The 126,805-nt window shown below is 35.1% G+C and overlaps 8 protein-coding genes across 12 annotated transcripts; 5 read left to right on the top strand and 3 right to left on the bottom strand.

Moving 5' to 3' along the window:
• Positions 1 to 5,676: 5,676 nt before the first annotated feature.
• LOC128243663 (15-hydroxyprostaglandin dehydrogenase [NAD(+)]-like) lies at positions 5,677 to 43,006 on the top strand. Of its 5 annotated transcripts, XM_052961549.1 has the most exons (8): positions 5,677 to 5,688; positions 5,950 to 6,204; positions 35,950 to 36,073; positions 38,712 to 38,824; positions 39,174 to 39,270; positions 39,924 to 40,000; positions 40,622 to 40,785; positions 41,196 to 43,006. In XM_052961549.1, exons 2-8 carry the CDS (start codon positions 6,088 to 6,090, stop codon positions 41,317 to 41,319), a joined length of 816 nt encoding a protein of 271 aa, XP_052817509.1. In that variant the 5' UTR covers positions 5,677 to 5,688; positions 5,950 to 6,087; the 3' UTR covers positions 41,320 to 43,006. The 5 variants fall into 5 exon arrangements, with proteins under 5 accessions (XP_052817509.1, XP_052817508.1, XP_052817513.1 ...); XM_052961548.1 differs by having other exon boundaries at positions 5,683 to 6,204; XM_052961553.1 differs by lacking the exons at positions 5,677 to 5,688; positions 5,950 to 6,204 and adding an exon at positions 22,667 to 22,892.
• Positions 43,007 to 47,108: 4,102 nt separating this feature from the next.
• LOC128244879 (cytochrome b5-like) lies at positions 47,109 to 50,628 on the top strand. Its single transcript, XM_052962986.1, has 4 exons — positions 47,109 to 47,472; positions 47,974 to 48,123; positions 49,108 to 49,236; positions 50,052 to 50,628. Exons 1-4 carry the CDS (start codon positions 47,344 to 47,346, stop codon positions 50,073 to 50,075), a joined length of 432 nt encoding a protein of 143 aa, XP_052818946.1. The 5' UTR covers positions 47,109 to 47,343; the 3' UTR covers positions 50,076 to 50,628.
• Positions 50,629 to 52,533: 1,905 nt separating this feature from the next.
• LOC128243659 (ribosome biogenesis protein bop1-B-like) lies at positions 52,534 to 82,973 on the top strand. The gene is made up of 18 exons (XM_052961544.1): positions 52,534 to 52,651; positions 55,249 to 55,398; positions 56,285 to 56,512; positions 58,082 to 58,233; positions 61,675 to 61,795; positions 72,622 to 72,723; positions 73,014 to 73,136; positions 73,567 to 73,677; positions 74,173 to 74,334; positions 74,795 to 74,875; positions 77,038 to 77,246; positions 77,528 to 77,628; positions 78,009 to 78,091; positions 78,585 to 78,770; positions 79,281 to 79,383; positions 79,653 to 79,737; positions 80,374 to 80,481; positions 80,741 to 82,973. Exons 1-18 carry the CDS (start codon positions 52,592 to 52,594, stop codon positions 80,892 to 80,894), a joined length of 2,319 nt encoding a protein of 772 aa, XP_052817504.1. The 5' UTR covers positions 52,534 to 52,591; the 3' UTR covers positions 80,895 to 82,973.
• Positions 63,283 to 71,637, bottom strand: LOC128243660 (uncharacterized). The gene is made up of 2 exons (XM_052961545.1): positions 71,210 to 71,637; positions 63,283 to 66,590 (listed from the first exon to the last, which is right to left on the bottom strand). Exons 1-2 carry the CDS (start codon positions 71,545 to 71,547, stop codon positions 65,189 to 65,191), a joined length of 1,740 nt encoding a protein of 579 aa, XP_052817505.1. The 5' UTR covers positions 71,548 to 71,637; the 3' UTR covers positions 63,283 to 65,188.
• A 2,478-nt stretch (positions 82,974 to 85,451) lies between the features above and the next one.
• LOC128244064 (uncharacterized) lies at positions 85,452 to 90,707 on the bottom strand. The gene is made up of 2 exons (XM_052962079.1): positions 90,406 to 90,707; positions 85,452 to 86,853 (listed from the first exon to the last, which is right to left on the bottom strand). The coding sequence occupies exons 1-2, from the start codon at positions 90,705 to 90,707 to the stop codon at positions 85,452 to 85,454; spliced, it is 1,704 nt and encodes a 567-aa protein (XP_052818039.1).
• A 981-nt stretch (positions 90,708 to 91,688) lies between these two features.
• On the top strand, positions 91,689 to 99,522 carry LOC128244065 (ribosome biogenesis protein bop1-B-like). Its single transcript, XM_052962080.1, is given in 14 exon segments — positions 91,689 to 91,700; positions 92,491 to 92,592; positions 92,896 to 93,018; positions 93,433 to 93,543; positions 93,806 to 93,967; positions 94,401 to 94,481; positions 95,212 to 95,420; positions 95,705 to 95,805; positions 96,271 to 96,353; positions 96,901 to 97,086; positions 97,314 to 97,416; positions 97,768 to 97,852; positions 98,860 to 98,967; positions 99,235 to 99,522. Coding segments are annotated over 14 exon segments (1,620 nt in total). The 3' UTR covers positions 99,389 to 99,522.
• Positions 99,523 to 102,325: 2,803 nt separating this feature from the next.
• Positions 102,326 to 120,807, top strand: LOC128244066 (ribosome biogenesis protein bop1-like). The gene is made up of 15 exons (XM_052962082.1): positions 102,326 to 102,388; positions 102,560 to 102,661; positions 112,502 to 112,603; positions 112,894 to 113,016; positions 113,454 to 113,564; positions 114,058 to 114,219; positions 114,680 to 114,760; positions 116,922 to 117,130; positions 117,411 to 117,511; positions 117,892 to 117,974; positions 118,467 to 118,652; positions 119,163 to 119,265; positions 119,534 to 119,618; positions 120,272 to 120,379; positions 120,647 to 120,807. Exons 1-15 carry the CDS (start codon positions 102,326 to 102,328, stop codon positions 120,798 to 120,800), a joined length of 1,773 nt encoding a protein of 590 aa, XP_052818042.1. The 3' UTR covers positions 120,801 to 120,807.
• LOC128242338 (uncharacterized) lies at positions 107,085 to 111,617 on the bottom strand. Its single transcript, XM_052959448.1, has 2 exons — positions 111,180 to 111,617; positions 107,085 to 108,736 (listed from the first exon to the last, which is right to left on the bottom strand). Exons 1-2 carry the CDS (start codon positions 111,515 to 111,517, stop codon positions 107,335 to 107,337), a joined length of 1,740 nt encoding a protein of 579 aa, XP_052815408.1. The 5' UTR covers positions 111,518 to 111,617; the 3' UTR covers positions 107,085 to 107,334.
• Positions 120,808 to 126,805: the final 5,998 nt, after the last annotated feature.

The raw sequence follows: 126,805 nt of genomic DNA on the forward strand, positions 1-126,805 counted from the left end.
TCATTGCCCTCATGAATTCTTTTTAAGAATTATATCGCCAACAAGGTTATATCTATAACAAAACAAAAAAAAACTCTTCTTTTCACAAAAACGATTTTTTCAGCGTTAGCATGTATATCAATGATTTGGAACACTATTTGAATACCACTTTCACATTCTATTTTAGTCATTTAAGCAATTCTATATTTGCCTATAAAATGGCACGTTACGGGGCACACGACTCGCAAGGAAATATATGAGTGAGGCGGAAGGTGGCAGCGGTTGTGTCATCATCAACATGGCCAGTATGGCGTGAAGGCAAATAGAAAGAAAATGATGACTCGTTCTCTTATTTTTTATTTATATCTGATTAATGATCGTGTTCTATATATCACCCGATGTTCAAAAGTCCGGTATCAGTCTAAATATTGTGTGACCCGCATTCGTGGACACACCGATGTTCAGGAACATAGCTTCCGGTAACCCCTCGCAGACTTCCGGTTCAGACCAGACGTCGGTGACGGCATTTGTAGAGCATATCGGTGTTATGGGGTGATGGCAGCGACTGATTTATATTTTAATTGCATACAGTTTTATGAGTAAAGGGTCCGTTTTAAAAAAATTGGTAACAACATGTCGGGCTAGTTTTAAATGTATTCAGACCAGGTGAAGGTATTTGTGGAGCATATAAGCCAATATCAGTGGTCGTTTCCGTGTTATAACATATTCACTGAAGAGTTCATGTTATATCATACGTTTAACGATTTGTGTTGTTGGTCTCATGAAAAATGTTGAAGTTAGTAAATTGTGCAAATTTCCGATATAATGGTTTTCGTATAATTACAAACTCCTTTTTGTCATTGCATTTTAGCGTCGAAGAGGTTGCGGTGACTTTTTTCGTCCTAGTCAATACAAGAAAAGGAATCATTTTGCGGGTGCTAAGAAACCCGGAATCCAATATAGTAGTCTAGCTGTACATGATGTATAATCGATAATGACGCAAATATTCGTGCCAAATCTGTAAGAAAAAAATAAAAAAATAAATGCTCCCCTGCAATGTATAAAAAAATATATATCTGTTACTTCCATTTGATACATTTTCTCTCCTCGTCTAGCGAGATCACTAAATAGGGGATGAACACTGTGTTGGTTTCGGACTGCAGAAAATCGAGCGGGTTGTTACCGAACGATATACAATGAATAAAATGCTCTTGCTTACATACCTTTCGGAATGACCCAAATAAGATTGGCATTTGTTGCAAAAAAGAGTTTATGCCCCCCAAAATGATGGTATTGTGCTCATGAGTCTTTATCTAATCCCAATGCATAATGTAAACCCGATTAGGCTTTTAGACACAATATCATTTTTCAGGTGTGGTTCAATGTAGCGACCAAATCGGTTGGTCAAATTAGTTATATTTTACCACATTTCTTTGTGACCAATTTTAAATATCAAAATGGTCGGATTAAATGAGGGTTGTGCTTAGAGGACTTACCTCCATGCTTAAGGTAAAACCGACTAGGCTTTGAGTTACATATCATCCTTCATGAGTAGTTCAAATGGTCAAAATTAATGAGATTTTACCACATTTCTTTGAGAACAGCATTAAATATCAAAATGGTCGAATTACACGATACAATTACCAATAAAACATTAGAAGAGAAACATGCATGTATCTCACCGTGAAATGACAGTTTAAACATACTCATTCCACCTATAAAGGTTGACATTACAAGTCCTTTAGTCTTTGATATTAATACTTATTTAATCCATTTTTATAATTTTTGCAATCCTCACAAACCGGCACTTTCAGTGTTTTGATTTATAAATTATAATATTTGGTAAAATCCATTGTTAGCGAGTATTATGTTTTATACAATTGGATACCAAGTGGCTAATATGTGTACATTTAACAATCGTGTGATGCAAAACATTGCAACATGAACAGCGGTATATTTTTTAGATTTAGTTGTACTTTACAAGTGTCCCACTCGTATTGAAAATATGTAACTGCCGTTTTGCATGTGTAATATTTTTTATTTATTTTACAGATATAGCTGAATTTTAACAGAACAGTCGTAAATAACAGCTTTTGTTTACTACCATTATTGAATTAGCTGTTAAAATGTTTTAGCTATTGGGAAATTAACTTTAAAATATACCAACATTTATGAATTACAGCTTTGTGTATTCGTTACTCGTACCCTTATATATATACAACTTGCAAATTGCACTATCAATGTTTTCATAGTGTAGCTTTGGAGAAAATCAGAACGCATTTGTGACGTCATACTCAATAAGTGAATGAAAAAATCATATTAACTTCTCTGTGAATAATATTTATAATGTTAAATATTGATTGAATATGTTTGTTTGTTTGTATATGTGCATAATGGTCATTCAAACCAACAGCTACAACATATTAACAACTATTAAGCATTTTACACAAAGCTGATAATGAAAACACATGACTATATTCCTTACTCTTCAGGTTTTAAAAGCTGGCATAACAAGTGACTTCATATACATGTTTTACCTCCGTATGTCAAAGTTTAAAACACCAGTATAAATAAGTCTTTTTGAGTATTTCTCTTTTAAATGAATATAAGGATTTCCGAAACAGTGTTCTGTTTGTTTCGTTTGTATATTATGAGGACAGTACTTTAATAAAAAGAAAGCAGCTTTACTTCAGTATTTTACCATATTCAGGAATATTTATGATTCAATATAAAATGCATATAACTATGTCATGAGTAGCCACAGTTCAAGCATGGCAAATAGAAATATACTTGTTACATCTGTTTATTTCCTCCATTTCTGGAAGTATATTTTGACCCCCGGTGCGTGAGTCACTCTTGCGAAGATGTTTATCGGCGCTGATATTTAAAAGGTTAGTTTGGATTTAGTACATCATCCTAAGCCTGCTGTGCCTGCGACGCTACTTGAGAGACATACAATTGAGGTATTGTATCATATTGAGAAACATCGTTTGAAATTTAGTCGTTGCGAATGAAGCGGGTCACTCGTCTCTGTTCAATGGAGTGTATGTTGGCTTGTTAAAATTTGTCACATAAAGCTGAGGCGATCTCTTTATATTGTTGGAATACGAACTTTGTAGGAAACTGCCTAAGAGCACTGAAATTGTGAAACACTTTGAATGAAGAAAATTGTGTTTTCGTCGATTCGTATTTGTGGTTACACAGTTTTAAACCTTACAAATATGATACCAATAGTATCTATTAAACTGTTAAAAATTACAACATGAAGTAGTTTTGAGTCAAATATATTCATTCCTAACGTATATTTTAGTGATGTTACTTTCTTTAATCACGGCCCTTTGACGAGTGGATGTTTACCCGTAAACTGAACTCTTGCAAACGCTACTCTTGAATGAGGGTGACCTAAACTTGAAATATGAATTTTACACATTCAGAAAATTTTGACCCCTTGATGATATATGCTTATTTGATTACATGAATCTTGCAGGAATATTTGGTTTTAGGTATATTATGGATCGAATCTCACAATCATGCCGAAGGGCTTATATCGAACCGCCATTCTGTGCTTTTGTTATTTTGCGTTTCCAGGAATCAATTTTGTACTGAACATTGTGTTTATATTAGATAATTTCGCCACTCTCCAAATAACTTCCTCCACAACTTCAACACGAAATGTTTAACATTTGTTTACTAAACACTGTTGAAGAACAAGTTTCATGTTTATGTTATTAAACAATGTTTTCATTTTATCTCTTCGAATTATCAATCACTAATTTTCCCTAAGTTTCTAAATGTTTGCCAGGTGTATGTGTTTTGATAAACGGCCAAACACATTGACAGAACTCAGGTATATGTTTGATAGGAGGAAACAGGGAATTGTTTCTGAGTAAATTTGAGCCTTTCCTCCAACATGTTCTAGTCTTATTATTTTTCATTAGCTTTATGTGTTAGTATATATGCATTTGTAAATTGATTTTAATGTCATTTAATAATTGTGATATATTAATTATCTTGTGTTCAAATATGTTGGGTTCTTTTCGCGTGTTAATAATCGGATTTAAGAGATGGGGTATAGCTTGCTTGTTTTGCTTAAATATCATGTCATTGATCTACAATGTTTAAACGTAGTTAATTCTGTAAATAATTTGGTAGATATGGAAGGCTGGACGGCATGATAGTTAATTGGTTGTTTAAATCTTTGTGTCCAGTGACAAAGTAATAGTGTGCTTCTTGCATTCGTTATTACATGAATTTGAATGACCTCAATACACTATTTGGCTTTTTTACACTATTCAAAACTAAACATATGGTATCACAATTGTGTTTGCAATTTTGAAAAAAGGCGTCATTGACCCAGAATTGTTCCAACAAATTGTCGGTGTTTTAAGGGGATTTTATGTATGTTTTAACTTCCTTATGTAAATTTTACCATAAATTCTACCTTCCCGCAGATATTTTACCACACTTCTGAGAAACCTTGACATGTTATTTTGAAGCACATCTTACACATTAAATTTGATCTTTTTAAATTCGGTTAAACCTTTCTAAAATACTCTCACTGACCATTCCAAGGCATTCAAAAGACAAATAAAGCTTTTTGAGAAAGGGTACACATGCGACAATCACTTTTATATAGATACAAAATAAAGTTATTGACGACATCGTAATTTTTCAACATTTGTGTCAGAATATTGTCAAAATGGCATTGTTTATAATTAAATGGACTGTAAATAATGCAATGAAAATCAAAATGACAATATTGAATAATGTTGGTTATAAAATTGCGACGCCAGCATTTGTTTTAAAGGTAGGCAGTTAATTATCGAGTCTGGAAGTATAGAAGAAGCTGAAATGATACAAAAGAAATTGCATTGACAAGACAGGTAGTGAAAAGTTAATGACGACCCTGTCAAGAGCAGTGCTTGAGACACACAACGTCACAAAACAACAACAACGGACGACCAAATTAAGACGTATATTCATTGGCTCCGGTCGAACAGGAAACAATAATTCATAAAATTAATACGCACGTCAACCTTCCGTGTTTTCATATATATGAATATGTACCAAACGTAGATGAGAAATTGAAGGTTTAATCAATATTGTATCTTAACCCAGTTCATCATCTCTGTTAGAATAAAGAGGGCAGCTTAACTTTTACCCACGAATACAATTTTATCAGAACAGATTCCTAAGAGTGTATATCAAGTACGTTCAAGTAGAAAAATGTTATCTTAACAACATTAGGAATATCAGATGTCGGCACGAAGTTGTTTCAATTGTATATATGACGAGTTTTCGAATTCTTGTGTATCGTCATATGAATTAAATCAACTTGTAAAAATTAATACATCATCATTACGTTTATTAATAAAGCACTTGTTCTATGAGAATTAGTAGAAAATATTTATGTCGATACTCGAAACGTAGAAAAAATCTATGCTCCTTTATTAGTTTACGTAAACAATAGAATGATTGATGGTGATTTACAAGAGTAGGTTAATATTTTTGAGCCTATTTGGGCAATCGTTGAAAAGTATGTGCGTAATGATAATGCTATATCTAAAATGTAAATACCTGAGATACAATGTACCGAGTATTTTTGTTGCACAAACAGATATCTACCTTTCAAATTATCTCGCATTTAAAAGCAAATTCACCATCTGCTACAGCGAAGTGAGTTGAGATGGGGAGTTTATTTCGACCAAAGTTGTAAACTATTCCAAACCTTTTGTAGTTCTTAGTGTCAAATATCCAATTATAAATTCATTACATTTTAACATTGAACGTGAAGCCGCTGTTTATCTGTAAAGAAGTTTCTGATTTAAAGGTCAAAGGCGACCATATTTGGAATACGAATAGTAAAAGGATCAAAGGGGAATGCATCTGAGTAAACATCAAGAAAAGAAAATTTGACATTTAATTATGGGTTTCTTTTTTAACTAATGCGTATCGGTGTTTATTTTTCAGCTTGATAAAAACGTAAAGGTGGATGCGTGAAGTTGTATTTGAAAGAAATGAACTTTTGAAAAAGAGAGAAAATGAACTTAACAAAATTAAAGACTTTTAAATTTATATAATTTATTTAAAAAAATCTGGATTATATATATGGTTTTATATCGTGCGCAGAAAATGGAGTTACATGGTAGAAGTGTGTTGGTAACTGGCGGGGCCTCAGGTTTGGGATTTGGATTTGCTAAGGCCCTTCTGGCAGAGGGAGCAAAGGTTAGTTTAATCTAATCTAAAGACGTTTATAGTTTGGCAGGAGAGAGGCAGGGTAAATTTGATGTGGAAAATGCTACTGTTTGTTAGTAAAACTAAAGAATATTTCAAATGACCAAAATACTTTTGAGACTGACCCTGTATATTTGGTTCGTCTTTGAAGACGTTATAGTTTCCGTGGTATTGTTTCAAAGAATCTCAAAAATGAAGTTTTTAGAGGTTTGAAGTACCAAAAACATGTTTTAAAGGATAAATAGCCTTTATTGTCATATAGTATGAGAGTGGTATTTACTGTTAAAGAGCCTTATACCTAAAATGCCTAGTTTATAAAGTGCTATTTAGTATAATCTTGTTACTCAATACTATACATATATTATACATTTGTATTAAATGCATGCACAATTAAGGAACGGTTATCAACGTAAGACATTTGTATGATGTTTTTTGGGTATTATTTTTCCATTGTATGCTCAGCTAGCCATGGCCATCTTTTTCGCGATCATTAATACTATATGATCTCTTGATGCGCTATCTGAAGCTGATGAATCATGAGCTACCATACGTGAATACCATGTAAGCTTTAAGAAAAGGTTCTCAACAATTTGACAAAAGCAGGTGATTAATCAACTTACTTCAACAATGTCAAATTGATGGATATTTAAGTTTACTTTGACCGTGTTGATCTCAAATGGCTACTGATAAAGTCACTGCATTCTAACAATGTGAAACAACTAAACATACCTTTACAGGTATGGAAAGACAGTCTTGATTTATAGGTCAAAACTATTGAAAGATAGTCTTGATATATAGTTCAAAACATACTATCGAATAAAAATACTAAAGTTCCAATGATAAAAATTAATATAAACTCAGCTGATGTGAATCAGTCAAGCATTTGGCAAAATTAAAATTAAGGTGTATGCTGACCATCTGTTAAAATATTTAAAGCTGAACTTAGGTTGTAAAGTTGCACTTAATACTGGCGGAGCCTCAGAAATGGGGCGAGGGTTTACCAAAACACTCCTGGCAAATGTGTGAAATTAATGAGGGTCACACAATTAATATTTACTTTATATTATGATGAACATGAAACATGAATACCCTTCGTTAAGGAGAGAAACCCTTTGCTATTTTGAATGATAAATGTGGGTCTTTTTCATTATAAGTCTCCTTTGAATATTTCCATGTATAAACGCACCGCTCTAAGTTTAAACTAACGAAACTGCACCTAGATTTTACACGACATTTCCCGGAATAACCATATCGGACTTGACGTCATAAATCAATGACATTAATAGTTTATTGCATTTTCATCAATCTAAAGACAAATCAGAATTTTTTCAATCTTATATTTCGGAGATATAATACGTTTCTGAAAACTAATGTTAAAAAGGCTTTAATTACATCGGTCTGTAAATGGTTGCACTCAATACATGCTACTATGCTGATATGGGTTTGGTAAACAACAGTAGCTATATGTAATTTTAAATACGGCGTGCTGTATTTTCACTGTAGGATATGGGAAAGGAAATGGGTAGGTGTAATGAAAGATATAAGGACAAGACCAGTATGAAGACTTTGTTCAGAGGATCAAGGATCAACAGAAAGCAAACAAGAGACACAACGCTACAAACAAGAAGCATAAAACACTTATCGCAATATCGTCATTGATAAAATTTAGTAGACAACACGGCTGGCAGGTACAGAAAGTTAGATCTCACTGTGGAGCTTGATTATTGGGCTTGTCTCTGTAACGTTCAGTATAAACTTGCCTTTTCTACTTTTTCTATAGACACTCAATATTTAGAGATACTTGAAAAAAATTAATCTCGGCAACAACTTGAACTGATTTGTACTTTATACATACGCTCAGTATCATATCGCTTTTTATATAAAAATAGAACATATTTCTGAAGAAACTGGAAACATTGGAACGGATAACAACCAATGTAGGCGACATCAATAGTTAACGCAAACAATGGAATGATTGATGATTTAAAAAAGTGAGTAAATACTTTACCAAAATCAGACCCCTTTCATGTATTTGAACAGAAGAAATGTTATATCTAAAATAAACACTAGTTACTAATTCTTATACAAAACGTGTGTGTTTATTTGAGCAGAAAAAAAGTTGTTTCGCTTTTAAAAATAGTCAGTAAATACTTAACCAAAATCAGAACTCTTTCATGTTTTTGAACAGAAGAAATGTTATATTCAAAATAAACATAAGAGAGACTACTTAATAATTCTTAAACAAAACGTGTGTGTTTAATTAAGCAGAAAAAGAAAGTAAATCTTCAGCTATAGTTTAATGAATTTAGTTGGAGGAGTATGCTTTATACCAAAGTTGTAAGCTTTTCCAAACTTAATGACATATTATTATTAAATGTCATTCACAAAATCCTTTTAAGTTGTTTCAGATAATGTTATAATTTAAGGTTCGTTCTAAAAATAGGCGCAGGATATGGGCTCAAACAACAACAAACGTACAAACACCACAATAAGACCACAAGCCCATCAAATAGCTTGACCAACAAATAATAGGATTTTCGCCCTGGAGCGGTCAGTAAAACACGATTTCACTTGAAAACGAGTACACCGAGGGTAAAACTAGGTTATATGCACAAAACCTAAAACTCGTCCCATCATTTGTTTTGAAAATATAAGCCAGTATCAAGCCTTGTCATATTACATTAATAACAGATTACTATATACGAAAGAAAACATTTGCAAAGACCTCTCAAGCAGTTAAACATAAATTAATGAATTCTGGATTTTATCGCACTATTGTCATAGCAATTTTGATATTGGTATATATTTTGCTAAATACTAGGCTTCTTCCAGTATTCTATTTGATTCACATAGCGAATATAGCAGCCATTTAAAATATAATTGGTATTTAACTTATTATATTCCTAAGTTCCACTTGCATAAGTGGCAAATATAAATGTTATACTTTTCAAGTAATACTTAACATTTCATTGCACATAGCTCTTGTGTTAATGTGAAATATATTATAAGTACCACCGGGAGGAAAGCTTATTAGAAGGTTTGAATTTCATTAAGTGATAAAATGGAAACTATATCATTCCATTATAATCCCACCTTTAAAACTTAGAAATGATTATTTTTTTTGACAAATCAAAGATAACTTCAATTATATCAACAATGTAAGTTTTAACTTAAATTATATCTAGACTTATTTTGACCATGTTGATCTCAAATGACCATTGCTGAAATGACTTCATTCTAGCAATGTGAAGCTCTAAAACTTAAAAAAGAGTCAATGAAAAGAGGGTGTTTGTTAAAAAGTCAACATTGAATGACAAGTTAACAATTTAAAGGATTTGAAGAATGTAAACACAGTTGATTTAAAACTTGGTCAAGTGTTTGGAAATATTAAAAAATAGGAATTATATCAATTATTTGCTAGGAAAATAAATGTGAAAGGGTAGGTGTTACATTTAACACGACAGGTAAACATTTCGTAAACGGGAGGAGCGGTTTGCTGCATAAATATGTATGCGAAAAGCTACAGAAACTAGCTCAGTAGCAAAAAGTTTAAACGTAAACCCGGTTTAATGGCACTGGGTAAACGCCAAAGACATAGAACATAATACAACATAACTTACATTGACACGCCCAGTAGCCAAATTTATTAACGAATACCTTCGTTATATGCACACTATTCAAAACTAACATGTAACGAACGTCGAGAATATGTAATGAATTTATGGAACATTCGTGTTGAACTGGTAAAGAAAAAGGTGTTATCGGTGAAAATACCTCTGGGAAAGTATTTCGGCTGAAAGTCCCATTTGAGGCACGCGGTGCTCAAGGCTCTATGATTCAACGTTCAATATCTAGCACATTCATTTAGAAAACTGAAACAAAATTTTAAAACATAATATCCATATAAGCAACGACACCATAAAAGGTAAACCAATGAAACTTAAAAGAAATAATCAGTTGTGATAAACATATTTTAGTTGTGTTTTTTTTGTATAGTAAGCATTGAATTGTTTACAATAATGCGTTCAATGGGGAATAGAATCCTTTGAATACGTACCACGTAAACCTAGAGTGTATAATATGGTAGATACTGTAGTAAAACATCTATATAAATTCACAGGCTAGACGATTATTGCAAAATTTGGGTAGAAAATGAAAGGGTATTATGTGCTCTATTTTGACACTTAATAGTCAAATATTCTGATTCATGTCAGAAATTAAATGTTTTATCAATATGATATCTAATTACCATCAAGGTTTCTTAGAATATGTATAGTTGCTCTACTTTTACCAAGAAAAATGATTTTCCAAGAGCAGGTTTCTTAGATATCTTAGATATTATATTACACATACGTTTGAATTTAGTATCATCAAATTGTAAAGAATGTGTGTATTTAATGGAGTTCTTGCAATATTTCTTATATATTCGACTATTTTCCTGAATAAAATATGAATAACGATAGTTGATTATGAATAAATATAATGATAAATGCGCTGTTGTTCGTTAAAAATAAGAAAAAAATATTTGGACTATACTTAACATGTTTAAAGAAATGACAAAGAAATCCTGCTACATCAAATGTTAGCTTAATCAGTGACATGGTTGATATTAAGTTAATAGATAACCTAAATCAGACCTTCTTCAAGTATTCGAATAACAGATAGAATGTTTCATATAAACAACATTCATAAGATAAACTACATACTCAGGCTCATACAAACATGTGTGTTTGATTAAGCACAGACAGATAGAAACTCTTCAAATAACCTCGCTATTAAAGCAAATTAACCACCTTCTATAAAGAATTGATTGGAGTTGGAGACGTACGTTTTAACCCAAGTTGTAGACTATTCCAAACTCTGCAATTCTAATTGTCAAATTTATATCTATAAATGCATCACATTCTAACAATGAACGTGAAGCCGTCGTTTATCTGTTGAAAATAGATTCTTGTATTGAGGATATATTTGATGTGGGAATTGCGACCCCAAACATTGACTAAACGAATAGTTAATGGACAAAAAGACATGCATTAAATAAAATTGGTGTTTACGATTTATACAAAGGCGTGTCTGTGTCTAATATTTAACTTAAAGTTATTTCGTGAAGTTGTATTTGGATGAAAATGAATTTGAAAAAAGGAGTAAACCCAAAACAAAACACTTATACAATGACTTAATCTAGATAAGCATACGATTATTTTTCGTGCATTGGACGATGGAATTAAGTGGTAAAGTTGCGTTGATAACCGGCGGGGCGTCGGGGATGGGATGTGAATTTGCTAAGATCCTTCTGACTGAGAGAGCAAAGGTAAGTTTAACTAATATAAACACGTTTGAATTGTGATGAAAGTGTACATACTGTGGATATATAATGTGGTTAATGCGACTCTTTGTAAATTTATCTAAGCATTTATCCACATAATTGCCAATAAAACAAATACATTGGGCGTGTGCGAGTTAACTGCTGGGTTTGCTACTGTGTTGTCGGCTTGTTCCTGCAGATTTCGATGTAATATTTCAAAGAATCGCCTCAATAAACATTGAAGGCGACTGAAGGACCAAAATACTTTTGATTCGATGAATAGCCTTAGGTTATAACCATACCTTAAGATATTATTATCATATATTTCTAATAAAAGCCTTTGAACTAATATGCCTATTTTACGGATTGTGCTTTGTCTTCCAACATGTACATAACAGCTTCTTTACGTAAGGTTCGTTTATCAAATATGGTCGTGTTGAAAGTATGCACAGTGAGGAGCAGGCGTCATTATAATCAACTCGAATGTGTCATATTGCATTGATATCTTGGCTGTACTTTGTCATTTTATAATTAAATTATATGATTAAATAAATTGCTGTCAAGTAATTACACATAAAATCGTAAATTTTGGATTTTGAATCGCACATATTAAATATTCAGTTGCATTATTAATAGGGTTAAGTAATAGATAACATCAAGCTAACGTTGGAGAATACTTGCTGTATACGAGCATGCACATTTACACCATGCCAGTTAAGTGTTCTTACTTCTGCGTTGCGACATATATGTGCAGAAATATTGCCAAGCGGCATTCTGATAATATTGAGTATTGTTCAATTGTATTGCACAGTATGTTTCAATGTTACTTATTCGGTATTATTTTTCAAATATATAGACAGCTAAAACCTTATATAAGTCACAGTCCTATGATAGAAATGAACTTAAGCTTTAATGGCATATATATATGGCCTGAAATACATTTAGTGAAATTTACCTTATTTGTTTTTCCTTCAGATTTATTTGATCGGTCACTTCTGCCAACGATCTAGCATAAAACAACTATGCATGTTTTGTTGCACCTTTTCGTTTCAGTACTTTTCTTGCTATGCTTTTTTGTGCTCAACACTTCGATCAAATCGAAAATTGAGCTATTAAGGCCTTTCGAGATTTTCTGACATCTTCAACCTGCAGTAATGCATATTTATTTTATGCAAAATCGTTAAAACAAGTGACCTTTTTGATAATTCTGAAGAAAGAATTAATATTTTTAGGTTAAATGTCACTAAATGTATTTCAGGTCATATGACACCAAAGCTGGAGTTCATTCCTATCAAATTACTGTGATATTAGTCACGCTTCATGGACTGAAACCAATACATAATGTATTGTATGAGGATCAAAACCAAAACATTTTGATAGGCTAATAAGTTATGTTTGATTTGGGTCCTATTTGTTCAATTGCTGGAAGAAACATTGCCACTGATTTCAACACGTTTCCTCATTTGTTTTTTACGGTCTCTATTCATGAATATTTGAAAAATCCCTGTCTACATAAAATCACGTGGCAATGGGAACATTAACAATCAATGTGTTTAGTCATTCCTCCAGCTGTTTGTGTTTTCCTCATTTATATTAGAAGCCATAAGGTTGTTATAAACAAATGTAAAGTGGATTTTAAAAAATAACAAAAATAAAACTCTAAATCGAAATAGTATGCCATAAATTATGGGCAAACGCTTTTAGCAGATAGTTTGACGGTATCTGTGCCAAGCAATATCATTAAAATCACATCACAGCATTACCTTCATTATAACGCTGTGAAACAATGTAACATCGTGTAGCGAAACTGAGAGATAAATCTGATTTTAATCGTTTCACTAAGTATTCGGCTTATTCCTTTGTTTGGTGAAAATGGTAATTATAGCCTAACATATCCAGCATAATGTGTCAAATATCAATGTAATAAAATCTAATTTATACTAGGTAATCACCTGAAAGGTTTTCCTTTTGGCTGAGCTAGTTATAACTACAACCAATATACTTACATTTGCTTTTATAATTATTGTAAAAGCTTTCGTCTTCTAGATAATGCTCATACCTAAAATTCATGTGAGAAAATGTCTTACCTTTTTAATCAATAATACTTATAATAATAGGAGTTTCGCCTTTGAGTGGTTAGTGAAACACGAGTTCACTTGAAAACGAGTTCACTGATCGTTACGACTAGTTTGTATGCACATAACCTTAAACTCGTCCTATCATTTTTCAAAAATAATAAAATTGAAAGTATAAGCCAGCATCACACCTGGTCATATTACATTAATGACTGACTCTTGATACGAAAGAAAAAACTTGCATAGACCTTTCAAGCAGTTCAACATAAATTAATGAATTTTGGACTTTTTTCGCACCATTGTCATAGACACTTTGATATTCAGTAGACGAACATGAAAATAATAGGTCAAGTGTAAGAGCCTTTTTATTCAAATGTCTCATTAATGAATTGTTGTACAGTATATTTGAGAATCATCGTTTTATGCAATATCATGTTCTATGACATAGTCATTAATCATGTTCATACCTTGTCGCATTGCATTGATATGCCAATTACCGCTGATAATAGACACTTTGATATATGAAAGAAAACATTTTTAAAGAGGTATTTAGCTGATTTAAATAAATTTAAGATTTTCATGAAACCTGAAAATGTAGTTAAATATTCGGTGGCCACATTTTTTAGATTTTAAAATGGATGGCAAAAGGTCATCGTTGAAAAGTGCTTTATAAGCTATTTAAATATGTTGGTACGTGAAGCCATAAAGTGCATTATCAAGGTTTTCATCCCTACAACTGAACCACATTATTTACCTCTTATTTTTAAGTGCTCATATAATTTATTATTATACTAGTTTTTTTCTTTAAACCTTTCAATCCTGAACTGATTTCCTACACGGTTTCACTTAAGACTTAAATTTACTGCTCAACGAATGATAACGTGTGTGCGCTGCTTTGGATCATGTTATATTTGTTTGGATACTGGACGAATGACTGTGTTCATACAATGTCATGTATGTTTTTGGTCAGTTTGGTCCTTACATATCGCCATATGGCAGTAACGTTTGGTGTGCATCTGATGTCCAATTGGAACTTTCATCGGTGTCACCATGACAATCGCGTGACAAAGAAAATGTTGTCCTTTTAAAGTCATTATTTCTGAGTAGTATTTTGGATTTTCATTCAAACTACAAAATGAAATTAATTAAAGCAAATAATTGAATCGTGATTTTCGAAAAAGTAAAAAAAAATGAAAATAAATTTTTTAATCGAAAATCCATTTAAATTGCTCAGTAAATCAAAGGTGCACGTGATTGGGGTAGTTCTGTAGTATGTGTACCAAGATTATGACTAAATCTCTATCACAGCATAAGTTTCGTTATCTGGTTGACAAGCAATGTAACATCGTGTAACGAAACTGAGAAATTCGGAATAATATCAGATTTTAGTTTTGAAATATATTTTGTTTAATACTAGGCTTATTCCAGTATTCTATTTGATTCACATGGCGAATATAGCACCCTATTAAAATATAATTCAACTTGCATAAGTGGCAAATATTAATGTTATACTTTTCAAGTAATACTTAACATTTCATTGCACAGAGCTTTTCTGTTTATGTGAAATATGTCGTAAGTACCACCGGGAAGAAAGCTTATTAGAAGGTTTGAATTTCATGAAGTGATAAAATGGAAACTATATCATTCCATTATAATCCCACCTTTTAAACTTAAAAAAATGAAATATTTTAACATTTTTTGACAAAGCAAAGATAACTTCAGTTATATAAACAATGTCAGATTCAACTAAATATTATATCTAGACTTATTATGACCATGTAGATCTCCAATGACCATTGCTGAAGTAACTTCATTCTAGCAATGTGAAGCTCTTAAAAGAGTCAATAAAAATAAGGTGTTAGTTAAAGAGTCAACATTGGATGACAAGTAACAATTTAAATTATTTGAAGTATGTAAACACAGTTGAATTAAAACTTGGTCAAGTGTTTGGAAATATTAAGAAAATGAATTATTTGCTAGGAAAATAAAAATGATTGGATTAAGTCGTAAAGATAAGCTGATCACTACCGACGCCATTTCAGTTGGGCAAGAGTTTGCCCAGACTTCTCTGGAAAATTGTGAAAGGTTAGTTCTTACATATAACCAGAGAGGTAAACCTTTCGTAAAGGGGGGGGGGGACGGTTGGCTGCATAATACAACATAACTTACTTTGACATGCCCAGTAGCCAAATAATTTACGAATACCTTCGCTATATGCACACTATTCATAACTAACCTGTAAAAGAACCTCGAGTATTTGTAATAAATTTATGGAGCATTCGTGTTGAACTGGTAATGAAAGAGGTGCGATCGGTGAAAATACCTCTGGGAAAGTATTGCGGCTGAAGGCCCCATTTTAGGCACGCGGTGTACAGGGCTCTATGATTCAACGTTCAATATTTAGCACATACTTTTAAAAAACAAATTTTAATACATTATAATATCCATACAAGCAATGATATCATAATAGGCAGAATAATAAAACTTAAAAGGTAATAATAATATTTATAATCATCAAATTTTAGTTGTTGTTTTTTCAAATAGTTAGCAGTGAATTGTGTATGATAATGCGTACAATGGGGAATAGAATCCTTGAATACGCATCACGTTAACCTAGAGTGTATAATAGATACTCTCTCATAAGTTTTCTTGAACTATATAAATTCACAGGCTAGGCGATTATTTTTATTCAAAATTTTACTTATAGAATCGTTCCGTACAAACATGGCAACAACTGTTCAACTATCGTTTAATACCCCCGATTCACGGCTACGGTAATCTCGTAGGCATGAATACTTAATGAGGCAGATTCATTAGTTCCCCAAGGTACCAGATGCTTTCCCTTAGAAAAATTTCTGGCGAAGTTCGGCCACCTTTTCAATACAATATTTTTCAGTCAAGACCACTCAGCCATGGAGATAACTTACACTACAGAGAAGCAAATTCATTGCAAGAAGAGTTGTCTCCCCTGTCTCATGCATATTCAGTAAAACAGATGCTCTCAGTCAATTGTCCATGGTTTTTATAAAGTAAACGAAATTGAGTATCATGGCTGCTGACGATGTTGTTCAACGGCCTCTCCAATGACATCCTTAGTTCAGCCCAAATTGTAATGTTTGTATAAGTATACATGTAAAGAATGTTAGAGAAACAATTTTGAAGTGTAAACTTCATAAACATACCTAGTTTTTTTATATAGAATATATGCACTGTGTTGTTTGTGCTGTGTTTCCATGTTTTTAGTTTGTGATTTTTGTTTTTGTGCTCATTGTCTTTGGCGTTTACCCAGTGTCATTAAACAGGGTTTATGTTTAAACTTTTGGCTACCGAGCTTGTTCCTGTAGTTTTTCGCATAAGTATTAACGCCTCTAGGCATGATTAGGTATGCAGTTTCTAATTACCGGTAATATTAATTGCTATGCAAAATTTGGGTTGAAAAGGAAAGAGTAGCATGTGCTCTATTTTGACACTTAATAGTCAAATATTCTTATTCATGTCATGAGAAATTAAATATGTTATCAATATGAAATCTTATTCCCATCAAGGTTTCTTAGAATAAGTATAGTTGCTCTACTTTTACAGAGAAAAAAAATATTTGCCAAGCACAGGTTTCTTGGATTGTATATCAATATCAAGACCAATTGCTGTCTTAATCACACTAGAAACAGCAAATACCTGGTGGATAATATTGGAATATGTGAAAATAGTTTGATCTTAGTAGGATCAAATTGTAAAGAATATATGTATTGTATAAGTTCTTGCAAAAGTTCGTTATATTTTACTATTTTCTGAATTAAAATAAAATAACGATAGTTGATAATGAATGAAAATAGTGTTAAACGCAATGTTGTTCTTTAAATATAAGAAAAAATAGTTTTGGCTATACTTAACATGTTTAAAGAAATGACAAAAAAATCCTGCTATATCAAATGTTAGTGAATTAGTGACATGATTGGTATTAAGATAATAGATAACCTAAATCAGACCTTCTTCAAGAAGTATTCGAATAGAAGATAGAATGTTTTATATAAACAACATTCATAAGATAAACTACATACTCAGTCTAACACAAACATGTGTGTTTGATTAAGCACAGATAGTTAGAAACTCTTCAAATAACCTCGCTATTAAAGCAAATTAACCACCTGCTATAAAGAATTGATTTGAGTTGGAGAAGTACGTTTTAACCCAAGTTGTAGACTATTCCAAACTTTGCAATTCTAAGTGTTAAATTTCCGTTTATAAATGCATCACATTCTAACAATGAACGTGAAGCCGTTGTGTATCAGTTAAAAGGAGCTTCTTCGTATTGGGGATATATTTGATGTGGGAAATGCGACAAAACATTGACAAAACGAATAGTTCTAGTACAAAAAGACATGCAGACAACATCTAATAGGGATGCACGATATAAAGAACATGTCTGTGTCTAATATTTAACTTTAAGTTATTTCGTGAAGTTGTATTCCAATTAAAATTAATTTGAAAAAAGGGGAAAAAACTCTTATACAATGATATGATCTAGATAAGCATACAAATATTCTCTTATACAATGATATGATCTAGATAAGCATACAATATTTCCTTATACAATGATATGATCTAGATAAGCATACAAATATTTCCTTATACAATGATATGATCTAGATTAACATACAAATATTTCCTTATACAATGATATGATCTAGATAAGCATACGATTATTTTTCGTGCATTGGTCGATGGAACTAAGTGGTAAAGCTGCGTTGATAACCGGCGGGGGCTCGGGGATGGGATGTGAATTTGCTAAGATCCTTTTGACTGAGAGAGCAAAGGTAAGTTTACTAATATGAACACGTTTGTTTTGTGGTGGGGGTATGCATACTTTGGATATATGATATGGGGAATGCGACTGTTTGTGAGTGTATATGAGCAATTATCCAAAATATTGCCAATAAAACATATGCATTGCGGTTACACCAGTTTGTTCCTGTAGTTTCCGATGTAATATTTCAAATAATCGCCTAAAAAAAGATTGAAGGGGATTGAAAGGATTAAAATACTTCTGATTGAATGAATAGCCTCAAGTTATAACCTTACCTCATGATATTATTATCATATATTTCTATTAAATTAGCCCTTTAACTCATTTGTCTTTTGATGGATTGTGCCTTGTTTTCCAAAAACATGTACATAAAAGTTTTAATTATTTTTTACGGTTTTTACGTGAGGTTCGTTTATCAAAGATGTTCGTGTTGAGAGCATGAACAGAGAAGAACAGGCGGCATTATAATCCACTCGAATGTGTCATAGTGCATTGATATCTTGGCTGTTACAAGCAATTACACATACAATTGTAAATTATGGATTTTTACTTGTACGGTTAAGTAATAGATAACAACAAGCTAACATTGAAGAACCCTTGCTATATAAGAGCGTGCACGTTTAGACCGTAGTATTGTGTTGAGATTTTTGGGACGCATGTTTAGGTAAGAATTCTGGTTTCTATTGAACGATTGGAGGGTTCTCTGCATGTAGGCTGCATGTTTTCGATGCAACTTTCCGTTTGGATACATTACCTGGCATGTTTTTGTACCAACACTTCTCGATCAAATCGAAGTTGTTGACCTTTGATCTATTTAGGCCTTCCTTTCGAGATTTTTAGACATCTTCAAACTGCTGTAATGCATTGTTATTATATGCAAAATCGTTAAAAGGAGAAATAAAATAGTTAAAGATAAATGTCCCTTAATGTATTTCAGGTCATATTACACCAAAGCTGGATATCATTCCTATTAGAGGACTTTAATATTAGTCACGTTTCATGGACAGGCACCTAGTACTAGTGTACAGTATGAGAGACCGTTAGCACGTTCCCCTTCTTGGGAACGAACCTTCACACATCCCCCCACCCGAGCTTTTGATAGGCTAACTGGTTATGTTTGGTATAGTTTGGGTCATATCTGTTTGAACTCTGGAAAATACATTACCACTGATTTGATGTCCTCATGCGGTTTTACATCATTTGTTCCAGGACATTTGAAAAATCCCTGTCACCATGATAATCATTTAACGATGGGAACAATCGTGTGTTCCTAATAAAGACATTCTTTCAGCTGAATATATATTCTTTTTTCGAAGCCAAATGGTTGTAATAAACAAACGGAACGTGGATTAAAAATATAAAGCAAAAGAAAAAGACTCTAAATCGAAGAAATATGCCGACAACTATAGGCAAACGCTTTGGGCAGATAGTTTGACGGTATCTGTGCCAAGCAATTCCATTAAAATCAAATCACAGCATTACCTTCATTATAACGCTGTGAAACACGTAACATCGTGTAGCAAACCTGAGAAATAAATCTAATTTGTATCGTTTCGCTAAGTATTAGGCTTATTCCTGTTTTTGATAAAAATATAGCATAACTTATCTAACATAATGTGTCAAAAATCAATGTAACTCATACTCTTTAATCACTTGATAGGTTTTCCTTTTAGCTGACCCTAGCTACCATGTATGAAGCTTATTCCAGTTTTGAAAAAAGATGGTAAATATAGGATTACTTATCTAACATAATGTGTCAAAAATCAATGTAATAAAATCTCATTCATACTTTGTAATCACTTTTCCTTTAAGCTGAACCTAGCGATCATACATGAAGCTTATGTTATAAATTATGTATTATTGTAAAAGCTCTCGTCTCCTAGATAATGGTCATAGCTTTAATTCATGTCAGAAGATGTCTTACCTTTTTTAATCAATAATACTTGAAAAGGACTTCTGAAATGCTCCAATCTCTGTAATAAAGCAATCAAATGCTCCATTAAAATACTTTGCAATACTTCTATTGGCATTTTAATTATTACAGTGAAACCTTTTGAATGACTTTGTTTTTGATCGGATTCCAAACGTAACTCCGTGTACTTTGTATTGTATTATCCATTATAATTATTATCCTTTCCTTAAAATCAACGAAGTATTTAAATGGAATTTGGTTTTCGTTTGCGATATATTAAGAAGTTAGTTTGAATATATTTTTCCTTGATTTAATGTCACAAATATATTTATTTTACTCTCTGGATCTAGAATATCGGAACTATACAATTCTTTGTTAGCTAAATTAACAGTGTTTGCAGTTTGTTGTCCAGTCACTATTTACCTTGATAAAAAAGAAATGTTATTTCCAAACAAAATGTGTACGAACTGTTTATACTATTAGTGGTTATAGATATTTTCCAAAAAAAACATCGGAGCAAGGTTGAAATGATATAAACATGCATACTGTCCTTAACATCGCTCTGATAACGGGCGGGCCATAGGATTAGGAAGAGGATTTGCAAGGGCTTTATTGTCAGAAGGGTCAAAGGTTAGCACATGTATGATACTATTGTTGTGAATTTCAATACACTCAAATATTATCGATGAATTGTTTCTTTCGTGTCTGTGACACTCTTATTCAAAATCAATACATACACATGTATAACAAACATACAATTTGAGTGATATACCTTAAGCCATTTACTAAATAATACATTTATGGAACATATCAATTACTGATAACAAGATTGTAACCGTGTTTTAATAGCTGTAAACGCGAAAACCTTAAATGATTGGTGAATGCTAAAAGATTTACTGCGATATACAATCGTATCATAAGGTGGAAATACCGTGTTTTCTTCATCTTTCTTTCAAGTTTTCGGTTTCCTTAATAAAAATCTGTTTTGGTTTATTAAAGCAATTATATTAATCGTGGTAAATCTTATTTGGGAGTAAGAGTGCATCTTTAACTTTTGCAAATATTAAACGACCTTATAGAACATTCGTCTTAAATTGGTACTGAAAATAGATGTAATTAGTGGACGTACTCTCGGCCTAAATTGACGTTGAACCCCTCCCCCCTTTTAAAACGCTGTATACAAGGGAGGTTTCCGGAGTAATCTGGACTCAAACATGTGTTAAATGGTACGCAGAAACTCATCATTTTAGCGCTATTCGGTTCGCATGCAGATTATTCATACCGTATGTTATTATTCATTGCGCCATATTAGGGTAGAAAATGAATAATCGGTATATTATTGGGAAGGGGTTACTCGCTCCATAATCACTGAGCTCAAAAAGTTTAAAACACTAAACTCATCTTGTATTCGGTTCACAATGGGAATGGGGCTATTCTTTTACTCTCTCCATATGCATTTAGGTATTTAGTCTGCGTTTGGAGTCGTCAATACTTCATATCTTAAATTATCTTTAAACTGCTAATAGTGTCGATTTTGTTTTGTTTTTTTCAGTTTCAGATTCATTATTTTTATTCTATCGTATGCATTTAACACGAATTTATTTTGTAAAATACTGTTGTGCATTACATAAAATAAAGAAAACAGTAAATTGATAAATCCGGTTTGGGATTACTTTATAAACCAACTATAAATATTATTTTTATATAACATTCCTATTGAATGTTGAACAAGTTTAAATATTTGATTTTGCAATGATAAACGTGATATAAATATAGAGATGACAATGTAGGAGTCAATCATTTACGTTTGTGGTAAAATAAAACCTAGATGTGTAAAAGGTATATTTACCTACAGCTGACGAGCTGCCGGCAACAAATCAGAAAAGAATGATCAGAGAATCATTCGATTGGTTGTGATCTAGTTTGCTTTGTCTTTTAGGCCAATATCATGATTCTGATATACAAGGTGGTATTTTATGATAGTTTGAATATCATTTTTGTTAAAGCGCTGTTAAACAGAGAAAGCATATCTTATTTATAACGTACATAATTACTGTTTCATTACTGAAGAGTACTTATTCTGCTGATTTATGAGAAATCTGTTATCATTATATACTCAAACACTTGCAAACAGTTTGTCGATTTATAAAATACTCTGTTGGAAGATATAGATATATGCATTTTTCAATTCTTTATGAGGATATTAGCTCGTAACCAAAACTAACTTTTAAACACTACAGGTGTGTGACTTTTAAGCGTATCTACGGATCGTCTGTCAATATTTCAAGAGGATATTAGCTCGTAACACAAACAAACTTGAATGCACTACAAGAGTGTGACTTTGAGTGTAACTACTATAGATAGACTGTCCGTAAGAAGAATGAACAAAAAGAGTGTTGTATGGTTGAGCTTTTTAAATGTAGCATTTTACTGAAATGGAATAATGTCAGAATGAGAATACTTTCATGATTTTCCCGCGGAAATCTAAGAATGCAAATAGCCAGTAAAATTGCGTTGGTGACTGGTGGTGTTTCGGGAATAGGACAGGGATTTGTAGAGGCCCTTCTTGCTGGAGGTGCAAAGGTGAGCTATATTGCATTGATATATGGTTTAAATATCCGTAATTGCATTTTGAAACATCTAAAACTGACGGTAGCTGCTAAGGGGATTTGGCAGCGTTTTAGTTACCGTTATTCCATTGATGTTAAAGAGGTGTCTGACCAAAACCAAGCCTGTTTTATCATAATTTTGTTGTATTCATCTTCATTGCTCCTAATTGGTCTAGTCTGCTAGAATATATATGTATATTATATTTTTTTTATTTTTAATGTTATATGTTTGACCATAAATGTGTGTATTTCTGTTTACAACATACGGACTGATATATGATATATAATGTGTTGCATATATTACATTTTGTTGTTGTCCTGAATCTGAATTTTCAATTATAGTTTCGATTTAATTACTTTGCTTCAAATGTAGTTCATATTTAACGTGAAACACTGTGTAATTTGATTGGGTTTCATTGCATAGTTTGTACGCTAAATCATTTAACATTTCATGAAAAGGTCGTGTTGATACTACTTTAATACATTGCACGTTCATGTTTACAATATCATGTCGTTAGTTGTTGTTATCTAAACAATGGTACATTCTTTGTACAGATATGAATTAAATTAAACCAATTTCTTTTTAACAAGAAGACGTGCATTTGTTGAATATCAATCAGTTTTTTTTCGGCAAAAAGTGATGTGTCAATGACTTAAAATGAAATATTTAAAGGTGGTGATATATTACGATCCTAAAATTGTTCAAACATATTATTTGGTAGTAATAAGTTACCAAATTCATTTCGCATCAAACAGGCTGTTTATGTACACGTCGAATACGACAATGTTACTGGTTAGAGTACTGATGCAACCTTTCTGTCAAATTCGATGTTAAATTAATATATTGATAAAGGTTGCTTTTCAAAAAATGTAAGACTCTTTGGCTCTTTGCGTATTTACATTTGCGCCTTAGATTTATGACATACCCATATACAGTTTCATAATCTATCCAATCTTACTTCGAATCCTTCACAAAATGAATACAATGACATGTTAATATAAAAGATACTTCAATGTCAATGAATTGGATCATTTGATCTTCTTAGAGGTGTGTTTGCGGTGTTCGGACATGCTTTTCTTTCTATCTTGTACTACAGAATAATCTTACCTGAATCTTAAAGCACAATAGTTGCAAAGTAAAACATTTACTGTCACAAGGCGGATATAGAAACAGTTGCTGGTTGGATTGGTTTAAAGGGATTAGATCATTTTTTATAGGGTCAGACATTGAAGATTTTAATTCCATGCGTTATATGAAAAGGCTGCCTGTCACAATGTTAAATTTTTGTTAAGAGTTTGGATAAGAGGGTTTTTAATTTATACTTAATATTTACATGAGACATTGACAAAGAAAACATCATTTTGCAGAGGAATGATAGTTTCACTGTTTAATTTGGATGACTTAAGCCGAATGCTAGCATTGGAATAGTTGTTCAAATAAGTACATGGCAAGTACTGTGTGATGGATACAGTATACTTTTTAATAAATAAAAAAACTGTAGCACTTTTTGGATTAACTGTCATCGAAATGAAATATCAGTGAGAGACTTTAAAACTACGTGAATACACCAAGTTTTGTTACACTTTCGTGCTGAGACCAAACTTTCATTGAGCTTCAGACCATATTTCTTTGAAACAAATGTTGTTGTTCTTGATGTATTTTTTTAATTTGGATTGTATGGCATTTATCTCCCAGACAATTATGTCTCGCTGACTTGGTAATTGTTTTCTCCTCATTTGCTCTCCAGTATAATTGTAGGCAGATATGTTAGTAGAATTATCACTTCCTTCGCTGCAGCTATGATATATTGAAGTGTCTTCTACACTGACTCTACCACCAAATGAATCGCTGTATTGATTCTGATAATCAATAAAAAGCCTCAGATGTTCAGACAATCGCTAAATGTCCATTTTGTCAATAATTTAGTTTTATTATGTCAGTTTTAAGCGGATCGGTAATATTCGCTTTCCAATATAATAGTGGCATTCGCGCCAAAACTTAGTATTTAAAGTTTGTTGGCTTTTTTGTGATTTTTATTATTTTGCTTTACTAGATAATTAATTTCCATTAGCGGGGCACAACAACTTTTTACTCAACAAACCATCATAAATACATGATGCTTATATATAGGGGATATTATGATAGGACGCTTTTCTGGTGACCTGTATCCCGTCGAGTTCGATGTATAAACACGTATCCGTCAAGACCGCAGATCACAGCAAAAAATCAACAACAAAAAACGGTACTTATATCACGAGTATACACTAATCGTCATTTCATGTAGACGTAACACGGCCTTTGTTAACAAAGTTAATATTCGTTGGAATTGGTGACATTTTATTCTAACCGGCCATTCAGCTCGAATGTGACGAAAGCTGAAATACTCATATGGCTGACTTGAGAACTATTTCCTCCTCATTTCCTTTCTGGCTTTGTTGGCAGACGAAATTGTCCAATTATCACTGCCTTGGAAATCCATATCCCCTAGAAATTATAAGTGAAATCAATTGGTCTCTTGCGGGTTTGTTTTGTTTTGTTGTTGCTGGGGTTTTTTCTGGGGGGTTGGAGGGATGTTGATTTTTTTGTTATTGTTGTGATTTTTTCTTAGGCACATCTGCATTCGTTTCGAATAACCCTCTTCATTCTTTTATAATATTTTTTTTTCCTTTTTTCGTATTGTTAATAAACATTAATAAATAACTTCTATGCAACTGTTTCAATATGATAGTAAAGTCATTGTTTCGACATTTTTGGTTAGAATTTTTTCCAAAAAAGGTTTTTTTCTGTAACGAATCTCAGGACAATTATTTAATAAAATGTTTTACTCTTTGATATCATAATTGTAAAAAAATACCAAAATGTAAAAACCAATCGAGTCGGAGACCGGGTTCGAACCGGGGTCGCCAAAATTCCAGTTCAGTGTTGTATGCACTGTGCTACGAAGGCTTAGCCTTAGCGGTTAGAATATTTCAGCTATATATCCAACTTGGTAATATCACGTGATTACATCGACTAGCCAATCACGCATAAGGAATTAATTCTACTAGGTAGACATACCCAGTAATCTTTTGTAATGGAAAATACCTAAAAACTGCGAAAAAAAAACTATTTGTAAACTATGTGGTACTTCAGTTAGTAAGTTTCAATGCATTGTTCACATCGATACCAAGTTTATGTCAGTTTAGACAATTTTCTCTTTGTTTTTGCTATTTCATCAATAATTAATTTAACAGCCCCTTTAAATGATTTGATCATTTAGCTTTTTTGTGAGCAATAAGTTTCTATTAGAAGATAAATAAGCTTATTAATCAAAACAAATGATATTCCGAGCTCCAACATATTATTTAAAAAAACATATTGGTTTGAAGCGGTGTACATGTATGTAATATAAATAATGAATTTCAGCATAACAAATGCCCTTCGTTGTTATTCAGTAAGACTCGTCACATAATTATCATACAGCAAAATAACTATAAATACCATGGCGAAAGGATAAGGACTGAAAGGAGAGGATATAGAGATGGAGAAATCTAGGGCGTGAAGAAGGGTGAGATAAATTAATGAGTGGGAGAGAGGAATTAAGAGATACTGGGAAAGAGGAGGGATAGGGATGAGACAAATAGAAAGGGACGGAGGATACGAAATGGAGAGGGGATGCGGAGGAAAGGATAAGAAATTAAGAGGGGATGCCGAGGAGAGGATAAGAAATGGAGAGGGGATGCCGAGGAGAGGGTAAGAAATGGAGAGTGGGTGCCGAGGAGAGGGTGAGAAATGGAGAGAGAGGGGATGCTAAGGAGAAGATAAGAAATGGAGAGGGGATGCGAAGGAGACGATAAAAATGGAGTTGGGTTGCGAAGGAGACGATAGGAAATGGAGAGGGGATGCAAAGGAGAGGATAACAAATGGAGAAGGGATGCGAAGGAGAGGATAAGAAATGGAGAGGGGGTGCCGAGGAGAGGATGAGAAATGGAGAGAGAGGGGATGCTAAGGAGAAGATAAGAAATGGATAGGGGATGCGAAGGAGGCGATAAAAATGGAGTTGGGTTGCGAAGGAGACGATAGGAAATGGAGAGGGGATGCAGAGGAAAGGATAACAAATGGAGAAGGGATGCGAAGGAGAGGATAAAAATGGAGAAGGGATGTTAAGTAGAGAGTAAGAAATGGAGAGGGGATGCAAAGGAGATGATAGGAAATGGATAGGGGATGCAAAGGAGGGGATAGGAAATGGATAGGGGATGCAAAGGAGAGGATAAGAAATGGAGAGGGGATGCAAAGGAAAGGATAAGAAATGGAGGGGAAAGGCGAAGGAGAAGATAAGAAACGGGGATTGGATGCAAAGGAGATAATAAGAAATCGAGACGGGATGCGAAGGAGATGATACAAAATGAAGTGGGGATGCGAAGGAGAGGATAAGAAATGGAGAGGGGATGCGAAGGAGAGGATAAGAAAGCGAGTGGGGATGCGAAGGAGAGGATAAGACATAGAGAGAGGATGCCAAGGAGAGGATAAGACATAGAGAGGGGATGCAAAGGGGAAAAATGTAGAGATCAGGGAGTAAAAGAGAGGCAAAAGTAAAAAGATACAGGCGGACGTAGATAGAAATGAGGGAAGGGAGAAGATAAAGAGGGAGGGTTAAAAAGGTAATAGGAAGATGGGATGGTTGAGGCAAGGGGCTAAAAGTGGGAGTGATAGATGTTTAAAGGAGAAATGTTGGAAGAGTTAATGTATTGTCTACAGCTTCTAAATCACATGATCTCTCTTATCAAAATCACTAAAGGCTGCCGACTTATTTTAAAATATAAAGTGACGGGTAATTTCAAAAAATGTTTTTTGAACTGAAATATTTTGAAGAGGCTCGTTTACGTTTGTTTGAATAGTGTCAGACTTGGAGTGTGAGAAATAATCGAAAAGCTTCTGTCTAAATGTACTTAAATTTGCTAATATGAATTAAATTGAGACCTTTGGTCTCCTAGATAATGGTCAAAGCTTGATTTCATTTGAGAAAATGACTTACCTATTTAATCAATTATGCTTAATAATGTATTCTTAAATGCTCCAAGCTCTGTAATAAAACAATCAAATACTCTATCAAAATACTTTGCAATACTTCTATTCGCATTTTATTTATTACAATATAGCCTTTTGAATGACCTGACATTTGGTCGGGATCCAAACGTTAATCCATGTAGTATGTATTGTACTATTTAATGTGATTATTATCCATTGCTTAAAATCAACTAAGTATTTCAATGGAAGTTGCATTTTGTGAATGAGATATATTAAGACAAGTTTAAATGACGTTGTGCTATATTTAATGTCACAAATATATTTCTCGTGAAAATTTTGGTATTTACCTCATCACTGAAAGCAGAAGATCGGATTTATACAAATACTTGTTGGTTTTATTAACAGTGTTTTCAGTGTGTTGTGAAGTCAATATCAGCCTTGATGGTAAAAGAAATGCTGTTTCCAGACATACCTTGTATGAGCTGTGAATGATATTGGTGGTTTTAGCCATTTTCCTTAAAAACCGGATAAAATTTAAAGTAAAATAAACATGCATATTGCCCGTAGCATCGCTTTGATAACGGGCGGTGCCATAGGTTTAGGAAGAGGATTTGCAAGGGCCTTGTTGGCAGAAGGGACAAAGGTAAACACATGTATGACACTTTTGTTGTAAATTTCAATACAATCAATATTTCATCGAAAAAATGTTTATTTTGGTTTGTAAAATATTGCAAAAATGTATCGACCTTAATGAACATTCGTCTTAAACCGGTACTGAAAAGAGATGTAATTAGTGGACGTACTCTCGGCCTATATTAAAGTTAAACCCATTTCCCATTGTTTGTGCGCGGTATACATGGAATGTTTTAGAAGTACGCCGGCATCAAAAGGGTGTAACACGATACACAGAATCTAATCAGTTTGCATTATACGGAACGAATGCACATTATTCAGACCGCGCTAAAGTATTTGTTGCGCAAATTCGGGGTCAGACTTGAGTCTCTAATTCGGGGTAGTCTTGAGTCTTGAAACTAAAAGTCCAAACTTCATGTCTTAATAAAAAAAATTGAAACAGCTGCTAGATAATAGATGATGTCGATTTTGTTATATCTCTTCAGTTTCATTTTCATTGTTGCTTTTATTTTACACGAATTTGTACTGAAGACAAGTGTTCTTTTATACGTTAGAAACCGTCAGTTGTTCAGCATGGGGAAAATCAAAAAGGAAGCAAGTTGAAAAATGCAATCTATCAATAAAAGCCGTATTAAAATGGGTTTAATTTATAAACCAATTTAAAATATTCATTTATATAACGACCCTAAATGAATGTTTATATAACAGTTTAAATATTTGATTTTATTCGTTTGCAATGGTAAACGTGAAATAAGTATAGGTATTTAGGAGTCAATCATTTACGTATGAGGCTAAATACATCCTAGATGTGAAAGAGGTATATTTACCTACAGCTGACGAGCTGCCGACAGCCAATACGAGGTAAGAGATAATAATTCGATTCGATGTGAACTAGCTTGCTTTGTCTTTTATGCTAGCTACTTCATTATGAGATGCAAGGTCGGATTTTTAAATATTTTGGGTATCATTCCTGTTAAAGCCCTTTAAACAATGAATATATATATAAGCTATGATGGACATAGTTACAGTATTTTGACTTAGGAAATCTTCTTCTGCTGATTAAAGCGGAATATCCGTTAATATTTTATTTAAACACTAGAGAAAACTTTCTTGATCGGTTGAATGCTATGGTTAAAGAAATTGGAAATTGGATTATTCTATAGTTCGTGGGGATATTAGCTCGTAATCAAACCAAACTTTTAAACACTACAAGTGTGAAACTGTTGAGCGTATCTACTGTAGATATACCGTCCGTTAAAAACATTTACGAACAAAGTGGTGTATGTGTTGAGTTTCCTTAATGTATCATTTTACTGAAAAAGAATAATATCAGACCAAAGATGTTTTTATAATTTTCTCGTGAAAATATAAGAATGCAAATAAGCGGTAAAGTTGCGTTGGTGACTGGAGGTATTTCGGGAATAGGACAGGGATTTGTAGAGGCCCTTCTTGCTGGAGGTGCAAAGGTGAGCTATATTGTACTGCATTGATGGAATATTTTATACAAATCATTTTCATTTTAGACAGTTTTAAATGATTGTAGTTCCTATACAGGTTTAAAAGCGTTTTAATTTCCATTAATATCCATGAAGTGTCTGGCCAAAACCGAGCCTGCTTTTTCAAACATTTGATGCGGTCTTCTGTCTTGCTACTTATTAGATCAGTCTTCTAGGATATGAATCTATAGAATGCATTTCTCTGTAAAATGTTTGAGAATGCACAAGAGTAGTTCAGTTAACAATAAAACAAACAGATGATTCATAAGTGTTGCATCTATTTATTTATTTTATTTTGTTGTTGTTTTAATAACAGCTTTTCCTTTATCTGGACTCTTAGTAATACTTTTCATTTATTTACTTTGCTTCAAACGTAGATGCTTATTAACATGAAACGTTGTGTCATTTGATTGGATTTCAATTAATAGTTTGCAAGCAAAATAATAAATCATTCTATTCACTAAAATGTCAATGAATGCTACAGTAATGCATTTTAAGTTGATGTTCACAACAGGGGCGGTTCCAGCAATTGACGTTAGAGGGGGCGTAACTTAGGGACGCAACCTTTTGGCATACGCCCCTACCTGAGAACCAAAAGTAAATGACATAAACTATTTGCATTGGGGTTGAGGTGACTCCCTCAAGAAACTGTTAACAATTTATAGTCGGAATTAATGCATTTTTAGCGTATTCTATTCCTCATTTGCTCCCATATTGAAATAAAAAGTAATCTTGGGCGATTCTAAAGGGGGCGCGCGCCGGGTGCGCCCCCCTCTAAACTCGCTGGTGCACAATACTCATGTCAATAGTTTGTTGATATTTAAATAATGATACCTTCTTTTTACATTTTTTAAGTAAAATCAAAAATACTTTCATTTGTATACTATCAACAATTGTCCAGTGTCAAAATGTGATGTGCTTATAACTTTATAATGAAATATTCAAAGGTGATGATATATCACCCCCTCAAACGGTTCATATGTTTCGTTTGGTAGTAATAAATTACCAAATATATTTCACTTCAAACAGGATCTTTGTATACGCGTTGATAAAGACAATATTGCTGATAAGAGCAGTAATTCAAATCCCTCTGTCAAAATCGATCATAAATCTAGTTTAAGGATTACCGTTTCGTTTCAAACTATGTGATCTCGTATTGTTTGTACTTCGCTGGTGTACTTTTAGAGCCATATATTGTTTAATGATCTACCTACGCAGAATGTCTTCGCATCTGTCTGAAAATGGAGACGAGCATGTAAACTTTCATAAAAAACATAAATAAATAAATAAAATAAAATAAACTTTAATATAAAGTAAACAACTAATACTCAGTGAACATTTTATCATAATAGATAAATAAAGCGAATAATAAGAAATATCCCTCTGACTTTGGACATTGTGTGCAAGCGCAATTAGGTTAATAGCATACCAAAGGAAAATACAACTGCTCTTACAACGGAAGCTGTTGTATCAGAAAAATATATCATTTGTCCAGCTAACTGTGATTCCAAGCAGGCGGGGTATATGTTATGGTAGATTGGCGTCTATTTCCTACTTATATCTATTGCGGTAATTGTTGGTCGTCGAAGAAGGCGAATTACCACTACTGTTTGAAGAAGAAGTACTTCTATTCTCTGTTCCTTAATAACATTAAAGTTGTCTATCAATTCATATTCGGGACAAAATCTACTATTGTGGCGGATATAATTCGTGCGGGCAGAGATGAACCTTTCTAAAAGGCTGTGATCTAGTACGTAAAAATTTAAATGAGGCCAAAAGCTACATTCTATTTCAATAAAGTTTACATTGCCGTGCTATTCAACGAAGACAAATAATGTTCCTGACTGAATCTCTTTATTCCTATCACCTTTCAGCTCAAACGGACAAAAAATGATAGTTTATGTACCCATTTAGCTGACTTGGGTATTATTTTCACTTTATTTACATCCTGGCATTGTTGGCAGTCTAAATTGTCTAATTATCACTCTTTGGAAACTGAGAAGAATCAGACCCATATCCTCTAGCTATTATAATGTGAAGTAATATTGGTATAGAATTGCGTCGTTTCACAGAGATAATTTCATCTGCAGCAAATATTTTCATACATTTAGCGCTCTGGTAAAGATTGAGTTTATCTGTAGATTTTGTTTAATTATGTTTACCGATATGTTTGTTTGCTTATACAAATATAATTAATGTTTAGCACTGTCGCATCCGTTTTACAGAGCTCGCTTGATTCTTTTATATAAATATATCATTTTTTTGTAAAAAAAAATCTTTCTTGTACAGAAACTATTTTATAAAATCATTTTGTTTTAATTTTTCTACATTCAATGATATAAAAGTCTTATTGTTATTAAACATACGTGTTTGTTCTGTTTAAACTTATCAAATAAAATCTTATTGTGAATAGCATTCCGCTTTTTGTGAAAATTCTGTTTTATGAGTGTGTAATTGCTCTCAAAAAAAACCATAATCATTGATATAAAATGATGTCCCACACTCCTACTCTTTTAAAAAGAAGCATCGTTTTGTGGTGAATATGAAAGCGAAACTAACAAACAAAAATGCGTGGTTGAGTTGATATACTGTATGACCCTCGCTGTTATCAAGTAAAACTTAATTTATCAAATGCAGAGAGAAAGGATGACGATTGGCATCGGAGGATTTGAAGAAGAGGCGATAAAGATGATGAATATAAAGAGATTGGGAGGTTGTGAAAAAAAAGAAGAATATTGAGTGAATGAAGACCGGAAGGGGGAGATAAAGGAAAGAAATAGGCGAGATAAGGTAGTGGGGGAAGGGCAATTGGGGGTTAAATATGAGAAATGATGGGGTAGAAGAGGGAAAGGAGAGGCAAGATAAAGATAAACGTGTGTGTGTGTGTGTGTGTGTGTGTGTGTGTGTGTGTGTGTGTGTGCGTGTGTGTGTGTGTGTGAGAGAGAGAGAGAGAGAGAGAGAGAGAGAGAGGGGGGGGGGGGAGAGAGAGAGAGAGAGAGAGTAAGAAAGAGGAGAGCGTGAAAATATTAAGAAGAGTTAAGATGGATGGTATGGAGTGCGTGGGGAAGAGAGGGACATATGAGTGAGTGGAGAGGGAATGAACGTGATAGTTAGGGTTAGGATTAAAGAAGAAAAGAAAAAAAGAATAGTGTGGGAATGAGAGAAAAGGAGTAATATTAGTAACAGATGTCGTTTGGATAGTGTTTGTAACATGCGCGACCACACACGCTTGTACGATGCACCGTTTTCCAATGGAAAATACAGAACAAAAATAAATAACATACCCTGCAACCGCTAAGGCTAAGCCTTCGTAGCACAGTGCATACAACACTGAACTGGAATTTTGGCGACCCCGGTTCGAACCCGGTCTCCGACTCGATTGGTTTTTACATTTTGGTATTTTTTTTACAATTATGATATCAAAGAGTAAAACATTTTATTAAATAATTGTCCTGAGATTCGTTACAGAAAAAAACCTTTTTTTGGAAAAAATTCTAACCAAAAATGTCGAAACAATGACTTTATACGTACGAGCGGAAGCTCTGAAAGCCAGGCTCGAAAACCAGTTACGCAAGTTCCCGTACAAATTTTATCCAAGATATAAAACCCTGTGCGATTTATTGCTATAATACAAATATTGGAGGTGTAAATGGCAGATTTCTAAATCACTTTCCTGTAAATGTTACCTGTGAAAAAAGAACACCATTGGTTTACAGAAAGCCTACATGTTATATTATCTTATGTCGATTAATTTCTTCAAAATGTAGTGAATTGCCAAAGTCTAGCAATCAAGTAATGTCCTGCCTTCCGTTTCTTTCCTAAATATATTTATATTATTTTACAGACTTTGCTATCTCATTTTTATCAACCAATTGCAGCACGTGCATTTCTTTCTTCTTTAATTCATCATTTAAACTAAAAATAATGCTTGAATTCGACAATGTTTAAATGTATTCAAAAGAACTCTGGCATTTTGTGTACGAAACATCCACACTTAAAAAGGATAAAAAAACGACTTTAGATGAACCTATCGAAAACACTTATTACACTTTGTCTTCTGATCTTTCCTTTGAGATCCGAATATAATTGTGACAAGGTGTTCGGTCCAAGCTTTAATTCGTCGGCAACGTCCTGTGACTTTACATGTTCGTTTGGATATCTCACATCGGGCAGATTTTAAGTTAACAACCCGGTTAACGAGAGCATTGTTAACTTTAAAATTTGAAATAGTCGATGATGTGCTCATAAAGTTCAATGAAAAAGTATAGCTGAAACATTGTCTGAAATCTTGTTAGACATACTGCAGGTCACAAATGTATCCATTAAACTTCTAGCCTGAGAGCAGTAACTATTTTTAAGTTCACAACGATGGCGTTAACAACGTTGTTAACTTTAACAAAGTTCTGAACAGTTCGCCCAATGACTAACGATAATTCAACAAGAATAAGATAGTATGGTGCTTCCTCTGTTGCTCTCCTAAACCCATGTCTTTCCCTGCTTCCCATTGAATGGCATTATATGGTTGTCACATGGACGTTGAATACGGAATGACGTTAAGGCCATCGCCTATGAATGTGGTGAACTGAAACGCGATACTCGATAGTGCGATAGTATAAACGCCAAATCACGAAACTAATATGACGAAAACGCGACTGTACGATAATGAAAACGCGACAGTACGATAACAAAAACGCGATAATACGACAGTACGGAGATGATAATGCGTGTTCTTGGTATCATACTGTCACGTTTTCATCATCTTACTGTCATGTTTTCATCATCGTACTGTCGCATTTTCATTATCGTAATGTCACGTTATCATCGCCGTACTGTCGCGTTATCACCATTATACCTTGCGTTATCATCAGCGTACTTTCGCGTTATCATCAACGTACTGTCGAGTTTAAATCAACGTAATATCGCATTATCATCATCGTTATGTCGCATTATCATCAACGCAATGTCGCGTTATCATCATCGTAATGTCGCGTTTAAATCATCGTAATGTCGCATTATCATTATCGAAATGTCGCGTTATCATCACCGTACTGTCGCGTTTAAATTTACGTAATTTCGCATTATCATCATCGTAATGTCGCAGTAATGTCGCGTTATCATCATCGTATTGTCGCGTTATTATCATCGTACTGTCCCGTTATTATCATCGTACTGTCCCGTTATTATCATCGTACTGTCCCGTTATTATCATCGTCCTGTCCCGTTATTATCATCTATTATAGCGTTATTATCATCGTACTGTCCCGTTATTATCATCGTACTGTCCCGTTATTATCATCGTATTATCGCGTTATTATCATCGTACTGTCCCGTTATTATCATCGTCCTGTCCCGTTATTATCATCTATTAACGCGTTATTATCATCGTACTGTCCCGTTATTATCATCGTACTGTCCCGTTATTATCATCGTACTGTCCCGTTATTATCATCGTACTGTCCCGTTATTATCATCGTACTGTCCCGTTATTATCATCGTACTGTCCCGTTATTATCATCGTCCTGTCCCGTTATTATCATCTATTATCGCGTTATTATCATCGTACTGTCCCGTTATTATCATCGTACTGTCCCGTTATTATCATCGTACTGTCCCGTTATTATCATCGTACTGTCCCGTTATTATCATCGTACTGTCCCGTTATTATCATCGTACTATTGCGTTTGACGCGTGACAATGTTATCATCTAAAGTAAGAGTCGTTGATTACAATGTTGTTGTTTTTTTCCAAGTGATTTAGAATTAACCACTGTTTTCATTTCGGGCGAGTATCATTTTTTTGAAAATTGTTTACCATTTGAAACATATAATGCATGTGAATATCGTGCAGTTGAACGTTTTATCACCATATTTACATGTTGATACTTGCAATTGCAGGTGAGTATCGTGGACTTCAACGAGGAGGCTGGACGCGCTACTGAGAAAGACCTTGCGGAAAAGTACGGCAGCAGTAACGTCATATTCTGTCCGTGCAATGTTACCTCACAGGAACAGTTTGCAGGTAAGAGAATTACCACACGTCGTGTGTTCGAATATCAACGACGGTTCGTTTTTAATCTAGTGTGCAGGGAATGACTATTTTCATGAAATTTTAGTACTAGAGGGTTATATCTTTCATACTCTGACTTTGATAGAAAGTTCCTTTTATAGATTAAAGAATATTGAGGAGTTTATGCCTCCCACCCCAGATAAGTAGATCCATATAGTAGGCCGTGCTGAAAATCCTTATCTTGCCCACGGGCAAAGATAAAAAGTACCCATAAGGAACTACTTTTTTATTGTCATCACACAATTACTTCCCTTGTTAATGCACCACCAGTCAATTGTAACCACGCCCCCCCCCCCCCTCAGGTCCGGGAATAGCGGGGACTTTGACTTTTGGTCCAGCCAACCCCGGTTAAAATCCCCGCCCTGCGGGAACAAACAGATGGTAAAATCCCCGCCAAATGCCCCCGCACCCCAGGGACCCTAGGTAAGGCCCAATCCCCGCTATATTTTTGCGAAGACAAAACCAGCACATTCACCCGGTACTGCGGGGCCACCTGGAAGGTAAAAAACTGCCCTTTTACCCGGCTATCCCCGGTATATCCACGGACGTGGGGGGGGCGTGGTTACAATTGACTAGAGCATAAAAACCGTCGCCTGTAGCACCATGGAAACGTTGTCTTGTGACAATATTTAAAATCCAAATAAAATCATTTCTCGTTTCAAATGGCTCGGTAAACCTCGTTTCCCCAAAACACCCTAAACTCGGGTTGAGATGAACATATCTTACACAAGCGGCCATGGTAGATACTTATAACCAAAAGAACAACTCGGTCTTCAAATTTGTGCACCCTATAAAAAGTACAGTACACTGGTTAAAAGTCGAGGCCTACAGTTCTTTCATCACGCACCCGTTTCTTCCTGCCATTTATCAATGTGAAGTAATTCTAACAATTTGCGTATGATTTTTTGTATTCGTTTCCATTCATCATAGATAATTATTAAACGCCTCGGTCTGATAGAAAACGATCGAATGCCTCCTGTTGATGAACACTTTTTCTCTTGAAAATGACGATAAATGACAAATACAATTAAAATAATTGCATCTTTTCTGGGACGTTTTTGAACGGTGTTGATATATTTAGAGTTTTTGCGTAACAAAGAGGCGTCTGTCAAAATCTTAAACCTGATAATTCTTAGAGAGGCGAACGAGATTAATTGTACTTTATTTATCTTAAATGTCTACTTCTCGACAGTATGATACAATCAGATCGTAAACGTCAGCGTATGTATCGAAATGATTAATGCAAAACATACCAATCGAAATCAGCAAGTTAGAGTTGATCTGCAAAAAAAACAGAATATGAAGAGTTCTTTAGCTTTTCCAAATACATTCGAAACTAGCTATGTCGAACTTTGTTATCTCGAAATTCTAGTTATTCCGATTTTTTTCGGTTATTTTTCGGTTTAGTTATACACTTTTTATAGTTCGGTTATATCGAATGTTCGTTATCTCGAGATGTTCTCGACGTCTTCGAAAAGACGAGTTTTGACTGTACAAATAATCAAAACTCATGTTATACTGAATTAATAAAAAAAAATCCTATGAGATAGTAGAACTTCACAAATCTGAATTACATTAACTTTTAGTTACTCAGTAATTGACTTAAACCATATGAATCGGTAGATTTAAATAAGGGTTGGGCTCTTAGACAAAACTTCTGAGAAGTTCAAGGCCCGTTTATCTTGAACAAAGGCATACTTATATCCTGAATGAATGAATGAATGAACGAACGAACGAACGAACGAACGAACGAACGAAAGAACGAACGGGCGGGCGGGCGGGCGGGCGGGCGGGCGTGGTAGCGGACGGATCGGGATGGGATGAAATGGGATGGGATGGTGGATGGAGGGATGGATGAAAGAGTATATAAAAAACATGGATCAATGAAATTAATGAATTAACGAGGGTATGAATAAATGAATGCATGGAAGAGAGGAAAGAATGCATGAACGAAATCAACGAACGAATCATTGAAAGAATGATTTTCAGGATTAAATTGATTAGCAAAAACAATAAAAAAAATCAAAGGCACGGGATTAACAATATTTGTTGTTAAAAGGACGACACGTATAAGACCTGCTCATGACAACACATTCGCATGAAACATGCCATAATAAAGTTAATACGATGAGTCGTTTCATGCAGCACTTCCATTCGCTTGGCGGCGTAAATACATGTGGTCACGTGAGAATGAATCAGGCATGTTATTGAGGACCGACATAAAAGAGATTAATATGTTAAAAAATGATAACTTCTTCAATTGGTTTATATTAGGTTAATTTCGCTCGATTGTTAAGACAGCTCAAAGCTAATATGAATCACTTTCAAGTCCATTTCCTTGGCAGAAACCAGTACTGTGTCCTTTTTGAGATGACACGAGAAAGTACCTCTTGTGGGGCTCGAACTCGCACCGTCTTGGGAGAGAGGCGTACACCTATACTACTCTCTCGTCCTACAATAAATTAGAGTTAATCAAATTGCGATGATGTTGCTTATGTTACAGAGGCATTCCAACATGAGCAGGAATCTGGTGGTGACGCGGATCACGATGTTGAACAATACTTTTGTAAACATTCATGATGTATTTCAGACGCTTTCCGACGTACGCGGGAGGTGCTTGGTGGCCCGGATATTGTGGTAAACAATGCGGGTGTAGGCGGGGAAACGGACGATAAATGGGAATCTGTCATCGACATCAACCTGGTGAGAATTTCTTCAGTTTCTAAGATAATATATTAGCTGAAAGAAGTTGACAAAAGCGAGCTTGATTCTTTGCGCGTTCTAGTTGCGAACTTCTGTTAAGTGTGAGGTATGATCAATGGTAATTCCATCTTTAAGGTGATAATATAATTGCCAGAATTATCAGGCACTTTTCGTTCCATGTCAGATGTAGGCACGACGCACACTTAACCGAATTGCCTATTGCCACCACGTGACAATTCTTTTTTTTATTTGGTAACTCTTCCTGTCTATAATAGCAATTATATAATACTATGATGGGAAGAATAACTAAAAAACACATTCAAGTCGTCCTTTTATTCCGTACCTACAGAAGGGAACATTACGTGGTACTCGGCTGGCACTGAAATATATGAGTAAGGCGGGAGGCGGCAGCGGCGGAGTCATCGTCAACATGGCCAGTATGGCGGGTAAGCGAAAAAAATGACTCCTTAAATTAAAATGATCATTTCATTTCGGTTTAGAACAATTGAAGCAGGCGACAACAAGGTTTTATGTCCAGAGTATAGATCCTAGGCGTGGGTCAAATCGATTACAAATACTAACGGCGTACCAAACTTTTTCCACTTTGAATCTTAAAGCTGCACTCTCACAGATTAAACGTTTGGACAACTTTTTTGTCTTGGAACGAGTCAATTTTTGCGAAAATGTATGAAAACCAGTGATATAAGACTGCCGAATCAGATCGCTGGTTTTCATAATTTGGTTCCAGAAATAATGTTTTATGCATATTTCTTAAAGCGGTAGTAACAATTAAAGCTATAAACAATAATTTTCGAACGTAAATATGAAAACTGCGATCTGAAATTTTGTCAGCAGTCTTATATCACTGGTTTTCAGAAAAGTACGCAAAATTTGGCTCATTCCAAGACAAAAAAATAATGAAAAAACGGTAACTACTAATACATAGTGCCTACTAAATAACAAAGAGAGAATGCCGCTTGAAAAGCACTCGTCCAACACGAACTGTACATGGTTTTGATCGAATATAAGTCTAAGCATTATCTTAGACTGGTACTTTCGATATTCCCTTCAATAACATGTATTCAATCTCTTTTCGCAGGAGTCAACCCAAATCCCTTTGCACCTGTTTACGGGGCATCAAAAGCCGGTATTATCCATGCTACAAGATCTCTAGCAGTGAGTAAACTGTCTTGATGTAATTCACTTGTTAGTTTAATAATCACATCAATATTCATATTGCACTAAGTCAATAAATGTTTACTTATAAAGATGCAAGTATTTTCCGAAGCTGTCAAAAGCGGTTATATCACTTTCATAGATGATAATTTTAATTACTAATCAACTGTTGTTGTTTTTAAATAGTTCAAAAGAGTAAATTTCTAAGAAATAGTTAGATGACATGAAGTAACATCTTAATTATTAAGTGTGGGCGGAGTGAGCGTAGCGAACGAGCCCTTTCTTAATCACTGATCATTTACTTCACATTATTTTACTTAGTGACTAAGAATACAACCTCATTGCATGCACATTGTCAATGTAAAATCCGACACAAGTAGCATATACCCGATGAGTGGCAGTAGGCGGACTTTTAAACACCCGCGAAAGTTGGAAACCTAATAATACAGCTTGATTACTTGCATTTTTATTGGCTGAAAATTGATTGTTTTCTGAAATAGCATAATCAACGAATGCTAGTTTAACTATGCCAAACCACAGTCTGAGTCACTAGATGTCTAAAGTTTTGAAAAGAAAACAGTTATATCCGGCTGAAAAATATTAATAATAACCATGTTCCAGATATCACCTGATGTTCAAAAGTCCGGTATCCGTCTTAACGTCATGTGCCCCGCGTTCGTGGACACGCCGATGTTCAGGAACATGGCTTCCGGTGACGCCTCGCAGACTTCCAGTTCAGACCAGATGGCGGTGAAGGCGTTTGTAGATCATATCGGTGTTATGAGGTAATCGCAGTGACCGATTTGTATCTTAATTGTTTATAGGTCACTGAATACCATATGTATTCAGACCAGGTGAAGGTTAATAACTTAAAGACATTTGTGCAGTATATTTAAGGAATGGAAGTTGAGGTGTAAATATTGATCGATATCAGAAGTCATTGTCAGTGGCAGATTTTGTGTTTTGGAATGCATTGAATATCAGACTTGTTAGGTTCGTTGTTTGTGGACTCATTACAAATGTGTTTGGGTAAATGTTGGAGATCTACTTGGTGAATTTGTGTAGAATTGTTAAATAAGAACTTTATATTCATTAATTTACATTTGATACATACCATGTGCGAAGGAGTCAATGTGATATACCGAAATGTAATGTATTTCACAGCATAACAAAGTCCTCTCTTCAATTTTTTCAGCGTGGATGAGGTTGCAGCGGCTTTTCTGGATCTAGTCAAAGACGAAACAAGAAGCGGAATCATTTTGCGGTGTGCTAAGAAAACCGGAATTCAATACAGCACTCTAGCTGTACAGGATGTATAACCGATAACGACGCAATGATTCGTGCTCAATCAAAAAGAAAATTTAAAAACTGTTGATTATTTTCCAACCATGTATCAATCTCAAGTCAACGGTTGCTTCCCTTTGATGTAATCATCTCTTCACGCCAAAGGAGATTACTGCATTGAAGATTGAGAGTCAGTTGTGACTTCTGAAAATCAAGGGAGTTCATTCTGGATACTACAACGAGTAAAATACTCTTGCTTACAGACCTTTCGAAATGACCCAATTAAGATTGACATTTGGGACGGGACTTACTGTACGCTCAAAATGGTTGTGTTGTCCTCATGGGTCTGTATCTAACCACAATGGCCCACTTGATACCAAATATGCTTTCAATAGCCTTTTCATTGTTCAGGCGTGTCTCAATCAGGGGCGTAGCCAGCTTGTGTGTGTAACATCAATTTGAAAAAGGAAAAAATAAATATGGCCAATAATGGCATCAAAAACGAGGGCTTAGCTATAAAATGATATCAGAATAAAAGGAAAATCAGCTAAAGTAAGCATTGTTTCTCTATGCTAGATAGCTTACTGAGCCTAAATCAATCAGTCGATTACTACAAAGTCGGCGGCCTCGAATCTATAAATCACTTCAAATACACCTCAGAGTTCAACATGGTAGTTCCATTTTCCATTTTTTCCCTCGGGAGGCTCCCCCGAGCCTCCAACCGGCAACAGGGATATTCCCCCTCCCACACCCGAACCCTTTCGTGCGTAACATTCAGTAAAGCCTGGCCACGCCCCTGTCAATGTAGCGAGGCCAGGGTAAATTGTATTTACACACCTCCTTTTGGGACCAATTTAAAATATCTAATATCATAGGATTTATAGTTTATCAATCAATACAGCAATACAGTCGAAACCAGCTGGCTCGAACTCGCTTGGCTCGAATTCCTCGTTGGCTCGAACTTGATTTAGAGGACCGATTTCTTTTTACTGAAGGTTAACAATCCCGCTTGACTCGAATTTTCCGACGCTCGAAGTATTTAAGCCGGTCCCTGGGAGTTCGAGCCAACGGGGTTCGCCTGCCGTAAACATTTCATGATAACATAACAACAAAAGTATTGCCACTCAAAGTAAGAGTTATAACAAGAGACTATAGTTACAACACAATATTATTACAGCAAACAGATGATGTTTATATGTAATATAATATATATATATATACATATATACACACAACAAGAGACCAGAAACAAATGCTTATCTTAGTATAAAAATATATTAAAAGGAGGGAATTAAAATACTGAAAAATAACGCGCACTATCATGCAAAATTAAGAAATGGAAGTAACATACCTATTATCGCGGTCAGACCGTAGATGAACTAATGAGCATAATTTATGTTATGAGTATTTCACTGTGGAATGGCAATTGAGTCATAAAGCAATGTAGCATTTTGAAAACAGGGGCGTAGCTACCTTAATGCCGTGTAGGCCGCGACCTACATCTTTTTCCAAAAAGTTGAGAACAAAAACGATTATGAAGACTGTCGCATTTTTATTTATACGACATATCAATATCCATAGAGGGTATGTCATCCGAACGGCGGAACCCCCGAGGACACGGCCTACACAGTGTTTGCAGCCAAGCTACGCCCCTGGAAATGTTCATTGAAATCATGGTGATAAATGTTATTTGACAGTGTGTTAACTAAATAAATAAAGAACTTGAATAAAACACATTTTTTCTTCATATGTGTATTTTATTGAAACTTATTGAATGAATATGTATATAGAAATGCATAAATAGTCGCTCAAACCGACATCTTCAGGGATGGAATAATCTCAAAGCTGATACAGAATACAAATGTATATATTTCTTTAAAAGTTCTGCTAATTAATGCTGAATGTCTCAAGTTTCTGTAGTATAAATATCACCAGTGTATTTCAAAGTTTAATATACCAGAATACAATTTCATGTTTTCAAATATATATATATATTAAAGGACTGTTATGATAACAAAAAAGGTGTGCCGTTTGTTAACTTGGTATGTATTTATCAACCGCCACCGTGATGGTGATAATGACTTCCGTGAAGTAGATATTGCATTATGTGATTGTGATAATGACTTATATGATGGTGATAATGCCTTCCGTGATGGTGATACTGCCTTCCGTGATGGTGGTATTGCCTTCCGTGATGGTGGTACATGTATTGCCTTCCGTGATGGTGATACTGTCTTCCGTGATTGTGATAATGACTTCCATGATGTTGATAATGCCTTCCGTGATGGTGATACTGCCTTCCGTGATGGTGGTATTGCCTTCCGTGATGGTGGTACATGTATTGTCTTCCGTGATGGTGATACTGCCTTCCGTGATTGTGATAATAACTTCCATGATGTTGATAATGCCTTCCGTGATTGTGATAATGACTTCCATGATGTTGATAATGCCTTCCGTGATGGTGATAATGCCTTATGTGATGGTGATACTGCCTTCAGTGATGGTGATAATGCCTTATGTGATGGTGATACTGCCTTCAGTGATGGTGATAATGCCTTATGTGATGGTGATACTGCCTTCAATGATGGAGATAATGCATTATGTGATGGTGGTATTGCCTTCCGTGATGGTGGTACATGTATTGCCTTCCGTGATGGTGATATTGCCTTCCGTGATTGTGAAAATGACTTCCATGATGTTGATAATGCCTTCCATGATTGTGATAATGACTTCCATGATGTTGATAATGCCTTCCGTGATGGTAATAATGCCTTATGTGATGTAGATACTGCCTTCCGTGAGGGTGATAATGCCTTATGTGATGGTGATACTGCCTTCAGTGATGGTGGTACATGTATTGCCTTCCGAGATGGTGATAATGCCTTCCGTGATTGTGATAATGCCTTCCGTGATGGTGAAAATGCCTTATGTGATGGCGATAATGCCTTATGTGATGGTAATACTGCCTTCCATGATGTTGATAATGCCTTCCGTGATTGTGATAATGACTTCCATGATGTTGATAATGCCTTCCGTGATGGTGATAATGCCTTATGTGATGGTGATACTGCCTTCCGTGATGGTGATAATGCCTTATGTGATGATGATAATGTCTTATGTGATGGTGATACTGCCTTCAGTGATGGTGATAATGCCTTAAGTGATGGTGATACTGCCTTCAGTGATGGTGACAATACCTTATGTGATAGTGATACTGCCTTCCGTGATGGTGATAATGCCTTATGTGATGGTGATACTGCCTTCAGTGATGGTGATAATGCCTTATGTGATGGTGATAATGCCTTATGTGATGGTGATACTGCCTTCAGTGATGGTGATAATGCCTTATGTGATGATGATAATGTCTTATGTGATGGTGATACTGCCTTCAGTGATGGTGATAATGCCTTAAGTGATGGTGATACTGCCTTCCGTGATGGTGATAATGCCTTAAGTGATGGTGATACTGCCTTCAGTGATGGTGATAATGCCTTATGTGATGGTGATAATGCCTTATGTGATAGTGATACTGCCTACCGTGAGTGTGATAATGCCTTATGTGATGGTGATAATACCTTATGTGATAGTGATACTGCCTTCAGTGATGGTGATAATGCCTTATGTGATGGTGATACTGCCTTCAGTGATGGTGATAATGCTTTATGTGATAGTGATACTGCCTACCGTGAGTGTGATAATGCCTTATGTGATGGTGATACTGCCTTCAGTGATGGTGATAATGCTTTATGTGATGGTGATAATGCCTTCCGTGATGGTGATAATGCCGTCCGTGATGGTGGTATTGCCTTCCGTGATGGTGATAATGCCTTCCGTGATGGTGGTACTGCCTTCCATGATGGTGATAATGCCTTATGTGATGTTGATAATGCCTTCCGTGATGTTGATAATGCCTTCCGTGATGGTGATACTGCCTTCCGTGAGTGTGATAATGACTTCCGTGATGGTGATACTGCCTTCCGTGAGTGTGATAATGACTTTTGTGATGGTGATACTGCCTTCAGTGATGGTGATACTGCCTTCAGTGATGGTGATAATGCCTTATGTGATGGTGATACTGCCTTCCGTGATGGTGATAATGCTTTATGTGATGGTGATAATGCCTTCCGTGATGGTGATAATGCCTTCCGTGATGGTGGTATTGCCTTCCGTGATGGTGATAATGCCTTCCGTGATGGTGGTACTGCCTTCCGTGATGGTGATAATGCCTTATGTGATGTTGATAATGCCTTCCGTGATGTTGATAATGCCTTCCGTGATGGTGATACTGCCTTCCGTGAGTGTGATAATGACTTCCGTGATGGTGATAATGCCGTCCGTGATGGTGGTATTGCCTTCCGTGATGGTGATATTACCTTCCGTGATGATGGTACTGCCTTCCTTGATGGTTATACTGCCTACCGTGATGGTGATACTGCCTTCCGTGATTATGGTTCTGCCTTCCGTGATGGTAATACTGCCTTCAATGATGGTGGTACTGCCTTCCGTGATAGTGGTACTGCCTTCCGTGATGGTGATACTGCCTTCCATGATGGTGGGACTGCCTTCTGTGATGGTGGTACTGCCTTCCGTGATGGTGATACTGCCTTTCATGGTGGTAATATTGCTTTCCGTGACGGTGATACTGCTTCCGTTATGGTGATATTGCCTTCCGAGGTGGTAATATTGCCTTCCGTGATGGTGGTACTGCTTCCTTGATGGTGATTTTTCTTTCGTGATGGTGGTACTGCCTTCCATGGTGGTAATATTGCTTTCCGTGATGGTGATAATGCTTCAGTGATGGTGATATTGCTTCCGTGATTGTTATATTGCCTTACGTGGTGGTAATATTGCTTTCCGTGATGGTGATAATGCCTTCCATGATGGTTATATTGCCTTTCGTAAGTGTGATAAGATCAACTCAAATAAAGGCATTAATTATTTTTTAAGTTATTTTTACTTTTTATGTTTTCCGGTGATTTGTAGAAATTTATCAATGAAATAAAAAAGATAATTTTCTGTTTCAAACAGTGAAATAACATTTTGATATTTTTGGTTTGAAATTTTAGCCCGCTCTCGATTTCAAATCAAACGTCAGCACGCATGGGGCTTGGACACGCCTTCAACTAGTCACTTTCTAAATCACGCTACATTCGCATACAATTAAATGTCATTTTAAATCCTTTTAAGGCATATATTTATAAGAAAAACTGTTCGCTTCAGTGTAAGATCGTAATATATTTTACCTCGTAATCACCAAAAGTAAATATTTCACTCAAAGCTACGCCACTCGTGAAATATAGCTTTTGATGCTTACTCGGGGAAATATATAACACTGAAACAAACAAATTTCTCTATATCGATTCATATATTTTTCTTTGGCATTATTGTTTAAATGAATTAACCTAGTTAAAGTTAAAAACATTTAAGATTATATCATTTATGTTCTAGACATTGAGACGTAATAAGGTCTGCTATTTGTGTTTACAAGGAGGCTCTGATAACCCTTATTAATTTATTGTACTGAAGTAAACTTTGTAGTCAAATATATAAACATTATCTCTCTTTTGTCCTTGCTATTTTTTATTCCAAAAACCAGATCATCACGATGTGTTGACTTCTTAGTTCTTATCATACATCTAGATTGCCCTTCGAGATAGCACGTAGAAGCCTTTGAGAGGTGTGTCGAAAACAAAGCATTTGATTGGCTGTTAATGGATCTTGAGATGTCACGTGTTTCAAAATGAACGCTTTTGATTGGCTTTAAATGGGGACAAAACATTGTTTTGCTTCCAGTTTGAGAGATGGACTCTAAGAAAGGCGATAACTGGTCAGCTTTCACCTTTCTTTGACCTGATTGATCGCTATATATATATACACTTAACTGCGATTCTCTTCAAAGCCATCTCACCTGTTATTACATAATATAACAACAATCCTTCAAAGTTCGGTGCAGTTCATTAAAACGAATGGCGTTTCTTTAAGGCACAAACATAGGAGCAAATTGTGTGATATTTTGTTTGCAAGTTTACAATATTCTTAAGGGAAAACAAACATATCAGATGGATTTACATAACATAAAGTCTATGATTGATCGGACAGACAAACATACAAAAGAAACTGTGGACAATACAGGAATTTCCAAACAACTACTGAAAATGATCAGTTCCTTAAACTTTCCAGGATCAAGGGTATTATTTTTATAACCTTTATAATCTTTTTAGCAGATACAGAGATCTAAACTTAATTATGAAAACCTCATTATGAGCATATGCCTTTTGCAGATATTACGAATTCATTCGCTAAAGAATTTTTACTGTACTGACATTTAGGCATCTAAATATTAAAAACAATCCTCTGATGTATGGATAAAGACTGTGTATGCTTGTACAACCGCTGTTTTTAAACTCTAGTAGTTAAAAGATAACAGTTTTAAAGCTGATCTCAGTAATAGATAAACTTCTTTATTGCAGTGTTATGAGTATTCAACAATTCTAACAATGCCTTAATACTTAAAGGTATGTGTGTATGTCTAATTGTTGTGTTCCCAAAAACAGACAGTGTCCGAAACTTGGCACAAACCTGCTTTTTATTTCATAACCAATATGTCCCGGTTTACATAACTGCCATTTTGAATGTTTTGACGTACGTTTAAAACAGGTTTTGTAAAATATGTATATTGCCTATAAAAGGATGTGTCACTGACGTCTTCTTCTGATCAACCTATGACGTCAGGAATACGTCAGTTTACGCTGGATGACGTCGCACGTCACTGTGATTCAAGGTCATGTTGGTTGGCGTTATCAGATAAAGTATACGACGTCACAGAATTCCTTATAGAGGTATGGCAATTTGCTATTTTATTTTCTCATTATATTCGTACATGTAAGTGTATGCATAATTTTCAACACGCAATGATACAGTGCTTACATACGTATAGAATATTGTATATTCTTAAATGATCAATAACATTATAATGTAACATTAAAAACAATGTGTAAGTAATCAAATTTGAAATGTATGAGCTACACGAGTCGCAAGAGTTACTTAAGTTCCACATTCGGAGCTCCTCGGCCATTTTATATCGAAAACGACCTCGGATGTATATGGACGGTTAACATTATTATTAGTCAGACATCGGTGCTGTTTAAGTTCGCTGCAAGTAGGTCGCGTAGTAATTTAATTTAGCAGTTAAACTTAATGACTTAACTCTTGGGAATCTTCATTATGTTTTCTATAATACACTTCACTGGCAATCAATTTAAACTTAGATCAATAAATACAAGCTCAAACACTACATTTAATGATATATTTCAAAAAAATTACGAACTACTTCTACTGATGTACCGGCATACATCTGAGGTTGTTTTCGATAAAAATGACCGAGGAGTTCCGAATGTTAAGTTCCAATAAGAACAAGTCAAGTAAGTACGGTGCGCATGCGCTAATAAAACATAGTTGGCTACATTTTGAAGCAAAACAATATGGCTCTCTAGATAAAATGGCCTTAATGGGACAAAGTAAATCATTTTAATAATCTTGTTGTTCAGTTCAAAGATGCAACGTTTTTGTCCCGTTTCAAACTGTCATTAAAACTACAAAATAAAAAGGAACAACGTGTGCAGCCAATACCACCTACCCGATACGTTCGGGTTTGCAGTGTATGCTTCAAGTACATGAATAAAATAGTTACCCGTTTAAGAGATCAGGTTTTCCGAAAATGTTCCATGATTTCAACGCATGCTCGGAAAAGACACGGTCAAATATCGGATCCATACGATTATTACCGATCTGTCTTGGCTAACAGTATGAATTTTCACATTCAGCATCCCGGCGGTGAAGAAATAATTATGGAGAATGCTGGGACTGACGCCACTGTGCCATTTGACACTAAAGGACACAGCCAGGATGCTTATAAGCTCCTTCAAAAATACTGTATAGGCGAACTCACGGAGGTAATTTTTAATTCAAGACCATAGATCGGAACTATTCGACAATGCGGTATACGTCTTAACTTTGAGTTTATATCAATGGATTTACATTTGTATAATTTCAAAGTTCAGAAGACCATGATAATAGTCAACAATGAAGTAAAGTGTTAATATAATTATTATTATTATTATTATTATTATTATTATTATTATTATTATTATTATTATTATTATTATTATTATATTAGTAGTAGTAGTAGTAGTACTGGTAGTAGTAGTAGTAGTAGTAGTAGTAGTAGCAGTAGCAATAGCAGCAGCAGCAGCAGCAGCGGCAAAACATCATCCTCCTTATCCTCCTCCTCCTCCTTATCCTCCTCCTCCTCCTTATCATCATCATCATCATCATCATCATCGTCGTCGTCGTCGTCGTCGTCGTCGTCGTCGTCGTCGTCGTCGTCGTCAGCAACAGCAGCGCCAGTAGCAGTACGGTAGCAGTAGCAGCTGCAGCAGTAGCAGTAGTAGTAGCAGTGGTAGTTGTATAAGTAGTAGTTTTATACTACGCCGATATCTAATGTCAATTACTATTACCAAATTATATTTTATACAACTCTGGATACAATCCGATAAAAAAACAACATGCATTAATACTCGACCATTCCATCCGCTTACTAAAAATAAACTGCTGTTTGATTTGACGACCTATCAGAAGACGATAATATTATGATCTTGAGTGAAGTTAAACGTTTCAGTAAGGATTCCCAGCGTTATACAAGACCATTAATTATATATAAATCGAATTACATCACTTGAATGCCTAAACTTGTTTTCGTCCTTTTCAGGCAGACAGACGATTCAAAAAGTAGTGTTTATTTAACCACAGTTAACCACAATTATGGAATATCTGCAACCACGCTTTGCCTGCAGGTCGGGCATTGACTTCGGACGAAACTATTTCCCGTACACTGGCGTATCGCGCCGTATACGTACAATTACTTGTCCATCGAGTAAATTTGCAAATAGAAATATTGTTTATAAATACAAACTGAACTGCACATATAAATACGGTAAAATGAAGTCATACATTATTATTATATTGTGTGTATTGAATAATTATATTGTGTGTATTGGGCTTCTGGTGAAAGGTCGTCCTCGTGGACAATACTTGTTTGGTTCGACCAAGTATGCTATATATAACTTATCTTAAAACACGTGTTTTTCATTTATATACAGATTTTGTTTTATAATAAAACTGATGTGACATAGGTATGCGCTACATACGGATGCAACAGGATTGAAACACTTGCTTTTTGTAAAATGCTTATTTTTATTTTTCATTCTATATGGTTATGTCTTAATTATAATGGATTTGTTTGTATATACATGCAATTCATAGTTTCAACTATATGCTGATTTCAGTTGCTTTGTTTTCTTTTTTATTTGTTATCTATTTATATATAATTGTTTCAATAAAAAACATAAAATGTCTCTTCACTGGTGCGGCTATTGTTCCGGCATCATCGCAAGTTCGTTGTTTTTTTGTTTTTTTTAAAAAAGGCTCTTATTGATGGATGTTTGGACTAGTTAGAGATTCAGTCGTATGTACTCAGCCATCTTCGAAAATCTTGGAAGATAGACTGTTTCTTTAGATAACATTTTCGTACAAAAGAGTGATGATGTTATGCGTACGCTAGATTTAAGCCAAGGTTAGCCAAGGTTCGATTGGTTAAGTACTAGTAAACCGGTTTAATATAATATCCCGACAGTCACCATTTTTTGGTCGTTAACATCAATCTGTAATGGCTACTGGCCATGTGTCTAAAGTTTCAAATGCAACATGTGCATTGTATGTCGGGAAAATGTGTTTGAGTGATGACATGCATTCAATCAATCAATCAATCAACGAATTATGAAGAAACTTATCTGAAATGACACACTTTTGAAATTCTTTTAGATCAGAGTAACAGATTCAGTTTTTTTTTTCAAATATGTGTAAATTCATTTACGCGTAATTTTCATAAGTAATTGCCTAAAATATTTTGGTATGTTTCAATAATTAATAATTACCGCCCCCCCCCAAAAAAAAGAGGTAAGCGCACACTAGACAAACAAAACGTTCTCGTTGGAGCTTGCGCCGTAGGCCCCCCCTTTCCCTTCAACCCCGTTTGGTCTATCCTGGGACGGTTATGTTATGTACAAGAGAAAGTTTACAAGTACATAGCATCAATATCGCTGTAATATTTTTTGCATAAGTACCAATGTAGAGGTCTCTAATTCATTTCGAAAATACATGTTCATGCATAAAGTACTGACTGGAGACCAATACCCAGTATGTGATGTCTGTGTTTTCTAAACATTCTTTGTGCATGCTACCTTCGTTACCTAATTATTTTACAATGTGGTATGTATTCTGCGTCTTATAATCAAAGGGTCAGTATTTATTTAAAATAATGTATTGAAAATAACAAATATTACAGACACCAAAGCATTAACTGATATAATAGCATTACTATATGCAGCATTAATGAATATATATAATAAAACAAAAACAAGCGTTATCGGGGCAATTAAAGTATTTATCATTATTATCTGAATAAAAACGTCTCATACCATGAGAAAACATGGTCGCTAGCAGTCGACTTAGAACGCTACTCGATTTAGCTCCAGTCTTTAATATATACATATCGAGTGTTAAAAGAAAACAAATCCATTGATAAGATGCAAATAAATCTTCCCCGTTCGATATATAGTGCATATAATCAGACTGTCAGACCGTCTCCGTGCCTGGCGCTCGGCATTTAAAGGGTAGTGCATGGAAAAGTGGTGTACTCAGTACTGGTTTAACCCAGGAAAGTTGTACCCCGTGTATCGGTGCTTTACACCGAGCACGTAAAAGAACCAATTATATGGGGTCTCTTCGAAAAAGAGCTAGGGTATCGCACCGGACATACATGTATCCCACTACTGTCTCTTCAGCGTGCTGTCCCTTCAGCAAAAACAAAGGACCCCATTGGAAAAAAGTGATTGAACTTTCACGGGTTATCCTTGACCGCAGGTTCAAAAGAAATACATACATATTTACATCGTATATACGTGCATACGTATTCTCCAAAAAAAGAACACACAAGCAATGAAAATGGAGACTTCTATCATGCTTTATAATGACCAAACCCAATGTGTGTAAGCAGTAACTGAAATAAAGATGCGTAGACCATATGTAAAATATATGGGCTTTTCAATGAAAGGGGAAGTAACACTGCGTGGAGTTTACGCTACAGCTCGTTTGCTGTTACAGAACGTTATGACTAGTTTTCAACTCTTCAATCTCCATCTTGTCAGACACACGTTTTTGGATTTCGCATATTTTTGTTATATTTTAGCGATGTCGTCTAAACGAAAGAGAGCCGATGTGAACAAAAATGAAGAAATATTGACCAGCGGTGTAAGTGTTGAAATTTTATATTTATGTTTTATTGTCTCTCGTGTTCATATGCAATTGTAATGTGTTTTCGAGACAGCACACATTTTACATGTTCATTTTATTATTTGCTTTTCTGGTTTTTCGTGCAAGAATTCGACCTTAATTAACTACTTCAAAGTTTTTTTGGTAAAATTTTACCGTGACTTCAACCGCTTTTCATCACAGACTTGAGATTCTTCTGTATTCCTTATGATAAGTATTTTTTGGAAAATAAGCCTTAAAAATCACTGATACTTGGTATTTGGACTGCATTGCGAAAACGCTACTAGTTTGTGCTTGTTGAATGATTGCACCTTGAAGATAACTTCCTTCTGAACATGCATGCGACATATACAGTTGTTTTATCGAAAAATTCTTGTAGATCTGAGCTCGTTTCCACACATATGTCTCAACCCGAAATCTGCTAATTTTCATAACTTGTGAATGATAAAGATTGTATGAAATTGTAAAATATTGAATATGTAAAATAAAACGACAAAAAGTTGATTATTTGTTTATTATGTGTATCATAAGAGTACAAAAACATTTTTATTATGATTCTCAGTCCAAGAGATCATCCTTAGGGGACCAATTGCTCGACTGGCCAAACAATGCTGTCCAAATACCAAGTAAATGTGTTAAAAATCCCAAAATAGGGAAAATAAGAATATAGTTATTATCTCACTTGTATGATAGATGGTTTAATTATCTGCTTTCACATATGTTTTTTTATGTATTGAATGTGTAAATAGACTTTCTTTATAAAATACAAAACAACATCTTATAAATAAATGAACTGTCCTTTTTAATACAATACTAATGAACATTACATGAATACTGAGAAATGGATTTTTGAATTGAACAAATCACTCACAAAATCATGTTTGGCACTAGTGTGTATTGGTAATTGAATAAGTTTTTTACTAAAAATATGATTCAGTCATTTTTTAGAACTAAATGTTAGGGAACATTGAGATACTTGAAATATGTATGAATTCTTCTTTGCTTGGACACAGAGAAACTTCTGTTGCTAACTGAAGACTTTAACACTAATTTTCTGTAAAACCTGTATTTTGAATTACACTTTGTATGACAAACACAAAATTAGAACAGGAGTCCTGCAAAGTAATCCTGACAAAAAAAAACTGTTAACAAATATCAGCTATTTTTCGGTTTTCTGACAAGATGAAAGATATTCTTTGAATTTTTTATTACCAGTCCTCGCTACCTACCTTGTGTCTACCTTGTGAAATGTTTAGCCCTTAAGGCTAGTTGATCCCTTTAGATTTCTTCTATGCAAATCTCCACTCCGATCTGATTTAGTTTATCAATGAAAATATTGAATTCACTCCGGTCTGATTGTTTACTGATGAATTTATTGATGAATTAATACACATCACTTAGATCAAAACGTTTGTGTGCCCATAACTTATCCAGTTGTGATTTAAAACTGTTCACGGTGCTGCATGTAACAACATTATGTGGAAGGCCGTTCCAAGTGGATATAGTACGATGTCCAAAAGAATTTAATCGAATAGACTTGTGAGCTTTAGGCTTTGCAAGCTTCAAACAGTGACCTCTTGTTCCACTATTGTCCGCAACGTTGAAAAATACACTTGCATTGATGTCATCAACTTCGTGAATAATTTTGAAAACTTGTATCATATCAAATCTTTTTCTACGGTAGTCCAATGTTGGGAGATTCAGTTCATTCAATCGTTTTTGATAGGAAAGTCCACGAAATTTAGGTACTAGTCTTGTGGCTCTACGTTGCGCATTCTCCAGAACTTGCTTACATTTCTTCGTGTATGGGAAGTATATTAAATTTCCATAGTCCAAGTGGGAACGAACAAGAGACTTGTACAATGTCAAGAACAAGGATTTGTCCATGAAACACGAATGTCTATATTGGGAATATCTTCAATTAAAATGTGAAATGGACAAGTTTAAATTTAAGATAAAAAGAAATTCAGTAAGTAAGGGAAAAGCAATTAATAAAAAAAAAAAGCATTTGGAAAATATGAACTTATTTTCGCAAGGACACAAAGCCCATAATTGGCAGTAAAATTAACAAAAATTTCTCTGATACCACTTGTCCAAAAGTCTGGGGAAAAAAAATAATGTGTTTAAAATTCAGTCAGCTTGTTCAAATGGTTGAGTCAAATTTGGTGCAGGCCAAAAAAATAAAATAAAAATGATACCAGGCTTTGTACCTTAATTTAAGCCATGAACGTGCTAGCCTTATCTTCTTATTTTTTTCGTTGTAAATACAATTAGTTAGAAAACAGGTCTTGTTTTTAACTTTTTCGACAAACATCATGTTAACAATGGCTTTGGGCAAATTGGTTTGGACAGCTTCCTACCGGAATATTTAGGGGCAAAAAGATTAAACATATTATCCTGAAGAGAACTGCTATCGCCCATGCGATTGCCAAAAGTAATATAAAAAGCTTAAAATAAATTGTTATAAAATGAGTTCATCTTACAAACTCTCTTTTTTTAAAATTTCAGGTTGTATTTCATATCATTTGTTGCCAGATGAACTGCCAGTGATATTAACTATTGGTTTTATAAAACAGGTGGATTTATTTGTGGATGCTCCGGCAGATGAAGAGGATGCTTCTGAAAACAGTGATGTGGATGATCAAGATGCTAAGGTTGGCGAGGGGTCAGATGACTCAGACTCCAGCCAGTATTCAGAGTTGGAGGAGGAGGAGGAGGATATGTCAGTAAGTCAGGAAACAGTTTTTCACATTTCGCTTTTACAAATAAATCATCTTAATTGATACAATGTCTTATTATTTATGTGTGTGTCCCTGCGTGTTCTGTTTTATTATAAGGATTAATTATTATTGCTTTGCTTATTATGACAGCCACATTTGAAATAAGATATGTGTTTTATATGTATAATAGAATGTGATGCTTTTGTCTTAATATGTTGCCTACTTATAAAAAAGTGTTTATTATTATCTATTTAAAATTCTTGTCTGTTCTATCTTGATAATAGAAAGAAGAAGGCAGCGGTCAAAATTATAACAAGCCTGCAAGCCATATAAAATACTTTCTAGCCTTGCTGAAAATCGGGATTTTATGTAGCATTAGCAGGGTTTGTTAGAAAAAAATTGATGCCAAACAGCAAGCACTTAGTGTAAGATTTTGGGCGTTTTCATCCATAATTCTGATTTCAGTGAATGAAAAGGTTGAGATATTGTCTTTGCCTTGTTGTGAGATGGGTTGTGGTGATTTGAGTTGACACTAGTGTTGGGAATCGGTTCCAGTTTTACTATCGATAATCGGTTCCACTCAAGTAACTGACTATAGATAGTACAATCATTTTTTTTTAAATACTAGATAGTACCTGAATTGTATTTTTATTCATCAATCATGTACAGTATTAAACTCGAAATTATTATTTGCATATATGTTTTGTCTGTGATTGATGTTTTATAAAGATTAAGCACAAAATAAAGGTGAGATAAATTTCGGGCTAGTTAAAACGACTTAGTCTCGGTAAGATTTCAGAGCTTTGAGCACTCATTAATGCTTAAAATCCCCAAATAGGTATTGTGAGAACTAGATAAATAAGGACACATATATCATTTCGGTACTTTACAGGATGAGAGCTGCAATGAAGATGGGGATGAAAGTGATGATGAAGACTCAAGTGACGAAGAAGACAATGATGATGATGACTTAGTTGATACAAAGCCAACCATGTTGTTTGACAATGATGATGACTTAGCTGATATAAAGCCAATCAAGTTGTTAGACAATGATGAAAGTAAACCATCTGCCTCGAAAGTTAATTTTGATGAGTATGCTGAAGATTCGTCAGATGAAGAGGTAAAAAACTCATCTTTAAAAGGACCTCAGATGTTGTATATATATATACTGTTTGATTAAAAAGGTAATACGCTAATGTCTGAAAGCGGCTGAATTCTGGTTCATGTGATCTTGTTTGCTGTATCATAAATGAATTTAAGTACATTTTACATTAAGTAATTACAGTTTCTATATTTGACTCGCCCCCTTTTTTAAATGAAATCACACTTAAAATGACCGATTTTGCAATCTTTGTTAAAAAAAACTTTTTCATAAAGTTTTTAAGATTTCCTTTTTGTGTGTACGCAAAACCCTTTCAAATGAAACCAAAACAATATGAGGTCACCAGGCATCATAAATTAAACAAATTTGTGGGTCAGATTCCTTAAAGTGACACTTATATTCAAAATCAAAGCATACATGTATGTATAACAAACACCAATTTTGACATATAAACTTGTAACTTCTTACTAAATAAGGCATTTATGCAAAATATTAACTACTGATAACAAGATTGTAACCGTGTATTTAACAGCAGAAAGAGTCAAAATATTAAATGGTTGGTGAATGCCAAAAAAGATGTACTGTGATCTACTATAGTCTCGTTAAGTAGAAATACCGTGTTTTATGCTCATTTTTCTTCAAATTAAACTAGGTATCCTTCATAAGAACCCTTGATTTCGACATTTATTCATCTTTTTTTGAATATTAAAACAATATGATTAATTGTGGTACATCTTATCTGGGAGTAAGCGTGCATCTTTAAAGCAGCACTCACACGGATTGACAGTTTTGTCATTTCTTATAAAAAATTGTCTCAGAATCAGCTTATTTTGGCATTCAAGTTAGTCATATAATGTAACTTTCAATCAACCAGTTACATTCATTCGAAAAATTTCAATTTCTTCAAGAGTGAGTTATGATTAAAGCCATAAAACATCAATTTTCAATCGTAAATATGAAAAACTGCAATCTAATCTTTATTCAGCCTTCTTATATCACTGGTTTTAAGACATTAAAAAAAATTATGGAAAAATTGGCTCATTACGAGACAAAATATTAGAAAAATTGTAAAACAATCAGTGAGAGTGCAGCTTTAACACAATCTTGGTGTATTGCATACATTTATTTCTTTAGAAAACGGATGGTAATATGTATGTCATCACTGCAAACTCTTGTACAATGCCCTACAACTATTATGTAGACTTAATTATACACTCAACAAAATAAAGGGTCTCATTTACAGTTGTTCACCTATTGAAATAGAACAATTGACATATGCCAAGCACATTCTAGGAAGGTTGCTTATAGAAATGTAATTATGGGTATTGATATAGACGTTTATTAATAAGAATGCAAGGCTCTCGAGACTAGAGGTATTTGTAAAAGTTAAAAGAGATGTTCAAAAAGTGACCTCTAATTAATTTCGTAGAGTGTAATACATGCCTTTTTTATAGAATTAAAAATGTTAACATGTTGATGGACTGATTTCTAAGAAGAATAGTGACTTTGATAAAGTCTTTAAAAGGCTTTGCACACTCAAGTTTCTATTTCCACAGTTAAACGTTCTATATTTCATTTCCATCACAGGATATCCGTAACACCGTGGGTAACATCCCGATGGAATGGTACAAGAATTTCAAACACATTGGCTACGATGTTGAGGGACGACGCCTGATTAAACCACAGCAGGGAGATAACTTGGATGACTTCCTGAATAAAGTTGATGATCCTAACTACTGGTAGGCAGATTTGGATTGTCTCCCTTGTATTAATCAAATTTTATGTTACTTTTTAGTACATTTCAATATAAACAGATACTAAATATATCAATTTTAAGTTACAAGGATGTGGCAAAAGACTTGTAGCTTTTACTCAACCGATAACTCCTTTTCTATACTTTCTCTTTTTATTATTTTTAAGAATTTGGCAATTTTTTATCAGACCCACTCGTTTTTTTCTTGGTTCGTGTGTCAGACGAGTATTGTGAACTCTGGAAGTAAAATTATCTACATGTATGGTTAAAAGGCAAAAATGCAGTATAAGCCAATATTTGGACTCTCTTGGCCTGTTATGTACAACATCAGGGGCCATGATGACATGCATGTACAGTTTCAAGTCCGAAGTCAGACTCGGCAGGCAAATCTACAAATCTTCATTTTCGTTGTAACTTTTTTTCTAATTGAGAATTTATTTTTAAATTTGCTGAGTTTTAACCTTTTAAACTTGTCCAATTATGTCAAACATATGGAGAAAAGATGATTTTTATGCCCCCGAAGGTGGGCATATTAAAATCGCACCGTCCGTCCGGCTCTGTAACTTTCCCTTGTAGGGGCAGATTTTAAAATAACTCGCCACATGTGTTCCACATACCAAGACGACGTGTGGCGTGCAAGACTCGTGTCCCTACCTCAAAGGTCAAGGTCACACTTAGTGTTTATTCACAATGGAGTGCTGCATATAAGGACATAGAATATAGGTTGTCGTGTCCGGGCTGTAACTTTCTCTTGTATGGACAGATTTTAAAATAACTTGCCATATGTGTACCACATACCAAGACAACGTGTCATGTGCAAGACCCGTGCCCCTTCCTCAAAGGTCAAGGTCACACTTAGTGTTTATTCACAATGGAGTGCTGCGTATAAGGACATAGAGTATAGTTTGTCGTGTCCGGGCTGTAACTTTCCCTTGTATGGACAGATTTTAAAATAACTTGCCACATGTGTTCCACATACCAAGACGACGTGTCGCGTGCAAGACCCGTGTCCCTACCTCAAAGGTCAAGGTCACACTTAGTGTTTATTCACAATGGAGTGCTGCATATAAGGACATAGAGTATAGGTTGTCGTGTCCGGGCTGTAACTTTCTCTTGTATGGACAGATTTTAAAATAACTTGCCACATGTGTACCACATACCAAGACGACGTGTCGCGTGCAAGACCCGTGTCCCTACCTCAAAGGTCAAGGTCACACTTAGTGTTTATTCACAATGGAGTGCTGCATATAAGGACATAGAGTATAGGTTGTCGTGTCCGGGCTGTAACTTTCCCTTGTATGGACAGATTTTAAAATAACTTGCCATATGTGTTCCACATACCAAGACGACGTGTACCGTGCAAAACCTGTGTCCCTACCTCAAAGGTCAAGGTCACACTTAGTGTTTATTCACAATGGAGTGCTGCATATAAGGACATAGAGTATAGGTTGTCGTGTCCGGGCTGTAACTTTCCCTTGTATGGACAGATTTTAAAATAACTTGCCACATGTGTTCCACATACCAAGACGACGTGTCGCGTGCAAGACCGGTGTCCTTACCTCAAAGGTCAAGGTCACACTTAGTGTTTATTCACAATGGAGTGCTGCATATAAGGACATAGAGTATAGGTTGTCTTGTCCGGGCTGTAACTTTCCCTTGTATGGACAGATTTTAAAATAACTTGCCACATGTGTTCCACATACCAAGACAACGTGTCACGTGCAAAACCCGTGTCCCTACCTCAAAGGTCAAGGTCACACTTAGTGTTTATTCACAATGGAGTGCTGCATATAAGGACATAGAGTATAGGTTGTCGTGTCCGGGCTGTAACTTTCTCTTGTATGGACAGATTTTAAAATAACTTGCCACATGTGTTCCACATACCAAGACCACGTGTCGCGTGCAAGACCGGTGTCCCTACCTCAAAGGTCAAGGTCACACTTAGTGTTTATTTACAATGAAGTGCTGCATATAAGGACATAGGGTATAGGTTGTCGTGTCCGGGCTGTAACTTTCCCTTGTATGGACAGATTTTAAAATAACTTGCCACATGTGTTCCACATACCAAGACGACGTGTCGCGTGCAAGACCCGTGTCCCTACCTCAAAGGTCAAGGTCACACTTTGTGTTTATTCACAATGGAGTGCTGCATATAAGGACATAGAGTATAGGTTGTCGTGTCCGGGCTGTAACTTTCTCTTGTATGGACAGATTTTAAAATAACTTGCCACATGTGTTCCACATACCAAGACGATGTGTCGCGTGCAAGACCCGTGTCCCTGCCTCAAAGGTCAAGGTCACACATAGTGTTTATTCACAATGGAGTGCTGCATATAAGGACATAGAGTATAGGTTGTCGTGTCCGGGCTGTAACTTTCCCTTGTATGGACAGATTTTAAAATAACTTGCCACATGTGTTCCTTATACCAAGACGACGTGTCACTTGCAAGACCCGTGTCCCTACCTCAAAGGTCAAGATCACACTTAGTGTTTATTCACAATGGAGTGCTGCATATAAGGACATAGAGTATAGGTTGTCGTGTCCGGGCTGTAACTTTCCCTTGTATGGACAGATTTTAAAATCACATGCTACATGTGTTCCACATACGAAGACGACGTGTCTTGTGCAAGACCCATGTCCCTACCTCTAAGGTGAAAGATACAGTGTTTATTCACAAGGGAATTCTGAATATAAGGACTTAACAGTGTAGGTTGTCAAGTATGGGTGGTATTTTTTTATGTTCAGAGGCAATTTAAAATAACTTGCCATATGTATTTGACACGTAAAGGCAAGATCAACTTTTCATGTACTGACCTTGTTCGTAGGTCAATGTCACACTCGGGGGCATTCGTCACATACTGTGACAGCTCTTGTTTATTTAATTAAAATGCGTTTCTGAGTCTGATTCAAACTCGGACTTGAGACTGTTCGTAATCATGTGCCTTGATATGGTTTCTAACAGAGAAATTCCAATCATTATTATTATTATGGCTGTCTACACTATCAAGGTAAAAAAGAGAATAAATGATAAATAACCTTACTGAATAACACAAAGTAAAGGCAAATCCTTGAAACTGATGTTTTATCAGTCAGCCTTGAAAAGGGAACTTTTAAGCGAATGCCATTAGAGCCTGTTTTTAAATCATTTGTAGGCCAAAATGGAAAATATTCAATCAGACTCCTGGATAAGAAAGCTGGAAATCTAACACTTGTGCTTGGCATGATATTTTTTATCAAAACCGGTTTTATACTAAATATATTATTTGATCAGGCCTTGAGAGCATTTAAACAGTGCAGGGGTTTGACAACTAGCTGCGTATATGCTGTTTTGTATGAATGCCAAAAAATACAAGTTCATCAGCATTAATACTAGGGCAAGTGTGTTTCTCACTGACTGGTAGCTTATAAATGCTTTCATTTGATCAGGCGTACAGTTTACAACAAGTTGACCGGTCAGAACATTGTGCTGAGCAAGGAGGATGTTGAGTTGATACAGAATCTACAGAGAAAGAAACATCCAACACTCGCTAATGAGGAACAATATGAGGTAAGCTTTTTCCCCTTTAACATTTTGAGCGTAGAATTAAGGCAAACTCACACAAACACACTGCTGGTTGTGTCCTACATGTAAGTCCTGTAATTGACATGATGTTGAAAAGTATCATTCAAGCATAATCGCTCATGAGTTTGCTTCACAATAGATTGGATTGAAACAACTTTCAAGTGAACTTGTATGTGGTTTATCCAGGGCTTCATCACTCTCTATTCATTTGTTTGAAGATTTTTAAAAAGCTTGACTATTCGAAAAATAGGTGGGCTATACTACTCACCCCAGCGTCGGTGTCCGGGTAAAGTTGTAGGGCAAGTTGGGATTTTCACTTATAAGTCCAATACCCTTCATTCAATTGACTTAATACTTCACACAGTTGTTCAGAGCCATCACATAATGAGGTTAGATAACTCCATATTATCTTTTATACAAATTATGGCCCCTGATTGACTATGGAACTTAGGTTAAAGTTTTAGGGCAGGGTGGGATATTTATTAATAACCTCTATACCCTTCATTCAATTGACTTAATACTTCACGAATTGTCCAGGACCGTTACCCAATGAGGTTACATAACTCCATATCCTTAATACAAGTTATTGCCCCTGATTGACTTAGGTTAAAGTTTTAGGCAAGTAAAAGTTAAGGGCAGGTTGGGATTTTAATAAAAAAACTTCTATACAGTTCATTCAATGCACTTAATAAAATTCAAAATTATTTATGACCATCTTACAACAAGAAACATAACTCCATTTTAACCCCAAATACAAATTATGGCCCTTGAATTTCTTTTTAATTTCTTTTGAAAGGCATATTGTATATTCTTAACCACATTTTCATAATGGGAAATCAAGTTAAGCTTGCGTCATTGTTCGGGTGGGCTGATGGGAGGGCAGCATCAAAGTCACCTTATGTATCGAATAATTTTAGTTAGGTTTGACATAAAGAGACCAAACTTGGTAATATAACACCGTTATTATATTCACTTCTAAGTCAAAGCGGCGTAGTGGAGCGGGCTGTCTTATGACGGCTCTTGTTAACCAGGTTTTCTCATTGCGAAAAAATTACATTTGTTGTTGTTAGAGTAGGCGGCCAGTGTCAAAACCACCTATGAAACTGATTTACTATAGTTAGGGTGGACATATCTCGACCAATCTTAATTTATAGGAAGAAGTTAAGGATCCATACCTTTTATGGGATTGCGTTTTATGCCCCTACGATCAAGGTCACTGTTAATAAAAATAGAAAAACAGTTGAAACTGAATAACTTTAATTAGGATTGACATATCTTCACTGAAATTGGTACATAGGAAGAGTTTATGGAACCTGTTTATGGAATTGATTTTGTGGCCAAGGTCAAGGTCACTGTTACTAAAAATAGAAAAAGGGTTGAAACTGAATAACTTTAGCTAGGGTTGACATATCTTGCTAAAACTTTGTATTATGGAGGACCTCAAAGGAATTGCATTTGAGGTCTCAAAGGTCAATACCCTGAGTATATTTACTGCAGAAGCCATGTGCTCATGAATTATTAAAGATGTAAATGTTGTATGTTTGATTGAACGCCTCCGGCAATTTAGAAAAGGTGAGAAGCTAAGGTTGAATATGAATATTAATGTATTATGAAGTTCTGCTAGCCTATTTTTCCACTGTTTATTCTGTAGAGTAATTGGTATAAAATAGTGCAGGTTCCGATGATGATTTTAATACTTGTTGAAGGCAATAGTACAAGTAGGAGAGACATGTTGTACTATTTTCACATAAAACTTAACCAGCTTGTTTATTCACATTACGGTTTATTGGAGTACGTAGTGCACATTAAATTACCCAGTATTATATAACATAGTGATTAATTTGATTAACAAAGGAAAAAATACACATGATTAGTTATTGATAAAAAATTATTATAATATGAAAATTCACTTTATCTTGATCATTTTGTATATCCTGTTTTCTTTCATGCTTTACGATGAAATATGGGGTTTTAACAGTGAAATAACAACAGTGAAAATATCAATTTGATATTTTCACTGCAAAATAAGGAGTGAAAATATCAACTTTCAGAACTACTTTGAAATTCCTTTGTTGTTACATGTACTTGCCTTGATCAAAACAGAACACTGGACTTCCGTAAATTATGTCAAAAAAATGTTTAAAAAAATAAAGAAATATTTTATAAATTTAAATAAATATATAATTGGAAATTAACAACTTACCGCTTATTACCGGTTATCCCGTTTATCAAACATTTTACTGATCTTTGAAGTTGAATGTTCGAACATTTGCTTTCATACCAAACAAATTACAGACAAAAACAACTGTTCGAACATAAATAAAATTTTATATCATCGTTCAAATGTATTTTGAACTGTTAACCGTTGTAGTACGTAAAATGAGCTTCCTGGAGAATTCACACAACAATTTAGATCCGATATTTTTTACCCCACCCACACCTCAAAATGTGCCAACAAACTAGCGTGGCATTTTCTCTTTATCTGGAAAACAAACATTTTAAAGCGAAACAGACTGGTCTCTGACAGTAAGATGACTGAATATTAACTTACTATAAAAACACGCGTACATGCAGTCTTAAACAAAGAAAAATGGTTAAAATCCAATGAGTATCCACATTTGTTTTGCTAACACATTTGACCTTCCAAATTTTCATTCTTTAAATAGCGGGGTAGTAATTTGGTTATGTATTCATGCCCATCTTAAAATAAAAAGTGTTTTCATTATTTTTTGGAACATATGTGCACTAATAATACTTCATTGTTTACTGTTCATAAAGCTTTGCAATAAAAAACGAGCGAAAATTAAGCTATAAGAATGAATAGCAGAGAACTATTTCTCAGCAAACAGACAGTAGAAAAGTTGACAGCTATAATTATGCACGAGGGGCGCCCCACGGGTAGCGGCGTAAAGCCCACCCTTTTCAAAAAAGGGGGGTAATTCAGAAATAAATAAAGAACAAATAAAACTCCGAAAATAAGCATAAAAGAAACAGAAAATTTGTTTATTTCAGTGTAAGATCGTATTTAATTTCACTCGTGATCATAGAAAAAACTACATTTTCACTCGTGGCTTCGCCACTCTTGAAAATATGTTTTTCTATGACACTCGTTAAATAAAATACGATCTTACACTGAAATAAACAAATATCCTTTATATCATCACTAAATAAAACCCTCCCCGATAACATCCATTAAATTACAATTTTGTTTATAGCTAACACATAAATGCACTTAAAATAAAATGTAACACACATAATACACACATGATAACAATATTACTAGGTTGTATTTGATCTCTGTGTAATAGTGTTTCCATTCAGCACATCGTCAACTCTGTTCACAACTGATTCCTGTTGTAGACATTTTCCTCTGTCTCTCTACTGTAGTTCCATCACCAGAATATCATTTTGTTCTCCCACAACAATTAGCCTGCCAGTGTGAGTACTGTAACAGGCTGCCTTTGGATGGAAGATGCCATCCCCCTCCCTGACCAGTGTGGCCAGCTTCTTCTTGCCTTGCTGGTCAACCTGCACCACTGTGTTGTTGTGCCCTGAACACACAAACACATGGCCATCCTCACTCACATGTACACCATATGCAAAATACATGTCTGGATCATGCAGTGTAGCTAGAATGTTGCCATTCATATCAATTGTAATTAGTTCGGGATTGTAATAGTTACTTATGTAGATCTTATTGCCATCTTGGTTCAAATCAAAGTGAATCACTGTCTGCCTTCCTGATCTGTTTTCAAGTATCGTCTTGACTTGCTTGCCGGCTTTGGTGTAGATGTACAGGGCTGTGATGGAGCCGACATAAAGCTGGTCCCCATGGTGCCTGATGGACATGCAGTCGTGGTCAACTGAGAACTTCCTGGTCATCATAATGGTGCCAGCTGACACGGTGAGAAAGTGGACCTCATGCCTGACAGCTGGAGGCCAGTTAACTGCTACAGCCACCTGATTTCCTGTGATATGACATATGTCCTTGGGCTCTATAGGGACATCACACTGGGCTATTACCTTATACTCCCTGTTCAATACCTTCACTCTGTTATGGCGGTTATCTGCAAGAATGATCTCTCCTGTTGGAAGTTCTGTTATACCAATAATATAACAGACATCTGTATCTGGCTTGGCTTTCACATTAAATGTTGATTTGTTCTCAGTCTTTAAAACCCTGAAGATATGAGTCTGTTTAGAAGACTTAATGTCAGACAGATGATGTTCAATCTGTATTTCAGAGTTTTCTAGAACATTGCCCAGTGTGTTAAAATCAGACAGCAGTTTGGTAATTGTGGTTTCAGGCTTGAATGTTGCAGTCAGTTCAGGTTTGGTCGATAACTCCTGGAGCAGGCTGTTGGCCTCTGCCATCTTCTTTTCACACTTCCTGAAGCCAATGTAGGAGCTTGGCTCATCGTCCTTGCTCTGGGCTTGAATGGTATCCATCAAGGCCTTCAGCTGGTCATGGATGCTTGTGCAGGAGTCAATGTCCTTCTGTAGTGTGTCATCCATGTTAGCCAGGACACTGTCCATCTGTTCCACTGTCTTCTTCTCCATCTCATCTAGCAGCTTGTTCAGTGACGTCCTCAGGTCCTTGATCTTTGTCAGCATAGACTTGCCAGAGGTCTTCAAGGAGCCTTGGTTCTTCTTTCTGACCTCTCTTATTTGGTTTAGACTTGTTGTTACATTAGCAACCTTAGAGGGAAGCTGCTTGAAGTCTGCCATCTTGTGTATATCCTTGGCCAGGTCTGAGATCAAATTGATGCTTCTGCACATCCTGTTGTAGAGAGAATTAAATAAAGAAAATTTGTGACAGGAGGACAGTTCATAGAATCAAAAATGTAGTTGTATGTGTGAACTGTCTTTGATTTCTGTGAAAAGATAAACAAGTTAATCCAAATATTTATCAACAGGCCATTGATTGAACTATGTGTGTGCAAGTGTTTTTTGTCTAGGAATATGCTTTTGTTGTCTCTTTGTTATCCCCCGCCTTGAAAAGGCGAGGGGATATAGTAATGGTAGGCACGTTTGCGTGCGTGCGTGTGCGTCAGTCCGTCCGTCCCACATTCATTTCTTTGCATCTTCTCTTACATTTCTCATGATATTTCTACCAAACTTTCACAGATTGATGATCATAAAGTGAAGCAGCGCATATTGTCGGGCTTTCCCGATTCAACTATTTTTGAAAGAGTTCTTGCCCTTTGCTTATTTTACCTTTATTTTACATTTAAAATTGGTTTCTTCGCAACTCCTCTTACGTTTTTCATGCGATTTCTACCAAACTTTCACAGATTGATGAACATAAAGTGTTGCAGCGCATATTGTCTGGCTTTTGCGATTTGACTATTTTTGAAAGAGTAATTGCACTTTGCTTATTTTACATTTAGAATTGGTTTCTTCGCAACTCCTCTTACGTTTTACATGCGATTTCTACCAAACTTTCACAGATTGATGACTATATAGTGACGCAGCGCATATTGTCGGGCTTTTGCGATTCGACCATTTTGAAAGAGTTATAGCCCTTTTTTTATTTTACATTTAATATTGGTTTCTAAATCGCAACTCCTCTTATGTTTATGACTATATAGTGACGCAGCGCATATTGTCAGGCTTTTGCAATTTGACCTTTTTTGAAAGAGTTATTGCCCTTTCTTAATTTTACGCATTTCTTATGTTCCTGAGAAACTACCCTTACCATTGATTGGCTTTCGTTACAAAGTTAGACAAAAGTCAAGGTCGTGATGACCTCAAGCTGAAAATCAATTTTCAGCACATGTACCTCAAACTTGGTACACAGGTTGGTAATGACTAGCAGATCAGTGATATTGATTTTGAGGTTGGTAGGTGAAAGGTCAAGTTTATGGTGAGTGACCTCGAGCTTAACCCTTTACTTCATGTAAACCTAAGCCATCTCAGGCTGCCAGTGTATGGCTTATCAGTTCATATCAGTACCCCTACTTCATAGGAGATTATTGATATTATTGGAATTTTAACCCTCTTGTATTACAAACCTATTTTCTTAGTATTTCTTTTGGTTTAATCAATAAGTCATCAATGTAAAGTTTATAGAGAATTAAATTTCCAATCCATTCATATAAATTTTATTTTGTTATCTAAATTATTTCCGCATGATGTTCATAAATAAACAGAAAAATATGTCAAATTTGATGAAAATTAATTTTTATTACACTTTTATTTAACACAAAATATTATATAAACAACATATTTTTATAATTCATTTAATGCAACCTGAATTGAAACCAAGATGGACAGAATTAAAAAATAATTCACAACAAAGAAGCACGGTATATTTATATATATGAAACAGAAGAAAAAAAAAGAAAAGTTGATCAACAGTCACAGTACATATAACTTTCGGTTATTAACACTACAATGTACAAATAAAGTTATTATTCAACTACTAAATGAGGCCTTCATGTTGTTGTTTACTAAATTTATATCGTTTATTGCCTGTCCAGGTATAGTTCTGGCTTCCATAACTTTAATGTTGATATTTATTTTTTTGATGTTTACAACACATTAAAGTTATGGCGGAACCCCCATATAAAAGTCAACCAGAATCAACTAAGTAAGATGATGACTCTGCAATCACATGACCATGATGACGTCGCTGGATTCTATTTATAGCATCGGATTCACATTGTTCATTTAGTTGAAACCAATTGCAGTAAGGTTGAAAATACCTTTTGATAAGTAAAAACAACTTATTTATTCCAATTTTGTTTTTAGTTATTTACTTATTATTCGAAATAGAAAAAATAACAGCAAAATAAACACTACATGTGTGAGGTCAAATGTAGGTCACATGGGTATTTTCTGAAAATCTTGTTATCACGTGATTAAATTTGAAAACAACTATGACCTAGTTAAGGAATGCTTATAATCGGATTTATTAAAATGATAAATTAACTATCTATAAAGCGTTTTTTGGTTTTTAAAATGTGTTTGTGAACTGCATTTTACTTCATTTACCTGAGGATATAGTTATTTTGTCTGTACAATGCATACAAGTGAAATAACAGCGTGACATAAAAATGTCACGAATTCTGGTAGGGTTTGGATACGGCGTTCTCTTCAGCTAACACGTCCAAAAAGGTAATATATAACGTGTTCGCTGAAGTTCTTTAGCTAGTCCAGGTATAGTTATAGTTATAACTTGCAGTATTGTGTAAATTTCCACGAGGAAAACGAGACAGGAATGCCCACAAACCTGCGCAGTCAACGTTTTACGCATCTTTGATACCAGTGACCTTATTTCGCGATTTTCCGAAATTCCGAATAGTAACATAGTGTTTTTTTAGTGCATTGTATTTATCCATGTTTATACTTCATGAATATGAATTTATAGCGAATAAACAAGCATCAGGTATGAAAATAAATGCCCCTACATTACGAATACGTAGGATTACGTATCTATGAAGCTATCGATAAAACATAAAGATCCGTATCTATAAAGCTATGGATAGATAAGTAAAATTGCGTATCTATGAAGTAAAGGGTTAAAATCTGTTGTTATCAATAACTGAAGAACTCGAACTTGCAGTGACTTGTCATTTCCTTGTACATACATTGCTCTTGTTACAGATCAATAAGAAGGTAGGGTAGGTCATCAAGAATATGTGTTACATAATCAAGGCTATCTGTCCATATGTAGTCTCAAAAGTCTGTCCTTCTGGGTCTTTCTGGAGCATTTGTCACATATTATCCTGTGACATCTCTTGTTTTTATTTTTTTGTGAACTGAACTGTTTTTCAGCAAAAAACATGTAATAAAATTATTGATCACAAGCTATACCTTGGTTGCAGTTAATTTAGCCATCACATATTTTTATGTATTACACATGTATAATATAACACTTTTTCTATTGGTCAGAAAATGTTTTACTCCGCATGTTTGAAAACAAATTAATGGAAAAAAATAATTGCATAAATTTGCAATATTTTAGCAAGTCATACCTTAATTTCTCATTTTGTATTAATGATAGGGGTTTATTTGAGAACAGTATAATAATTTTCCATCTAAATCTTCAGAGTTAAAGGTGATTTTTTGGTCTTGATTTTGCAGTGATTTTTTTTGGTGCAATTTACTGCCTTAAGGCTGTTTCCCCTTGCAAAAAAATGTCCATTTTTCCCCCCAAAAATAGAGTTTTTCCCAATTTGATAAATGCCTGTTATGTTCAATAGTGAATAAAAAAGCAATGAATTTCTTAATAAATAAACAAAATCTTGACAAGATTAACTCTTTCACAGAATAAAGTATGCATAAAAAGGTGAAAACATGTATATTTGCCATTATATTTCCTATTTTGATCTGATTTTGTATTTTTCCCAATCTGGATTTTTTTCCCAATTTGCAGGGCACAGGCGGTAAAAATATTTCCAAAAAAATCACTGTTTTGTGAAAAACATTTTGAATGACATACGGTACTGTACTTGATTTGTATAAACAGGAAATGATGTCATGAACATATAACACATTATGATGTTATTTTACAAGATATGAGAATCAGATTTTGTTTAACTATATTGTTTTTGTTATTATTCTTACTGGATATCGAATTATTATGCATTAACATAATTTAACGATCAGATTATTCTGTGGTTTAAATCATTCCGGGTACAACATTTCTGGAATGCATGTAGCGAGGGAAATGGCATTGCTTTGTTGTATTCGGCTCATGATCACTAGAACAGGTGAAATAGGTAGGTCGATCTTGCTATTTTCTACTGGAAAAGCATGTGATATAAAGAATCTGACACTCATCATCATATCATACATAATTTTATTCAACTCATCCATGAATTGTGTTAGTTAGTTTGCCAAAGGCTCGCTTACTAACATTTATTTCCTGAACTCTTTGAGTTCAATTGTGTATCATATGACGTCTATTTATGTCTAACACTTCTGACAGACTGAAACAGTTGTATAAGATGAATTATCTTTGTGGTATTTCCTTTATATCACACTTACAACTGTTAATTAAGTTATAATGATTCAAGGTTATCATTCTTAATGCTCAAATATGGAAAACTATATTTATATTCTTATTTCACCTGCTTATTGCTGTTCATTTTGATCACAATCTATATATCTGTGGACCTAGTTAGAGCTCATTTTGATTAGATTTGGTTGTTAGTGTGGACCTGTTTAAGATTTAATTTGATTTATGACTTCTACAACAATCATAAACAATGAAAATAAAACAAGATTAGACTCATTACAAAGGTTTTTAACAATCAGTTATGTTTGGAGAAGTAACAACTTGCTTTTCTCTTAATCTTGGCCACATAAATCCTATAATTATCAAAGATTTAATAACTTGTTACCAATATTACTTTGTCTGACTTCTTGAATCATATTAAGTAAATCACAAACCTGTGATTCAAGGTCACACAGAATTGGCAGCACATCTCAGCGTGGTCCTCACACAGAAGTTCAATGACCTTACTAGAGTGAAGGTCACATGAAATGAGGGTGTCGCCCCGCCCTCCCCACTTGTCCACATCCTCATAGCCCAACACAGCATGCTGTTTCATGATTTTGGAGTGAAATGTCAGGCATTGGTCACAGTAGTACTTAGAGCAATCCCTACAGAAATACTTGGCTTCAGTATTTAGCTTGTCTTCTTGACATGGAGAGCAGACAAAGTCATGGATCAAATCAGATGCCATTGACATTGAGTCTTTCAAGGACCCAGTGAGCTTTGAAGCCATTTTAAACCAGAAAGTTTGAGTATTCCATGCAATATTTCTGTTAAATGTCACAACTTTAAGCAAGATTTCAGTATTGAAGCTTTTGCGTCAACAAATCTTAACAAGGAAGTAAAATACATTCATTGATATCCGATAGCTGTGAATAATCACATTGAAGGAGAGTCATTTTATAATGCATGTTTATCATCATAAATTTTAACCTAACCAAGGGTGCAGAGATATGAATATTTTTATTCAAACAGGCTATTATCTGCAAATAAAAATATTAGCTATCATCAAAATCAACATGTTCTTTTGACTCTACAGATTCTAACTAAATATCCAGAAAGAGGCATAGAATGCTATTTGAAGCAGAGATTAAATAAACAATATATATAACTCTTTACATAGTTATATAGATAAGAAGGTATCCAACAATGTTTTCGCTGAAATGTTCAAGTAATAACCACATAACATAACTAATTCCTTGAAAGGTGAAAATGAATGAAATGTTAATTTAGTTATAAAAATTTTCATCTTTGTTCTAAAGGGCCTCCTAGGATCCCCTGTATCCTTTTTGTACTTTCAGAAATAATGTACAATACAATGAATACATGCATATTTTGGTACCAATCTTTTGATTTTTAAAAAAAAAAATTAGATTTGTTTTAATATGTAGTTTAAAACCATTAATGCTTTATACAGAAGATTACTTTAACACCATTTTCCAACGATGACAATACTGTTCTTATATAAAGCCTAATAAGGAAAATAAAAAAATAAAAAGCCTACCTACCCTACCTGTTTTTGAAACAAATGTAACCCTAACCAAATCAATTTTTTTTTTGCTTGAGCGACCTTCATACATGTAGTATATTATGATGCCTGGCCCCTGGAACTTATATTTGACAGGAAGTCCCCCAAAAGATACCAAACATACACCTGAACAAATACAAACTTATACACTACTGTTCGGCTTTTGTAATCATTATTCTTGTTTTGATACTATTCTTTTGGTAGCATTTCATAAATAATGAATACATTCATAACAGTATTTTTGAATTATCTGAATGTGTTTCTAATTCTGTGTTTCAGTCGTGGGTAGACTGGTTTTCCAGTGAAGTGATGATTCACCCCCTTTCAAACCAGCCCGAACACAAGAGGAGCTTTATACCCTCCAAATGGGAAAAACTCAAGGTTGGTAATTCTTATTTGGTACTCAGGAAGTATCTTGGTCATGGGTTGACTTATTTTTCATTAAAATGATAAATTATCTTCGCTCCAACTACCACCAACACAGGAGTTTAATACTCTCCAATTTATTGAAAATCAGGGTAGGTAGTTCTAAATGAGATTCATTTCTCAAGAAATTAAAGAAGTTGAAATAAAAAGGTTGAACTGGAGGAAGCCTGCAAGTATGATGAGAAAGCATTACCTGGGAGTATTATTCTTTTCAGTGACATAATATTGAACATTCTCTTTTACAGGTGGGTCAGATGGTGCATGCCCTGAAGATGGGCTGGATGAAACCTAGCAAGCCAGATGATGAAAAAGATGAGGAGGAGGATGATGAGCCAAATTTCTACATGATCTGGAATGATGACGATGACGTGAGTCGAGATTGCACAATAATTTTGTAGATTGAGGAAAAGCATTTTCAGCTTATCGGATTTTCAAAAAGCATGAAAGCCTTGGTGTTGCCTTAGCAATTTACTCAGAAACTGTTGAAGATATTCTGATGACACTTGAACCACATGTTTCAACTGACAATTCCCATTAGTAAAACAATGCCCTTACTGCTGACTTCATTAGCTGTTGAGTTAACCCTTTTTATGGTAAAAGATGGACAAGAATTATTAAGCATTATTCTTATCGCTGGAGTTCTCTTGTTATAGATTTGCATTTGGGTAGATTTCTTTCTTTAAATTAATATTTATTTCATGGTTCTCTTTAAACCCTTCAAAGCAGTTTGTAAATGTTTGAACATAGTTTTAATACCTTAAACAAAAAGAAAAATATTTAAATCATTTTCATTTACAGTCTGAGATGAACAAGCGATACCGCCAGCATATCCCGGCACCAAAGACATCACTGCCTGGGCACGCAGAGAGCTACAATCCTCCACCAGAGTATCTGCTCACTAAAGAAGAGGTTTGTTATGGCTTAAAAGAGCACATGCTTCAGTAAGGTTGCACTCTATATATATATGTAACCAAAAAACTGTGTGAAATAAATGTTAAACTACAATTTCTCATTATTTAGTTTTTAGTTTTAAATGGAGAATGGGCAAAAGCAAGCATACTTTGTCCCATATAACTATTACCTTAAATGAAAATGTTTAACATTTATTACATGTATACATGTGTATCTAAGTGCAATTACAAGTACAATAATTTCTGTTAAAAGGTAATAAATGTACTGTCATGAAATACACATCCAAAATCTGTTGCAACATAGGTTCACAGGGAAGATGGGATTGTTTTCACAGGAATGATGGGATTGTTTTGGCATTCTAGTATGTTATCTAAATTATCTATATCTTTTTTTCAGTGACCTTTTCCAGAAACAAATATGTGTGCTTCTCCGATTGGTGTAATTTGAGTAACTTTTACTCTAACTATATTTATACTTTCATTATACTTTCAGGAAGAGCGTTGGAAAGACAAAGACCCAGAGGATAGAAGAGTCAACTTCATACCCAAGAAGTTTCCCAACCTACGAACTGTTCCTGGTTACTCAACATTTATACAGGAGAGGTTTGAGCGATGTCTGGATCTGTACCTGTGTCCAAGACAGAGGAAAATGAGGGCAAGTGCCATAGAGAAATACTGGGATTTCTGTAATCTTATCTCCAGGGATTGATCTTAAACCTTAATCTGGCATGAAATTAATACAAGATGGACCCAAATCCCTTAAACATTGCTTTGTCCTTTTGCTAAGAAGGATAAGTCTGATAGTTTAGGGACTCCTGCATCCTTAAAGGTCTCCCTCTAGCTTGATCTCTGATCTTTTTATATACAATTTCTGAATTTTCTAATTTCAATTAAGATTATTTTATCTTAAGGCAATCATGGTAAACATAGTACACAGTAGCCAGAATTTCCTAGTGAAAATTGTTTTAGAGAACTATTAGACATGCCCGGTAAAAACAAATTGCTGATACTAAAACGCAGTGTCAATGTTAAGACTTCTTAAGCATGAACAAAAAATGTACATGTATGTCTCTTATGATTAAACTTATTGTAAATGTTTTTTAACGTTTTTGCAGATGAATGTTGATCCAGAAGATTTGATACCCAAACTGCCCAAACCCAAAGACCTTCAGCCTTTCCCTACCACACAGTCATTGGTAAGTTTGTCAATTTCTATGCCCACAAAGGGAGTCATATTGTAGTCACAGTAATTATGTCTCCTCCATTCATAAGGAGACATATTGTTTTTGCCCTAACCATCAGTCAGTCTGTACGTCACACTTTGTTTTCTTCTCAATAAAGGTGAAGAAACGGTTTCCGCTCAATAACTAAAGATCCTTTGGGTCCAGGAACATCATACTTGGTATGCTAGTTGTTCATGACCATTAGATGACCCCTATTGATTTTGAGGTCAAAAGGTCAAGGTTACCTTCTAGTAAAAAACAATATGTTGGCTGTGACCTTATGCTTAAAAATGGTTTCTGCTCAATAAATAAAGAATGCTTGTACCCAGGAACTTAATACTTGGTATGCTAGTTGATCATGGCTATTAGATGACACCAATTGATTTTGAGATCCGTAAGTCAAAGGTCAAGGTCACCGTGACCATGAGGTGTAGAAACGGTTTCCGCTCAATAACTAAAGATCCTTTGGGTCCAGGAACATCATACTTGGTATGCTAGTTGTTCATGACCAGTAGATGACCCCTATTGATTTTGAGATCAAAAGGTCAAAGGTCAAGGTAACCTTCTGGTAAAAAAACAATATGTTGGCGGTGACCTTATGCTTAAAATGATTTCTGCTCAATAAATAAAGAACGCTTGTACCCAGGAACTTAAAACTTGGTATGCTAGTTGGTCATGACTAGTAGATAACACCAATTGATTTTGAGATCACTAAGTCAAAGGTCAAGGTCGCCATGACCTTGAGGTAAAGAAACGGTTACCGCTCAGTAACTAAAGAACGCTTGCACCCAGGAACTTCATACTTGGTATGCAAGTTTATCATGACTAGTAGATGACCCCTTTTGATTTTGTAATCAGTCCGTTAGTCAGTCAGTCAGTCCGTCAGTCTGTATGTCACACTTTGTTTCCGCTCAATTAATAAAGAACACTTGCACCAAGGAACTTCGTATTTGGTATGCTAGTCGGTCATGACTAGTAGATGACCCCTATTGATTTTGAGATCAGTAGGTCAAAGGTCAAGGTTGCCGTGACCTTGAGGTGAGGAAACAGTTACCGCTCATTAACTAAAGATCACTTGCACTCAAGAACTTGGTATGCAATTTGGTCATATAGATGATCCTTAATGATTTTGTGATCAGTAGGTCAAAGGTCAAGGTCACGATGACCTTGAGCTGAAAAATAATTTCCGATCAATTATTGAATAATGCTTGCGCCCAGGAACTTCATACAATACAAACTTAGTTTACATTTTCCAAGATTAATCAACAACACTTTTTTCTCTTCACTATTTAATACGGGTGAATAAACCAAACTTCACTGTTGGTTCGTCTCCAGTCCAAAATTACAAATTTCATGTCCATCATTTATTTTTCCTCAGCTACGACCACACAATAGGAGAGACAAGCACTTTTTCAAAAAAGCAATCTCTAGTTTGTGTCTGTTCGTTACCATCAAGTCTCAGCTGTAACTAAACCCAAATTGATTCGAATTTCAATCAAACTTCACAGAATAGTACAGAAGCATGGAGTGGCGTGTTGCACATGTGCTCCCGTCACTGAGTTCATAGTTACACTTTCAGGTCTGTTGGTTAATTTGACCATGCCAACAAGGCCAATTAGGGTCATTTGCCACATTCCTGTGATAGCTCCTGATCATTTTTTACTTAAACAAAAGTCAAAATAAACCATAAAAAATGAATATATTGTCAGGCTTATATGAATGGTAAGTCAAAATACAAAACAATGAAGCAAACAGAAACTAAGGTCATATCTTAGACTTTCGGTCTTATCTTGACAAAACATATGCAAGGGTCATACACGGGCATGGTTCATTTCAGGCAGCGAGTATATGGGTGGATATGAACCTGACAAACGTACAACCATGGTATATCTAATCCAAGAATTTACAAATGTCTAAGTATGTTGTGTGACTGTTGACCCAAACAGTCAGCAAGATATTATGATAAATAAAAAAAGCAGCATATTCTCGTTATGTTTCCATATTTTGTCCACGTAAGAGTCACCAGTGTCACCAAGGATATGATCTTTAATGTGCCGCAGACCCCAGCAGTCAGAATTTTGGTACGATGTTAAACGTAAAGCAATTAGTAAAGAATGTTTACTTCTGTCCTACAGATCTACAAGGGACACACAGGCATGGTACGATGTGTGACAGTTGACCCTAGCGGTCAATGGATAGCGAGCGGTGGAGACGATGGAACTGTCAGGGTTTGGGAAGTTTCAACAGCCCGGTGCTTGAAGACGACGCTTGTCCATGGAGGAGGGAAAGTCAAGTGTATAGCATGGAATCCAAACCCTGCTGTATGCCTGGTTGCTGTTGTGAGGTAAGTCATTCAACAATTTATTTCAGAATGTATACAAGTCCATGAATTTGTTGTCTCAAATGTCATATAAGTCCATTTTTCAGTTATGCTTATACTCGCCAGACATTCAGTATTTTTGTGTTTACATTTTAATCATTCAACTTAAGGCTCATATGATCAAGTTATGAAGGATAAACCAGTGGCTTTAAAAAATTTGTTTGCTCTTTGAGTTTTATACAAACCATAAAAGAAATGCATAAGGGCCGTCATAACATGTTTATACTGAAATTGTCTTTAACCAGCGACCGAAGCGTAATGCTGCTGAATCCAGGGGTCGGTGATAAACTCCAGCTGTCCAATACAGACACCATGCTGGAACAGACACAGCCTGTTGACAACCAAGGTACGTAAAGCAGTAAGGTTGCGATATTATAGAGTTGGAACCTGTAAGTGTTCGATATTTTCACTACTAGAAAATCTGGGTTATGCCCCTTTTTAGTTTGTCAGTTTTTTTGTCAAAAGAAGTTTTGGTATTGTAAATGCCGATGTGTCATTGTAATAGGTTTTAGCTTCATAATTTTGATCATCAACTTGAACTTCAATTAACAATATGATGTTTTTAAAAAAAGAAAAAGATTTTTCAAATACACTCCATTGACTGACCAAGGAAATATTTTAGATAAAACTGCCATTGGCCATGTAAAAATTTTGAAATTTGCCATTGACCGACCATAGAAATATTTTTAGAAAACAGCCTTGACTATTGAAATATTTCTTTTACAGATGCCAAGGTTCCTGTTGCATGGAACGTGTGTGAAGGGAAAGAGTTTGAAGCAGGCTTTCGACTGAATCTCTCACACGGACATGTAAGTCTGTTCATCTGTTGACGTAGTAAAAAATGAAAGTAAATTTGTATTTATTTTGCTTTGCCCAGTGATTAGGGTACTCACTTACACCAATTTTAGGGTGGGAGTGGTCTAGCCGAAAAGTTAATTGTTTCTCACCTGATAAGATGTGGTTCAAGTCTCATCAGGAATTTTGTTAATGGCCTTTCAAAACTAGTACTGGTTTCTGCCCAGGAAATCGACTAAAGCTAGATTCTATAAGCTTTCAGCCCAAAAATAATCAGTATAAACATAGCATGAGTGCTTGTGAGTTTGGTTATTGGCATCCATGTCAGACAAATAAGTTTGCTCAAAATACTCTGGTCACTGCAGCAAAAGAAGACCTCACTCCCACGTACCACTGTTCTTAAAAGCTATTGAGAAAACAAACTTTGGCAATAAAATATTTGCAGCATTTTGTGAGATATTGCATTCACTTTGTAGAATATTAACTATGTGTTGTCTTATTTTCCAGGACGTCTCCCAGGTGACATGGCATTCCAAGGGAGACTACTTCGCCACGGTAATGCCCCAAGGACAATCGCGATCAGTGCTTATACACCAGTTGTCACGGAAACGCTCACAAAACCCATTCTCCAAGTCCAAGGGCATTGTACAGTGTGTGAGATTCCATCCACTGAGACCTTTCCTGTTTGTTGCAGTAAGCTGTTTTACTATTACTAGCTTTGATGTTTGAGTTAAACAACATACAGTAAAATGCTCAATATGGTATCTTTTTTATCGGTATTTAAACTACCTCTATGATATATGTAATGTGTTTAGCATTGAAATAGTTGTGTATATACGTTTTGGTCACGGTCATTCCACTATCTTTACCATGTGTAAAGATGAAAGGGCTAGTCCATGTACCCTGCTTTGAACATGATTTTCCCATACTGGAACAGACCTCAGGATATTTTTCTGGATTGACAATTATCAGTTGTTAGAACCCCTGATAGTGCAAAAACATTTTCTTTGGCCAGGACTAAAAAGTTGACTTAAGTTATTTAACTTGGTACACACGTCGCCAGGGACAATATGCATTTGTTAAGTAATTCCCATAACTCCTAAATGTTATTGTCAAATTATGCCCCATACGAGCTCCTTTGTTAGTCTAAGAGTTTGAATATTTGTTTGAATACTGTTAAAATCATTACTATCGACTTTCCAGACACAGAGGTTTGTGAGAGTTTACAATCTGCTGAAACAAGAGCTGAGCAAGAAGCTGATGACCAACTGCAAGTGGGTGTCCAGTCTTGCAGTGCACCCTGAAGGTAGGCTAGCTTGACCATTAACAAAAATCTACTTATTAGAATAGTGAGTTGTTTCCAAAGGGACAAAATGTAATTTAATACATTGAGCTGTATACAGCAGTTAGTCATTTTGTACATTATGTAAAAGTTATTTACACTTATTAACACTAAAACTTATTTCACTTTGTAGATGGTGGCATTTTCATATACCTTTCTTAAACAAACAGAAATTGACCTTGATATGTAGACTTATTTCTTAATTTAGTTTTAAGTTTTTTTTCTTGTTTTAGGTGATAATCTGTTAATTGGCAGCTATGATAGCAGGTTGAGCTGGTTTGACCTGGACCTTTCCACCAAACCGTACCAGACTCTCAAGTAAGTTTTAAAAAGTTAAAAAATCTTGTAGAAATTTAATAATATAGTCTTGAAAAACTTCAAGGTGTACCAAAGAGGTGGAGCCTGGTGACAAACACCGGGCTGTTGACATATTCGAATCTTCACTTACCATTGCTTAATACAATGTCATAATGGTCAGTCAGTTCATTTAAAAGAAACACCAGGTTCTCTACAGAAACAGACAATATCTACAGAAACAGACAATATAAATATTAAGTATTAACCGCCAACGTGTTGGCTGTTTTCCAATTGCTTTTCCACTGCACTGGACTTATAGTCACTAAAGTCTTAAGACTGAGTATTTAAAGAGACTCAGAATCAGAAAAGCAAAATTTTAACTTGGCTGTATAAATGCTATTGCTATACCAAAAATGTAAAAGGGTGTTGTATCTGTCACAAATAACCTGTTCTACAATAAACAGACATAACAAATATGTGTATTTTTATAACCTCAAATGGCTTAGAAAGAAGGTTTACAAAGTAAATTGAATAAACTTAGGTAACACTAAAAGGTCTTTCGTCCTGTGTGTTACCATAGTGGCAACACATATTTTCCTCCATCAGCAATAACTGCTCCATTATGCACATGTCTATTGTAATTTCTTTGATCTGTAGACACCACAAGAAAGCGATCCGTCAAGTATGTTATCACCGTCGTTACCCATTGTTTGCCTCTGTCAGCGATGACTGCTCCATCATTGTGTGTCACGGAATGGTCTACAAGTAAGTTTTTTCTACATATTGTTTGTCTTTTTTATGCTGATATTTCTTCACAGTTGATGCAAGACGGCTGTATAAAGGAATGATGTTACATACATTGACATTTTTTGTATGTAGTATTCTCGATTGCCGAAATACTGCCATGAACAAATAATACAAATATACAAACATGCTACATCTCCAGTTTTAGTAATATATTATTTGTAATAATATATACCTACTTTCATTTCTTTGGACTTCAATATATATTCTGTCTTTGCAGTGATATGCTACAAAACCCATTGATTGTACCAGTGAAGGTCTTACGAGGACACACGCCAGAAAAAGACGTTGGCATCTTAGACTGTGTGTTCCACCCGACACAACCCTGGATTTTCTCTGCAGGGGCAGACTCAACCATTAGACTGTTTACTTGAGATTCGCTGTTTCACTCTGCTATATAATATGAACTGTCATTTCACCAGTAAATTTTTGATGGGATGAAGTGATGAAAATTGTGTTCACATGCTCTCTGTTTGTTCATTGTGTAAATAGAAAATATGAACTGTTGTCGTTTTGAACTCTGGAGGGATAAAATGGTGAATATTGCAGATGTTTTATCCTTGTTAGTTATATGCGTTATATAGAGTCCTGTAATTGTTTTGAACTCTAATGCTTCTAAACAAAAAACAGTTTCAGAATTAAATGATGAAAAAAGTACAAAATAATAAGATTTGTACATTAACGACCAGGTTGATAAATTCATTCTGTGTAAATTTGGTGTGTAATAAATTGTAAGATGCCATTTTGCACAACCAAGAGAATCAAGACGTCCTTTGTATCAGCAATTAATAGTATACCTTTACTTTGCTGGAACCCTAGACGACTTGAGAATCAAGGCGTCACTTTCATCAGCATTCAACCTGTTCTTGTTACAATGATGTACATGTAATAGCTACGCTCCAAGTAATAAACATTTCATTTGTGAAACAGGTCTTGTACTATATATTGATGAAGACGTGAACTATATATATGGTCCTGGTTGCATCAGCAATAACAAGAGCACTGCGGAGAACTACTTTGTGTGATTTAAGTCGAACAAGGGGCATGACTCTACAATTAGTATATCCAGCGATTTTGGCTTTCTGCCCATTGGACAATATATTGTCACTGTTAAAATGTAAAAATGAATTTGTAATAGGTTTTGAGTCATAGCCAGTGTTAACGTTCTAGTACAACCATGTTAACAATTTGGGTTAAAACCAGCTTTGTTTTGCCAGTCAGATTAAGGTGCTATATGTATTGCTCCTCAAAGAGTCCATGTTTTTGTCCACTCATCTATTTCAATTTTATGCCTGCATTAAATCTTTTGGACCAACTGCAGTATTTTGAAATAAGTTGACATGCGTAATACATCAATTAAAGGTTAATATCCAGAACTCCTAGCTTGATAAAAGGATTTCTAACTGCTAAATTTAAACATTCAGCCAATCGAACATATACAAATAATAGCACATACTCCAAATAATAATGTCGATAAAACGCCAATCATGCTGGACAATGATGATGACTTAGCTAATACAAAGCTGACCATGTTTTTGGACAGCGATGAAAGTAAACCATCTGCCTCGAAAGTTAACTTTTAAAGGACCTCGTTGTACATATGTATATAATGATAAAATTTTCGAGGAAAATGTATTATGAAAATGTCTTATTGCCACTGATGTCTGTTTTATGTGATCTTGTTTGCTGTTAAATCAAACATACTTTAAAATTAAGATCAGCTAAATCTCTGATAGCTCCATTAACCTTAATGTAACATTTCGATGCCTGGTGATCCCATATAATTTTGGTATAATTTAGGAGATATATGATTGCTGATAACTGATTACATATGAACAAAAACAGGGTATATATTAAGTTACAAGTTTTTATATTTGTTCTTTATTTCAAATTTAATCGGAATTAAATGTATTGAGCTATTTTGCAATCTTTGACGGTACTAAAAAACTGTTTTGCTATAAAAAAAATCGGTTTTGGGGTTTTCTTTTTTTTGCACACAAAACCCTTTAAAACGATATCAAAATAATATGAGGTCATTTGGCATTTGATAATAACAAATTTGTTCTTTGGATTCCTTATCATAAAGAAATTGGATGGTAATTCATGTATGTTGTTTGTACTTTAAATTATCATTGCAAACTCGAGAGTTGTACTATGCACTACAACTGTTTGTATAATGAAACACTCAACAAAATAAGTTAAGGGTCACCTATTGTAGAAATTGTTCAATAACTGTCATCGGCCAAAAAAATAAAGTTTAAGGAAGGTTGCTAACAGAAATATCGATGAAGACATGAAAGTGTAGGGAAGTATAGGCCAGAGTATGTGAACACAATCTGAATGTAAAATATGTTGTTTAAAACACTGACCCTTGATTATTTTTGTTGAGTTTAATGTATGCTATTTACAGCTTATTAACTAAAATATGCTTACATAAAGGTGTTAGTATGATTTATAATAAAAAAGAACAACTGTGACTTTGATAAAGTCTTTAAAAGGATTTGCACATTTAAGTTTTAATTTTAATTGTTCCAACAGAATTTTCAATATTCTGTTTTTAATTTCTATAACAGGATATTCGTAACATCGTAAGTAACATCCTGATGGAATGGTACAATAAATACAAACACATTGGCTACGATGTTGAGGGACGCCACCTGGTTAAGCCACAGCAGTGAGATAACTTGGATGACTTCCTGAACAAAGTTGATGATCCTAACTGCTGGTAGGCAGATTTGGATTGTCTCCCTTGTTTCAAGGTTATTTTCAAACACAATTCATTGTAAACAGATATTACATATTAATTTTAAGTTACAATGACCATGCAAAAGACTTGGAAGCTTTTAACACGCTGAAAACTCATTTTCTATTCTATCTATTATTTGTCTGTTTAGAACCCACTGAAATTTTACTTGGTTCGTGGGTCAGGCGGGTTTTTGTGACCTCTGCATGTATATTTATGTACATGTATGGTTTAGAGGGGAATATGGAGTTGAAGCCAATACTTAGACTCTCTTGGTCTGTCAAATAGGACATAAGGAGCCATGATTACATACAGTCTCAAATCCAAAGACAGACTCAGCAAGTAAATATACAAAACTACAGTTCATTGTGAATATTTTTCTAATTGAGAATTTATGATAAAATTTGCTGAGCTTCATTACTTTTGAAAATTGTCCAATTCTTTACATTTATTTTTGTCAAAAATATGGAGTTAAGATGTTTTATGTGATTGAACAAAAAGGCTTTTCTGCGTATAAGCATCGACTCGGACTTGAGTCTGTTCGGTATCATGGGTCCTGATATTGTTTCTACCTCGGAAACTTACTGGGCCCATTCTGTTTTGTATGAATGCCATTAAGTAAAAGCCCCTTGGCCCAGTAATTAAGGAGTTTGCTTCACAATAGGTTTGATTGAATCCGAGTTCACAAGTGAACATGTACGTGGTTTATTCAGGGCTTCATCGCACTCTTTTCATTTGTTTGGAGGGTTTTAACCAGGTTTTCTCATAGCGAAAGAATGACATTTGTTGTTGCTCAAAGGGCAGGCGGTCAGTTTCAAAACCACCTATGAAACTGATTTACTTTAGTTAGGTAGACATATCTCGACCAATCTTAATTTATAGGAAGAAATTAAGAATACCTTTCATGGGATTGCGTTTTGGGCCCCTAGTGTCAAAGTCACTGTTAATAAAAATAGAAAAACGGTTGAAACTGAATAACTTAATTGACATATCTTGACTGAAATTGGTACATAGGAAGAGTTTATGGAACCTTTTTATGGGATTGCTTTTGGGGCCTCTTTTGTCAAGGTCAAGGTTACTGTTACTAAAAGTAGAACTGATTAACTTTAGCTTGCGTTGACATATCTTGACAAAACTTGGTATTGAGGACGAGTTTATGGAGGACTTCAAAGGGATTGCATTTGAGCCCTCGAAGGTCAAGGTCGCTGTTACTTAAAATATAAAAAACAGTTGAAACTTATTTACTTTAGTTAGGGTTGACACATTTTGACCTTACTTGGTATGTAGGAAGAGTTCATGGAGGACTTCCACGGGATTGCATTTGATGCGCCTTGGTAGAATAAGAAAAACACAAGCAAGTGTTGGCATTCTCTCTGTTTCATATAAATGTTCATAATAAAAAAAAATGTTCTTGTTTGTGTTAAAATATTTAATTTATAGACTCATTTGAGTATGGCTTAGGTTTCCAGTTTATTCATAAAGCATACCTCGATTGAATACCCGGAGTAAATTTACTGCAGAAGCCTCGTGTTCATGAAAAATTAAAGAGGTGGAATTTTGGACGTTTGATAAGACGCCAGAGACACACCTCTGGCAATTTGAACAAGCTGAGAAGCTATGGTTCACTATGAGTATTAATGCATTATGAAGTGCTGTTTTCCGACTGTTTATTCTGTAAAGTTATAGGTATAGTAAAGTGAGGGTTCTTATAATGATTTACTGGTTTAAGGCCATTGTACAACGGGGAAGACATTTTGAACTATTTTTTACATAAATCTTAACCAGCTTGATTATTCACATTACAGTTTATTGGATTACATAGTACATATTAAATGTCCCAGTTTTATATAACATAATGATTAATATGCTTAATAAAGGAAAAAATACACCTTATTAGTTATTGTTAAAAGATTATTTTAATATGAAAATTCACTTGATCCTGATCATTGTGTATATCCTATCATCACCATTAAATGAGTCCTTCTCCAATAACATCAATTAAATTACATTTTTAATAGCAAACACATAAATAATCTAAAAAATATAATGTCAAAAACAAAATGCTCACATAATTACAATTTCACTAGGTTCTATTGAATGTCTGTGTAACAGTGTTTCCTTTCAGCACATCATCAAATTGATCTCTGTACACAACTGATTCATGCTGTAGACTTTTTCCTCTGCCTATCTACCGAAGATCCATCACCAGAATATCATCTTGATCTCCTCCCACAACGAGCTTGCCAGTGTGGGGGCTGTACCAGGCTGCCCTTAGATAATAGTTGCCATCTCCCTCCCTGACCAGTGTAGCCAGCTTCTTCTTGCCTTCCTGGTCAACCTGTACCACCGTATTGTTGTGCCATGAACACACAAACACATGGCCATCCTCACTCACATGTACACCACATGCTGAACTAATGTCTGGATCCGACAGTGTAGCTAGAATGCTGCCATTCATATCAGTTGTTAATAGTTCTGGCTCGTAATAGTTACAGATGTAGATCTTATTGCCGTCTTGGTTCAAAGCAAAGTTAATCACTGTCTGCTTTTCTGATCTGTTTTCAAGTATCTTCTTGACTTGCTTGCCGGCTTTGGTGTAGATGTACAGGGCAGTGATGGAGCCCACATACAGCTGGTCTCCATGGTGCCTGATAGACATGCAGTCATGGTCAACTGAGAACTTTCTTGTCATTGTGATGGTGCCAGCTGCCACGGAGAGGAAGTGGACCTCATGAGTGACATCTGCAGGCCAGTTTACTGCTACAGCCACCTGATTTCCTGTGATATGACATATGTCCTGGGGCTCTATAGGGACATCACACTGGGCTATAACCTTATAGTCCCTGTTCAATACCTTCACTCTGTCATTGCCTTTATCTGCAAGAATTATCTCTCCTGTTGGAAGTTCCGTTATACCAACAATGGCACAGACATCTGTATCTGGCCTAATTTTCACATTGAAAGTTGATTTGTTCTCAGTCTTGAAAACCCTGCAATTAATAGTCTGTTTAGAAGACTTATTTTCGGATAGCTCATGTCCAATCTGTATTTCTAAGTTTTCTTGGATGTTGCCTAGTATGTTAAAATCAGACAGCAGTTGTGTAATTGTGGTTTCAGGCTTGAATGTTGCAGTCAGCTCAGGTTTGGTTGACAAAGCCTGGAGCAGGCTCTTGGCCTCTGACATCTTCTTTTCACACTTCCTGAAGCCAATGTAGGAGCTTGGTTCATCGTCCTTGTCCTGGGCTTGGATGGTGTCCATCAAGGCCTTCAGCTGGTCATATATGTGTGTGCAGGAGTCAATGTCCTTCTGAAGTGTGTCATCCAGGTAAGCCAAGATGATATTCATCTGTTCCACTGTCTTCTTCTCCAGCTCATCCAGCAGCTGGTTCAGTTTCTTCCTCAGGTCCTTGATCTTTGTCAGCATGGACTTGCCAGAGATCTTCAAGGAGCATTGGTTCTTCTTTCTGACCTCTCTTACCTCGTTCAGACCTGTTATTACCTGAGCAACCTTAGATGGAAGCTGCTTGAAGTCTGCCATCTTATGTATGCCCTTGGCCACGTCTGAGATCAAGCTGATGCTTCTGCACATCCTGTTGTAGAGATAATTAAATATAGTAAATGAGTGACGGGGGTCATTGTATAGGATCAAAAATTGTATGTGTGACCTGTCTTTGGATTCTGTGAAAAGATAAACAAGTTAACCCAAATACTTTCATCAACAGGCCATTGATTGAATTATACCTAACCATGAGTATGCAAGTGTTATTTTGTCTAAAATTATGTATTTTTTTGTTCCAAAGATTTACCATACCTATTTGTTTCAGTTTAATGCCTCTGAAGTGGTAAATAGTAATCAGGCATCCATCTGTCAGTCCGATTTATAACTGAATCAAACTTAGGCCCAGAGACCTAAACCTTGGTATGTTATAACTAGCAGATGATTTTGAGGTCAATTGGTCAAAGGTCAAGGTAGTGGTGACATCAAGCTTAAAATCAATTTCCGATCAATAACTGAAGAAAGCTTTTTTTCATAGACCTCAAACCTGGTCGGCAGGTTGGTAATGACCGGCAGATGAACCCTATTGATTTTAAAGTTGATGATTTAAAGGTCAAGGTCTTGGTGACCTCAAGCTGAAAATCCGTTTTTGATCAATATGATATCTGAAGTACGCTTAGACCCAGTAGTTTTAAACTTGGTAGGCAGGTTTGAAATGTCCAGCAGATTAATCATATTGATTGTGATGTCAGTAAGTCAAAGGTCAAGGTTTTGATGACCTCAAGCTGAAAATCCATTTCCTACCAATAACAGAAATTGCTTTGGCACATACTATTTAAACTTTGTAGGCAGGTTGGTAATGACCAGCAGATCAGTCACATTGCTTTTAAAGGTCATTAGTCAGTCACGTTGTTTTTTAGGTCATTGGTCGAAAGGTCAAGTTTATTGTGACCTCAAGCTGAAAATCCGTTGTTGATCAATATATGAAGAACGCTAAGTAACTTCTTGTATTTATTTGCCAACTTAACTGTTTTTCACATCTTTTTATAAAAAAAGATAAAAAGCAAATCCTTGTAAATCCATGATGCATCAAACAGAAAAACATACAATATGATATTACTTATCACATGCTATACCTTGGTTGCAGTTAATATAGCCATCACATAATTTTTGTATTACACATGTGTAATATAACACTATTGGTCAGAAAATATATTTGTATAATTAATTTGCAAAAGTAATTGCTTAATTTTCAATATTCTAGCAAGTCGACTCATGCGTCAATTTCTCATTTTGTATTTTGATAGGGGTTTATTTGATAACAGTATAACATTTTCCATCGAGATCCTCAGAATTTAAAGGTGAAATTTTGTCTTGAGTCCGTAAAAACATTTTGAATGACGTAAAGTAATTATTATTGTATAAACAGAAAATGATGTCGAGAACACATAACAAAATTTGGGCCATAGCTGTCAGCGAACACGTTATATATTACCTTTTTGGATGTGTTCGATTTTAATGTGCTGTAAACATCAAAAAAATAAATATCAACATTAAAGCTATGGAAGCCAGAACTATTTGGGCCACTGCTTTTTTATTGTTCGTTTAACAAACCAACCGCTAAAAAAACTGATTTCCGAAAAAGAAAATATTTGGAAATCCCAAACTCTTTTATTCCCACAGCTCCGAATTTTGCCTGCGATATAATTAAAACGTTGGGGAAAGAAAGAAAACTACTTCCACATAAACTTTTTATTGTTTCCATAGCCAGGCGTCTAAACGTCATCCAATCGTAAGCGCTGAATTTCGTATCCAGACGTTTGATTGGACAACAACGCTTGAAGAAACATGGCTATTTCTCGGACAGCAAAACAGTAAATTCATTTGTTTAAATAAATGAAAATGATACTGTCTCCCATATTATTAACTCTAATACACTCGTAAAGAATGTTTGTGGATATGGAAAGGCTGGAAAATGCAGGTAAACATCAAGGGAGATCGTCATTATATAAACCAAATGACATTCCGGGCTCCCTGTTGATACAATTCTGGGTCAAATGCATTGTCATAGAGGTTTTGTTAAAAACAGAGGAAGAAAATGTGCCACCTGTCAAAGACTGTCAATGCATTTGATATGATGATGTCGACGACAAAGAAATTTGACTGGTTACCTCCTGAAAAGTATGTATTCTGGAAGTTTTTGACGAAATGTTTTTTTGTGCCAGTGCTACGGACCTATTTTAGGTCCATGTTTGTGCCATACCAAAAAACTCTTCACATAATAAGTTCAAAATAGTTTTTCCTTTTGTTTGCTGTGTATAAACCTGGGAAAAAAGTGTGCCCTGGTTGGGATTCAAACCCACAACCAATGGAGCACAAGCATGGCCATCTAATAGTCATTTTGGGACCAAATCAATTGAGCTAACATGTGCTAAGATTGTGAACAGTGTTATGATTGTGAACAGTATCTAGTCAGTGTTAATTATCGTGTAACAATTTAAATAAAACTTTATAATAGTGATCAATATAATCAATATAGAACTGCTGTTAAGATTTATTGATGTGATCACCATTCAGGCAGTAATTGTTCAGTGATTGGAAGAAAAATATTTTTTAATATAGCACTGGTGGTAAGATTCAACCCTGTTTGGTGTTTAAAGTATAAAGTTTTTAATAAGTAGCTCATTAAGTAATGTTTTATTTCCTACCAAAAAATAATACAAGATTTTGAAAAAAAAGTATATTTTTTTGTTCCTCCTCCTACGAACATATTCAATCATGGTGGTTCGTTAAACAAACAATAAAAAATAAAAAGCCTTGATGTAATTTGACTGGATATGAAAATCGAATTAGTTATTTTATTTGTAATTGTTCTGGATATATAAGACCTTTTGTATTTTACTTTAAATGATCAGATTAATATGTGGTTTTGAATCATTCGGGGCACTATATTTCTGGAATGCATAGCACGGGAAATGGCATTGCTCTGTAGTATTCGGCAAACGATCACTAGAACAGGTGAAATTTGGTAGGTAACTTGCTATTTTCTACTGGAAAAGCATGTGATATAAAGAATCTGACACTCATCATCATATATTACACAGTTTTATTCAACTCATCCATGAAATGTGTTAGTTAGTTTGCCAAAGGCTCGCTTACTAACTTTTTTTCCTGAACTCTTTTAGTTCAATTGTGTATCATATGACATCTATTTATGTCTGAGAGACTGACAGAGTTGTATAAGATGAATTCTCTTTGTGGTATTTCCTTTATATCACACTTGCAAGTTATAATGATTCAAGGTTATCATTCTTAATGCTCCAATATGGAAATCTGTATTTACATTCTTATTTCACCTGCTTATTGCTTTTCATTTTAATCACACTCTGTATTTCTGTGGACTTAGTTAGAGCATGTTTGGATTAGATTTGGTTGTTGGTGTGGACCTGTTTTAGATTTATTTGATTTATGACTTCTACAAGTTATTATAAACAATGACAATAAAACAAGATTAGTCTCATTACAAAGGTTTTTAACAATCAGTTATGTCTCTTAATCTTGGCCACATAAATCCTTTAATTATCAAAGATTTGTTACCAATAATCCTTTGTCTGAATTTTTGAATCATATTAAGTAAATCACTAACCTGTGTTTCAAGGATACACAGAGTTGGCAGCACATCTCAGCGTGGTCCTCACACAGAAGTTCTATGACCTTACGAGGGTGAAGGTCACATGAAATGAGGGTGTCGCCCCGCCCTCCCCACTTGTCCACATCCTCATAGCCCAACACAGCATGCTGTTTCAGGATTTTGGAGTGAAATGTCAGGCATTGGTCACAGTAGTACTTTGAGCAGTCTCTACAGAAATACTTGGCCTCAGTATTTAGCTTTTCTTCTTGACACGGTGAGCAGACAAAGTCATGGATCACATCAGATGCCATTGACATGGAGTCTTTAAAGAACCAAGAATGCTTTGAAAACATATTAAACCAATACGTTTGAGTATTCCATGAAATATTTCTGTTAAATGTCACAAGTTTTAGCAAGAATTCAATATGTAAGTCTTTGTGTCAACAAACCTTTTAAATTAAAACATATACTTTCATTGATAACAGATAGCTGTGAATAATCACATTGAATGAGAGTCATTTTATAATGAATGTTTATCATCATAAAGTTTGACCTAATCAAAGGTACAGAGATATGAATATTTATTCAAACAGGCTTTTATATGCAAATAAAAATATTAGCTATCATTAAAATCAACACTATTCTTTTGACTCAACAGATCCTTACTTAATATACAGAAAGAGGCTTAGATGGCTATTTGAAGCAAAGCTTATATAAACAATATATATAACTCTAGGCTCAATACATATTTATATAGATAAGAAGATCTCCAACAATGTTTTCGGTTTTTTCACCAAAAAAAAATGAATTGTTCAAGAAATAACCACATAACTTAACTAAAGCCTTGAATGGTGAAAATGGATTAAATGTAAAATTTAGTTATATAAAATAACCATCTTTTTCTAAAGGATAAGAGAAAGATAAAAGTAACTTTATGAATGAGTAAACTATTGGATAGACAGGTGATATGTTACAAAAAGTTGTCCAACAAACTAATTCAACAGATTTAGACTAGGAACACAGTTGCAATGATCATGTGTTCTCATTTTGAACATATTTTTCTATCAGCCACAACCTGGTCTTCTGACAGTTACGGACCATTGAAAGTAAATTATATGTTTATGGTTGGTTACATATGTTTTGCATTATTGTTTATGCTGCATGTAGAAAAGTATGTGAAGGAACTTTTCTGGCTTTAATGTCCTGGAATCTGAAAACTGTTTATAACATCATTTAGTCAGGTTGGCCTAAGCTCCCTGGCTTTTGGCTACAGTTCAACCCTGTAAACGAGTATAAACATGCTTCTTCTGGTAAACAGGCAGTCTTATTCATTCCCAACAAAATAAAAGCACTTGATTATACTGGTTTATCTTAAATGTAAGCTTCATTAGTGAAATTTCAGCTGAAAAATTATTGAAACTGTTTTACTTTCATTTATACATGTATGTCATTCAACATAAATGTGTTTGATGGGTGAATCATCCTGAGTGACATTACTCCATAAACAGTATGTATACAAAACAACCGAAATACGTGTGAAGATAAAACATAATTATATAACCCTTCGATGAATGTATATTGAGTAACTAAAATGTTCCAATGTAACCTTTTCTGTATATGTTCCGGAATGTACAGTACATGCATATTTTGATCGCACCTCGTTCACCAAGTCTTTTGAAAGTCGTTTAAAACATCAGTGATGTCAATAGGCACCAGCTGCCAACCAAAATGTTCAAATAACAATTGGTCGAGTTTTAATTAGCAAAAATATGTGAATTTTAAGTAGAATAAGTATGAGCTGGTTGATTACCTTGTTATTTGAGACGGTTCAACTAAAATGTATTGGAAACCCTGTTAAACACAATTTTAAAACTTACTGAGAGACCTTCATACATGTTGTGCATAATGATGCAGGCCTTCAAAATTCAAAAGATACCAAACATACACCTGAACATGTACAATCTTATCTACCTCTGTTTTGCTATTGTAATCATTGTTCTTGCTTTGATACTATTCTTTTGGCAGCATTTCATAAATAACGAATACATTCATAACAGTATTTATGAATTATCGGAATGTGTTTCTAATTCTGTGTTTCAGCCGTGTGTTGACTGGTTTTCCAGTGAAGTGATGATTCACCCTCTCTCCAACCAACCCGAACACAAGAGCAGCTTTATACCCTCCAAATGGGAAAAACTCAAGGTTGGTCATTCTTATTTGGTACTCAGGAAGTATCTTGGTCATGGGTTGACTTATTTTTCAATGAAATGATAAATTATCTTTGGTGCAACAGTCCATTATACAGGAGTTTAATACGCCTCAAATGGTAGAAACTCAATGTAGGAGGTATCTCTAAATGAGATTTCTTTATCAATGTTATTTCCCAAGAAATAATAGGTTGAAATAAAAAGGATGAACTAAAGGAAGCCTAGCGAAGTATGATGAGAAAGCAACACCTGGGAGTATTATTCATTTCAGTGACATATATATTGTTCTCTTTAACAGGTGGGTCAGATGGTGCATGCCCTGGAGATGGGCTGGATGAAACCTAGCAAGCCAGATGATGAAAAAGATGAGGAGTAGAATGACGAGCCAAACTTCTACATGATCTGGAATGACGATGATGATGTGAGTCGAGATTGCACAATACTTTCAAAGATAGAGGAAAAGCATTTTAGGCTTATTTGATTTTCAAGAAGTATTTTAGGCTTGGCGTTTTCTTAGCGATTTACACAGAAACTGTTAAAGTTATTCTGATGACACTTGGTACACATGTTTCTAGTTGCAATTCCTACATGCGAAACAATGCCCTTACTGCTGCCTTCAATAGTTGTTAAGTTTACCCTCTTTAATGGTAAAAAACAGACAAGCATTTTTGTTTTCTCTGGAGTTCTCTTGTTACAGATTTGCATTTGGGTAGATTTCTTTCTTTAAATGAATATTTAAATCACGGCTTTCTTTAAACCTTTCAAAGTAGTATGTAAATGTTTGACATAGTTACCTCAAACAAAAAGAAAAAAATGTTTCATTTCTCGTTTACAGTCAGAGATGAACAAGCGATACCGCCAGCATATCCCGGCGCCAAAGACATCACTCCCTGGGCACGCAGAGAGCTACAATCCTCCACCAGAGTATCTGCTCACTAAAGAAGGAGTTTGTTATGGTTAAAGAACACATGCTTCAGTAAGGCTCTTTTTTGCGAAATTCATGTAAATGTAAAACTACAATTTCTCATTATTAAAGGTTTAAATTGTGAACGAGCAAAAGCAAGCATACTTTTTCCCATATAACGTTTACTTTCAGTTACCTTTTCCAGAAACATATATGTGTGCGCCTGAAAGATGACACGTCCGATAAGTGGAATTTTAGTAACTCTGTTACTCAAACCATATTTATACTTTCATTATACTTTCAGGAAGAGCGTTGGAAAGACAAAGACCCAGAGGATAGAAGAGTCAACTGCATACCCAAGAAGTTTTCCAACCTACGCACTGTTCCTGGTTACTCCACATTTATACAGGAGAGGTTTGACCGATGCCTGGATCTGTACCTGTGTCCAAGACAGAGAAAAATGAGGGCAAGTGCCGTAGAGAGATACTATGCTTTCAGTAAACTTATCTTAAATCTTAATCTGGCATGAAATCAATAGGAAGATGGACCCAAATTCATTAAACATTGCTTTGTCCTTTTGCTAAGAAGGATAAGTCTGATAGTTTAGGGACTCCTGCATCTCCCTCTAGCTTGATCCCTAATCTTTTTATATACAATTTCTGACTTTTCTTACTTCAATTTAGATTATTTTATCCTAAGGCAGTCATGATAGACACAGTACACAATGGCCAGAATTTCCTTGTGAAAATGGTTTTAGAGAATTATAAGACATACCTGGTAAAAACAAATTGCTGATACTAAAATGCAGTGTCAATGTTAAGACATCTTAAGCATGAACAAAAAATATTCATGTCTCTTATGATTTTACATATTGTAAACGTTTTCTAATGTTTTTGCAGATGAATGTTGATCCAGAAGATTTGATACCCAAACTGCCCAAACCCAAAGACCTTCAGCCTTTCCCTACCACACAGTCATTGGTAAGCTTATCAATTTCTATGCCCCCAAAGGGAGTCATATAGTACTCACAATGATTTGTGTCTCTTCTTAACAATCAAGTCTTAGCTGTAACTTAACCCAAATTGATTCGAATTTCAATCAAACTTCACAGAAAAGTACTGTAGCATAGAAATGTGTTGCGCATAGCATTTGTGCTCTCGTCTCTTAAGTTCATAGTCAAACTTTCAGATCAATTGGTTACTTTTACCATGCCAACAAGGCCAAATAGGGGCATTTGTCACATTCCTGTGATAGCTCCTGATCATTTTTACTTAAACAAAAGTCTTAATTAACTAAAAAATAATATATTGTCAGGCTTATATGAATGGTAAGTCAAAGTACAAAAAAAAATATGAAGCTTGTTAACAGAAACTAAGTTTCGGTCATATCTTGCCAAAACATATGCAAGGGTCATACACAGGCATGGTTCATTTCAGGCAGTGACATTTTAAGTGGATATGAACCTGACAAACGTACAACCATGGTATATCTAATCCAAGAATTTACAAATGTCTAAGTATGTTGTGTGACTGTTGACTGATAAATAAAAAAGCAGCATATTCTCGTTATGTTTCCGTATTTTGTCCACATATGAGTTACCAGGATCACCAAGGATATGATCCTTAATGTGCCGCACACCCCAGCAGTTAGAATTTGGCATGATGTGAAACCTAAAGCAATTAGCAAAAAATGTCTATTTCTGTCCTACAGATCTACAAGGGACACACAGGCATGGTACGTTGTGTGACAGTTGACCCTAGTGGTCAATGGATAGCCAGCGGTGGAGACGATGGAACTGTCAGGGTTTGGGAAGTTTCAACAGCCCGGTGCTTAAAGACCACGCTTGTCCATGGAGGAGGGAAAGTCAAGTGTATAGTATGGAATCCAAACCCTGCTGTATGCCTGGTTGCTGTTGTGAGGTTAGTCATTCAATAATTTATTTCAGAATGTAAACAAGTCCATGGATTAGTTGTCTCGAATGTCATATAAGTCCATTTTACAGTTATTGCTTATACTCACCAGACATTCAGTATATTTGTGTTCCATTTACGAAACACAGTTATTTTAATCATTCAACTTAAGGCTCATATAATAAGTTATGAATGATAAACCAGTGGCTTTAGAAATTGAGTTTTATACAAACCATAAAAGAAATGCATAAGGACTGTCATAACATGTTTATACTGAAATTTTCTTTAACCAGCGACCGAAGTGTAATGCTGCTTAATCCCGGGGTCGGAGATAAACTCCAGCTGTCCAATACAGACACCATGCTGGAACAGACACAGCCTGTTGACAACCAAGGTACATAAAGTGATATGGTTGCGATATTGTAGAGTTTGCACTTGTAAGTGTTCTATACTGCAAGGTTTGTGAGATGGTCTGTGCATGAAGCAAGAATAAGAATTGCAGGGAATTAAACTGTAAAATTCAAATTACATTCACACCTAGAAATAATTATCTGGGTTATGCCCCTTTTTAGTCATTTTTTTTTGTCAAAAGAAGTTTTGGTATTATAATTGCTGACATGTCATTGTCATAGGTTTTAGCTTCATAATTTTGATCATAAAGAGAACTTCCATTAATAATGGAATGTTTTTTAAAAAAGAAAGGTTTTTTCCAAATACATTCATGATTCTATTGACTGACCAAGGAAATATTTTAGATAAAACTGCCATTGACCATTTTAACATTTGAAAAACTGCCATTGACCGACCATGGAAATATTTTTAGAAAACTGCCTTGACTATTGAACTATTTCTTTTACAGATGCTAAGGTTCCTGTTGCGTGGAACGTGTGTGAAGGGAAAGAGTTTGAAGCAGGCTTCCGACTGAATCTTTCACACGGACATGTAAGTCGATTTATATTTTGCTAAAATCATTGATTACGTAAGAAACTATTGAATTTTTAAGTTAATTTATTTAGGTTTGCAAAGTGATGCGAACTCACTCACACCAATTTTAGGGTAGGAGTGGTCTAGTGGAAATATTATCTGCCTCTCGCCCAATAAGTTGTGTATAAAGTCCAGTCAGGATTTTTTAAATGGCCTTTCAAAACCAGTACTTGTTTTTGCCCAGGAAATCGACTCAAGCTTGATTCTATGAGCTAACAGCCCAAAAATAATCAGTATAAACATAGCATGGGTGCTTGTCAGTTTGATTATTGACATCCACATCAGACAAATGAGTTTCCTCTTACTGCTCTGGTCACTGCAACAAAAGAAGACCTAACTCTCACTAGCACTGTTCTTAAAAGTGTGATAAGTATTATTATGTTTGACTGTCATCTATTGTTTAAAAATAAAGAGGGATTAACCTAAATTTATTAAGAAGAAAATAAGCTTTATTTGCAGCCTTTTTGTGAGATATTGCATTCACATTATTTGTCTTATTTTCCAGGATGTCTCCCAGGTGACATGGCATTCTAAGGGAGACTACTTCGCCACGGTAATGCCCCAAGGACAATCGCGATCAGTGCTTATACACCAGTTGTCACGGAAACGCTCACAAAACCCGTTCTCCAAGTCCAAGGGCATTGTACAATGTGTGAGATTCCATCCGCTGAGACCTTTCCTGTTTGTTGCAGTAAGCTGTTTTACTATTACGTTTGTGTCTTGGCCATTCCACTTTCTAATGTATTTAAATACAATTCGGTACACATGTCGCCAGGGACAATATGCATTTGTCAAGTTATTTCCATAACTCTTCCTATAAATTATTGTCAAGTTATGCCCCTTATGAGCTCCCGTGTTAGTCGAAGAGTTTGTATATTTGTTTGAATACTGTTAAAATCATTACTATGGACTTTCCAGACACAGAGGTTTGTGAGAGTTTACAATCTGCTGAAACAAGAGCTGAGCAAGAAGCTGATGACCAACTGCAAGTGGGTGTCCAGTCTTGCAGTGCACCCTGAAGGTAGGCTAGCTTGACCATTAACAAACTCTACTTATTAGAATAGTTGAGCTGTTTCCAATCGGACAGACTGTTATTTAATAAATTGGGCTGAATACGTCAGTTTTAAAAAAAAAATTGTACATTATGAAAAAATTATTTAAACTCAAACTTTTTTCACTTCTTTGAAGGTGTCATTTATATTTTCCTATATTTTCCTTTCTATTTAAAAACAATGAGAAATTGACCTAGATATGTAAACATATATGTGTAATAAATAATAAATGTATATATTTTGATCTTGGACAGTATATTTAAACATTACTTAAAATTGAATTGTTTCTTAATTTCTTACAAGTTCTCTTCTTGTTATAGGTGATAATCTGATAATTGGCAGCTACGACAGCCGGTTGAGCTGGTTTGACCTGGACCTTTCCACTAAACCATACCAGACTCTCAAGTAAGTTTTGGAATGTTGAATTTTTTATAGATCTTATTCCTGAAAAAATTGGCTTATGGTTTCTCCTGTAGGTAAAAGTGTTATGAAAGTGTAAGTATAATGGAAATTATTGGCATTTAACATCTGTGTTCGAATTTTCATTTACAATTGGTAAATTAAATGACGTTGCTTTTGTCCAAACTGCAGAAATGAAAAAATAATGATGTCATAATGGTTAGTCGGTTCATTAAAGTGACACTCTTGTTCAAAATCAATACTAACACATGCAAAACAAATATAAATTTTGAGTGATACACCCTCAAATACTTACTAAATAATGCACTTATGGAAAATATTAATACCTATAAACAATATTATAACCGTGTTTTTAATAGCTGAAAACGCAAAAATATTTAATGATTGGTGATGCTCAAAGATTTACTGCTATCTACTATGGTCTCATAAGGTAGCAATACCGTGTTTTCTGCACATTTCTTTCAATTTAAACTCGGTATCCTTCCTAAGATATATTGTTTTCGACATTTGTACATCCTTTTTGGTATATTAGAACAATTGTATAAAATGTGTTAAATCTTATTTTTGAGTAATAGTGCATCTTTAAGAAGGAACACCAGGTTTCTCTGCAGAAAAAGACAAGGGCAAAATAAATGTGAAGTATTCACCGCCGACATGTTTTCCAATTGATATACCACAAAGTATAGTAAGAGACTCAGAAAAGGAAAATTTTAGGTTGGCTGTATAAATGCTATTTCTACAGCAAGGATGTTAAAAGGTGTTGTATCTGTCACAAATAACCTGTTCTACAGTAAAAAGATATAAAAAAAATATTTGTATTTATATAACCTGAAATGGCTTAGAAAAAATGTTTACAATGTTAATTGAATCAATTGTAGGTAACACTAGAAGGTCATTCGTCGTGTGTGTTACCATAGTGGTAGCACATCATTTCCTCCGTCAGCCATATTAAACTGCTCCATTATGTACATTGTAATTTCCGTATTTTGTAGACACCACAAGAAGGCGATTCGTCAAGTGTGTTATCACCGTCGTTATCCGCTGTTTGCCTCTGTCAGCGATGACTGCTCCATCATTGTGTGTCACGGAATGGTCTACAAGTAAGTTTTTCTACATAATGTTTATCTTCTTATGCTGATTTTTCTCCACGGTTGATGCAAGAATAATCGCAGAAGGCCATAAAGAAAAATGATGTTTCATACATTGACATTTTTGTGTGTAGTTTTACAGATTGCCGAAATACCGACATGAACAAATTATACAAATATACATACATGATACCTCTCCAGTTTTAGAAATACATTACGGTAATAATATATATCTACTTGCATATTTTTTGGCCTTCAATAGCTATTCTGTCTTTGCAGTGATATGCTACAGAACCCATTGATTGTACCAGTGAAGGTGTTGCGAGGACATACGCCAGAAAAAGACGTTGGCATCCTAGACTGTGTGTTCCACCCGACACAACCCTGGATTTTCTCTGCAGGGGCAGACTCAACCATTAGACTGTTTACTTGAGATTGGCCGTTTTACTGTGTTATATAATATGAACTGTCATTTTACCAGTAAATTTTTGCTGGGATGAAGATGAAAATTGTGTTCACATGCTCTCGGTTGGTTCATTGTGTAAATAGAAAATATGAACTGTTGTCTTTTTGAACTCTTGAGGGATAAAATGGTGAATATTGCGGATGTTTTATCCTTGTTAGTTATGTGCGTTATATAGAGTCCTGTAATTGTTTTGAACTCAAATGCTTCTGAACAAAACAGTTTCAGAATTAAATGATGAAAAAGTACAGAATAATCAGATTTGTACATTAACGACCAGTTTGATAAATTCATTCTGTGTAAATTTGGTGTGTAATAAATTGTAAGATGCCATTTTGCACAACCAAGAGAATCAAGACGTCCTTTTATCAGCAATTAATAGTATACCTTTACTTTGCTGGAACCCTAGACGACGCGAGAATCAAGGCGTCACTTTCATCAGCATTCAACCTGTTTTTTTGTTACAATGACGTACATGTAATAGCTACGCTCCAAGTAATAAACATTTCATTTGTGAAACAGGTCTCGTACTATATATTGATGAAGACGTGAACAATATATATGGTCCTGGTTGCATTAGCAATAACAAGAGCACTGCGGAGAACTACTTTGTGTGATTTAAGCCCAACGAGGGGCATGACTTCAATTAGTATATCCAGAGTTTTTGGCTTTCTGCCCATTGGACAATATATTGTCACTAGTCAATACATTGTCACTGGTAAAATGTGAAAATGGTTTCATGATTTTGTAATGAGTTTTGAGTCATATCGAGTGTTAAAGTTCTAGCACAACCATGTTAACAATTTGGGTTAAAACCAGCTTTTTTTTGCCAGTCAGAATAAGGCGCTATTTGCATTGCTCCTCGAAGAATCCATGTTTTTGTCCACTCATCTATTTCAATTTTATGCCTGCATTAAATCTTTTGGACCAACTGCAGTATTTTGAAATAAGTTGACATGCGTAATACGTCAGTTAAAGGTTAATGTCCAGAACTCCTATTTTGATAAAAGGATTTCTAACTTCTAAATTTAAACATTCAGCCAATCAAACATATACAAATAATAGCACATACTCCAAATATTAATGTCGATAAAACGCCAATCATGCTGGACAATGATGATGACTTAGCTAATACAAAGCCGACCATGTTTTTGGACAACGATTAAAGTAAACCATCTGCCTCGAAAGTTAATTTTGATGAGTATGCCGAATAGACGCCAGATGAAGAGGTAAAAAACTCATCTTTAAAAGGACCTCGTTGAACATATATATATAATGATAAACTTTTCGAGGAAAATGTATTGTGAAAATGTCTTATTGCTACTGATGTCTGTTATATGTGATCTTGTTTTCTGCTAAATCAAACATAATTTAAAATTAAGATCAGCTTGCTCTCTGATAGCTCTATTAACCTTAATGTAACCTTTCGATGCCTGGTGACCCATATAATTTTGGTATAATTTAGGAGATATATGATTGCTGATAACTGATTATATATGAACAAAAACAGGGTATATATTAAGTTACAAGTTTTTATATTTGTTCTTTATTTCAAATTTAATCGGAATAAAATGTATTGAGCTATTTTGCAATCTTTGACGGTCCTAAAAAACTGTTTTGCTATAAAAAAAACCCACGTTTTTGGGGTTTTCTTTTTTTGCACACAAAACCCTTTAAAACGATATCAAAATAATATGAGGTCATTAGGCATTTAATAATAACAAATTTGTTCTTTGAATTCCTTATCATAAAGAAATTAGATGGTAATTCATGTATGTTGTTTGTACTTTAAATTATCATTGCAAACTCGAGAGTTGTACTATGCACTACAACTGTTTGTATAATGAAACATTCAACAAAATAAGTTTCAGGGTCACCTATTGTAGAAATTGTTCAATAACTGTCATCGGCCAAAAAAATAAAGTTTAAGGAAGGTTGCTAACAGAAATATCGATGAAGACATGAAAGTGTAGCAAAGTATAGGCCAGAGTATGTGAACACAATCTTAATGTAAAATATGTTGTTTAAAACACTGACCCTTGATTATTTTTGTTGAGTTTAATGTCTGCTATTTACAGCTAATTATCTAAAATATGCTTACATAAAGGTGTTAGTATGATTTATAATAAAAAAGAACAACAGTGACTTTGATAAAGTCTTTAAAAGGATTTGCACATTTAAGTTTTAATTTTAACTGTTCCAACAGAATTTTCAATATTCTGTTTTTAATTTCTATAATAGGATATTCGTAACATCGTGGGTAACATCCTGATGGAATGGTACAATAATTACAAACACATTGGCTACGATGTTGAGGGACGCCACCTGGTTAAGCCACAGCAGTGAGATAACTTGGATGACTTCCTGAACAACGTTGATGATCCTAACTACTGGTAGGCAGATTTGGATTGTCTCCCTTGTTTCAAGGTTATTTTCAAACACAATTCATTGTAAACAGATATTACATATTAATTTTAAGTTACAATGACCATGCAAAAGACTTGAAGCTTTTAACACGCTGAAAACTCATTTTCTATTCTTTCTGTTATTTGTCTGTTTAGAACTTGGCAATTTTCTTATCAGACCCACTGAAATTTTACTTGGTTCGTGGGTCAGGCGGGTTTTTGTGACCTCTGCATGTATACTTATGTACATTTATGGTTTAGAGGGGAAAATGGAGTTGAAGCCAATACTTAGACTCTCTTGGTCTGTCAAATAGGACATAAGGAGCCATGATTACATACAGTCTCAAATCCAAAGACAGACTCAGCAAGTAAATATACAAAACTACAGTTCATTGTAAATATTTTTCTAATTGAGAATTTATGATAAAATTTGCTGAGCTTCATTACTTTTGAAAATTGTCCAATTCTTTACATTTATTTTTGTCAAAAATATGGAGTAAAGATGTTTTTTGTGATTGAGCAAAAATGCTTTTCTGCGTGTAAGCCTCGACTCGGACTTGAGTCTGTTCGTTATCATGGGCCCTGATATTGTTTCTACCTCGGAAACTTACTCGGTCCATTCTGTTTTGTATGAATGCCATTAAGTAAAAGCCCCTTGGCATTTACTTGCCTTTCCCCTTAGGGCAAGTGCATTTTCCACTGACTGATAGCTCATAAATGCTTTTATTTTATCAAGTTGACTGGTCAGAACATTGTGCTGAGTAAGGACGATGTCGAGTTGATACAGATTCTACAGAGAAAGAAACATCAAAAACTCGCTAATGAGGAACTATATGACGTAAGCTAGTTTCCCTTTAATATTTTGAGAGTTGAATTAAGGCACAAAACCATACTGCTAATTGTGTTTTGTTATTGACATGATGTTGAAAAGTATTATTCACGCATGCCCTCAGTAATTAAGGATTTTGCTTCACAATAGGTTTGATTGAATCCGAGTTCCAAGTGAACAAGTATGTGGTTTATTCAGGGCTTCATCACACTCTTTTCTTTTGTTTGAAGGTTTTTAATCAGGTTTTCTCATAGCGAAAGAATGACATTTGTTGTTGCTCAAAGGGCAGGCGGCCAGTTTCAAAAACACCTATGAAACTGATTTACTTTAGTTTGGGTAGACATATCTCGACCAATCTTAATTTATAGGAAGAAATTAAGAATACCTTTCATGGGATTCCGTTTTGGGCCCCTAGTGTCAAAGTCACTGTTAATAAAATAGAAAAACAGTTGAAACTGAATAACTTAGGATTGACATATCTTGACTGAAATTGGTACATAGGAAGAGTTTATGGAACCTTTTTATGGGATTGCTTTTGGGGCCTCTTTTGTCAAGGTCAAGGTTACTGTTACTAAAAGTAGAAATGATTAACTTTAGTTAGGGTTGACATATCTTGACAAAACTTGGAGGGAGAGTTTATTGAGGACTTCAAAGGGATTGCATTTGAGCCCTCAAAGGTCAAGGTCGCTGTTACTTAAAATAGAAAAAAACAGTTGAAACTTAATTACTTTAGTTAGGGTTGACATATCTTGACCTTACTTGGTATGTAGGAAGAGTTTATGGAGGACTTCCACGGGATTGCATTTGATGCGCCTTGGAAGAATAAAAAAAAAACAAGCAAGTGTTGGCATTCTCTCTGTTTCATATATATGTTCATAATAAAATATGTTCTTGTTTGTGTTAAAATATTTAATTTATAGACTCATTTGAGTATGACTTAGGTGTCCAGTTTATTGGAATACATAGTTCATATGAAATGTCCCAGTTTTATATAACATAATGATTAATTTGATTAATAAAGGATAAAAATACACATGATTAGTTATTGTTAAAAGATGATCATAATATGAAAATTCACTTGATCCTGATCATTTTGTATATATATCCTATTATCACCATTAAATGAGTCCTTCTCCAATAACATCAATTAAATTACATTTTTTATAGCTAAGGCCACTCCTTTTTTATTTTTTAGTTTTCAAGAATTTTTGGAAAAAATGTCCACCGGGTGCATACATGCCATATTTTCTGGAGACCATTCAGGGGGATTTGTTCAAAAGGCTGAAAATTCAGGGGGATTTTGGTTGTATTCAGGGGGATTTTTTTAGCAGGTCTAAGTTGGCGAAATTTTAAAGTATTTTTAGACGCAAGTACGAAAAAATGTATTCACATATAGTTTGCTTTGAAAACCTCTTAACTTTTTCATTATACAGAATTATTTTATGTCATGATTTATCATATTCTTATGATACACTGTCATGTCATACTGTAATGCACTTGCAGAACAAAATATGTCATTGGAAAAATATGTTTTCGAGACAATTAAATTAAATTTACCTTCCTCCAAAGTCTTAAAAAAATGTGCTTAATTCTATCAGCTTGATGACTTTCAGACAATAAGAGTATAGAATAAATATTATTAATTTCTTCCTTCCAAAATAGTAATATTTCTTTGCCTTTGATAATTACTACAAATTAATTGATCACTTGTTGTAAAAGTTTCCTTTTGGAATTTCACCCTTGTGGAGTTGTTTCTTTACATACAGTTTCACCCACATACTGTGGTTTCACTTACTTTGTCATTATTGCCTGATGTAAAATTTCTAAAAAAAATAATAATTTTTATCTCCCGCCGGGAGACCGGGGGATGGATCGAAAAAAAATCCCCCGCCGGGAGATATGGCATGTATGCGGGAGGTCGAAAAAAAAGGAAAAAAAAGAAGAAAAAAAGTCATACTCTTTAAGGGTGAAAATCAGAGAACAACATAAAAACATTGAAAATTTATATCATTTACTTAACATTTTAAATTTTTAAACTGCTATTAATGCCTGTTTTAATACACTCAAAGTTCTAATCAAACACACAGTTTAAATCTTACATACTGTGCATATAAAACATCAATGAAATTGACTATAAAACATGTTTACATGTATAAACTACACTTTTTATCAAAGATACATTGAATATCACTCAGCAAGACATTTGTTTATCTTTAAGGGTATGCTAAAGCAAAAGTGAATGCAGAACACTTAAAAACTGATCAATATTAAATTGAAAAAAAGAGAAGGCGGATTTCACGCATTAAAATACACAAAAAATTGCACTGTATTAAAACAATACATTACATTTTCTAAACATTGTTTCAGTTATTTCAATATTGGAAAATGTCAATAAAGTGAAATAATTACCAAATAAGGAAGTAACATTTTATGAAGACATTTGAGCTTTAATATTGTGAAAACAATTCCTGAAAAACTAAAAACCAAACTAGACCTAGATTTGAGTTTTAATATCCCTTATTACGCGGGGTCCTAGTTGTGTTTAACCCGATCCATGCTAAGTCTGTGTATTTTCGGACCGGGATATTTACCATGGGATGTTCACCAAACACTTTGCTTTGCACATGTCGGTCGGTCGGTCCGTCGGTAGACCAAAGCTTGTCCGACTGATAACTCAACAATGCCTGAACGTATGGTCATCAAACTTGACATGAAGGTTGGGCCTGGCCAGTAGATAACCCCTATTGATTTTAGGGCTCATCGGGTCAAAGGTCAAGGTCACAGTGACCTTTAATGGTAAAATAATTTTAAAGCTTGTCCGAGTGATAACTCAACAATGCCTACATCTATGTTCATCAAACTTGATATGGAAGTTGGGCCTGACCAGTAGATGACGTCTATTGTTTCTGGGGGTCATCGGGCCAAAGGTCAAGGTCACAGTGATATTGAATGGTAAAAGGTTGTCCGAGTCAAAACTCGACAATGCCTGCACCCATGGCCCTCATACTGGACTTGGAGGTTTGGCCTGACCAGTAGATGACTCCTATTGTTGTTGTTGTTTTTTTTTTTGGGGGGGGGGTCATTGGGCCAAAGGTCAAGGTCAAAAATACCTTGAATGATAAAAGGTTGTCCGAGTGATAACTCAACAATACTTGCACCCATGGCCCTCAAACTTGACTTGGAGGTTTGGCCCGACCAGTAGATGACCCCTATTGATTCTCGGGGGTCAAAGGTCAAGGTCACAGTGACCTTGAAAGCAAACTTGATAATTCCTGAACCTATGGTCATCAAACTTGACATGAAGGTTGGGCCTGACCAGTAGATGACCCCTCTTGACTTTGGGGGTCATAGGGCCAAGGTCAAGGTCACAGTGACCTTGAAAACAAAATCAACAATTTCTGGACGTATGGTCATCAAACTTAACATGAAGGTTCGGCCTGACCAGTAGATGACCCCTCTTGACTTTGGGGGTCATCGGGCAAGGTCAGGGTCACAGTAACCTTTAACGCTAAAAAAGTTAACAAATCTTCTCCCAGTGATATCTCAACAATGCCCGAACCTATGATCATCAAACTTGACATGGAAGATGACCTTGAATTTAGGAGTCATCAGGTCAAAGGTCAAGTTCACAGTAATTTTGAGTGCGAAAATGTTTCGAGTGATAACTCGACAAAGCCTGCACCCATGGCTCTCAAACTTGTCTTGGAGTTGCGTCTGGCCTGTAGATGACCCCTTATGATTTTCACGGTGACCTTGAACGAAAAAAGCTTGTCTGTGTGAAAACTTGTCAATGCCTGCACCCATGGCCCTCAAACTTGACATATAGATTTTTGGTGACCAGCTGATTCCTGGATTTTGAGGTCATAGAGTCAAAGGTCATGGTCATAACACACTCTATTCTCACACTTTGAATGGTCATAATCCTAAAACTACCTTAACGGCATCCAATGTCAGTGACAAATCAGCTGTCATTTTGGTCCATGCAAATTTCATTCAATTGTCCATAAAATCCTGACAACATGGCGCTCAGGGGGGGGGGGGGCATAATGTTTGACAAACATCTCTTGTTCATCTATAAACAACAATATTTTCATGACCTAAATTGGCGGTGAAAAACAACAACCACGTGACAGTTATTGTTTGTGTTGGCTGTTAAATTTGCCAATGTTTATTGCTATTGTTAGTTTAACAACTCCTGCATATTTTAATTAATTATGCCATACAAAGAATGACTGCTATCGTCAATTCCGCCATTACCAACGGCACTGCCATAACAGTTGACTGGCTCACATGCTATCAATATAAATTGGCGAATACGGCTACGGAACAACAAACCAGTCGAGATCTTACTGCATTCGTACTCTTATCAATTCGTTTTATTTTCCTTTCGCACCAAACTCAATACGGTCGGGAAAATAATTTTGAAAAAAAGTGAAATTCATTTTTTATTTTTTTTGTACTTTTCGGAAAATTAGACACGCCGGTTTTGTAAACCAATTTATATAAAAGTAGTGGCCTAACTATAATCTATAAAATAAAATGTCAAACACAAAATGCACACATAATTACAATGTCACTAGGTTGTATCGAATGTCTGTGTAACAGTGTTTCCATTCAGCACATCATCAACTAGATCTCTGTTAAAAACTGATTCATGCTGTAGACCTTTTCCCTCTGTCTCTCTACTGAAGTTCCACCACCAGAATATTATCTTGCTTTCCCCCAACAATGAGCCTGCCAGTGTATGGGCTGTACCAAGCTGCCTTTGGACAGTTGATACCATCTTCTTTTCTGACCAGTGTGGCCAGCTTCTTCTTGCCTTCCTGATCAACCTGTACCACCATGTTGTTGTACCATGAACACACAAACACATGGCCGTCCTCACTCACATGTACATCACATGCTGTACTAATGTCTGGATCCTTTAGTGTAGCTACAATGCTGCCATTCATATCAATTGTAAATAGTTTGGGATCGTAATAGTTACAAATGTAGATCTTATTGCCAACTTGGTTCAAAGCAAAGTGAATCACTGTCTGCCTTCCTGATCTGTTTTCAAGTATCTTCTTGACTTGCTTGCCAGCGTGGGTGTAGATGTACAGGGCTGTTATGGAGCCCACATACAGCTGTTCTTCATGGTGCCTGATGGACACACAGTCATGGTCAACTGAGAACTTTCTTGTCATCGTGATAGTGCCAGCTGACACAGTGAGAAAGTGGACCTCATGAGTGACATCTTCAGGCCAGTTTACTGCTACAGCCACCTGATTTCCACTGATATGACATATGTCTTTGGGCTCTATAGGGACATCACACTGGGCTATTACCTTATAGTCCCTGTTCAATACCTTAACGCTGTTGTTGCGGTCATCTGCAATAACAATCTCTCCTGATGGAAGTTCTGTTATACCAATGATAGAACAGTTTTTTGTCTCTGGCTTGATTTTCACATTGAATGTTGATTTTTTCCCAGTCTTGAAAACCCTGGAGATATGAGTCTGTTTAGAAGACTTATTTTCGGACAGCTGATGACCAATCTTTATTTCTAAGTTTTCTTGGACATTTCCCAGTATGTTAAAATCAGACAGTAGTTGTGTAATTGTGGTTTCAGGCTTGAATGTTGCAGTCAGTTCAGGTTTGGTTGACAACTCCTGGAGCAGGCTCTTGGCCTCTGCCATCTTCTTTTCACACTTCCTGAAACCAATGTAGGAGCTTGGTTCATTGTCCTTGCACTGGGCTTGGATTGTGTCCATCAAGGCCTTCAGCTGGTCGTGTATGCTTGTGCAGGAGTCGATGTCATTCTGAAGTGTGTCATCCAGGTTAGCCAGGACACTGTTCATCTGTTCCACTGTCTTCTTCTCCAGCTCATCTAGCAGCTGGTTCAGTTTCTTCCTAAGGTCCTTGATCTTTGTCAGCATGGACCTGCCAGAGGTCTTCAAGGAGCATTGGTTCTTCTTTCTGACCTCTCTTACCTGATTCAGACTTGTTGTTACCTTAGCAACCTTAGATGGAAGCTGCTTGAAGTAAGCCATCGTGTGTATGCCCTTGGCCAGGTCCGAGATCAAATTGATGCTTCTGCACATCCTGTTGTAGAGAGAATGAAATAAAGAAAATTAGTGACGAGAGGACATATCATAGAATCAAAAATGAAGTTATAAGTGTGAACAGTCTTTGATTTCTGTGAAAAGATAAACAAGTTAATCCAAATATTTATCAACAGGCCATTGATTGAACTATAGTCTATACCTTATTATGTGTGTGCAAGTGTTTTTGTCTAAGAATATGTTTTTGTTGTCTCTTTGTTTTTCCATGATATGGCCTTGGTGCCTTTCAACTTTTCTAAAGGCCACGCCAAATTGATATTTCGTTACACAGATATACAACACCTTTTTGGTATAGTTTATGCCTCTGAAGTTGCAAATAGTAATCGGACTGTCCATCCAATGTCCCAGTGGTTTCCGATCAATAACTGAATTATGCTTAGGCCTAGAGACATACACCTTGATATGTAATGACCAGTAGATGATTTTTAGGTCAATTGGTCAATGGTCAAGGTAGTGGTGACATCAAGCTGTAAATTATTTTCCAATAAATAACTGGGGAAGGCTGTTGCCCATATACCTCAAACCTGGTTGGCAGGTTGGTAACGAGCCGCAGATGCACACTATTGATTTTAAAGGTCATGAGTTAAAGGTCAAGATCTTGCAGACCTGAAGCTGAAAATCTGTTTTTGATAAAGATTCGAAGAAACTAAGACCCAGTATTCAAAATATTGGTGGGTAGGTTGGAAAACAGCAGCATATTAACCATATTGATTTTGATGTCAGTTAGACAAAAGTCAAGGTTGTGATGATCTCAAGCTGAAAATCAATTTGCAGCACATATACCTCAAACTTGGTACACAGGTTGGTAATGACCAGCAGATCAGTGATATTGATTTTGAGGTCGGTAGGTGAAAGGTAAGGTTAAGGTGACCTCAAGCTTAAAATCTGTTCTTCATCAATAACTGAAGAACTCGAACTTGTCATTTCCTTGAACATACATTGCTCTTGTTACAGATCAATATTTCCATTACTTTATAAGAAGGTAGGGTAGGTCATCATGCATATGTGTTACATAATCAAGGCTATCTGTCCATATGCAGTCTCAAAAGTCGGTCCTACTGGGTCTATCTGGAGCATATGTCACATATTATCATGTGACATCTCTTGTTTATATTTTCTTGCGAACTAAACTGTTTTTCACAAAAGAACTTTATATATTTTTATAAAAAGCAAATCCATGATGCATCAAAAGCAATAACATGTAATAATATTATTGATTACAAGCTATACCTTGGTTGCTGCTTGCAGTTTATTTAGCCATCACATATTTTTATGTATTACACATGTGTAATTTAACACTTTTTTAGTCAGAAAATGTTTTACTCCGCATGTTTGTAAACAAATTAATTGGCAAAAATAATTGCTTAAATTTGCAATATTCTAGCAAGTCATGCCTTAAATTCTCATTTTGTATTTATGATAGGGGTTTATTTGAGAACAATATTACATTTTCTGTACTTGCTTTGTATAAACAGGAAATGATGTCATAAACATATAACACATTATGATGTTATTTTACCAGATATGAGAATCAGATTTTGTTTAAGTATATTGTTTTTGTTATTCTTACTGGATATCGTTTTATTGTGTATTAACATAATTTAAACGATCAGATTTTTTCTGTGGTTTCTGTGTATCATTCCGGGTACAACATTTCTGGAATGCATGTAGCGAGGGAAATGGCGTTGCTTTGTTGTATTTGGCTCATGATCACTAGAACAGGTGAAATAGGTAGGTTGATCTTGCTATTTTCTACTGGAAAAGCATGTGATATAAAGAATCTGACACTCATCATCATATCATACATAATTTTATTCAACTCATCCATGAATTGTGTTAGTTAGTTTGCCAAAGGCTCGCTTTCTAACATTTATTTCCTGAACTCTTTGAGTTCAATTGTGTATCATATGGCGTCTATTTATGTCTAACACTTCTGACAGACTGAAACAGTTGTATAAGATGAATTATCTTTGTGGTATTTCCTTTATATCACACTTACAACTGTTAATTAAGTTATAATGATTCAAGGTTATCATTCTTAATGCTCAAATATGGAAAACTATATTTATATTCTTATTTCACCTGCTTATTGCTTTTTCACCTGCTTATTGCTTTTCATTTTGATCACAATCTATATATCTGTGGACCTAGTTAGAGCTCATTTTGATTAGATTTGGTTGTAAGTGAGGACCTGTTTAAGATTTAATTTGATTTATGACTTCTACAACAATCATAAACAATGAAAATAAAACAAGATTAGACTCATTACAAAGGTTTTTAACAATCAGTTATGTTTAAGGAAGTAACAACTTGCTTTTCTCTTAATCTTGGCCACATAAATCCTATAATTATCAAAGATTTAATAACTTGTTACCAATATTACTTTGTCTGACTTCTTGAATCATATTAAGTAAATCACAAACCTGTGATTCAAGGTCACACAGAGTTGGCAGCACATCTCAGCGTGGTCCTCACACATAAGTTCAATGACCTTACTAGAGTGAAGGTCACATGAAATGAGGGTGTCGCCCCGCCCTCCCCATTTGTCCACATCCTCATAGCCCAACACAATATGCTTTTTCAGGATTTTGGAGTGAAATGTCAGGCATTGGTCACAGTAGTACTTTGAGCAATCCCTACAGAAATACTTGGCTTCAGTATTTAGCTTGTCTTCTTGACACGGAGAGCAGACAAAGTCATGGATCAAATCAGATGCCATTGACATTGAGCCTTTCAAGGACCCAGTGAGCTTTGAAGCCATTTTAAACCAGAAAGTTTGAGTATTCCATGCAATATTTCTGTTAAATGTCACAACTTTAAGCAAGATTTCAGTATTGAAGCTTTTGCGTCAACAAATCTTAACAAGGAAGTAAAATACATTCGTTGATATCTGATAGCTGTGAATAATCACATTGAAGGAGAGTCATTTTATAATGCATGTTTATCATCATAAATTTTAACCTAACCAAAGGTGCAGAGATATGAATATTTTTATTCAAACAGGCTATTATCTGCAAATAAAAATATTAGCTATCATCAAAATCAACATGTTCTTTTGACTCTACCGATTCTAACTAAATATCCAGAAAGAGGCATAGAATGCTATTTGAAGCAGAGATTAAATAAACAATATATATAACTCTTTACATAGTTATATAGATAAGAAGGTATCCAACAATGTTTTCGCTGAAATGTTCAAGTAATAACCACATAACATAACTAATTCCTTGAAAGGTGAAAATGAATGAAATGTTAATTTAGTTATAAAAATTTCCATCTTTGTTCTAAAGGGCCTCCTAGGATACCCTGTATCCTTTTTGTACTTTCAGAAATAATGTACAATACAATGAATACATGCATATTTTGGTACCAATCTTTTGATTTTTTTTATTTTTTTTTAGATTTGTTTAAATAAGGAAAATAAAAAAATAAAAAGCCTACCTACCCTACCTGTTTTTGAAACGAATGTAACCCTAACCAAATCATTTTATTTTTTTGCTTGAGCGACCTTCATACATGTAGTATATTATGATGCCTGGCCCCTGGAACTTATATTTGACAGGAAGTCCCCCAAAAGATACCAAACATACACCTGAACAAATACAAACTTATACACTACTGTTCGGCTATTGTAATCATTATTTTTGTTTTGATACTATTCTTTTGGTAGCATTTCATAAATAATGAATACATTCATAACAGTATTTTTGAATTATCTGAATGTGTATCTAATTCTGTGTTTCAGCCGTGGGTAGACTGGTTTTCCAGTGAAGTGATGATTCACCCCCTTTCAAACCAACCCGAACACAAGAGGAGCTTTATACCCTCCAAATGGGAAAAACTCAAGGTTGGTAATTCTTATTTGGTACTCAGGAAGTATCTTGGTCATGGGTTGACTTATTTTTCAATGAAATGATAAATTATCTTTGATCCAACTGCCAGCAACACGGGAGTTTCATACTCTCCAATTCATAGAAAATCAGGGTAGGTAGTTCTAAATGAGATTCATTTCTCAAAAAATAAAAGAAGTTGAAATAAAAAGGTTGAACTGGAGGAAGCCTACAAGTATGATGAGAAAGCAATACCTGGGAGTATTATTCTTTTCAGTGACATAATATTGAACATTCTCTTTTACAGGTGGGTCAGATGGTGCATGCCCTGAAGATGGGCTGGATGAAACCTAGCAAGCCAGATGATGAAAAAGATGAGGAGGAGGATGACGAGCCAAATTTCTACATGATCTGGAATGATGACGATGACGTGAGTCGAGATTGCACAATATTTTTGTAGATTGAGGAAAAGCATTTTCAGCTTATCTGATTTTCAAAAAGCATGAAAGCCTTAGTGTTGCCTTAGCGATTTACTCAGAAACTGTTGAAGATATTCTGACGACACTTGAACCACATGTTTCAACTGACAATTCCCACATGTAAAACAAGCCCTTACTGCTGACTTCAATAGCTGTTGAGTTAACCCTTTTTATGGTAAAAGACGGACAAGCATTATTCTTATCTCTTGAGTTCTCTTGTTATAGATTTGCATTTGGGTAGATTTGCATTTGGGTAGATTTCTTTCTTTAAATTAATATTTATTTCATGGTTCTCTTTAAACCCTTCAAAGTAGTTGGTAAATGTTTGATGACATAGTTTTAATACCTTAAACAAAAAGAAAAATATTTAAATCATTTTCATTTACAGTCTGAGATGAACAAGCGATACCGCCAGCATATCCCCGCGCCAAAGACATCACTGCCTGGGCACGCAGAGAGCTACAATCCTCCACCAGAGTATCTGCTCACTAAAGAAGAGGTTTGTTATGGCTTTAAAGAGCACATGCTTCAGTAAGGTTGCACTCTCTATATGTAACCAAAAAACTGTTCGAAATAAATGTTTTAAACTACAATTTCTCATTATTTAGTTTTTAGTTTTAAATGGAGAATGGGCAAAAGCAAGCATACTTTGTCCCATATAACTATTACCTTAAATGAAAATGTTTAACATTTATTACATGTTTACACTTGTATCTATGTGCAATTACAAGTACAATAATTTCTGTTAAAAGGTAATAAATGTACTGTCATGAAGTACACATCCAAAATCTGTTGCAACAAAGATTCACAGGGAAGATGGGATTGTTTTCACAGGAATGATGGGGTTGTTTTGGCATTCTAGTATGTTATCTAAATTATCTATATCTTTTTTTCAGTGACCTTTTCCAGAAACAAATATGTGTGCTCCTCCGATTGGTGTAATTTGAGTAACTTTTACTCTAACTATATTTATACTTTCATTATACTTTCAGGAAGAGCGTTGGAAAGACAAAGACCGAGAGGATAGAAGAGTCAACTTCATACCCAAGAAGTTTCCTAACCTACGAACTGTTCCTGGTTACTCAACATTTATACAGGAGAGGTTTGAGCGATGTCTGGATCTGTACCTGTGTCCAAGACAGAGGAAAATGAGGGCAAGTGCCATAGAGAAATACTGGGATTTCTGTAAACTTATCTCCAGGGATTGATCTTAAACCTTAATCTGGCATGAAATTAATACAAGATGGACCCAAATTCATTAAACATTGCTTTATCCTTTTGCTAAGAAGCATAAGTCTGATAGTTTAGGGACTCCTGCATCCTTAAAGGTCTCCCTCTAGCTTGATCTCTGATCTTTTTATATACAATTTCTGAATTTTCTAATTTCAATTAAGATTATTTTATCTTAAGGCAATCATGGTAAATATAGTACACAGTAGCCAGAATTTCCTAGTGAAAATTGTTTTAGAGAATTATTAGACATACCCGGTAAAAACAAATTGCTGATACTAAAACACAGTGTCAATGTTAAGACTTCTTAAGCATGAACAAAAAATGTACATGTATGTCTCTTGTGATTAAACTTATTGTAAATGTTTTTTAACGTTTTTGCAGATGAATGTTGATCCAGAAGATTTGATACCCAAACTGCCCAAACCCAAAGACCTTCAGCCTTTCCCTACCACACAGTCATTGGTAAGTTTGTCAATTTCTATGCCCACAAAGGGAGTCATATTGTAGTCACAGTAATTATGTCTCCTCCATTCATAAGGAGACATATTGCTTTTGCCCTAACCATCAGTCAGTCTGTACGTCACACTTTGTTTTCTTCTCAATAAAGGTGAAGAAACGGTTTCCGCTCAATAACTGAAGATCCTTTGGGTCCAGGAACATCATACGTGGTATGCTAGTTGTTCATGACCATTAGATGACCCCTATTGATTTTGAGATCAAAAGGTCAAAGGTCAAGGTTACCTTCTAGTAAAAAACAATATGTTGGCTGTGACCTTATGCTTAAAAATGGTTTCTGCTCAATAAATAAAGAATGCTTGTACCCAGGAACTTAATACTTGGTATGCTAGTTGATCATGGCTATTAGATGACACCAATTGATTTTGAGATCCGTAAGTCAAAGGTCAAGGTCACCGTGACCATGAGGTGTAGAAACTGTTTCCGCTCAATAACTAAAGATCCTTTGAGTCCAGGAACCTCATACTTTGTATGCTAGTTGTTCATGACCAGTAGATGACCCCTATTGATTTTGAGATCAAAAGGTCAAAGGTCAAGGTAACCTTCTGGTAAAAAAACAATATGTTGGCGGTGACTTTATGCTTAAAAATGATTTCTGCTCAATAAATAAAGAACGCTTGTACCCAGGAACTTAATACTTGGTATGTTAGTTGGTCATGACTAGTAGATAACACCAATTGATTTTGAGATCACTAGGTCAAAGGTCAAGGTCGCCGTGACCTTGAGGTGAAGAAACGGTTACCGCTCAGTAACTAAAGAACGCTTGCACCCAGGAACTTCATACTTGGTATGCAAGTTTATCATGACTAGTAGATGACCCCTTTTGATTTTGTGATCAGTCCGTTAGTCAGTCAGTCAGTCCGTCAGTCTGTATGTCACACTTTGTTTCCGCTCAATTAATAAAGAACACTTGCACCAAGGAACTTCGTATTTGGTATGCTAGTCGGTCATGACTAGTAGATGACCCCTATTGATTTTGAGATCAGTAGGTCAAAGGTCAAGGTTGCCGTGACCTTGAGGTGAAGAAACAGGTACCGCTCATTAACTAAAGATCACTTGCACTCAAGAACTTGGTATGCAATTTGGTCATATAGATGATCCTTAATGATTTTGTGATCAGTAGGTCAAAGGTCAAGGTCATGATGACCTTGAGCTGAAAAATGGTTTCTGATCAATAATTAAATAACGCTTGCGCCCAGGAACTTCATACTATGCAAACTTAGTTTACATTTTCCAAGATTAATCAACAACAGTTTTTTCTCTTCACTATTTAATACGGGTGAATAAACCAAACTTCACTGTTGGTTCGTCTCCAGTCCAAAATTACAAATTTCATGTCCATCATTTATTTTTCCTCAGCTACGACCACACAATAGGGGAGACAAGCACTTTTTAAAAAAAGCAATCTCTAGTTTGTGTCTGTTCGTTACCATCAAGTCTCAGCTGTAACTAAACCCAAATTGATTCGAATTTCAATCAAACTTCACAGAATAGTACAGAAGCATGGAGTGGCGTGTTGCACATGTGCTCCCGTCACTGAGTTCATAGTTACACTTTCAGGTCTGTTGGTTAATTTTACCATGCCAACAAGGCCAATTAGGGTCATTTGCCACATTCCTGTGATAGCTCCTGATCATTTTTTACTTAAACAAAAGTCAAAATAAACCATAAAAAATGAATATATTGTCAGGCTTATATGAATGGTAAGTCAAAATACAAAACAATGAAGCAAACAGAAACTAAGGTCATATCTTAGACTTTCGGTCTTATCTTGACAAAACATATGCAAGGGTCATACACGGGCATGGTTCATTTCAGGCAGCGAATTTTGGGTGGATATGAACCTGACAAACGTACAACCATGGTATATCTAATCCAAGAATTTACAAATGTCTAAGTATGTTGTGTGACTGTTGACCAAAACAGTCAGCAAGATATTATGATACATAAAAAAGCAGCATATTCTCGTTATGTTTCCATATTTTGTCCACGTAAGAGTCACCAGTGTCACCAATGATATGATCTTTTATGTGCCGCAGACCCCAGAATTTTTGTACGATGTTAAATGTAAAGCAATTATTAAAGAATGTTTACTTCTGTCCTACAGATCTACAAGGGACACACAGGCATGGTACGTTGTGTAACAGTTGACCCTAGCGGTCAATGGATAGCCAGCGGTGGAGACGATGGAACTGTTAGGGTTTGGGAAGTTTCAACAGCCCGGTGCTTGAAGACGACGCTTGTCCATGGAGGAGGGAAAGTCAAGTGTATAGCATGGAATCCAAACCCTGCTGTATGCCTGGTTGCTGTTGTGAGGTTAGTCATTCAACAATTTATTTCAGAATGTATACAAGTCCATGGATTTGTTGTCTCAAATGTCATATAAGTCCATTTTTCAGTTATGCTTATACTCGCCAGACATTCAGTATTTTTGTGTTTACATTTTAATCATTCAACTTAAGGCTCATATGATAAGTTATGAAGGATAAACCAGTGGCTTTAAAAAATTTGTTTGCTCTTTGAGTTTTATACAAACCATAAAAGAAATGCATAAGGGCCGTCATAACATGTTTATACTGAAATTGTCTTTAACCAGCGACCGAAGCGTAATGCTGCTGAATCCAGGGGTCGGTGATAAACTCCAGCTGTCCAATACAGACACCATGCTGGAACAGACACAGCCTGTTGACAACCAAGGTACGTAAAGCAGTAAGGTTGCGATATTATAGAGTTGGAACCTGTAAGTGTTCGATATTTTCACTACTAGAAAATCTGGGTTATGCCCCTTTTTAGTTTGTCAGTTTTTTTGTCAAAAGAAGTTTTGGTATTGTAAATGCCGATGTGTCATTGTAATAGGTTTTAGCTTCATAATTTTGATCATCAACTTTAACTTCAATTAACAATATGATGTTTTTAAAAAAAGAAAAAGATTTTTCAAATACACTCCATTGACTGACCAAGGAAATATTTTAGATAAAACTGCCATTGGCCATGTAAAAATTTTGAAATTTGCCATTGACCGACCATAGAAATATTTTTAGAAAACAGCCTTGACTATTGAAATATTTCTTTTACAGATGCCAAGGTTCCTGTTGCATGGAACGTGTGTGAAGGGAAAGAGTTTGAAGCAGGCTTTCGACTGAATCTCTCACACGGACATGTAAGTCTGTTCATCTGTTGACGTAGTAAAAAATGAAAGTAAATTTGTATTTATTTTGCTTTGCCCAGTGATTAGGGTACTCACTTACACCAATTTTAGGGTGGGAGTGGTCTAGCCGAAAAGTTAATTGTTTCTCACCTGATAAGATGTGGTTCAAGTCTCATCAGGAATTTTGTTAATGGCCTTTCAAAACTAGTACTGGTTTCTGCCCAGGAAATCGACTAAAGCTAGATTCTATAAGCTTTCAGCCCAAAAATAATCAGTATAAACATAGCATGGGTGCTTGTGAGTTTGGTTATTGGCATCCATGTCAGACAAATGAGTTTGCTCAAAATACCCTGGTCACTGCAGCAAAAGAAGACCTCACTCCCACGTTCCACTGTTCTTAAAAGCTATTGAGAAAACAAACTTTGGCAAAAAATATTTGCAGCATTTTGTGAGATATTGCATTCACTTTGTAGAATATTAACTATGTGTTGTCTTATTTTCCAGGACGTCTCCCAGGTGACATGGCATTCCAAGGGAGACTACTTCGCCACGGTAATGCCCCAAGGACAATCGCGATCAGTGCTTATACACAAGTTGTCACGGAAACGCTCACAAAACCCGTTCTCCAAGTCCAAGGGCATTGTACAGTGTGTGAGATTCCATCCACTGAGACCTTTCCTGTTTGTTGCAGTAAGCTGTTTTACTATTACTAGCTTTGATGTTTGCGTTAAACAACATACAGTAAAATGCTCAATATGGTATCTTTTTTATCTGTATTTAAACTACCTCTATGATACATGTAATGTGTTTAGCATTGAAATAGTTGTGTATATACGTTTTGGTCTCGGTCATTCCACTATCTTTACCATGAGTAAAGACGAAAGGGCTAGTCCATGTACCCTGCTTTGAACATGATTTTCCCATACTGGAACAGACCTCAGGATATTTTTCTGGATTGACAATTATCAGTTGTTAGAACCCCTGATAGTGCAAAAACATTTTCTTTGGCCAGGACTAAAAAGTTGACTTAAGTTATTTAACTTGGTACACACGTCGCCAGGGACAATATGCATTTGTTAAGTAATTCCCATAACTCCTAAATGTTATTGTCAAATTATGCCCCATACGAGGTCCTTTGTTAGTCTAAGAGTTTGAATATTTGTTTGAATACTGTTAAAATCATTACTATCGACTTTCCAGACACAGAGGTTTGTGAGAGTTTACAATCTGCTGAAACAAGAGCTGAGCAAGAAGCTGATGACCAACTGCAAGTGGGTGTCCAGTCTTGCAGTGCACCCTGAAGGTAGGCTAGCTTGACCATTAACAAAAATCTACTTATTAGAATAGTGAGTTGTTTCCAAAGGGACAAAATGTAATTTAATACATTGAGCTGTATACAGCAGTTAGTCATTTTGTACATTATGTAAAAGTTATTTACACTTATTAACATTAAAACTTATTTCACTTTGTAGATGGTGGCATTTTCATATACCTTTCTTAAACAAACAGAAATTGACCTAGATATGTAGACTTATTTCTTAATTTAGTTTTAAGTTTTTTTCTTGTTTTAGGTGATAATCTGTTAATTGGCAGCTATGATAGCAGGTTGAGCTGGTTTGACCTGGACCTTTCCACCAAACCGTACCAGACTCTCAAGTAAGTTTTAAAAAGTTAAAAAATCTTGTAGAAATTTAATAATATAGTCTTGAAAAACTTCAAGGTGTACCAAAGAGGTGGAGCCTGGTGACAAACACCGTGCTGTTGACATATTCGAATCTTCACTTACCATTGGTTAATTAAAAGACGCCATTCTGCAGAAATGAAAAAAAAATAACAATGTCATAATGGTCAGTCAGTTCATTTAAAAGAAACACCAGGTTCTCTACAGAAACAGACAATATAAATATTAAGTATTAACCGCCAACGTGTTGGCTATTTTCCAATTGCTTTTCCACTGCACTGGACTTATAGTCACTAAAGTCTTAAGACTGAGTATTTAAAGAGACTCAGAATCAGAAAAGCAAAATTTTAACTTGGCTGTATAAATGCTATTGCTATACCAAAAATGTAAAAGGGTGTTGTATCTGTCACAAATAACCTGTTCTACAATAAACAGAGATAACAAATATGTGTATTTTTATAACCTCAAATGGCTTAGAAAGAAGGTTTACAAAGTAAATTGAATAAACTTAGGTAACACTAAAAGGTCTTTCGTCCTGTGTGTTACCATAGTGGCAACACATATTTTCCTCCATCAGCAATAACTGCTCCATTATGCACATGTCTATTGTAATTTCTTTGATTTGTAGACACCACAAGAAGGCGATTCGTCAAGTGTGTTATCACCGTCGTTACCCGCTGTTTGCCTCTGTCAGTGATGACTGCTCCATCATTGTGTGTCACGGAATGGTCTACAAGTAAGTTTTTCTACATAATGTTTATCTTCTTATGCTGATTTTTCTCCACGGTTGATGCAAGAATAATCGCAGAAGGCCATAAAGAAAAATGATGTTTCATACATTGACATTTTTGTGTGTAGTTTTACAGATTGCCGAAATACCGACATGAACAAATTATACAAATATGCATACATGATACCTCTCCAGTTTTAGAAATACATTACGGTAATAATATATATCTACTTGCATATTTTTTGGCCTTCAATAGCTATTCTGTCTTTGCAGTGATATGCTACAGAACCCATTGATTGTACCAGTGAAGGTGTTGCGAGGACATACGCCAGAAAAAGACGTTGGCATCCTAGACTGTGTGTTCCACCCGACACAACCCTGGATTTTCTCTGCAGGGGCAGACTCAACCATTAGACTGTTTACTTGAGATTGGCTGTTTTTCTGTGTTATATAATATGACCTGTTATTTTACCAGTAAATTTTTGCTGGGATGAAGATGAAAATTGTGTTCACATGCTCTCGGTTGGTTCATTGTGTAAATAGAAAATATGAACTGTTGTCGTTTTGAACTCTTGAGGGATAAAATGGTGAATATTGCGGATGTTTTATCCTTGTTAGTTATGTGCGTTATATAGAGTCCTGTAATTGTTTTGAACTCAAATGCTTCTAAACAAAACAGTTTCAGAATTAAATGATGAAAAAAGTACAGAATAATAAGATTTGTACATTAACAACCTGGTTGATAAATTCATTCTATGTAAATTTGGTGTGTAATAAATTGTAAGATGTCATTTTGCACAACCAAGAGAATCAAGGCGTCCTTTTATCAGCAATTAATAGTATACCTTTACTTCGCTGGAACCCTAGACGACGCGAGAATCAAGGCGTCACTTTCATCAGCATTCAACCTGTTCTTGTTACAATGACGTACATGTAATAGCTACGCTCCAAGTAATAAGCATTTCATTTGTGAAACAGGTCTTGTACTATATATTGATGAAGACTTGAACTATATATATGGTCCTGGTTGCATCAGCAATAACAAGAGCACTGCGGAGAACTACTTTGTGTGATTTAAGCCAAACGAGGGGCATGACTACAATTAGTATATCCAGAGTTTTTGGCTTTCTGCCAATAGGACAATATATTGTCACTAGTCAATACATTGTCACTGTTAAAATGTGAAAATGGTTTCATGATTTTGTAATGAGTTTCGTGTCATAGCCAGTGTTAACGTTCTAGTACAACCATGTTAACAATTTGGGTTAAAACCAGCTTTGTTTTGCCAGTCAGAATAAGGTGCTATTTGTATTGCTCCTCGAAGAATCCATGTTTTTGTCCACTCATCTATTTCAATTTTGTGCCTGCATTAAAAAATTTTGGGCTAACTGCAGTATTTTGAAATAAGTTGACACGTGAAAGGTTAATATCCAGAACTCCTAGTTTGCTAAAAGGATTTCTAACTGCTAAATTTAAACATTCAGCTAATCAAACCTATACAAACAATGGCACATACTACAGATAATAATGTCGATAAAAAGCCGACCATGTTGGACAATGATGATGACTTAGCTAATACAAAGCCGACCATGTTTTTGGACAACGATGAAAGTAAACCATCTGCCTCGAAAGTTAAATTTGATGAGTATGCCGAATAGACGCCAGATGAAGAGGTAAAAAACTCATCTTTAAAAGGACCTCGTTGTACATATACATATATATACATATATAATTATAAACAGTTCGAGGAAAATGTATTATGAAAATGTCTTATTGCCACTGATGCTGTTTTATGTGATCTTGTTTGCTGTTAAATCAAACAACTTTAAAATTAAGATCAGCTAGATCTCTGATAGCTCCATTAACCTTAATGTAACATTTCGATGCCTGGTGATCCCATATAAATTTGGTATAATTTAGGAGATATATGACTGCTGATAACTGAATAACAAAAGCAAGGTATACATATAGTTTTAGTTTTTTCATTTTGTTATATATTTCAAATGAAACGGAAAGAAAATGAGCTATTTGCAATCTTACAAGGTCCAAAATATCAATTTGTTATGTTAAAATTCTGTTATGATTTGGGTTTCTTTTCCTGCACACAAAACCCCTTTAAACGATGCCAAAATAATATGAGATCAACACGCATCTAATAACAACATATTTGTTGGTCGGATTCCTCAACATAAAGAAAATGGTTGGTAATTCTTGTATGTTGTTTGTACGTTAAATTATGATTGCAAACTCTTGTTGAACAATACACTACAACTGTTATGTAGAATTGTTTAAGGAAACATTCAGCCAAATAAGTTAAGGGTCACCTATTATAGGAATTGTTCAATAACTGGCATCGGCCAAAATATCCTTTGAGGAAGATTGTTAACAGCGATATCGATGAAGACGTTAGAGTGTAGGAGAGTATAGGCTAGAGGTATACGTGAATAAAACCTGAATGTAAAACATGTTGTTTCAAACACTGACCCTTGATTAATTTCGTTGTGTGTAATGTATGTTATCTACTGAACTAAAATATATTAACATATATATGTTGATATGATTTATAATGAAAAAGGACAACAGTGACTTTGGTGATGTTTTAGAAAGACTTTGCACATTTTAGTTTTAACTTCAACAGCTCAACATCCTATATTTAATTTCTACTACAGGATATCCGTAACACCGTTGGTAACATCCCAATGGAATGGTACAAGAATTACAAACACATTGGCTACGATGTTGAGGGACGACGCCTGATTAAACCACAGCAGGGAGATAACTTGGATGACTTCCTCAATAAAGTTGATGATCCTAACTACTGGTAGGAAGATTTGGATTGTCTCTCTTGTATTAATTGTATTAAGGTTACTTTCAGGTACAATTCATTGTAAACATATATTATATATCCATTTTAAGTTACAAGGACCATGCAAAATACTTGAAGCTTTAACGCGCTGAAAACTCATTTTCTATACTTTCTGTTATTTGTCTGTTTAGAACTTGGCAATTTTCTTATCAAACCCACGAAAATATTACTTGGTTCGTGGGTCAGGCGATTTTTATGACCTCTGCATGTATAGTTATGACATGTATGGTTTAGAAGAGAAATGGATTTGAAGCCAATACCTGGACTCTCTTGGCCTGCTAAATAGGACATAATGGGACATGATTACATACAGTCTCAAGTCCAAAGTCAGACTCAGCAGGCAAATCTACAAATTTTTATTTAATTGTAACTTTTTTCTAATTCATAATTTATGATAAAATTTTCTGAATTTTATTAATTTTTAGAATTGTCAATTTTTTTTCATTTTTGTCAAACATATGGAGTAAAGTTATTTTTTGTGATTTAATGAAACTGCTTTTCTGTGCCTGAGGGTAGACTCGGACTTGCGACCGTTCGCATTCATGGGCCCTGAACTGGTTTCTACCTCGGAAATGAGAAATTAAGTAATATAAATAAGTGTAAATTGAATAAATGATAAATAACCTTACTGAATAACATAAACTAAAGCCAAGGCAAATCCTTGAATATGGTGTTTGATCACTTAGCCTACGAAAAAGAATTTTTAAGCGAATGACATTAGAGCCTGTTTATAAATCATTCGTAGGCCTTAAACTATTGGATAAGAAAGCTGTAAATCTAACACTGGTGTTTGGCATGATTTTTATAAAAAAACTGTTTTGTATGAATGCCAAAAAGTACAAGCCCATCAGCATTATTACTAGCCTTTTACCTTAGGGCAGGTGTGTTTTTCCACTGACTGGTAGCTAATAAATGCTTTCATTTTATCAGGCGTACAGTTTAAAACAAGTTGACCGGTCAGAACATTGTGCTGAGCATGGAATATGTCGAGTTGATACAGAATCTACAGATAAAGAAACATCCAGTACTCGCTAATGAGGAACAATATGAGGTAAGCTATTTCCTCTTTAGCATTTTGAGATTTGAATTAAGACACACAATCACAAAACACACTGCGCTTTGTGTACCAGTCCATTTTTGATATGATGCTGTAAAGTCTTATTCAAGCATGCCCTCAGCAACGAAGGAGTTTGTTTCCCAAAAGATTCGATTGAAACAGCTTTGGAAGTGAACATGTTTGTGGTTTATCCAGGGCTATGTCACAGTTTAACACTCTTTTCATTTGTTTGACGTTTTTTTTTATTTTAAAATCCGTTTGAAATACAGGCTAACTACAATGTGCAGAGGGTATATAGTAAAAACTAGCTTGCTTTAAAGTCATACGTAGAGGTGAAAAAGGTCATAGATTTTTCCCCCATGCTATGCAGTGGGAGACATTGTTTTTAGCTTAATGTTTTGGTATTTGCTCTGTATCTCGTCAATCCCGTAAAGGATTTTCATGAAACTCGAATGTTTACCACACAGATGATGTGCAGATCCCATATTCCAGTTGCACCACTGCAGGGTCAAGTTATAGATATCTACTGTGTATCTCCTAAACTCCTTGAAGGTTTGAATGATATATGGGATAAAAAATCTCGTAAGGACATCGGATGAAACATGTTTTCCAGTCAGGCCATCTCAAAATCAATACCACAGTTCAGTGTAGGGGAAAAGGAAGAGATAAGTGATTGATCATTCTCTTAAGACGTAAAACCATTATAATGTAATGTGGCGGGGGAAGCAATTTACCTGGTTCAGGTGGGTGACTTTAATGCTCATTTGGCTATTTATGCAGTCATGTATTTGTAAATAATGTGTTGTAGGCAAGATAGTGACAACAGTGCATGGTAAGAGACATTATGTTCTGTCCAAAAATAACTGTCTAGTTATTGATTTTTAGCTTGTCTGTTGGGCTGTTGTAATAGCCTTGGTGTCTTTGGCGACAGTGGCGGCATCAGCTACTTCGTGTAAAAATATAAACCTTGCCCATAACTTAAGGACTGTTGCAAAGTAATCAAATTGTACTTGATACACATTTTGTCAGATTCTACACGCATATGAACAGCAAGGTCCATCACTCTGACTATGCTAATTATTCAGTTGTGCCTCATGCAATGTGATATAGCTGATAATAAATGTTCTATTCAGCCTATTTTACCTCTACATATTCTGTAGAGTTACTGGTATATCATAGCGTAGGTTCCGAAGATGATTTACTGGTTGAAGGCAATGGTTCTGCTAGGGAAGACATGTTGTACTATTTTCACATTAAACATAACAAGCTTGTTTATTCACATTATGGTTTATTGAAATAAATAGTGCATATTAAATAACCGATTATTTAAGCATAATGCTTAATTTAGGAAACAATACAAATGATTAGTTATTGTTGAAACAATGATCATAGTATAAAAAATCACTTTATCCTGATCATTTTGTATTTTCTTCTATCATCATAAAATAAAACCCTCTCCAATAACATCAATTAAATAAAAACAAATTCCTTAGCTAACACATCAATACACTTAAAAATGAAATGTAACACACACAATGCACACATGATTACAATGATAGTAGGTTATATCTGATTTCTGTGTAACAGTGTTTCCATTCAACACATCATCAACTAGATCTCTATTCACAACTGATTCATGTTGTAGACCTTTTCCCTCTGTCTCTCTACTGAAGTTCCACCACCAGAATATTATCTTGCTTTCCCCCAACAATGAGCCTGCCAGTGTATGGGCTGTACCAAGCTGCCTTTGGACAGTTGATACCATCTTCTTTTCTGACCAGTGTGGCCAGCTTCTTCTTGCCTTCCTGATCAACCTGTACCACCATGTTGTTGTGCCATGAACACACAAATACATGGCCATCCTCACTCACATGTACACCATAGGCAAAACGAATGTCTGGATCCTTCAGTGTAGCTAGAACGCTGCCATTCATATCAATTGTAAATAGTTCTGGATCGTAATGGTTACAGATGTAGATTTTATTGCCATCTTGGTTCAAAGCAAAGTGAATCACTGTCTGGCCGCCTGATCTGTTTTCAAGTATCTTCTTGACTTGCTTGCCGGCTTTAGTGTAGATGTACAGGGCTGTTATGGAGCCCACATACAGCTGATCCCCATGGTGCCTGACGGAAGTGCAGTCATGGTCAACTGAGAACTTTCTTGTCATCGTAATGGTGCCAGCTGACACAGTGAGAAAGTGGACCTCATGCCTGACAGCTTCAGGCCAGTTTACTGCTACAGCCACCTGATTTCCTGTGATATGACATATGTCCTTGAGCTCTATAGGAACTTCACACTGGGCTATTACCTTATACTCCCTGTTTAATACCTTCACCTTGTCATGGCGTTTATCTGCAAGAATGATCTCTCCTGTTGGAAGTTCCGTTATACCAATAATAGAACAGACATTTGTTTCCGGCTTGATTTTCACATTGAATGTTGATTTCTTCTCAGTCTTGAAAATCCTGGAGATATGAGTATGTTTAGAGGACTTATTTTCGGACAGCT

Source organism: Mya arenaria, chromosome 8 (genome assembly GCF_026914265.1).
Source record: "Mya arenaria isolate MELC-2E11 chromosome 8, ASM2691426v1".
Classification (NCBI taxonomy): Eukaryota; Metazoa; Mollusca; class Bivalvia; order Myida; family Myidae; genus Mya; species Mya arenaria.

Excerpts from the sequence above, each read along its gene's own strand:
- LOC128244066 (XM_052962082.1), top strand. The coding sequence starts at position 102,326 with ATGTTTTTTGTGATTGAGCAAAAATGCTTTTCTGCGTGTAAGCCTCGA. Across the intron at positions 114,220-114,679 it reads CAAGACAGAGGAAAATGAGG|ATGAATGTTGATCCAGAAGA; the intron begins GCAAGTGCCATA and ends ACGTTTTTGCAG. Across the intron at positions 119,266-119,533 it reads TCTTGCAGTGCACCCTGAAG|GTGATAATCTGTTAATTGGC; the intron begins GTAGGCTAGCTT and ends TTCTTGTTTTAG.
- LOC128243663 (XM_052961549.1), top strand. The coding sequence starts at position 6,088 with ATGGTTTTATATCGTGCGCAGAAAATGGAGTTACATGGTAGAAGTGTG. Across the intron at positions 38,825-39,173 it reads CTGTCATCGACATCAACCTG|AAGGGAACATTACGTGGTAC; the intron begins GTGAGAATTTCT and ends CCGTACCTACAG. Across the intron at positions 40,786-41,195 it reads GATCATATCGGTGTTATGAG|CGTGGATGAGGTTGCAGCGG; the intron begins GTAATCGCAGTG and ends CAATTTTTTCAG.
- LOC128244064 (XM_052962079.1), bottom strand. The coding sequence starts at position 90,707 with ATGTCAATGGCATCTGATGTGATCCATGACTTTGTCTGCTCACCGTGT. Across the intron at positions 86,854-90,405 it reads TGTGTATCCTTGAAACACAG|GATGTGCAGAAGCATCAGCT; the intron begins GTTAGTGATTTA and ends TCTCTACAACAG.
- LOC128243659 (XM_052961544.1), top strand. The coding sequence starts at position 52,592 with ATGTCGTCTAAACGAAAGAGAGCCGATGTGAACAAAAATGAAGAAATA. Across the intron at positions 72,724-73,013 it reads CCAAATGGGAAAAACTCAAG|GTGGGTCAGATGGTGCATGC; the intron begins GTTGGTAATTCT and ends TCTCTTTTACAG. Across the intron at positions 79,738-80,373 it reads AAACCGTACCAGACTCTCAA|ACACCACAAGAAAGCGATCC; the intron begins GTAAGTTTTAAA and ends TTTGATCTGTAG.
- LOC128243660 (XM_052961545.1), bottom strand. The coding sequence starts at position 71,547 with ATGGCTTCAAAGCTCACTGGGTCCTTGAAAGACTCAATGTCAATGGCA. Across the intron at positions 66,591-71,209 it reads TGTGTGACCTTGAATCACAG|GATGTGCAGAAGCATCAATT; the intron begins GTTTGTGATTTA and ends TCTCTACAACAG.
- LOC128242338 (XM_052959448.1), bottom strand. The coding sequence starts at position 111,517 with ATGGCTTCAAAGCTCACTGGGTCCTTGAAAGGCTCAATGTCAATGGCA. Across the intron at positions 108,737-111,179 it reads TGTGTGACCTTGAATCACAG|GATGTGCAGAAGCATCAATT; the intron begins GTTTGTGATTTA and ends TCTCTACAACAG.
- LOC128244879 (XM_052962986.1), top strand. The coding sequence starts at position 47,344 with ATGGATTTACATAACATAAAGTCTATGATTGATCGGACAGACAAACAT. Across the intron at positions 47,473-47,973 it reads TAAACTTTCCAGGATCAAGG|GATGTGTCACTGACGTCTTC; the intron begins GTATTATTTTTA and ends TGCCTATAAAAG. Across the intron at positions 48,124-49,107 it reads TCACAGAATTCCTTATAGAG|CATCCCGGCGGTGAAGAAAT; the intron begins GTATGGCAATTT and ends TTTCACATTCAG.